Source organism: Panthera leo, chromosome A1 (assembly GCF_018350215.1).
Source record: "Panthera leo isolate Ple1 chromosome A1, P.leo_Ple1_pat1.1, whole genome shotgun sequence".
Lineage (NCBI taxonomy): Eukaryota > Metazoa > Chordata > Mammalia > Carnivora > Felidae > Panthera > Panthera leo.
The window spans coordinates 118,271,975-118,416,153 of NC_056679.1; the positions used below are offsets into that span (position 1 = coordinate 118,271,975).

At 45.5% G+C, this 144,179-nt stretch overlaps 1 protein-coding gene and 1 non-coding gene across 4 annotated transcripts; both read right to left on the bottom strand.

Annotated features, from left to right (window-relative positions):
* Positions 1-12,920: 12,920 nt before the first annotated feature.
* On the bottom strand, positions 12,921-104,745 carry FGF1 (fibroblast growth factor 1). Of its 3 annotated transcripts, XM_042938087.1 has the most exons (5): positions 104,596-104,745; positions 104,211-104,365; positions 32,457-32,661; positions 18,427-18,530; positions 12,921-13,167 (listed from the first exon to the last, which is right to left on the bottom strand). In XM_042938087.1, the coding sequence occupies exons 3-5, from the start codon at positions 32,623-32,625 to the stop codon at positions 12,973-12,975; spliced, it is 468 nt and encodes a 155-aa protein (XP_042794021.1). In that variant the 5' UTR covers positions 32,626-32,661; positions 104,211-104,365; positions 104,596-104,745; the 3' UTR covers positions 12,921-12,972. The 3 variants fall into 3 exon arrangements, with proteins under 3 accessions (XP_042794021.1, XP_042794027.1, XP_042794017.1); XM_042938093.1 differs by lacking the exons at positions 104,211-104,365; positions 104,596-104,745 and adding an exon at positions 45,836-46,278 and having other exon boundaries at positions 12,921-13,164; XM_042938083.1 differs by lacking the exons at positions 104,211-104,365; positions 104,596-104,745 and adding an exon at positions 45,836-46,276.
* Positions 44,182-44,306, bottom strand: LOC122202971. The gene has a single exon (XR_006194998.1). It is a non-coding gene; the product is annotated as a small nucleolar RNA SNORA36 family (small nucleolar RNA).
* Positions 104,746-144,179: the final 39,434 nt, after the last annotated feature.

Consider the following 144,179-nt stretch of genomic DNA (forward strand, 5'->3'; position numbering starts at 1 on the left):
GATTGTCTCCATACAAACCAACACATTCCCCTCGAGAGCCTGCCTCTCTCTCTCTCTCTCTTTTTTTTTTCCCTGCCCAAGGACTTCCTTGGGTATTATACAAGTTTGCTCAGTCTGGAGGCACAGCAGCCCAAAAGTGCTGGGATTTACACCTCCAGGCAGGGGAAGCCGTTGACTGGAGAAGGATCCTACTTCCATCACTGGGGCAATTCTGAGGTGTCTTCTCCACAGTTCCTCAGAGGCTGCCAGGGGAACTGAGCCTCATTTGTCCACAGCAGTGACCTGTTCACTGAGGCATTGTTGGCCCTTCTCCCATCCCTGTCTCACCTGTGCTTCTTGGGATCTCCACCCAGCCTGCACCCAAGTCGTGGTCTCAGGGTCTGTCTGGGAGAACCAACACTAAGAAAATCATCACCGTCACCACTGTCATCAATTCAGGATCTCCTCAGCCCAAGACCACACCTTTACAGTACCTTTCTGACTGGTTTTCCCACCTTTTCCACATGATAGCCAGAGCTATCCCAGTTTAATGGAAATGTGGAGTGATGACCTACCTGCAGAATGTCTCCACTGGTTCCTTCTCGCCCAAACGTAGAGTTTAAGCTTCATCCTGCCTTAAAGCACCTTCCCAAATTCCCCAGAGTCTGCCTTACCAGCTTCACCTCTGGCTAGCTATGCCACTCACCATCCTTTAAACATGCCATTCTCCTTTGCATTTCTCTGTCCTAACGTGTGCTGTCTCCTCTCCTCTGATTGGAGTGATTGTAACAGCAGTCATCGTTAACACTTACCTTGCATTCTGTGCAGTCCGCATCGATTGGTTCATTTAAGGCTCACAGTAACCTGATGAGGGAGGTTTTCATATTCTCCCCATATTAGAGATATGGAAACCACCTCCTGAAGAGTGGAGTTGGGTCACTCCAAGCTTGTGCCCTATACCTGGAAGGAAAGTGACATCACATACACACAGTTAACTGAAAAGAAATCACCTTTACCAACTCAGGAGAGAGAGGTAGTGGTGAGGGAGGGAGGAAGGAGAAAGATTACAGTAAATAGTGTGGGTGAGCTGCTGACATTCTACTCCATGCATATATGCTCCCTGGGGAGTGAGAGGAGGCAGGCGTCTGCTGTATTCCCTGTTTTCCAAGCCTCTTGTACCGGAAGCACTTGGCTGGCTGAGTGTGATCACAGGGCTTCATTATTCACAGTGTTCATATGACACAGGTGCCCCCCAAATGCATGCCAGTTACTCACTGAGAGATGGTACTTCTATCTCTGGGAGCTTTTCAGGGCTGACTTTGACTCTCCTTTATGAGCACTCTCCAGTTCCTATCAATGAGTGAGGTGACAGTCCATCATCCTGCTTCCCTCCCCTCATCTCCCCATGGTCCTGCTTCCTTTTCTCACTTCCCCACCTGGTACACACCTGCTCAGCTCTTCTGACACAAGTTGAACATCACTTCCTTTGGAAAGCTTTCCCTGACTGCCCCGGGAGAGAATTTTTCCTCCCACCTGTGCTCCTGTAGCATCCTGCATGGATTTCTTTCAGTGCTCTCTTTTGTGGCATTCTGACGATTTGTTTATAAACCATGTTCCCCAGCTAAGTGGTGGAGTGCTCACCCCCATGTCTGTTTCAGTAACATCCTCCATAGCGGAGATTCAGGAACAGTCTTCTGTGTTTGCTTGTCAGGAAGTCAGGTCTCTGTGTCTTCCAGAAAAAGGGATGAGATTGATTCAGAATGGTTATTGTAAAGAATCACTCATATTTCTTACGGAATCTGGAGCCCCCCAAATAATCTATTCTGTCTCTATTCACTTTCTGTCTCTTTGCTTTCTTTGTCTTTCCCCCAAGGTCACTGTTTGACTGTAGGACTTTAAGAAACCACTCTCTACAGGGCAATGTGGTCTGTTGAGTTTTCCTCATGAGGTCTGTGTAAATGTATTTACGTTCTTTATTTTCATCCCCAGATTAAGACCTCTCCACCAGCCAGCCAAACCCCCCCTCCAAACCCAGAAATTGGCACCATCTCTGAAAAGTTTCCAAGTTGCCTTTCTGGTTTTTGTTTTTGTTTTTTGTGGGTTTTTTTTTTTGTTTGTTTTTTTTGTTTTGTTTTTTTTTTTTTTATCTTATGAAGGATGTGGTTTTTGGTTATGTGATTCTTTTCAAGCCGCTTCATTTGTGTTTGGACTGATTAATAGCATAGCTCCCCAAACTTGGACAGAAACGTCAAATTCAGAATCTCTGGAAGCACAGCAGTAAGAAGCTAATTAGTTCATGTTTTCCATATGAATGAGACTCAAATACACAATCACTGCTTCCTTGTTCTATCTCTCACCCTTGACTGTGCTGGCAAACCTTGCTCTTCCTTTTTGATATCAGGGGATTTGTTGGGAACGAAAAACATTTTCCTGTACTCCACCTGCTGGATGGAATGAATAAAAGCCTGGGGGAAAGGTCGAAATACTTAGCAAATATAACCTCAGCCCCTCAAGTTTCAAGTCTGGAATACATTTAACAGTCCCAGACCAGAACCATGCCTGGTGATGCTGCTTATTTGTGTCCTTTGGCAGAGGGTCTGGGGAAGTTTTACCATTCAGTTGTGTAGGACAGAGAAAGAGGGGGGAGAATGATTATGTATACATAGCTTCAACTCGGTTCTCTACAGATGATGGAGAATGGAATCCACCTAACTGCCCTGTTCCATCACTGGCCTCTGCTTTGCCAACTAGCCTCAATTTACAACATGCTCCCTATCCCTTGGTCACCACACTTGAGTCTCATTGGCATTGTGTTCCCTCCTGCCACAGGACCTTAGCATATGCTGCTGCCTCTATCTGAAATGTTCTTTACAACACACACTGTATTTCTTTGCCTACTCACCTCTTACTCTTCTTTCAAATATCAGCTCACTTCCTCTGGGAAGCCCTTAAGTAAGTTAAATCCCCTTGTTATATATTCTGAAGATACTGGATACTTCTCCTTTGTAAGCATCTGGCGCACTTACAATTTTACATTTCTCTCTGTGATCCTTTATATAAACTCCTTCCTAATGTATGGTACATATATGGCACAAATGATAGGCAGGTGTTCATTTTTTATTTTATTTTAAAGTTATGTGTTTATTTTAATGTGTATTTTAAAAAAATCTGTATACTAATGGCTTATCCTTCTGTGAACATTTGAGCTTACACTGGGCCTACAGTAGATAAAACTGCAAATCCACCATCCATAAGCCAGAGGAAATAGAGGTATGGTGATTGGGCAATAGGCATATAGGCAACAGTTTTGGAAGCAGTATGCAAATGACTGAAATTTGGAAATATGTTGATATGCTTCTCCTCACTGGAATATAAGCTCCAGAAAAGAGATCTTTTGTGCACCATTGTCCCTACCAGGCTTGGTGCATATTTGGGCCTTGATAAGTATTTGTTGAAAGACTTGACAAGTGATTGAATGGACAATGTAGTAACTGAACACATGCCCCTCCTAAGTGACATCAGGCCGGCCATAGATCAAACAGTACGAAAGAAGGTTGAGACTTCTCTTGAGGATCAGCCATGTGGATTCACAGTGGAGACAGATTGGATCTTTGTAGACTTAAAACATTCAGCTCAGATGCCCAAGGCTTCTGTCAAGTCACAGGGCTGTAGGCGACCTTTGCAGTTATCCTGCTCAGAGTAGTGCCTCTGGCATCCTGGGCAGGTAACTGTCCCAGGCTGGGCTCCCTGAGAAGCAGACTCTGAGGTGAAGATTAGCCCTGCCGGAAGTCATTAGGGTTTCACCTAATGCGGGAAGGGAAGGAAGCAGGATAGGGCAGAAGGAGAAGTAAGGCGGTCTCAGTAGGAGCCTTGGTGCACTTACTGAGAAGTTCTGAAGCCAGAATGATCCTTGAGTGCTGTCCAGAGCTGAAGCATAAGAGCCAGGCAATTATGCCCCTGCGCAGATCCCCTCTGAGGGGCATGCCCTCGGGCAAGGCATCTCTCTTCACCTAGGCCATCCCTGAAGGGTGCTGATGGCTTCATCTCTGGAGGGAGACCTGGGCGATGTGTCTCAGAGCCTACCACCAGTGACTGTCCAATCTCTGAATCCAGGAGTTGCAGAGATCAGCTGCTAATGTGGCTGTGCTTCACCCATGGTTGGAATGGCTGTAGTTGTCAGAAGTTGATGGGGTTTTTTCTTTATACTGAACCCAAACCCCTTCCCTGCCAAGTTCTAAATACCTGCATTCATTTTGACTACGAGAGCGAGAAACCCAAAATAACCCTTGAGCTATCTGAAGCGATCTAGAGCATCTCATTTTAAATCTCTTAACCAATCACACATAGTTTCCTCAGCTCTGTTCTTGTACGTGGTTTTCTGGCCCCTCACTATTCATTTGCGATCTTCTATATAACTTTTTTTTTTAATTTGTAAAGCTTCATTGTTTTAATGTTTATTTATTTTTGAGAGACAGAGACAGTGTACGAGTAGGGGAGGGGAGGAGAGAGGGAGATACAGAATCCGAAGTAGGTTCCAGGCTCGGAGCTGTCAGCACAGAGCCCCATGCGGGGCTCAAACCCACAGACTGCGAGATCATGACCTGAGCCGAAGTCAGACGCTTAAACAACTGGGCCACCCAGGTGCCCATGTAAAACTTCATTTAAGATGTGCCATGTACAAGTTAAACTTGGGGTCAGTCAAGACTTTTACATCTTCTTCCAATGAATTGCTATAAGCCGAGATCTCTCTAAATGTAAGTTCCTGGAAACAATCACTGGGAACCTAAGTGGAGACTCTAAGATCATTGTTAGCCCTATCTTATTATAATATGTAGAATTGTATTTATTCTAAAATAATTGCAAACTTTTATTTAATCCTTTTTGTATGCCAGATACTGCATTAACGATACTTGCATGCCTCCATTTCATTTGACCCTCTCAACAAGCTTGTGAGAGCTGATACTCTTTGGGTCCTCATTTTATGCAGAAGGTCATGGAGGGCAGCTAGATCAAGTCACTTGCCCAAAGTTACCAAGTCAATACACAGAGGAGCCAGGATTGCAACTGTTGCTCTGACTCCCAAGCTCCCGTCTTCTGTATATGTATATGTATCTGTGTCTGTATATGTATATTACACTGATTTGGGTTGATTTAAAATCACAAATTACCTTACTATCTCACTGAAAAAGATAGAATAAAATACCAAATGTAGGAAAATATAGCAAATATGTAAAGAAAGTACCTTGAAAGTACGTGGTGGTCTTTGGAGAGGCTGAGAGGGCTTAGAAAATAGTGATTTTTTTTTTTTTAAAGGGAAGAAAGCCAAAACCACGGATGCCTTCCTTTAGGGTCTGTCTCCATCCACTACTACGATAAGCTTGTTAAGGGCAAGGACCACATGTATTCATCTATGTCTAGTGGAGTAGCTACATCATGGTTATGCCAGTTGTCAGTCTGTTGTCTCTCTGCTCTGAATCCATTCTTTGCCTTGTTTTTGTGACACTGCAGCTGGGCCCTAGAACCCCTTCTCCTTTACCAGCTGATGTAACTTAAGGTTTGTCAGCAGAGGGCACTGGAGGGACACCTCAAGGGGAAGGGGCTTGTCTCTGGGGTTCTTGTGCTTTTCTTCTTGCTCCCATGGCACTGGGGCCACCGGGCAGCCTCCTGCACAACACTGGCTCGGCAAACTGCTTCCAGAGGGTTCCACTAGCGCCCCAATGGGAAGCTCCCTGAACCGCCACAGTGAGATCCCCCACCATCCTTGGGCCACAGCCACCCCCTTTGCCAGTGAAGTCTGAATCTCATCCCTGAGAGAAGGCCCCCTCTTAAGTTTCTTCCTTCTGTGATTAATTTCCTTAGCCTTGGGATAGAAGCCACTCCCTACATCTGCTATTCCAGTATTGCATATAGATCCCTTAATGACTTAGTAGTTAATCTCTTTTTATTAGTTAATAATTCTTGCCATTAGAATTTCCCTGTTCACGGGGTGCCTGGGTGGCTCAGTCGGTTACGTGCCCCACTTCGGCTCAGGTCATGATCTCACGGTCCGTGGGTTCGAACCCCGCATTGGTCTCTGTGCTGACAGCTCAGAGCCTGGAACCTGCTTCGGATTCTGTGTCTCCCTCTCTCTCTGACCCTCCCCCGTTCCTGCTCTGTCTCTCTCTGTCTCAAAAATAAATAAACATTAAAAAAAAAAGAATTTCCCTGTTCACATTGTTGGTGGGTTTCAGTTTCCTGATTGGACCCTCGCTATCTCAGTGCCAGGTACTCAGTAAATGACCAATGAATGAATGCGTTAGTGAAGGGATTGAGGAAAAATGCTTCACTTTCACCTTATTGCTCCTGTTTACTCTTGAGAACTCAACTGTATGGAGTAGCCCTCTGCCCTATCAAACTCTTTCCAAATGTGCAGGTTGCTTGAGAGTTACACATTTTCAAGAAATCTATAAAACCCATATCTCTTCTTCACTTGGGTTAAATATTCTAGGACAGGTTCCATAGGGAGCAAGGATAAGGAAACAAGTTTCTTTCTCATCTGTCCCCTGTGCACAACTGCTCTGCATTTACGATTTTATCCTGTATTATCAGAAGTAATCTGGCTAGTCCTAAAACCTGCACCATTTCCCAGGTCAAACTCTCGGCTCCTAATGCAAGTGTTTTGTTTTGAGAAACCCATAGGTCATACTGTTCGTTTCTACAGGACACTACTGAACTCTCAGCATAGTTGACATCTCAAACTATGAACAGTCTTGTCTTTACAGTCTGGACAAGGCAAGTTAGTATACAATGACATTCCTAAAACTTATTTTGGAGAAAAAAAGTTTTGGTTCAAGGCCTATCAGTAAAATAATCTAACATCTTGCCCTTCTGTATCCCTGGGTGAGACTAAAATAAATTTCTCTTCAGGCAGGAAAATAAGGATGAAAACCCTAATGATACACGTCTCTGTGACAACTTGCACAAACTGCCTGTCTATACCTACATCCCCAAACACTGCAACTAAGCGAACCAAGTCCTGAAATTGAACACACTTCCAAACAAGGAATGCCCAAGCCTTCATTAAGGCTGATAGAAAAGCCCATGAAGGACATGGTGAGGTTTTGCTTAGTTATATAATAAAATAGACACTAATGTTTAGCTGCTAAATGTGTAAATTTAGCCTGTGTGACAGTGGGTAGCTAAGAGGGAAGGAAGCAATTTAGGAAATACCTCCTTCCCACATCACAGACATTCTCAGCCCTGTCAGAAGACCCCCAAACTAGGTCCTAAAATACTTGCTTTTATAAAGCAAACCCACCCTCCAGCTTCAGGCTGTGAGTGACCTGGTTTCTTTTTTAATTTTATAACTAGGGTGGAAAGCTAACAGTGCAGTATGTCATGGTCAATATATCAACTGCAAAGTAGGTACAATGATACAGAAAGATCCCAGTAATGCTTTAGTACATTTCCCTTGTAACTTCAGAGACTGTTAGATGAATCACTGGGGTCCAGAGTATCCTATGTCAGATCCCGAGATCTCAAGCTCTTACGTTCTCTAACTGGGCTTTAGAATAAATTTTATGTACAATAACAAGGGAGTTTCTTTCTGGGCATAGAGGACAGGTTTAAGGAGTGGAGGAGGAAGGAGGGGGTGTGCCACTTTTCACAAGTCATTATTTCAGTTTTAACGGTTGTCAAACAAATGCCTAGCGATTTTGAAATGGAGAAGACACAAGTCCCACCTGCTAGGTTGGGCTTAAGTATTCTTATACTGGACTACTGCTCCTACAAATAATTTTTTTTTTTAATTTGTGAAAGTGCAGTGGTTTGATGTGTCACTATTACCATACTCCTCAATGTGACAGTGACACAAGAGCACTTAGGGTTAGGGTTCCCCTCCCCTCCCCTTCCCACCCCGTGGCAGATAGGCTGTCTGTCAGTCAGATAAATATGGAAGGCAACGACTTTATTATATGTTTGTCTTTTGTTGTCAAGTTCACCCATAAGAGGCCAATGCTCGGCCAGCCTAACCCTCTCAAACATTTGGGGCACAGAGTTATGTTTTCAGTTGGTTCAGCAAAGATGAAAAATTTTGAATCCCTGTAGAAGATGCATTCCAGTAGCAATGGTGTTTATCTTATCACCGAGTTATGGGTGGCAAACTCTTCTGGTAGGTCAGAGAGCAGTTGCCAGAAAGTGATGGAGGCTGGCGGGGATGCTCAGAGATCCTGGGCACCTAGCCTTCTCCTGGCTCAGTCTACTTTTCATGTCTTGTTTGGAAATGGTTATAGAGGTGCCTGGGCGGCTCAGTCAGTTAAGCGCCTGACTTCAGCTCAGATCATGATCTCACTGTCCGTGAGTTTGAGCCCCGCATCGGGCTCGGTGCTGACAGCTCGGAGCCTGGAGCTTGCTTTGGATTCTGGGTCTCTTCCCTCCCCAAATTGTGCTCTGTCTCTCAAAAATGAGTAAATGTTAAAACAAATTTAAGAAATGGTTATAAGATAGGAATTTGGAGGTAGGGGAGCAAGAGGGAGTAATGAAGTGAAGACTGCAGAAGTTGGGGAGGGGATGACCTCCAGCCCCACAATGATGAGAATTCCAAAGGAGGGGAGGGGTCCAAAGTCCTCAGGGCTGTGCAAGCAGAAACCCGATGACAGCACTGGGGACAATAGAGGCAGCAGTGTGTGCCTGTGAGACCTGCATCCTTACACTCATTCTGCAAGATTAGTGGCAAACCAACTAAGAGAATTCACCAGGCCCTCAGAACAGATGGTTCCTGGGTAACAGGATGTCCCCCTTGTCTTTGAACAAACTGCATCTTTGAAAACACTGAAGTCATAATGCAGGATCCTAATTGGGTCTTGTCATCTTAAGGAAGACCAGTTGCTTTAAGCCAGTTTTTTCAGAAAACTGTGGTTGTGACCTATTGAGTTGTGACCCAATTTAATGGATCTTTGACCAGCATGTTTTAGTGGAATGTAAGAGAAAAAAATGCATCATATATATATATATATATATATATATATATATATATATATGGCTTCCTGACCTTCTTTGTTTCAGTTGTGTGTATGTGTGAGGGTAGGCATGTGGTGGGTTGTGATGGAAAATGTAGTTCTTACAGTGGATCAAACTCCAAAAAGCAGGAAAATAAGAGGTTTAGGTGACTTTGAAAGGAAAAGGAGGGATTGATTTTGGCATGTAATTCGTAGAAGGGACAAACACTGCACAACGCTTTTTAATTCGTGCACGTGCTTGTGTGCGTGTACGTGTGTGAGAGCCGGTGTAAATGTGTGTGTATATGTGTCAGTGTTTGTGTGCATGATCTGATTCTGCCACAAGGTCTAGGCAACAGTATACTTTCTCCTAAGAATAAGAAGTCAGAAGGTTGACAAGTTTACTTAAGGAGATGTTGTGTAGTATGATAACAGTTTCAGAAGATCTGATGGGCAAACCCATCACCCTTCATCAAGACGCTTGAGATGCAAGAGATAACCCGTTTGTCCTTGACTTAAAGTTGTAAAGTCCTTCATTTTTCCCCCAGGTCACAGTATCTTTGCTTTAGCACAAGCTGGTCAGCTGTACAATAGTAGCATATTTTCATATTTTCTCATAATTTATACTGTGAAGGAGAAGTGTCAGTTAATTATGGTGCTTGGTTCTTCAATTCCCTGAATATACCTCCCTGATGTATCCCTAGAAAAACACTAATATTGCCTTAGGTTTCCAAACAAAATGAAAAATGTTTCTACCTTAGCTTTTCCTGTCAGCCTGTAAGGTCTCCCTTCCAGTGACAAGCTATGCATCGAACACAAAGCAGCCACACCTGATGGATGCCTGGGACAGACCTTCCACGGGAAGATGAGACATCCTGATGTTCCCAAACTCAGAGAGACATTATCGCCTTTTAGTGGAACGTTTATTAATACTTGTAAGGTGCCAAAATTAAAGAGACAGTGATGTAAAATGACAGGTGTCTTCTTCATCAGAGATCTGCTTCGCAGCCCATGGGCTCGGTTCGTTTAGGCAGTATATTTTAACAAGGCTGGGGAGCTGGGCTCCATTGCCTCTGACACAAAGCGAGGACCTCCATCTTTAGTAACGTATGATGCTGTAGGCAGTTTTTGGTAAGCACACACTGTTGGCCGGGGGAGGCTCTAACTATCCCTTCCAAGGAAACAGATCACTGCCACCTCCACCGCCATCTTGCAAACAATCAAAAGCGTAAATGCTCCTGATGCTTTGTAGAGAATATCAGCCAGTTCTTAACAGTTGGCCTGAAAATGAATCCACATGAGAGACGTGTGACAAGCAGATGGCTACCTCACTTACTCAAGGAAAAGAGAGAGAGGGCAACAGGAGCACTCCGTGTGTAAGGAACTAGAATGGAGCAGGGAACTGCCACCTATTTCCTTCTTACAAGATCTGACAGGCTCTTTTCCCAACTTGAAACCGGTCCTCCTAAAGCTGTCATGGTTCTACAGTTGGAAATATTAGGTTTACCTGGCCAGGTCCTCGGATACTTTGATGAGGGTTATCTTATACTGGGTATTGCGAATTCTTCCAGAACCTGGGTTTCTGGGACTTGCTGTTTATTCAGCAGCAACCTACAAAGTCTCTGTTTTTAACTTGACTGAAATAAATGAATCCACAGCATCTTTCATCATAAATATAATGCCCTGGGAGAGAATACAGCAGAAAACCAGACAGACATTGTTTCCAGGTGCCCTGGTACCCAGTACAGTGCCTGACACACAGTAGGCACTGAAAAAAATATTCAGTGAATGAATATATGAATGATGACCGGGCAGAGGCTGGCAAGGCCATGATAGTGTTTCTTCTAACTGCTTTGGGTCTTTGAAACCATAAGCTTCCGTCTCATCTGTTAGCAACATTTAATTTTTCTTGGCCAGTGTTATATTTGAATTTGATTCATACCCTAAAAATTATGGACCATTATATATCTTAGATTTCCTCTCTACATACCCTTTTCTGGCCAAATCTTCATAGTAAAGAAATGTTAAACCACACTGCACTATCTCCAGCTTGCCTGGAAGGATTTACTAAAATAAAATAGAATGGTCTTATCCAAGTTACAAAAACAAAGTTCTGAAGTCGTTTTTCTGTACAAATGCAGAATGATATTATTAATCGCAGAATTAACTTAGTTTGGTTCCTCAATTGCACTATATTGCTTTGAACCTTCACAAACCATCTTTTGTTTTTCATCATAAATATGACAATGCAATTATAAGGAGTTATTTTTTCCGTTAATAATGTCAATTCCTTAGAACATGAGCTAATATTCTCATCAGTTTGTATCCACAGTTACCCTCTTGTTGCTTAAGCGTCCCTGTTTTCAAAGGAAAACTTGTAATACCACAATTGAAAACAAAGTACAATCTCTTTTTATAGGTAAATGTAGTACAAGTAGTAGATAATTGAGGAGCTTATACATCATGTCCTATGATTATCATTCTCAGTGGCTGAATGCTAATCAGTTAACTGACTTTGAGCTATATATTTATAAATGTGATTAAAACATACAGTCTCACAGTAAATTTAAATGGCCTATTAAAGACCTTTACATGGCAACAGTATCATATGTCAGAGATGAATGTTGTTTCTAATTTGCTAGCCACTTGGGTCAAGTTTACTTTAAGCAGGAAGCATATTTATACAAGTAATCGTAACACAAATGGTCTCTTGAGAAAAGCTGTTTGTGAGGGTTTAACATTTTTGAAGTATGCTTTTGTATATATTCTAAATGGGTATTTTATAGGCACTGGGCCAAAGCGCCTTAAATCCATGTTCCTTAGCACGGGGCTAACTGCTCCTGATGCTGCCTGAGTGTTCAGGAAGACTCGCGGGGTATGAGTTTTTTATGGGCAAGGCAAGAGAGGCTCGGGGGCCTTGGGCCCCCTTCCTTTGGACAGCACGCTTCAGGACTCTGCTACTTTAAGTATGGTGGGGGGGGGGGTGCAAGAGGAAGCAGCAGCATCTGCAGCACCTGGGGGCTTGTTAGAAATGCACAGACTGCACCCCAGAACCACTGAATCAGAACCTACACTCAAACACGATCTGCATGTGATTTGTAAGCATTGCCTGGGACCCCAAAGCCTCTGCTTTCTGGGGACCAGGCACAGTCATGGTGTCCCTCCATCTTTCCTTCTCACTTCTGGAATCAACCTCTTGAGAGGAAATCATCCTCTCAGCCCACGTTGCCTTTCTTTCTCAGCACTCCCACACCCCAGACCCAAATGAATTTACCAATGTCTGATGTTTTTGCTTTGATCAAGAACCCACTTCTCATGCTGTCCATCTGACATCATCCAGAGGCTTCCTGCTGCCGAATTATCTTGGGAAAGTCACGGCATTGTAATGACTGCCAATGCTATGCATTTATTCTGCTTTCCTGTGGGCTGAAGCTCCCATCCTTCATTTATTCTACACTGAGAGCCCACCAGAACCCAGTCTCCCCTTGCCATTTTAATCCCTTCTGTTCTCGAGGGGAGATTTTCTTCATCCTAGTTTCTACTCATGGAACACTGCCTTCCCCTAACCTAGCCATAAGCTTCCCTGCTAATATTTGTGGGGTGTTGAAAGGACGAAAGGGCATCATGCCAAGTGTTTCGGGGAATCACAGACAGGATTTTCTCAGTAGAGGGAATCGTATGCGGTTACTAATGACCCTGGCAGCTCCCTGAACACACTTCATTTGGCCCCGCCTTTGCATTGAGAGGCTCAGCCTGCAGCAGGTGCCCAGAGGCAACTGGGCATCCACACACCCAGACTGGCCAGCCAGTTGGCCCCTAGGAGCTATTTGATCCCTCTGTTCAAACTGTGCTGGGGTAAAAGGCTCTGCAAAAAAGTGAACTGGGCATTTGGAAGCGCACTGCTTACAATTTCAGGCTCTGTGGGCCAGGGGTTAGTGCAGCCAATAGTCAAGGGAACAACCTGGGTCAGCTGGGTGAGGACCTCCTCTGGAGTGGTCGGCACCCAGTAGAGATTTCTTTAATCAGAGGAGACTGGCAGGGGGAGAAACAAAATTGCCTTCTGGCCATAGTGAGTCCGGGGACCGCGTTTGCAGCTTCCATTCTTCTTGAGACCCACAAACCAATTCTTTTCTGCGTGCTTCTTGGATGTGTAGGTGTTGTAATGGTTTTCTTCCAGCCTTTCCAGGAACAAGCATTCCTCATTTGGTGTCTGCTAAAAAGATACAACGGCAAGAGAGTAGAATTACTAGTGATTAGTTTTCAGTGAAGTTTCTCTGTTTACTAGCCGTGTGGCCTTGGGTGAGTTCACTGAGGCTCTTTACGCTTCGGTTTCTTCTTCAGGAAAATTGAGATAATAGTGGAACCTATATCTGAGGGTGGTAATGAGGACATAGAGTAGGACCCAGCACATAATGAGCCCTGGGTCCTGCTTCGGATTCTATATTTCCTTCCCTCTCTCTGCCCCTCTCCAACTTGTGCTCTGTCTCTCTCTCTCTCCAAGATAAATAAACATTAAAAAAAATTTTTTAATAAAATAAAATAAAATACATTTACTATCGGGGCTCCTGGGTGGCTCAGTCAGTTAAGCGTCTGACTTTGGCTCAGATCATGATCTCACAGTTCCTGGGTTCAAACCCCACATCAGGCTCTGCACCAACTGTGTGGAGTCTGCTTGGGATTCTCCCTCCCTCCCTCCCTCCCTCTCTCTCTCTCTCTCTCTCTGCCCCTCCTTGACTTGTGCTTTTTCTCTCTGTCAAAATAAATGAACTTAAAAAAAAATAAAAAGAGCTTAGTGTTAAAAAAAATACATTTGCTGTTTTTGTAAGATCCCCTTCCATTTGCTGTCCTCAGGACCCTAAAGTTTCCCCCTGGGGAGATCCTGAATGACCATGAGCACGTTAAGGGCAGGGCTGGGCCTTTTGTCTCTGTAAAGTCCTGGCACATGGACATGACCATGAAAATCAGCCCAAATAGGTAAAATCAGACTGTGATATGGTGGGGAGTTTTAAGTTTAGACTTGAAGGATAAATGAAAACCTGCTAATATTATTTTATATCCTGGTGATTTTCACTAACAGTATCAGGATTTTTACCTTAGTGCTGTCATGAATATAAATCCTTGCACAAAATGTGTCTTAAGCATAAAACATATCCTGGAAGTTAAAGTTTTTTTAAAAATGAAAATACCTTTATTTTCTCCTATGTATAAACAGATCTACTTATACGAAGAATTGTGCTTTTTAAAAATCACAACTTTACTTTAAAAAAAAGAAAGAAAAAATTTAAAAACTGCCCAAAGCCACCCACCCAGATATAAGGAACTGGTAACAGTCGATTAACATACTTCCTCATGTCTTTATGTACATATACACAAACAGACATGGATAAGGACATATGGATATAAACTGATGATGTTACCAAAATGGCGGTATAGCTGCTTTTTTTAATGTTTATTTATTTTGAGAGAGAGAGAGAGACAGGGAGAGAGAGAGCACAAGCAGAGGAGGGGCAGAGAGGGATGGAGACACAGAATCAGAAGCAGGCTCCAGGCTCCGAGCTGTCAGCACAGAGCCTGACGTGGGACTTGAACTCATGAACCGTGAGATCATGACCTGAGCCCAAGTCAGACACTCAACAAACTGAGCCACCCAGGCACCCCATATCTGCTTTTTTTAAAGTTTATTTATTTATTTTGAGAGAGAGAGAGAGAACACAAGCAGGGGAGGGGCAGAGAGAGAGAGGGAGAGAGAGAGAATCCCCAGCAAGCTCTGCACCATCAATGTGGAGACCAATGCAGGGCTCCATCCCACAAACGGTGAGATCCTGACCTGAGCTGAAACCAAGAGTCAGACATTTAACCAACTGAGCCACCCAGACACCCCTGCTCTAATTTCTTTTTTAAAAAATGGAAAATAAAGCTATGAAAACATTTAATCTCACAAGAAAATACAAGTTAAAAATGATTTAACATGTTGGCTATAATAACTGCAAAGAACAAAAAGATTTACAATGCTTAATATTGGTGAGAGCATAGGAAATAGACACTTTCATGCACTGTTGTGAGATAAATTGGTGGAAATTTTCTGAGGGTAGTTAGGCAATATGTATTACCTTTGACCCAGAAATTTCATTGGTAGGAATTGACCCTTAGGAGATACTTGGGCAAGGGTAAAACAGTATTTTCAACGATGGTCTTTGCAGGATTGCACGTAATGGTAACATTCGAGGCAACCTAAATCTTCATGGAAACGTGATTGGTTCAAGTAGATAGCGGTACATCCCTACAGTGGAATTGAGGGCAGCTTCCAATTTATCAAGCTGGAAAGAATGCTATAACATATTAAATAGTACAGTTGCTTTAAAAATATCTACCAATGATTACTGTTTCACTGGGAGTTCATTGGTTGGAGAGTGGGAAGAGCCCCAGGAATTTGAACTTCCTATTTGTCAAGATTTTAGAATAAATTTATTATATTTGGGTGTAAAATACTTATGCTGTATACTGACTTTGCTCCCGTTCTAAGGCATGTGATCTCTGTATTATCTCTTCCCCCACAGTGGTTGTTGATTCCCTTTCGGGTGGTGTCCAGGCTTCTTCTTCATTATTCTTAATTTGTGGGCATGTTTGTGTACTTGACTGTGAGCCCTACTTAGGGAAGAGGTGGAGTCTTGTCAGGCTTGTGTCTCCCCACCCCCAGACACAGAGCCTTGCAAATTACGGGGGCTCGCCAGCTAGGTGGTGAGCTTAACCTGATTCTTGAGATCGTAGAAAGCAGTCTGTAAAGTTCCCTTTGATTAGTAAGGAATACGTAACAGGAAGCTTCCTGCTTCTTATTCATTTGCAGTCTAGGGCATTGACAACTGGGTGAGACACTTTGGGTCATTTTAGAATAAGACGGGACATAGTTGTAATATTTAACTGGGTGACTCTGCTGCCTCTAGAGGAATGTATCCAGACGTTAGTGTTTGCTGCACAGTGTCAGGTGTGGGAGGAGGTAGGAAGTTTTGGACCTGTGTGGGTTGCCTGCTCCCCTGTAGGGAGGGTACCCCATGACACCCCTCAGTGGGCGTCAGGCCTGTGTTCTGTGACGAAGCTGAGGGTGGCCACGTCCCTCACCTGATGTCTCCATTGAACTAGAGCGGTCGACACATTCAGAATGGCTGAGTCACAGGCTGAGTCAGCAGGCCAGCTCGGAGATGCTCCAGCCCAACCCCACCAGGATTTGTCAGGGGTTGTTAAGCGCTTGGTGCATTGCCAGCAGCCTGGAGATGCACAGTTGATTCATGACTATTTTAAAAATTATTTTCTTTTTTTATATTTTAGCATGCTGTTTTCCCCTCAACTATTTGGGTGACATATATCCACTGTAGGAAATTTGGGAAATACAGGAAGGCATTCACATATTATAAAATTGGCTACTTATTACCCTTAGAGATAAATGCATTAATGTTTTGATATATATGTATCCTTTCATTATGAAATCTAAAATATGTCATTATTTTATATAGCCTTTCATGATTAATAGAAAATATTTCATTAGTTTTAAAAATAATATGTCCTTTCCACAGACATAAACATTTGTATCAAGATGGATTAATACCTAAAACTGCCTGAGAGCATGAGGTAGAGCTCTGAGATATTTTAGAAATTGTAATTTATTAATGGAGAAGTATATCAATTATTAGGCATAATATATTAAGATTACCCTCAATATTTCAGGTGAAGCACAGTGATGGCCAGGACTATGATGGGAGCCTAGAGGAAATTGGGTTTGGGTGTTCTTCCTCAATATTTTTATACAAATAAAAGAAGGTTATAATAAGCATCAAAATGTATTTAAAAGAGGAAAAGCCATAAACTGTAAATATAACCTAGGAAATAATGAGGATAAGGGATTTATAAACTTATTATTTGTCTTCTAGCTCTCACTGATGAAGCACCTCCCCCATTTGCCAGCAACATTGGTGGGTGGGTTCTGTGCATTGTCTCTCTGACCCCTCTTAACCCCTGTGTGTGGTAGTGACCATCCATTACTATCCTTATTTTAGACAAGGTTCAGAGTGGGTAAGTAACTTGCTGAAGTTGCAGAGAATTGAGATTCAGTTGTGAGTCCAAGATTCAGTGATTGGTTGGTTGGTTGACTGATTTTATTACCAACTGGAAGAACCACCTTTAAGAAAAATCTACTTCAAGGGCCACCTGGGTGGCTCAGTCTGTTGAGCATCTGACTCTTGATTTTGGCTTGGGTCATGATCCCACAGTCCTGGGATTGAGTCCCACATTGGGCTCTGCACTGAGTATGGAGCCTGCTTGAGAGATTCTCTCTCTCTCTCTCTCTCTCTCTCTCTTTCTCCCCTCCCCCCATCTGCCCCTCTCCCCCACTTATGCTCTCTCTCTTTCTCAAATGAATGAATGAATAAAAAGAAAAATGTGCTTCCATGTAGCAGTCAAAGTCTAGCTCCAAACTCTTTAAAGTTGTCCCATTTGATACAGATTTCAGCAAACAGGCTACAGGAGGTGGCCCATTGCTCCTGACTTGTAGCAGGCAGCGTGAAAAACCACACTATATTTGCATCCCAAACCCTGGCTGAAGTTACAGCTTCGGGAGACAGTTTTCTGTGCCTGCCGCCAGTTGGCAATTTGATTTAAGTTAAAGGGAGCCTCAGACCAACCCCCTCCTACTACTGCCTTTTTGTAGACATCTACAAAAGGGAAAAAAAGGAGTCTGGCCAAGTCTCAATGATCAGTTGTTAGGATAAAGAGAGAGGATCATTGAAATTGAGAAATAATTTCAAAACTTGGGTCCATTGGCTTTAGTTCTCTTTCCATTGAGATCTTTTACCAAAGGCACCACGAGGGGCAAAATCAGATTGTCTGTTTCTATTCTTTTCTCACAAAGATCAGTATGTACTGAGTCAAACCTGTATAAAACATCAACCAGGAGAGAGAGGGAGCAGAAGATGTTGAGGATTTTTAGCTACTGAATAAACTCTCAGACCGTGCTTCTCAAGAACAGGGACGTGGCTCATTTGTCTTCACAGCCCTTCATACTTAGACACAGGAGGCACTCAATACATGTTTGTTGGATGACGTATCCCATGCTAGAGTCCGGGCTTGATAATTTTTGTGAAAAGCATAGAGAGTGTGGTGGTGCTCCAGAAACATGTTTGGAGTGAATGAATGAAATGGGAATAGGTATTCTGAAATGACTGACTGGTGCGTTACTAAAATTTCAGTCAATGTCTCCTCTGTGTCTCCGTGATAATTCATTCGAGTATTTTGAGAGAATATCACAAGAAGCTCTTTCATGTCTGAGCCTAAAATAAAGCAGGGTAGAGGGTGGGAATCTTGCTGGAAAAAATAACAAACAGAGACTAATTGCTGCTTTACACTTTGCATCACTCAACGTAACAAGATTTCTGGAAACCTCCAACCCTGGCCGTGTCTGGAAGCATGTCAGCCTCATACTTACTGAGCCGTACAAAAGCCCGTCGGTGTCCATGGCCAAGTACTGGCCAGTCTCGGTACTCTTTATATACACCTCCCCCACGCTTTCCGCACTGAGCTGCAGCTGAACTGAAATAAAAATAACACGAGCAAAAGTAAATAAACACTAAAGCTTTGGCGATAGGACCTGGCAGCCAGGACAGTTAGCCATGGAAAATTCTGCTCATTCATTTTGCAGTGCCCTCAAGGATGAGCCTCAAATTAATCAAAACATTGAAATACAGTTCCTTTTTCTTTGCCCTCCAAAGAAAGCTGTCCTTTGGGAATTATGTTCTTGAGAGAAGGAGAGATGACGGCAGGCGTGCCCACCATCCCCCTGTTTGTTACACAATGACCCCTCATGCACTTCCTCTGTCTCTGTCCCCTGGCAGGAAATAACCATAGGAGGAACGACATTCGCTTTCCTAGGTGCTGTAGAGTGGGCAGTTGGCCAGCCTGAGTATGTACTCCTTCAATTATCAGCCTGCTTTGGGGGTGCCTTTTTATAGCCCCAGCCTGTTAGGCATGGGAGCTTCTCATGGACAGATTGTTATGAAAAAAATCTGATCCCGCTAGCTTGCCATACAGAGGGTTTTCCCAGGAAGTTGGATTGGTTGGTGCATCTGAAACTCAGGGAACTCTCCCACAGTGAAGTTCAGTCAACTCCCAGCCTCTGTGGCGGCCCAGCTGGGATAGAGGCAGAGGGGAACGCCAGCTTCTCATTGGGAAGACAAAGCAGTTGCCTGGGAATGCAGGGATGGGAACAGTGGTTCTCACCCTGGGGTGATTTCGTTCGTCAAGCGACAGTTGACCATGTCCAGAGACATTTTTGGTTGTGCTGGCTGCAGTGAGGGTGATGGTAGTGGCGTCTGGTTGTAGAGGCCAAGGATGTTATGACACATTTTGCGATGCACAGGGCAGCCCCCACAACAAGAAATTATTCATCTCAGAAGGTCAGTAGTGCTGAGGTTGAGAAACTGTGAGGTTGAAGGCAAGGACATGAGTTCCTCTGAGTTAGTCTCCCCATTTACACCGATTGATACCCCAGAGGAGCTTTGCCCACTGCTGGACAACTAACTAGAGTGTGATACCCATTCAATAATTATTCATTTGGTCATTCTTCCCATGGTAGTTCTGGAGGGAGAGATCCTTTGATGGCTAGCATTTGAGAATCAGAATTCTGAACTCCCTGGACAATTTCTTTGGCCACTAGACTGTCAACAACCATCGTTAGGAGTGAAACCTGCCTAAGGACCAGTGAGCACCCAGTTCTCCAGGAGGACTGACCTCCCTAAAGGTCAGCTTACTCAGGGGCTGAGAGGCAGGGTGGGCTGGAAGGAACATTGGGGTTTGGTCGGCAGATGGGGACTCCTCATTGCCTTTTCTTTGTTTTCATGTTTTATTTAATTTCTTTGAATAAGAAATACATTCCCATGCGTCAAACCTGGAAACCGTGTAAGAGGAGACTTTGAGGACTCTCCCTTCCGTTGCCTCTACCCCCCAGCCTTCACTTGCAACTGACGGGGATACAGTGGTAAACAGGATGGATGAGACCCTTCTCCTTCCTCCAAGGATACGTTCATTCTCAGGGGGTGGGGGAAGACAGAGACAAACAAGTAAACCTTCCTAGATATATTTTATGTGTATCCTTCTAGAGAGATCTTAGGTATATATGAGCAACTCCGTGTTATCTTTCCTGCCTTTCTTTTTTGTTTGTTTGTTTTTGTTTTTGTTTTTTTACATAAATGGTATGATATACATACAACTATATACCTTGTTTTGTTTTGCTTGTCTGTTTGCTTAGAAATTAACTGGAGAGCTTTCCAGTTCAGTACTGAAAGAGTTAACCATGTTCTTTTTGCCACTTGAATTGTGTTCTACCATGTGGCTATACCATAACCATTTAACCACTTCCTTATTAATATGTCTGTATTTTCTCATTTCCCTCTGTTTTCTCTATCTTATGATTCATCCCAAGAGTGATACATAGTTCCATCACCCTTACCCAAGATGCAGTTCTCTTGTCTTTGGAGGTGTTTGCTACAGAGACTCGGTCTCCTGTAGCTTCCTGTGGTCAGTGGAGTTTATCTAATCCACTGGAAGGAAACTGGAAGCTACTGATCTCCTTTCCCACGGGTCCTTCTGACATGGGTTACTCAGAGAGGGTAGTCATGATAGAACGGGCCAAAAGGCCTCCATCCTGACTGGGGCCTCCCCTCTAGCCTCATACCACACCACACACTCACTCACTCACCTTGCCCCACTCACTTAGCTCTCCCAACACATCAAGCTGTTTCCTGCCTCAGGATTCTTGCGTGTATTCTACCCTTTGTCTGGCACCTTCTTCCTCCCAATATTGACGAAATTGGCCCTTCTCCTCCTCCAGGCCCCAGCCTAAATGCTCCCAACTTGGAGAGGCCTTTTCCGCCCAAATCCCCTATGACTGTCTGTACAGAGACCCTCCACCCACTGCCCCTGCCAATGCCACCTTATGATCTTCACATGATCATCTGGCTTAGTCCTTTGTTTGTTTCCTTCATGGCACTTTATACAGCGTACAGTTATTTTTGCCATTCAACAGTTTACTGGTTTATTTCTGCCTCCCCAGGAGAGTGTATACCTGGCGAAAAGGGCAGGGATCTTCTCTGGCCTGTTCCCCGTAGGTCTCCAGTGCGTCACACAGTGCCCTGCACAACGGTTCAGCCAACATGTGTGTGCCGAATGAATGATGTTAGGCTAATATCTGCAGAGATGATCCTACTGGTTCATCATCAATAAGCCGTGTACTTTGAATTATGTTTCCAGTCATTCTTTGTGGAGTGAAGTAAGAGGGACCAAGTGGAGAGCTTTACAGGCTCTTCTACCAGCCAGCTGGGTGACCTTGGCGAGGCTCCTTCATCTCAAGGCCACAGTCTCTTTATCAGTAACATGGGTAGGGTTTATATTCAGTCTCTAAAGTTTTTCCCCAGCTCTAACAGTCTATGAAGCAAGTAAATGCCTTTAATAGCAATGATGCACACAACAGAATAGTGTGTGGCCGTAAAAGGGAATCAAGTACTGATACGTGCTACAATGTGGATGAACCTTGACAACAGGCTCAGTGAGAGAAGCTGGTCACAAAGGACCACTTATTTTATGATTCTGTTTAAATGAAAGTTCCTGAATGGACAGACCCAGAGAGACAGGACATAGATTAGTGATAGGCAGGAGCTGAGGAGGAAGGTGGAGAGAGCAAAGGGGGCAGTTGGGAGGTATAGGGTTTCATATTTCAATAAAACTGGTTTTTTTTTAGTACCCTGTATTTTCATTGGACTTGATGGCTTTCATAGAAGTTGTACATACATTTTTCTGTCAATTTATCAGCATAATCCTGTATGTTTAAGAGAGACAAAAGGAAGGAACTAACTGTGTATTGATCACCTATAATGTGCCAGGCATTGTGGTAGTTTCTATCCTGGTATAAATAGTATAAAATTACAGCGCGGGTTCCAGAATCAAACTACATGAATTGCAATTCTGGCTTGGCTACGATATGTGATCATTGGTCAAATTATTCAGCTCTCTTACCTTATGCATAATGATAGTACCTGCTTCATGGAGTTGTTTTGAGGATTAAATGATCTAATATATGGAGAGTGCCGAGGACCATTACTGTCATTTCCACCGAGCTACGGTGACCTCATTGCTTCTTACAGCATTCCCTGTTGGAAGATGGGAGTGGCTTTGTCCTACAGGTGAGGAGACCGAAGCTTGCTGAAAGCATATTTTACTCAACATTATACTTATAATCAGGAAAAAAATCGTGACCAGAGCCCAGCTTTGAGTATTTCAAGTATCCTGCTTTTTCTTCTCTTTCATACAACACCTTGGGACCCAGTGATGGGGAAGATGGGTCCAAATCCAGCCAAATTCCCTTTCTTGCACCCACTTATGTTCAAACAAGACGTACAAGATGGCAGATGGTCATCCAGGATCCCATTTGTAGCTACGAAGGGAATGATGTTAGTTGCCTGGGGCTGTTTTCCACCTACCACCCATATGTGTAGGTATTGAGTCAAACACATTCTAGATGCTACAGGAATCCCATAGGGCAGGTCCTTTTGGGTAATCAAGGAAGATTTTTTTTTTTTTTTTTAAGATAGACTTTATATTTTAAAGCAGTTTTCGGTTCACAGCAAAAATGAAGAGAAGGTACAGTGATTTCCCATGTACCCCCTGCCGTCACACACGTGTAGCGCCGGTTATCAACTCCCCCTCACAGTGGTACATGGGTTACACATGATGGACCTAAACACTGACACATCAGTATCATCAAGGAGGATTTTCAAAAAGCTTTTCACTTCCTAGTTCATTTGTGTTCTGCGGCTTACATAGCCTGCATTTGTCTTTCTGTGGGGGTAGGTAGAGTCGACTTTGGACTCCCATCTTGGCCGCGTGAGGGCCTCACGGAGGTAAACACGAGCCAGGGCTGCTTGGCACGGGGACGCAGTCCTCGGCCGTGAGCCCCCACACCAGGGTTGCTGCACTGGTGAGAGTTCGTCTCAAGAGTTTCCTCTGTAAATATTATTTCTCCAGGATGTCCAAGTTTCATAGCTCATTTTCACTGGATTTCTTTCTGGCGAAGTTTCCTAAACATATATCCTCTGCGAGCAGGCCTGGCAGGAAGGAGTAACACCCAGCCGGGGCCGCTCGTGTAACCTACGAGGCGTCCAGCTCCCCAGGGTGACTTCATTCCAGTTTTCTAAACTTACAGTCTCCCGCAGCTGCTGCTGAGGAGGGGAGCGGGAAGGGGGCGTATGAGAGAGGGGGACTCTCAAGGAGGGAGGGGCCAGCCCCACAGCCCGGCTGAAGCGGAGGCTCCTCCCCCTCGGAGCAGGGCCAGGGGCCTGGAAAGGCTCTCAGTCAACACGCGCGCACAGCCCGTCCGTTGCGTGCTGGGGACCGTGCCCCGTGCCACACACCGACCCTACTGCAGGAGCCTCGGGGTTCAGACCCTGAAATGATAAAGCCACACCACAGAACCCCTCCCCCCACTCGCTTTTGAGCTCAAAACGAACACAAGTGCAACTACACAGAGTGCAACTACACAACTACAACAGAGACTCTGTCTCATGCATGGGTATTAGGTATTATCAGATAGAGCAGATATGCCTATGGATGGGGTAGATGCAAAAAGCTGAAAGTAATGTGTGCTGAAAACAGCACATTGCAAAAGCATATTTCTAGTAAATCCTTGAAGAAATTCTGTAAAAAACACAAAACAATGTGCATAGCTCATGAATATATAGGGAGTAAGATAGGAAAGTGTGCATTAGATTCAGACCAAATTCATACCAGTTGCTGCCATGAGGAGGATGAGAAGAAGGGCCAAGTCTGGGGACTGCTGGTGGGAGGAACTTCTCCTTTGTCCTAGCTCTTCATTTCTTTACAAACACAATTCTTTTTTTTTTTTTTTAATTTGAAAAAAATTGTTTAATGTTTATTCATTTTTGAGAGACAGAGCATGAGCAGGGGAGAGGCACAGAGAGAAAGGGAGACACAGAATCCGAAGCAGGTTCCAGGCTCTGAGCTGTCAGCCCAGAGCCTGATGTGGGGCTCAAACTCATGAACTGGGAGATCATGACCTGAGCCCATGTTGGATGTTTAACCAACTGAGTCACCCAGGTGCCCCAACAAACCTAATTCTGAGGCAAGAACAGCCAGTGGGTGACCCTGGCTCAGTTTGGTTGATGGGGCTGCTGCTGATCGTGGCTCACTCCTTTCTGGAGCAGTAGTTGATGGATGAGGCTCAGCACAATGGGCAAATACTCAGAGCTGGCCAAGATTCCATGCCCCTGATGAGCCCTGCTGTGCCTTACGACCCAGCTCAGGCTTGAGCCAAGCACCATGTAGACCTGAACGTAGGTATCCATGAAGGTGACTCCCTTGACGGTTGACAGGGAGCCAGAAAAGCTGATAAGGCAGGACAGGGCTGAGGGGCCTCTAGGGCCACACATTCTCTGCTCAGTTTCCTTTTCTGCCACATTGCACCAGGTTAACTAACACCTGAGCAAAAGGGAAGGAACACTTTTCTTTATCCCATGCGGGGAATTTAGGACTTGTAGTCTGTAACAGGAAGGTCCTTGGCTCTCACACATCCCAAGGATGAAGGGGCAAGGACTTTTCAAAAAATGGGACAAGTCATTTCATCCATAGAGTATGTATTATTCCATACTTCCAAAATGGGAATAGGAACTTCTGCACTAGTATAAGAAATGGAAGCAGTTCTTAATTAAAAAAATTTTGGGGGGCGCCTGGGTGGCTCAGTCCGTTGAGCGTCCGACTTCGGCTCAGGTCGTGATCTCGCGGTTCGTGAGTTCGAGCCCCGCGTCGGCTCTGTGCTGACAGCTCAGAGCCTGAAGCCTCTTAAGATTCTGTGTCTTTCTCTCTCTCTCTGCCACTCCCCCACTCATGCTCTGTCTCTCAAAAATAAATAAACATTTAAAAAATATTTTTTTAATTTGTTATTTTATTTTATTTATTTATTTTTAAATTTCTTTGTTATGGCCACCAGTTCACACAGCTCCCAGGGCCCGCACAAGCACAGAGGCCCTACCCCTGCCTGGGGCTCTTGCCTTCTCTATCCCCAGCCAGCCTCTTCTCTGCCCCCGCTCGCCAGCAATTTTTTGAAACATACTCTAGAAATACGTTTCTTAGAGAAATTCACATTTATAAAGCATTGTAAAAAATGTCCTAAAAGAAGGTCGTAAATGTTAGCTTGGTGGATTTGTGACCATCATGTCTTCTTTACTAGGAATCCATTAGGGAGTGCTGGTTTGGGAATGGCCTGTTTATCAAAAATAGATGTCAGGGGAGCCTGGGTGGCTCAGTTGGTTAGGCATCTGACTTTGGCTCTGGTCATGAGCTCATGGTTCATGAATTCGAGCCCCGTGTCCGAATCTGTGCTGACAGCTCAGAGCCTGGAGCCTGCTTCAGATTCTGTGTCTCCCTCTCTCTCTGCTCCTCCCCCACTCATGCTCTCTCCCTCTCTCTCTCTCTCAGGTAATGAATAAACAGAAAAAAAAATGTTTTTTAATACTTAAATGTCATTTCCATCTTCATGGATCATGCTCCTCCCTGCCCTGTGTTTATAGTTTGGACCCCTTCACGGATCTTTACTGGGAGCCTGTGTAAAGATGAACCCAGAGCTTTTGGGTGGATATGCTAGCCCCCAACTAGGCAGTCTACCTTTTTTTCTGCAGAGCTATATCTCTGGTTTTCTCTTCTCCCCAGTGCCTTCCATTAGCTCTTAGCAGTAGTTTATTTACGTTAGATCCACATGATTCTTACTTTCCAAGAAGAGAAAGATGGAAGAGGTATTAGGAGCCTGCCACTGCCAAGATCAGGGAGCTTTGGGGCACTGCACCATGGTTCCAAGCCCCAAGCCGTCCTGGCATCTTCCTGTCCTGCCCTAGGAAGTTTTATTTTTATTTTAGTTTTCAATTAATTAATTTTAAAATGACATCCAAGTTAGCGTATGGTGCAATAATGATTTTAGGAGTAGAATCCAGTGATTTATCCCCTCCGTATAACACCCAGTGCTAATCCCAGCAAATGTCTTCCTAGGAATTTTTCAAGATAAGATTACAGCTGGTGTGTATGGGAGACAAATGAGTGCAGAGGGAGGTCCTTTCTGCTTTGGTAGCATGTCTGTGGCCTTTAAGCCTGCTTTCCACCTCTGCTCTCCAAAGAGAGGCCAGAAGAGATTACGTGCCTGGTTTATTCTGGGTTGGAGACTTCCCGTCCTCTGCTGTGTTTACCCAAAGTGAGGTCAGCCTCATTCAGAACTCGGTGAGGTTGTTTTATGTCAATGGCATTTATAATTAAAATGTAGCCACAAGCTGGGCCCCCTAAAGCATTAGAGAGAGATGGAGAAGAAAAAGAAATTGAGCTTGTGGAAAAAAAAATTCCAGTGGTCTGGAATATATATATATATATATATATATATATATATATATATATATATGAAAAAGACTTTTCTTAGAATGTGTAAAGGTGTCTGCTTCTGCTTTGGGACTGAAAAAAAGGTGCCTGGAAAATTCTGATCTAGTCCATGGACTGTGTGATATTTAAAAAAAAAAAAAAAAAAAAAAAAAAAGGTTATCTAGAAAAATCTCTTCTGTATAACCAGATAAGGAGTGAGTGGGAGGAGAGGGGCAGGGATCCCTCTGGCATCACATCCCACCAAGATGGGAATACCCCACAGAGGGGAGTTTTTCTGCCCGAAGACCTGCCCTGCTCTCTGGCTTTGGCACCAGGGCCCAGCTCTGCCCACCTTGGTGATTTGAAAGCCATCTTGACTTTCAGCCCCAGCTGGTGGGGAACAAAGTGCCTTTACCATCAGGTGCCGAGTCATAGTAAACTAGAAACCGGAAGTCTGTACTGCCCCAGTACAAGGAGGCAGGAGGGATTGCACCCTAGAGGAGTCTGCCCTTTCTAAAGGGCTGCAAAGTAGGATTCCTTTGACCGGTGAACTCCCTTAGTGCCTTTAGGATGTGGTTTGATTTATAAATATTTGATTGGCACACACTTTGCTCAGGAACATTTGCATTTGTGTGGTGAGCACTGCCAGTAATCTTGCTCCTCACACAGCCCTCCTGTGTGCTTGGGGAGGCCAGGGGGCGTTGGCCACAGAAGGCAGCAGATTGGGGATGCTCGTGAGCTTATTGTTCTTCTCTAGTTACTGGTGTAGATATTCATCCCATCGGGGAACAAGTCATGTCCCCCTTCGCCTGAGAGGAGACTCCAGCAGAAAGAGCAGAATCAAACATGGAGCCCCTCCTTGCTTTGCCCAAGACAGCACACTCTGCCAGAGAAGTTAGACAGGGCAGGCCTTGCTGGGCCAGGCGCTGGGCACATTTTTCCTACATGCCAGCCCTTGAGAGTTCCAAACCTAGATAGTCCCAGTGACACAGAGATGAAGAAAGGTAAGGTCAAGTAAGGAGGAAGGTCAAGTAAGCCTAGGGGTCAAGTAAGCCAGGAGGAGGGTCAAATAAGCCTAGGGATGATGAGGGTGATAAATAACATTTTTTGAGCACCTACTGTGTGCCTGGCAGTGTGTATAACATTTTTGAGCTTCCTACTTTCCTGTGACATGGGAAGTTTTGTCATCCTTGTTTTTAAAATGAAGAAATTGGGGCGCCTGGGTGGCTCAGTCAGTTAAGCGTCCGACTTGAGCTCAGGTCACGATCTCGCGGTCCGTGAGTTCGAGCCCCGCGTTGGGCTCTGGGCTGATGGCTCAGAGCCTGGAGCCTGCTTCCGATTCTGTGTCTCCCTCTCTCTCTGCCCCTCCCCTGTTCATGCTCTGTCTCTCTCTGTCTCAAAAATAAATAAACATTAAAAAAAATTAAAAAAAAAATGAAGAAACTGAGGCATGTGGGGAAGTAACTTCCCCACGGTGACAAGGAACTAGTAGACAGGGACCTACATCTACACCTATCTGACCCACATGACAGGCTTTGCGAATCCAGTATGTTTATTTGATCAGTTTGTGGGGCAAAACCACCATCACGGTATTGATGTCAATGGTGGTAGTGGTATGTGGAAAGAGACTTAGTCTTGGAAGAAGAAGCTATGGATCTGTGACAACCCTTCCCAGTTACTAGCTGGTCACAGGTCCTGTTAACTCAGTGTTTGCAGAGTAATGACAATTCATAACCTGTGGGTTAAGTGGAAATGAACGAATCTAACATAATGCGGGGCCCCTGGGTGGCTCAGTTGGTTAAGGGTCCAATTTGGCTCAGGTCATGATCTCACGGTCTGTGAGTCTGAGCCCCGTATCGGGTTCTTTGCTGACAGCTCAGAGCCTGAGGCCTGCTTGGGATTCTGTGTCTCCCTCTCTGCTCCTCCCCCATTCGTGCTCTGTCTCTCTCTGTCTGTCAAAAATAAATAAATGTAAAAAAAAAAAAATTAAAAAAAAGAATCTAACACAATGCCTGGCATATATCACGAGCTCAATAGGTATTTACTGAATATATTGTCGAATTTGAATTTATCTGCCACCAATACAATGCATTCACTCCTCAAATTAATATTTATTGGGCACTATACCAAATGCCATTCAACATACTGGATGCAAAATTGCAGTGTTGACCTGTAGGAGACAAAGTCCCATCTTCAGGGAGCTCAGTTGGGGAGAAAACCATTCACTAATCACACAAACAAATACAAGGAGATACGCATGGTACAAGGCACTCCTCAAATGTCCTGTGTCTGAAATGGAACCGGTCATCTTTCTCTGTGCCTGTTCCCTCCAGGATCCTCCCTCTCCTGGTGACACCACTCTGCTCATCTTCCAAAGAAAATCGCAGGGAGTCCCCATGGATCTTCCTACAATTTAATGTCCCTTCCCTTGTCTCATGGTCTGCAGCTTTTATTCTGTGCCTGGCTTTCCTAGAATGGCAGTGTAACAGATGTTCACAGCCTATAGTGATGATTGCCTACGACCATGATTTGAGGAGTTGTAATGGGATAAACCAAAAGCATCTTCTCTATGGGCCAGAGATTCCCACCAGTGGGGACAGTTTACTCAGAGCTACATTACACTGGCCTGTGCACAAGCATCCTTTGTAGGTTTATGCCACTCCAAGAAAGGGTTTGTGTCAGGTACTTGGAAATTTACTCTCCTGGAGGTAGGAAGAAGATAAGTTTTGAAAATATCCCAATTTTTCCCAGGGCAGATCCGCTGAATGGGGACAAAGAGAAGCTATGAAAAGGGCTATTTTTTACCTTGTACAGCTGGAAGGCATATGGTTCTATTTTGTATGATTTATGTAGATTTGTTTCAATATTTGATTGGCTTTTAGAAATATTCTTTCCAATGGAAGTCTTAGAGTATAGCTCTATACCTGTGACCACAGTGTCTAGTCATGTTCAAACTAATGGGAGGGAGTATCTTTGCTAATTATTTAGCCAGGGTCATCCCACTCTGTCCAACCCTGCCTGTCCAGATTGATCAAATTGATTCAGAACAACCCTTGGCATGAAGATGGACTGTGTCAGTACCGCCACTGGGCAGTAGAGGGCGACAGAACCACACCCAGTGGGTATATCCACACCAGGGAGTCCTCTTGCCTGAAGGACTTTTCAGCCTTGTCAGGCACACAAGTGATTTTATTCCCATTCCATGGGTGAGGAAGCTGAGTCTCAATATTTTCCCCAAGATTACACAGTTGGGAACCCTGGAGACATCTAAATTTCTAGACAGGAGAGGATGGTTGGAAGGGTCCTTGGGTTGAGGGACTTGACATTTATTTTGCAGAGCATTTTATGCAAACTGCAGAGAATGGTCATTGTTTAGTACTGCTCCTGACAGCGTGGGAATATGAATCCACGCTTTCTGACTCTAAATCTAGGCCCCCCTAAGTCTCTTCAGAGAGTTATGTGGATTATCCCATTCTCCAGGCATTGACAGGTACACGGATGGATTTCTGCTTACTCACCCCACGTACTCTGATTTCTGTCCTCCTTAGTCCTTGTTCTTAGTTCTAGAGTAAATAAATAGGCCAACACAACTCTGCATTTTGCCAGAGAGACCTTGAATCAAAACCGGAATCTAGACCATTGGCCTTCCTGGGAGACAATGTTATAGAAGTGATGAAAGGAAGGTCCTCAAATGTTATACTGTATTTCCACATGCTGTGGGTTGAGTATCTGGAAGTCCCAATGACGGTGATGACAACAGCAGCAATAGTGACCGCCGTGTGCTGAGCTGTTACCCTGAGCCACGCACTGTGCCAGCCACTTTCCTTAGATTATCTCATTTTATCCTCCCAAGGAACCTGGGAGGCAAGTAATATTATTCTTATTTTACAAGTGAGAAAAGGGAGGCCAGAAAGCTTACGTAACTAGCCCAAGTTCACTTGGCAAAGAGTCGACCCAGCATTGCCTGGAAGTCGCCCTCCTCACACATGCCTCCCATTTTCTTGTGCTACATTCCAAGGGTTCCTGACATCGTAGGTCAGGCGGCTGAACTCAGAGCACATTCAGAAGTTGTCCCCATGTTACATGCCCAGAATGCAATCCATAATGCTAATGATGGATGACAACAGTGAAGTCGCATGCCATTTGTACTAAAATTCCAGTACTTGGAATAAGTCCTAATTGTTGCATCTTGTTTTCTCAGATTTCAAGATTTCCCAGAAAAGCCAGCCTAACCCTGAGGAATACATCATCATGGTTGTCTTTCCCTTGGGATTCTGAGCACCAGAGAGCATCCCCATTGGTTCAGAAAATGGGTAAGATTTATCAGAAACATTTAAAACCCCAGAGGAATTATGAGGCGCCTGGATGGCTCAGTAGGTTAAGTGTCCGACTCTTGATTTCTGCTCAGGTCATGATCTCATGGTGCGTGGGTTCGAGCCCCATGTTGGGCTCCACGCAGATGGTGCAGAGCCTGCTTGGGGTTCTCTCTCTCTGCCCCTCCCCAACTTGAGCGTGCTTTCTCTCCCTCTCTCTCAAAATAAATAAATAAACTTAAAAAAAAAAAAAAAACCCAGAGGAATTAAAGCTTCTTTCCCTGTGCTGTGTGGGGCAGATCACGTGAATTCTATAGCTTGCCTCACACAGTGGACTACAGTCTAAGTCCATTTGTTTGCAGTAAATGTTACTTATACATACGTTTGACATACTAAGTAGAGTCTTTTTTGACTCACTCTGGTGCCTCGTTTTCATCAAATATAAGGCATTCGCTAGGCCTATTTGACGACAAACCACCAAAACAAAACCCCTCAAAAATCTAATCCTGCGGGTGCAGGCTTCAACATCAGTTTCCTTACTCTTTATCTCAAGGGTCTGCCTGGTGGTTGGGAAGGAAGAGACAATGCCTTCTGGTCCATAAGTGCTGGCTTCCAACCCCATGACCTTTGCATCTGAGAGTAGCATGAGCACCACTGAGGTGGTCATCTGTGCTTACGGCCTGCAGCCTTTGGCACATATTACATGAATCATGAAGACTCTCTGGTACATAAACCATCACATCAAAGCCAGTATTTTGCATTCTGTTTTAAAGCTAGTTCTGCAGAACCTTACTTTCTACCTGGGCTGTGATTATGCACCTCCTGGTTTCCTCTACGCCTTTCTTCCCTTGATTCACAGTGTGTTTTACCCGTTAGATCGCTGACCCTCTACGCAGGAACTAGGTCTGGCTTTTGGCGTCTCTCCAACAGCTAATGCTTCAGGGATGCTCAGGGAATCCCTGCTAACATCACAGCAGGACGCAGGCACCTAATATCAAACATGCACACCACTCACCGCAAGAAGTACTAAAGCAGAAGGGAAAGATTTTTATCCTTAGATAGTCAGGAAGACTCATTTCTCTAAAGTCATACCTCCATTTATCAGCACCATCCGAGAGCTAAGCTGGCAGAAAAGCCCAGAAGAGATGCTCAGCATTTGGCTTTAGCTTCTCTAAGGTCTGGAGAATGACTTTACCTCTCCCGGTTACCACAACCACATCTGCATGATCTGCAGAGCGAAAGCTGCATAATTTATGATGTGTAAGACTGTGATTATGAACTAGGATCTCACAAATCAAGCTCAGTGGAAACATAACCTGGAGAGTCCGTTCCCATGAAACTGAGCCCGCGTCTGTGTGTGGGGTTGACTGCCCCTGCCCCAGGTGGCCCTTCCTGTCGTAGAGCAGGCAGGGTCCTAACCGGCCTTGGGGGCCAGGCCTTTCTTCACTAAATTACAGAAACCCCGAAGAGCCGAACACTGGCAGCCACATCTGATCTCAAAGCAGTTGTATGAGGTCAACAGGCCATCCTTTTACGGTCTTGAAATAGGACCCCTTTAGGTAGGCTGTAGCTCTCACAGCTCCTTATTTTCCACACCTAGGCCCTGTGCACATTTATGTCACCCTGCCTGAACAGAACCTTGGAGAAAAGGGTACCCGTACCCAGATATCCTCCCTTCTCGCGTCCTTGACTAAGAAAGATACCAGGAAGGTCTGGGGCTACAAGAGAAATGGGTGCTTACTGTGCTGGTCGCTCCTGTCCCTCGTCCCATCCACTGTGCCATCTGGAAGGATCCTCAGGAAGTGGCCCCCGTTGCTACAGTAGAGGAGTTTGGGTTTCTTGTAATTCCCTGGAGGCAGATTGAACTTCTCCGTCAGGGCCGTGAAGGTTGTGATTTCCCCTTCAGCCATGGCTCAGCGGCTGCTGCTTAGGGTGTGCTTTCAAGGCTGTAAGAAATTAGACAACCCTATAGAGTGTCCCACCAGCCAAGGTGCTGCGTCCCCTTCCGAGACGGGAAGGAGAGCCTCAGGGCACGGGGCCCCTGCTCGGTTAGTAAACCACAAACTGCCCAGGCGATGCCCACAGCAAACGGGTCTGTGCGGTGGGCAGTGGTTAAGGAAGAAAGGTCTCTGGCATGGGAGGGATTTTCAGGACATTTCTTACTTCCCAATTGGCCACGGCTTTGGACAAAGCCATGCATTTTTTAGAACTTCAAATTTAATCATTTGGCCAAGGGAAAAAAAAAAAATAATGTTTTGGTCCCTCCTGATCCACACACATCCTCAAATTAAACACTGAAGTTGTACTAAAATAACACCTGGGTTCTGGCTGAAACCCACAAAAGCCGAGAGGCCGGCACTGAGGTTTTGCTCTCCTCCTCCCACTGTGTGGGCTGGGGACTGCCTGCCCCGTGTACGCAGATAGCTCAGATAGCCCGACTGTTCGGGACCTGTAGGAAAAGGTACGGAAGGGCCCTCAGACCGCCCGCAATAGAGACGGCCAAGGGTTCACCTGTAATGGCAAATTCTGGATTTGCTGGTGGGAACAGAACTAGAACCAGGGAACAAACACTTGGGGGTGTTATGCGGGATTTTGAAGGGCAGACACTGTCCCAAAGGAAACTTTATGAGACAGATCTTTTGGAGGTTCTGCCAGTGATTGCCTGCTTCCTCAGGTTTCCATACATTCTCATGTCACATAGAGAAGGTAGGTCTGGCTCTTGTACAAAAGCCAGCTTCATTTTAAGTATTTGTTAATAAGACATACTTAGTGTGACACAGAAACCATCATATTGCACATTATAATCCTCTAAGATTGTATACACCCACTATAGAGAGACTTATAGTATCAGTGTTAAAACACCCAGTGACATGAATCTAAGTTTTAAAAGGCCAAACTAATAGGGGCGTCTGGGTGGCTCAGTCAGTTAAGCCTCTGACTTCTGCTCAAGTTATGATCTCACGGTTCGTGGGTTCAAGCCCCACGTCAGGCTCTGTGCTGACAGTTCAGAGCCTGGAGCCTGGTCTGGATTCTGTGTCTCCCTCTCTCTCTCTGCCCCTTCCCTGCTCACGCTCTGTCTCTCTTGCTCTCAAAAATAAATTAAGAAGGGGCGCCTGGGTGGCTCAGTCGGTTGAGTGTTCGACTTCAGCTCAGGTCATGATCTCACGGTCCGTGAGTTCGAGCCCTGCGTCAGGCTCTGGGCTGATGGCTCGGAGCCTGGAGCCTGCTTCCGATTCTGTGTCTCCCTCTCTCTCTGTCCCTCCCCCATTCATGCTCTGTCTCTCTCTGTCTCAAAAATAAATAAATGTTAAAAAAAAATTAAAAAAATAAATAAATTAAGAAGATTTTTTTAAAGCCAAACTAATAAACAGAATTTTAAAACATCTACTTGTCCCACCATTTAGAAGAACAAAGCGCTGGTGATTCCAAGGACACACAAGGAAGAGGCGAAAAAGAGCCAGGGAACTAGTGCGGGAACTTCCTTACAAGTGTGAGTAGGTCCTGATTGCACACACTGATTATTGAGTGGCCTCATAATGGTAGTGATCATCATCATTAACATTAACTTGTAATCCGGGCTATAAGGTAACTCCTATAACCTTCATTATTACTCTTTGAGACAGACACTCATTATCCCCATTTTTTTGTAAAATGACACCAGAGCTTATAGACATTCGATGGCCTGTCCCAGGTCAACGCCTACTGGGTGGTGGGAGCTGAGCCTCAAAAGGGGTGTGTTGAAAAAAAGCCATCATTTGCCCCTAACACCAGGAAAAGGTGAAGTGACTTCACTGATATTGCAGTGTCATTGCCAGAAGTGGGATTTTTACCCACAGTCTGGCACATACATCTGCCCCCATGAGTTCATTATTCATTACGTTATTCGTTTGTGATCCAGATATTGGCTATCACCACCAACACCCTCCACTTTTGTCCCTGTCAACCTTACAGTGGGACTCCAGGCATCTCCTCATTTCCCAGGAGACCCTACATCACCAGGGAACACCGTGAACTTCGCGGAAGGCCTGCCAGCCTCCCGCATCCCCTGAAGTAACCATCCATCCATCCATCCATCCATCCATCCATCCCCAGAGCAACCTCATAGAGTTGCTCATGTGGAAGGCAATTCCATCATAAATTGAGACAACAATTTGAGTAATTGGTCCTGGTGACTTTGGAATTGGGGTTCGTGCTGGAAGCATCTCGTTGTTTCTTTTGCTCCAGGCATTTTAACATCTGTGGTACGTGTCTTCCAGTCTGTACTCACGTGAGCTCGTTACTGTCCCCACTTCCAGCCATGGTTTGCCGTCCCTCTGAGTAACCCCGAAGGGAATTTTGCATACACTATATAAACTATGTTTAAAGTCAGGCCATCTGAAATATCCTCTTCACATGTGACGAAACTCTGTCCAGCTCATTTCAGATAATACAGTAACAGATTGAAAATGTTACTTACATCCACAGACTTTATCTCCCGTGGCACCTTGCTTTTGCTTCCCAAACCCACATTCTCTCTTCCAAACCCTTCTTATTCATCCACAAGCCTCTACATCTCTGGGCCTACCTCTCTCTCTCTCCCTCTCACGTCTCTCTGTCTTTTTCTGCTCAGCCCTTCTTCACCCAGCTTCTTAATCTCCCTCTCATTCCACTCGCTTCTGGATCCCCTTTTGATAGAAAGCTCTTTAGCTCTTTCCAGGTTTGACATCCTCACCCGTCACCTCTCCATTGACACGCAATGGTGATCAGTTCCCCGTTCCTTCAAGTACAGCCAAGAGATAAAAAAGATTTCTTTGTTCCTTTTCTCCCCGCAAGCACTTGCTAAGTTGTCTACTTAATTTGGTACAGGAGAAAATAATTATATACTGGTGGATATATATTTGCCATTTAACTGTACAAATAGCCATTCATGTCGTCAGTCTTCGGGGGATGGACTTTTGTTTCTTGTTGTCCCTGGGTTTCCTCAAGTGGAGGTCTCCATGGGCCCCTGACTGTGCATCAGGTGCAAGTGAAGGATGGCTTCCCTTCTAGATCCAGCACTGGCGGGGAGTCTCCGTTAAGTTGTTGTCTAAGTGTTGGGTATAGATTTGGCTGTATCCATTTGCATTTGTGCTTCCAGCCCTTTGGGATGAATGGGAACAGATACAGCAGAAGGCTCCTGTGGGTAGAGGCAGCAGCCGTGGCCAAGGATTGTCCCATGCTCATGTGCTCATGTGTGTATAAGCCACGCAACATAGACTTCACCACTGTGGAGCTCTCCCCAGATTAGCAACCTCGGCCAGAGACCAGCAGGCCCTCAGGTGTCCCTTCCTTTCCATCACAGTGCCATCTGCTGTTATAAAGCCACGATTCTGCTCTTTGCCTGCTCCCCCCCGACCCCCACCACCAGTAAGAGGGACAGTAGTGGGGGTGGCTGTACTAACTTCAGATTGCTCCCATGACCCTGCAGTTCACATCCATATCTGGAAACCTGAAGGGAGGACATGTTAACTCCTGAAAATAAGCTTTGAGTCAACCTGAGGCTGATAGTCTGTGGCAGTGGGATCTTTGAATGAGCTGAAACATACAAAAAGTAAAATCTCTTTTTGTTGCTGAAGGAAACCCCAGAGGCATAAAAACGCCTTATTTATTTATTTATTTATTTATTTATTTATGTATTTATTGGCTCTATTTACAATTTACCTACATTTGAGGCAGTCGTTAGTCCTAATTTCCTTGCCTCTTCAGGATTTGTTAGAAGATAGGGATAAAAGAAATCTATGACATGATAAAACCATTAAGCAACAGCCTTCGTGGGCCCTTGGGGGTTTTCACAAATTGCTCTAATAAATGAGTCCATTAACTACATGAAATCAGGCATTAAGCCTAATGGAAATTTATAAATTCTGCTTCTTGTTATTATTCTCTTTTTGTTGGCTGTCAGGGGTATATCTGTGTATATTTGTTGGGACATGGAAAAAATCAAGCCCAGTGGGCTTCTTGTCATCGCTGTGTGCTAAGCCCAGCCCTTTGAGATTCGGGGCACTGGTGAGACTTAGGGGAAAAGCCGGAAGATTCTCTTGACTTATCAGTGACACCAAAGTAAGGGCAACACGAAGCGTATTAGAACATCCGTGGTAAGGCTGGCATATTTTGTCAGCTGTAACCACTCAAAGAGAACCTAAACTGACACATGTCTGAAAGGTTAATAATCTTTCACAGTATTCATAACAGCACTTAGAAAAATGTGATGTGACCTATAGGAGATGTGAGTCACTGGTTATGTTGAACTAGTTGAAGCCTGGTGTGGTCTAGGTCAGCTGCCACTGAATGCTGTGTTTAAAATAATTTTTCAATTGGAATGAAAATAGAAGTTTTCATTCTCTCTCATATTTGGGAGAAATTGGTTAAGCTCTTTCCTCCATCATTTAAGCCACAAACGTAGCAGAGGGGATGAAGGAGGTAAAGGTAAGCTATGGTTATGTAAGAGAGAATCCAGGCCATTTCAGACTCAGTTCTCAGCTCATCAAGAGTTGTTGAAGGGACACTTATCAAGTCCCCGATTTAGGAGACATGTGTGTTCAGTTCGGCCCTGGAAACTAAACTAACAGGAAAAATTTAGGGTTCTAAGGATCCAGGAAAGGCAGTTGTGGGGAAGAGCAGATAGAGAGGGAGACACAGAATCTGAAACAGGCTCCGGGCTCTGAGCTATCAGCACAGAGCGTGACGTGGGGCTTGAACCCACAGACGGTGAGATCATGACATGAAGTCGGCCACTTAACTGACTGAGCCACCCAGGCGCCCAGGGTTTTTTTAAATTTTTAACCCCTGTCACTGCTTAAGTAATGCAGAATACCCATGAAAGGGAATATTTTACAAATATTCTACCAAATGTGTAATGCTACCAAAGGTAGATGTATAGGCATCTGTCAAGATGATGATTGGATAAGTGTCCTCTGACCAAGCGTATGTAAAATAGGTCTCACCTTTGGTTCCAAATAGGCTCTAAGTTCTTGCTCCCTGTCTCCATCAGTGGCATCACCCAGAAGCATTAACTCTTAGAGATGTTAATTAATCTTACATTTTATTTTATTGAGTCACATATGCATGTTAAATGTTAAGAGTAACCACTAAAAAGGGGCACCTGGGTGGCTCTCTCAGTTTAGCATCTGACTCTTGATCTTAGCTTAGGTCATGATCTCACGGTTCATGAGTTTGAGCCCCACCCATGTTGGGCTCCGTGCTGACAGCATGGAGTCTGCTTGGTATTCTCTCTCTCTCCCTCTCTCTCCAGCCCTCCCCCACTCATGCTCTCTCCCTCTTTCTCTTTCACTCTCTTTCTCTCCCTATCAAAATAAATAAATAAACTTTTAAAAAATTACAGGCACCTGGGTAGCTCAGTTGGTTAGGCATCTGACTCCGGCTCAGGTCATGATCTCGTGGTCTGTGAGTTCAAACACTGTGTCGGGCTCTGTGCTGACAGCTCAGAGCCTGGAGACTGCTTTGGATTCTATGTTGCTCACTATCTCTCTGCTCCTCCCCTGTTTCTCTCTTTGTTCTCTCTCTCTCTCAAAAATAAATAATAGCCATTAAATTTTTTTAATAAAAAAAAAAGATTGACCACTAAAAGAAAAGAAATAGAATGCAGTGATTCCAACCAGCAATTGGTGAGAATAGGGGAAATGAGGTGAAAAAAATCTGTACTTATCCAAAATAATCTAGAAAAAGAATAGAAAATCAAAAATAGTACTCAAAATTAGGTGGCAGAAATAAATCCAAATATATTTATATTCACAATAAATGTAAGTGGACTAAATTTACTAGCTACTGGATTTTTTTTTATGTTTATTTACTTATTTTGAGAGAGAGAAAGAGAGAGAGAGAGAGAGAGAGCAAGCATCAGCTGGGGAGGAACAGAGAGAGAGAGAGGGAGAGAGAGAATCCTAAGCAGGCTCCATGCTGTCAGTGCAGAGCCTGATGTGGGGCTCGGTCTCACAAACCATGAGATCATGACCTGAGCCAAAATCAAGAGTCAGACGCTTTAACCAACTGAGCTACCCAGGCACCTTGCTACTGGATTTAAAAAAATTTCACCTATGCTCTGATTATAAAAGACATGTTTAAAATGTAAGGGCAGAAAAGTTAAAATCAAAAGGATGAAAAATAGATACCAGACCAATCTTAACAAAAATTAAAAGTTGGTATGGCTATATTAATATCATAGAAACTAGGTCTAAGGCAAAAAGAGTGATCAAGGATAAAAGGGATCACTGCATAATGATAAGTAGAATAATTAAACAGAAAGATATAAAAACAAAAAGATATAAAAAAGATATAAAAAAAAGATATAGTTAATGACATAGCCTCATAGCCTCAAACTATATGAAACAAAAATTCACAAAAATATAAAGAACTTGGCAAATCCACCACGATGGTGGGAGATTTTAATACCTTTCTGTCATAAATGATAAAGCAAACTGACAAAAAATATTAATAAAGTTGCAGATCAAAACGCACAATTAACAAGTTTAATTGAGTGAACATATCAGGGAACCCTGCATCCAACAGTTAGTGAACACTATTCTTCTCAAGGATGCATAGAACATTTTTGTAAACCGACGGTGTACCAGGTCATAAAGCAAGACTCAACACAAGTAGAAGAATCCATTTTGTTCAGACTATTCTGTGGGGAGAGTAGAAATCACTCCTATGCGTCCCATTAGTGACAAAACCCTTTCAACTGTACCTTTTTAATGTCTCTTAAAGTCATCCTCTATTCTCCATCCTCACTATGGCTGCTCACCACAGATGGAACACCTTGTCTCACCTGGGCTGCTAAGGCAGGCAAACGGCATCTGTCTTCTTCACCTCTGCAACCTTCCAACCCACTTTTGATTCCACTACTAATATCCTTTCGAAGGCATGAGTCTAATCATCATTCTCCTGCTGAAGATCTTTGCGTCACTGGGTTCTCTGCTGCCATCAGGATAAAACCCAGACTCTACCGTGACCTGTGAGGCATTCATCATCAGGTCCCTGCCTAACTCTGTTGCCTTATCTCTTATTGGCCTGTTCTTCTTGTAACTCCCCCGCCCCCCCCCCCAACACACACACACTCTCACATTCACCGACCAGCGTTCTCTCTCCCTTACTCCCTCCACCTTCTACCATGGCCTGACTAGGTCATACTCACCCTTCAAAAATTCATCTCAGATATTTCTCTTTCAGAAAGTTGATTTGGATACATCCCCCAGCCCTAACCTCCCTTTTCTTCTGCCACACCACACACACCAGTTTATGTTTGAGTTGATTTCCTAATGCTCCCACAGCAGCATTTCTTTTACCCTATGGAAGCACTGGGTATAATTCCCGCGTATGTTTCCCACCTATATCATTCGCTGGTTTCCCATTGCTCTCAGAATAAAGACTAAGGCCTTATCCGTATCTCTTTGTAATGTATATAATGTTGAGTCACTATGTTGTACACTTGAAACTAACATAATATTGTGTGTCAATTACATTTCAATTACAAACAAAATAAAATAAATAAAAGTTAACATTTACTTAAAAAAAAAATTCTACCTGCAGGGCTCTGAGGACTAGCCCTGGCTTCCTCCCCTGCCTCCTTTTCCACCATGTTCTCTACCCAAACTGGCCTTCCATTTGCTTGAAACCATTGTGTCCCTTTTCGCCCTATGATCTTTGCCTACACTGCTCCCTCTCTCTAGAGCGCTCTTTCTTTCTTTCCCTCTACCCTCCTTGCCTGGTTAACTCCTACGTTTTGTTCAAGCCTTAGTTCAGTTGCCAATTCCGCAAGGAAGACTTTCCTGACTTTCCTTAACTGGGTCAGGTTCCTCCAGTTCTCAAAGGACCGTTTAACATTTCCTCAGAGCTCTTACTTCATTTTTTAATTACACATTCATTCTTGTGATTATTTAATTAATGTCTCCCTTTATGACTGGACTGTCAGCTCCACAATAGTACAAACCAATCTGTCTTGCTTACCATGGTCTCTCAGTGCCTGGCAGAATGCCTGGCATCTAATGGGCCCTTGATAAATATTTGTTGAATGAGTGAATGAATATAATGTAACTAAGGTTACCTGACTGTCTCCTTCATTAGTCTCTGCAGCTCCGGAACAAAAGCTGTGCCTGTTTTTTCTAGGCCTTGCACTTAGCAAATGCCTCCACATAATCATTGTTCTCTGCATGTTTGTTGATTGAATCCCAGGCCAGTTCCTTCTTGGGAGCCTCTAGTGGAAACATGCTATCATGGGACCTAATTAGTAGGTGAGGTCTTTCAGGTATTAACAGAGAGGCTAAACCAAGAACCTAAATGGATTTTAAGTGGGTTCAAACTAGGCTGCTTGGTTAAAGCAGACCCAGGGGAGCCAGGGTGGGTCAGTCGGTTAAGCGTCCGAATCCTGACTTTGGCTCAGGTCATGATCTCACAGTTGTGAAATCTGTGCTCGCAGTGCCGCTGGGGCTGCTTTGGATTCCCCCTCTCCTCTCTGTCTGCCCCTCCCCCACGCCCTCTCTCTCTCAAAATAAATGAACTTTTTTTTTTTAATTAAAGGAAAAAAACCAGACCCAGCCTTTTTTCCATCTTGTAGAAAATACTTCCTTACTTCTTTGAAGGCAATATCATGGACTTGAAGGATCTCAAGAAAAGATCAGACCGTTTAGTCTCAAGTCTGAACTTTCTATCTAACCACAAAAAAAACTTGTAGGGCCTTAAAAGAATTCTAGGTTTTATTGTTTCTGCCTGGGAGTGCCAGGTTGGCAGGAACTCACTTCACACTCTCTGGTGAAGGAAAAATTGCCTGAAGAAAGAGACAGAGTGTTCTTCTGTCTTTCCCTGTCCTCCACCCGCAGTGATCTATACCAGGTCTGGGGAGGGAATCCAGCCATGGCTGACTGGCGGGACTAGCATCTCGGTGTGCTTTTCCCAGGCCAGTTCTGTTCCATGAGCTGAAATCTCATCTTCCAGAACTGGCAGCAAACTTTGGACATGGCCATGGGGTGGGCTTGATAGTGTCGTTCAGGAGATGGTTCCTACAGATTTGTGAAAGCCAATTTTTGAATATTCAAAATCTTCCTTCCTTCCTTCCTTCCTTCCTTCCTTCCTTCCTTCCTTCCTTTTCTCTGATAGCGGGTTTACCAGCATGCTGCTAGACTCAGGTTTCAGTCCTGGGTGGACACTCACTAGCAAACTCATTCAGTTTCACAGGACCTCAGTTTTCTCATCTGCAGAATAGGACCCCATAACAATAGCTACCACACAGTTGCTGTAAGCGTTAAGTGATCAGGCACATAAAGCACTAAGCCCAGCACTTGAAAACTTGTAAGCATTCATAGATGTTGCTTGATTATCATTCTCCATGTATCTTGTTGTCTTTTGCTAATCACCTGTGCTATTGATTGAGGATTAGACAAACTTGGTTCTTAACAACTAGTAATATTTTAGCAATATTTAAAACATATTATTTTCTAAGTACCATTACCCCTGATGTGCAAGTGATGCCCTCTTATTTACTCAGCAGCTGAATATGATGTACTGGTGACCATCCTCAGTGTGTTTCACAGGTTTGTGTGTTACCGTCCAGGATGACAGAGAACCTGTGGGTTCAGTAGTCTCTCTCTCCTCTTCTTTAATTTAGACTCTTTCTAATCCTAAAGAATCCCCAAGTTACTGAGAATAAACTGTCCCCTGGCTTCCAGAATCAAATATTCTTTGAGGGAGATCAAGATGTTATACTCTAGATGCCAACCACTTGTACTCAGCACCTGCCACGGGCAGACTGTTGGGGAAATTTAAGAAAGAAAATAAGGAGAAAGAAAAGGAAATGAAAAGAAGGACCTCAAATCCCTAATCTACATTCTGAAATGCAACATGCTCTGAAAACTAGACATTCTTTCGTAACTCAGATTGTGGCAAAACCTGACCCAGACTGTCCTGAGACTGCTTAAAGTCTTTATTTATCACCTATGTGTTCATATGTGTGTGATCTGGTGCAGAATCGCCAATGTGTTTGATTATAGGGGACTGCTCCAGACCCCACAGAAGTTCTTCCTTAATATACAATAAATGCAACCAATTGTCTTTCTAAAATCCCCCAAATCCTGGGTTCAGAAATTTGTCTAGCTTTTCAGATAAGGGATTCCGGCCTGCAGTAGAAATCACATTGTCTGTCATATGGAGGTTAGAGTCTGGCCATACCAGATCAATCAAGCCGAGCTTCCAATAAGAGGGGCATAGATGCTTGGACCACGGATAGCTGGCCGGAAGTGCAGCCTGTAAAGCCAGTCCAGCTGTATCACCCAACAGCTCAATCCCAGTCTTAGCCCCCACACTCCTTTATGAGGAGCAAAAGATATAAGCAGATACACACACTTTCCCAATGATCTCCAATATCCATTATTTGTTCCCTGGGTTCTGGATCTTTAATTCTCTGCAGTGTGGCTTCTCTGCCCCTAAAACGCTGACTCCCATAGAGCATCATTCCGTTGGAGGTCAGGAATTATTTTAATGCTTAGACAAAACACCCTGTAAGAGGAACCACAGAGCACTCCCTGGCATCGCGACATGCTCTGATGCCCCAGTTGTGCCCGAACTTTAATGGTACACCCTGGCCCAGAGCATCCTGCAGGCTCGCGGCCATCCTGAAGACCAGCACGTGTCTTAAATGGAAGTATCCTTCCTACAGACTGATGCTTTAAAGGCCTGGGCTTCCAGCCAAATGCAGAGCAATTCTGCAGGGGCTCCGCCAGCCCTGGTCCCTTCCTCTAGCCTTCCCTTACTGATGTGCCTCCAAAAATCTTTTGAAAATGTTGTGCAAGTTACAATCTCCAGAACCAGCCCACGAGGACATTCCTTTCTCAAAGACAGCAGACCTTCCAACTCACAGGATGATGGTTTGTTTGCTAGGTCTTTTTTCTTCCCTCCTGAGCTACAAAATTTGGCTTCTCCAAGCTTAGTCTTTTGAAGTAAGTGTTTGTTATCTCTTTGGAAATGCTGGGGGCTTTCCCTACCATATGTTTCCCAACAGTCTGTTCTGAACATACCCATAAATAATCAAATAAGCCCATAAATAATAAAATAGTGACTTTTTCTTGAACATTTACTATGTACCAGATCCTGTCCTAAGTGCTTTACATACATTATTAAAAAAAATTTTTTTTAATGTTTATTTATTTTTGAGAGAGAGAGAGAGAGACAGCATGAGTGGGAGAGGGGCAGGGAGAGGGAGACACAGAATCTGAAATAGGCTCCAGACTCTGAGCTGTCAGCACAGAGCCCAATGTGGGGCTTGAACTCATGAACTGTGAGATCATGACCTGAGCCGAAGTCAGATGCTTAACCAGCTGAGCCACCCAGGTGCCCCACATACATTATTTTAATTAATCCTCAGAGTTCTGTGAGATAGGCATTTTCTTTCTTTCTTTCTTTCTTTCTTTCTCTCTCTCTCTCTCTCTCTCTCTCTTTCTTTCTTTTGTAGGCTGGGAGATCAATGAATAGAGTGATATCTTCCATGTAATCGTCTTCCGTAGCCTGATCATGTCCCAAGATTTAATTAAATGAACAGGGAGGCTTGCCCTGAACTGAACTCAAGGCATTGCTTTTTTTATCCCCAGTTTGCAACTAAGGACACCAAGGCTTGGAGAGTTTAAACAGTTCGTTTAAGGTCATACAGATAAATCAATGTTAGAGCTGCAATCGGAAGGTAGGGTTTTCTGACTGCAGCGTCCATGATTGTAACTGCCACAGAAATATGGGAAACAGAAAAAATGTCTTTGGTTGAGTGATCCTTAGCTTCTCTATTCTGTTTATTCTCCAGTCCCCTAGCCCGCATAAGTCAGGTAGCCCCATTGACAGATACTTGTGTCTTGAGTGGAGTCTTTGCAAGTTCCTCCCGTGACACAGAACTGTCCCCTTTGAAAGCACTATAATGGCCTCACCAGCACTTTCTGATTGGCCCAGTGGCAGTCAAGTCACTCTTAGCTTTTATCACAGTAGAATCACTTGCCATTGCTTTTAAAGGACTGGGGTGAGCCCAGAGCCCACTCTGGGAACCCATTGGATAGTCCTACTTCAGACTGGGCTGGAAAGGCCATGGAAAAGGGAAGTTCTCATAGACCTGGGCTTTGGTTTCTGCTGTGTTATTAACTATTTGCATGACTGAGCAAGTCATTTAATCTTTCTGATACTCAGCTGCCTCTTCTGTAAACTGAAGCTATTAAGAATACTGATCTCAGGGCGCCTGGGTGGTTCAGTCGGCGTCTGACTTCAGCTCAGGTCATGATCTCACAGTCCGTGAGTTCGAGCCCCACATTGGGCTCTGTGCTGACAGCTCAGAGCCTGGAGCCTGCTTCTGATTCTGTGTCCCCCTCTCTCTCTGCCCTCCCCCAGTCACACTCTGTCTCTCTCAAAAATGAATAAATGTTAAAAAAAATTAAAAAAAATACTGATCTCCTCATGGTGCCATGACAAAGGAATAGAGAAAGGCAGGCCTGGGAAGGGTCTCACATACAGTGAATGCCTAGGAAATAGAAGGTGTTGTTATGGTTGTTAATTAGAGCCTGTGTTAAAAATTTTTTTTTAATGTTTATTTATTTTTGAGGGGGGGGGGGGAAGAGAATCCGAAGCAGGTTCCAGACTCTGAGCTGTCAGCACAGAGCCTGATGCAGGGCTTGAACTCACGAACTGTGAGATCATGACCTGAGCCGAAGTTGGACACTCAACCAACTGAGCCACCCAGGCACCCCAGTAGGAGCCTATGTTTTAATGCATGGATTATTTGCATTTTTATGGTACTTGGAGTTTCACAAAGCATTTTATGTGGGTAAGCAGGCATCTCTAGGTGCCTATGGTGTAGATAATATAAGAGGTATTTTATAATCATTTTGTATTTTTTATTCCTCCTGTTACATGAGATAGGTGAACACTTTGTCTTTTTCTCTAGCCAAGAGAAGTGTGACACAGAGAGGCTGAACAGCATATCAAAGCAAATCTGTGGCTTAGCCAAGAGCAAAACCCTGAGTCCCAAGACATCACTTTATTATGTCACGCCTCTGTTGGGCAGCCTCATTTCAAGGGCCCCATGTTCATTGAAAACACTGAAAAGTAAAAAAAGACAAAACTCACATTTCTGCCAGACAGATGATATCCAGGCGTTTCTGGAAGAATGATTAGCAATCCCGGCGTGAGGTTTTGTGTTGAAGGTGCTTGGATACGAAGGAGGAATGTAAAACCCCACGGAGCTCGTTTCACATGTCACAGTCTATTCTGGATCTTGAAAGTGGGCCTCGGAGGCCCCAGCTGTGCCCCAAGAGAGCTGCATTCCTGTGGAGCCTTCCAGCACCATGCAGGAGGCAGGGGGTGGGGAGCAGGGCCCAGGATTTGCAAAGGGACCCAGTGGGTGTCTCAGCCAAAGAGCAGGAAGCAAATAATAAGCTACCCCAGCGCCAGCCTTCCAGGGCTTAGTTTTTGCAGAGCCTACATTAGGACAGTATAAACCTTGTTTTCTTTTGCATTATTTCTTTTTAAGGACTTTGGCTATTTTTAGAGGTTCCTTCCACTTGCCAACTCTCTTTGAACCCACACAAAAAGTCCAAAAGGGACCATTCTCCCGTCTCCCCAGTTTGCCCTGTTTCAGCATGCCCAATGCTCTCATGGTCCTGTGACCGTGTCATTGGCATTCTCCACACAGGCCTGCACACACCCCAGCTGTTGGCAGGAGCCAGGTGGGTTTTATGGGAAGGAGTTGGAGCAAGAGAATATGAGCAAAGGCTCTGGGCAAGGACTGGTGTCTGATAAGGGATGAAAGAGCTTGGAAGTGTGCTGGAATCTCGTATCCAAGAAGGTAAACTCAGAGATAAATCTGCGCCCGGTATCTAGCATCTCCAGGAAGGTGCACACTGTGCGTCCCACTCATAGGTAGGTACCGGGAAGCTCGACAGTGTGCTCGTCTGTCAAACATGGCCTCTCACGGGAGTCTGCTTTCATTCTGGCAGGTAGTTCAAAGCATGGTTTGCTTTCATCCCTGCAACTCCTCATGGCTTCTCTTCTTGTTTATTTCTTTTTTCTACGTAACCTTTCCAAGCCATTTATACCCCGCACTATCCACTGCTCCTCTCTCATGCTTTAGAGATCAAAGTGCTACTCTTTTGGGTGGGGTTGTTTGAAAAATGAAGAATTTCTACACTATTGGCCTTTGAGAGTAGATTAGGCAACAGGAGGTAAGAAGAAATGTCAGACGGACTTCTCCTTACTTCTCTAGGCTGCCATCTTTTTGTACGTAATTTCTGCTGGCTTTCAAAGGTCCTGCATTCCTTGGTTCCTCCTTGGTGTTGTCAGGTTCAAGGGGCTCCTCTGGAATTCCATAAATCTAGACATTTAGATGGGTGTGGGGCAGACAGGAGGCAGAACATTTTCCAACGTTCCCCAATATTGTGTTCTTTTTTTTTTTAATGTTTATTTTTGACAGGGGGGGCAGGGGCAGAAAGAGGGGGACAGAGGATCTGAAGCAGGTTCTGTGCTGACAGCAGCAAGCCCGATCATGGGTTTGAACTCACAAACCACAAGGTCATAACCTGAGCTGATGTCAGATGCTTAACCGACTGAGCCGCCCATGTGGCCCGCCAATATTGTATTCTTGACCCCTCAGTGGTGAGAGTACCTTTCTCAGCGATATGTTTGTATAGAAAATAAGTCAGTGGTATTGTTTTTCCAAAACTGTCCTCCGTAGGAGTAAGTCATTAGGTTGTAAAGTTTCACACTCTATAGTGGGAGTTTGGTTGATTTGATTTGCAAAACTTCTTAACACTGCATTTTCAGCAACATAAGTATTATGTGAAGCAGGGTTTCTGCCTGCCTCCGTGTGCCTAAATGTGTCTGGCCCACCCTGTGTAGGGTAGCTCCCTGCACTCCTCTGTGTATGAGTCCTGTATAACACTTATGATAATTTATGACTTTATGTATGTGTTTGCTTACTAGTTATTGACTGTCTCATGCCAACCCCCTTCCCAAACACACACACACACACACACACACACACACACACACACACACACACGGTGGACTATGAATCTAATGAGGACCCGTAATCAGGTTTGTTTTGCTCACATATGTTAGTTCCTAGATCTGTGCCTGGTATGTTATAATTTTGCTCAGTGAATATTTGGGAATGGATGAAGTCAAGAAATATTTTCTTAGTTGGGGCGCCTGGGTGGCTCAGTCGGTTGAGCTTCTGACTTCGGCTCAGGTCACCATCTCAGGGTCTGTGAGTTCGGGCTCTGCGTCAGGCTCTGTGCTGACAGCTCAGAGCCTGGAGCCTGCTTCAGATTCTGTGTGTGTCTCTCTCTCTGCCCCTCCCCCGCTCATGCTCTGTCTCTCTGTCAAAAATAAATAAACGTTAAAAAAAAAAAAAGAGGGGCGCCTGGGTGGCTTGGTCGGTTAAGCGTCCGACTTCCGCTCAGGTCATGATCTCACGGTCCGTGAGTTCAAGCCCCGCGTCGGGCTCTGCGCTGACAGCTCAGAGCCTGGAGCCTGTTTCAGATTCTGTGTCTCCCTCTCTCTCTGCTCCCCCTCTGTTCATGCTCTGTCTCTCTGTCTCAAAAATAAATAAACGTTAAAAAAAAAAAAAGAGGGGCGCCTGGGTGGCTTGGTCGGTTAAGCGTCCGACTTCCGCTCAGGTCATGATCTCACGGTCCGTGAGTTCAAGCCCCGCGTCGGGCTCTGCGCTGACAGCTCAGAGCCTGGAGCCTGTTTCAGATTCTGTGTCTCCCTCTCTCTCTGCTCCCCCTCTGTTCATGCTCTGTCTCTCTGTCTCAAAAATAAATAAACGTTAAAAAAAATTTTTTTTTAATAAAAAAAAAAAAGAAAGAAATATTTTCTTAGAAAAGCTGTTCGGTTTAAAAAACCTAACTTATCCAAAATAATCCCTATGGAGAAAGGTGATATTTAAGTGTAGTTCCCTTTTTGTGCAGGTCTGTTTAAGTGTGGTGTTTTGTGTTTGTCAGAAAATAGTGTTTGCCCAGGGAGCTGGGATCACTGTGATCCATATAGGACTCATAAGGAATAGAATAAGGCCTGTCCCTTCCTTTTCTCTCATTTTCCCTTCCATCTATACATCTTTGTTTCTTCCTGTATTTACTAAATGCTAATCAAATATATACCAGTCATGGTAGGGGAGGGATGATACTATACCTGCCTCATAGGATTGGTGTGAGGATAAAATGAGATCATTGTATTTCCCGGCTTCTGGCAAAGTACCTGACATATTAAGAGCCTGATAAATGTTAGCCATTAACAGTATCAGAAGTATTGATGGAGCAACTATTATGTACTTTCTGTCTCGGAGTCTCCAGAATCAGGACAAAGAATAGCATCTGTACCACCAGGGGGCTTGTGATGATCTATGTCCTCCATTTTCTTTGCATAGTATTTATTTTAAGAGCTGAGGATTACATGGTCGCCCCCTGGTTTACAGGTGGGGAAGGTCAGCTAGCCAGAATAACAGCGAGGATATGAACAAAATATCAAAATTTTAAATACCACCAGGATCAGTATTACAAGGTTTTTCCTTTTGCCCCAGGCTCCTTCTGTGGCTTGGCACAGCACCGTTGTGGATCCTGTCTTTTTAAAAGAAATTTGATTTCTTGTTCATCAAGGACTGTTTTGCCCTAAATTTGATTTTCTAAAAAAAATGCTGCACTAAATGGGTGACTGGCTTAGAGGAGCATGCGACTCTTGATCTCGGGGTCATGAGTTTGAGACCTGTATTGGATGTAGGGATGACTTAAACAAACAAACAAACAAACAAACTTAAAAAAAATATTGCACTAAAATATTATTTATCTTGGTTTCTGAGTAAACTTGCTTTGTGCCCAAAGCAAGTACCTCCCTTGCCTCGCCTTAGTCCCAGGCTTGTGTGTTGGTCAACTTTCTCAACTCTTATGTTGAAGTTAAAGGCTGTCAAAGTTATGTACTTAGTACCTGCTGTCAACGCCCAATCCAGTCCACAGTCGCAACTTCTGAAATAGTCTCCTCTTTTGTCCTCAGCATGCCCTCCCCCATCATCTTTATACATAGAGTCAGAAGGATCCTTGAAAACCTACCTCACCCCCTGCTTGCAACCTTCCATAGCTTTTCATTTCCAAGTAAAATCTGAATCCTTCCCGTGGCCTGCGAGACCCTGTATGGTCTGGCCTGACCTCCCACCACTCCTTCCCTTTGCCCACTATGCTCTAGCCAGTCCTCCAGTCCTGTCTGCCCTTGGATCCTTGAGTCCAGGGTGGTCTCTTCTACCTGCCTGCCTTCATGCAGATTGTTTGCTTTCTGGCCCTTTCTCCTGGCTGGCTCCTGCTAACTCTTCAGATGGCAGCCAAAGCCACCTCCTCAAGGGTCTTTCCTGACCTCCCCATCTAAGTTCTGTTCCCCCCAGCCTCCATTATTCTCTTTTGTACGTCCTCTTCTTTTCTTCCCAATGCTTCCCACCATTTGTAATTAAGTATATATCTACCCAGACATTGCTGGCCTGTCTGATGCCTTCTCCCACCGGTAGACGGAAAGCTCCTGGAAGGCAGAAGCCATGTTTATTCACCATCTTTTCCACAGCCCCTCAACAGTGCCTGGCACAGAGCAGTTGCTCGATTATTTGTTGAATAAAAGGGAATGAGTGAATAAACCAATCTTCAGTTTCCAAAATCTTGACCTGAGGACTCTGCCGCACGCGAAGGGACTTTCATGTCCCATTCTGCTCTTTGTTGTCATGAACTTTGCTCTTCTAGAGCAAGTGTTTTTCCCCTAGATTATTTTTATTGGAAAAAGTGAAGCAAATATAGAGATAATTATTGATTGCCACTCATCAGGTCCCTGCTACCTATCACCAACATCCTCCTGGGAACCTGCTGCAGGATTCCTGGGAACCACAGGAAATAAGTCCGTTAACCACTTGAAATGCTTTTATAAAAATAGACCGGAATTGACCTTCTTCCTGTGGAAGGGCCTCTTTCCTCTGGGAAAACATTGCAAAGAAATGTTATCTGCTCTTAGAAACCTCCCACGTCAGTCATCCTCCCAACAGGATTTATCTGGACTTGGAATCCTGTTCTGAAATCGTCTCCCTACTGCCTGGGTCATTACCTGAGCAAATTGCTCATTTGTTATGTCCGTGCTGTTGTTTTTATATTAAAATGACAAGATTGAAGTCGAGGCCTGGGGGACCTATGGGGATATCCCAGTGCACACTGATATCCTGGAGGCCTTTCACCCTCACAGAGGTTAGCACCACTTTCCTTGGACTTCAGTACAGGTGTGCTAGCCTCAGCATTTTGATCGTTATCCCCTTACCACATCCCTTATTTTTGAATTTGATTTAAATTACTGACATGTGGTTTTCCTTAAATTTTAATTTCCTTATTTAAAGGAAGCTTTATCCCTCCAGTGTAACTGCAGAAGCATCCCATACACAGAAGGCAGTCCTCAAGATACTGTGCAAGGGCGGCTGTGGTTGACTTCTGCTCAGATGCTGTCTCCTGCCCACCCACCTCTTTTGCTTACAAAGAGAGAAAAGCAATTGAAAACCTAATTGCAAGAAACCAAAGCTGTCTCCTTGACTACAATCAAAATGACTGAAGGAAACTTCAAAGAGGGCTCCCTTTCTCTCTGCAGTGTTATGGAAAGATATCTTCATATCACTCAGAACTTCTGTATCAACAGGGGCACATGCCCCTACTTTGGGAAACAAAGGGTTAATAGGGTGTGTTGCTTTACTGTTCTAGCAATTCAGCAAATAAGCAGAGGATGTCAGTCCCCTCAGAAGCTCTCAAATATAAAAGAGGGAGACAAAAAAAGATAATACAGATAAACATCAATAAAAATTTTTTAAGATTGTTCCTGATCCTATCAGGTGAAGAGAACTTCTGTGAACATGTCAATTCACAGAGTTATAAACCTTTTACAAAGCAGCTTATATATAGGAATATTTGAGATTTTCTGAAACAAAAAGACAGCTTTCTGCTTTGTTAGGTTTCTACGTTGTTTGCCTGATTTGTATTTTGCTGCTAACTTTATTTCTAATTTTTCTTATTTCTGCTTACTTTGAGTTTACCTTGCCCTTTTATTTATTTCTTTTCATGCAGAATCTTGGGTCATTAATATTACTTAGACCTTCAAAAATTTTTTTTAATATGAGCAGTTAAAGGTGAAAGTTTCCCTCTAATAATTGTTTTAGTTGCCTTCCCAAATTTCCATATACCAGTGCTCTATATATAGTTAAGTTTAAACTGCTCTATAATTTCTCCTTTGATTTTTTTTTTTTTTTTTTTTTTGGTGGATTAGTTCAAAGTGTGTTGTTTAATTGAAAATATTTGCAGTTTTCCAGGGCACCTGGGTGGCTCAGTGGGTTAAGCATCTGTTGATTTCAGCTCAGGGCATGATCTCACAGTTCATGAGTTCGAGTCCTGTATCAGGCTCCGTGCACGGACACTGCAGAGCCTGCTTGGGATTCTCTCTCTCTCCTTCTGTCTGCCCCTGCCCCGCTTGTGCTCCTGCTCTCTCTCTCTCTCTCTCTGTCTCTCCAAATAAATAAATTAAAAAAAAATATTTGCAGTTTTCCTACATATGTTATGGTTATTGATATCTAAGTGAATTACATTGTGATCAGATAACTTATTCCATATGATTTCAATTCTATTAAATTGATTCAGGAGTGGTTTGAAGAATCACATGATTCCTCTTTGTAAAATTTGTATACATAGATTGTTTTATAATCTGCTTATTTATAACCAGGCTGTACTAAATACATTAGGATTTTTTTCCTCATCAATAAACGTAAATCTACATCTCCATTTTTTTCTAAATTTTTAAATATTTATTTTTGAGACAGAGGCAGAGTGCAAGTGGGGGAGGGGCAGAGAGGGAGACACAGAATCTGAAACAGGCTCCGGGCTCTGAGCTGTCAGCACAGAGCCCGATGCGGGGCTCGAACCCACGAACTGTGAGATCGTGACCTGAGCCGAAGTCGGACGCTTAACTGAGCCACCCCAGCGCCCCTACATCTCCATTTGTAATGGCTACATAGGATTATAGGATTCCATTATGTAGACATGAAAACTCTAATCCTCTCTCGTTTGTCACCATTATAAACAAAGTCGCTGTTACTTCCCTGGGGAGGATTTGTGGAAGTGGAATTACTGGGGAAAGCACATGCATTTTGATAAGGTTTTTACTCAAAATATTCAGAAAGTTTCTACCTGCTACAGGTTTAAGTTCCGTTTTCACCCCTTGACTTACATGTACATCCTTTCTGATTTAGATGTCTGATCTTTGAAGCAGAGGAGAAATTGATTTGAAAGTTTCAGACCTGCTGACTTTGGTTTCAAAGTCACCTCATAAAATGGGAGCCTTGCTGCCTTTGCCTAAAGTTGCTCTGAGGATGCACATTACCCTTCATAGGATTTCACTGCAGGCGTTTCTGGACACGTGACTCAGCCCCAGGATTGCTTTTCCAGCGTGGGCTTGGGCACTTGCCAGAGTCCAGTGGGCCTAGACTAAGGGGTAACAGAATGCCCCGAGGCAGCACTGGAGCTGTCTTCTGACTGACACTTGGGCCACTTTACTCCCTTGCTGCACCACCCTTATTCTCAGCTCCAACAAACCAGTCCTGACCTCTGTCCCAAGCTCACCTCCTCTACAAATCCCCAGGCATCGATGACTCCATTCAATCCAGCAACTCCCAGACCTCTGGTAAAATCACCTGTACATGCTTTATGTCTGTCCCTTTAATCCACTGTAGATTTGTAAATTCACAGTAAGTTCTTGCAAGGGCGACCTCGTCTCCCACTTATTAAATGTGGGGCCTGGCACGGAGCACAGTGTATTGAAGGCAGTCAGTAAACATTTACTGAAATAAGAACCTGGTTTGTTTCCCAGGCGGAGGTGAGGCTTGGCACAGCCAAATACAAATGGCAGACAACTGAGAACTCTTGCTCACGTAAGCACGCCAAATGGTGTCTGTCCTCGTGTTTAAAAGAAGAGACAGCCAAGATACTAGTTAAGAGCTCGCTGTGATTCAGACCAATGGATATGCTCTCTGACTCATCCCTGTATAGATGTGTGACTACAGGCGAGTTGCTAATGCTCTCTGAATCTGTTTCCTCGCATGAACAGTACCTGCTCATAGTGTTGTAAAGATCAAATTCGATAGGAGCACGTGAAGTGAAATGTGCACAGTATCTAGCGTGTGACAAGCTCTCCATGAACGGTATTATTAATGTCTTTGATATTTTGGGTCTTCACAGAAGACCCAGCCTCCCTCCCGGGTTTGGGCTGTGGAGCTTCCTGCTTGCCTCTTCTTTTGTGAGCCGTGGGGGACGCACCATGAAGGCTGCTTGGCTTTCTCAAAAGCACGCTCACTCCACCCTTCCGCAGAGGGAGATGGTTGCCCTGGTAAGAGGACTTTGCTTTCCTTTCAGGACTCCTGAAATCCAGATAACAAAGCTTCTGACCAGTTAATAATCAAAACAGGAGAAGACTCACCAGGGGTCCACAGGTTGATTGCTCATTGTTTCTTAAGGCTGTATATTTTGCACTAACACTTCTGATTTTCTTAGGCCGGTTCCATTCATTGGAAGCATCGGGAAGACAAGGGCTGGGCATCTTAAAGGAAACTTACACTGTAACACTTAAGACCAGAGACTGCAGTCAGGGAGACCTGGGCCCTGATGTGGGTCTGCACTTATTTGCTGGGTGGCTTTAGGCAAGTAAGTCATCCACTCCCCTGGGCTTTGAGTTTTCTCATCCCTTGAATGGAGATAATAATAATACCTCATAGGGTGGTCTGGAGGATTAATGAGATAATGCGTGTAAAACACCTAGCAGGTACTAAGGTGTCCATGAATGTGAGTTACTGTCATCATCATGTTTGAACGCCGGCATCACCTTTCTGTTGGACCTAGTTCAAGTCCTTGCCTGTGGGGTCAGCTCAGCAGCTTAAATGAATACCATGAATAGAATATGTGCCCCACCCGCCTTCTGCCAGAAGGTGAAATCAGAAATCTTTGTCATTCTGCAGATCCTAACTATAGTTTGTGGTGTTTTACTTTGAACAAGCTTTTTAGTCCCTGACTCTGGGGACCTCAGGAGCACATGTGAGTTTTTTACTTAAGCTATACCTTATGTCACCAGGCATAGGGCATAACTCTGCCTTTGCCTCCTGAGCTTTGTTCCTGAGTGGGTCCCCCCTGCGTGGGGATCATGGGAGTACCCCTCCTCCAGGGGTCTGTACTCACTGGGCCTGAGTTGGGGCTGGCACCTGTAAGCTCAACACGTCTCCCCAGGAGAATCTGATGCAGACCAGAGTGAGAACCCCTGGTCTGGGAAATCCTTTCTTGCTACATCAAGAGAGACATAAGGGGGTGCCTGGGTGGCTCAGTTGGTTAAACGTCTGACTTCGACTCAGGTCATGATCTCACGGTTGATGGGTACGAGCCCCACATCGTGCTCTCTGCATTAGGAAGGAGCAAACTTCAGTTCCTGTGTCTTCCTCTCTCTCTGCCCCTCCCCCTCTCAGGCACATGTTTTCCCTCTCTCTCTCTCTCTCTCTCTCCCTCTCTCCCCCTCTCTCAAAAATAAATAAACATGAAAAAAGTTTTTTTCTAGGAGAGAGATAAGGAATTCAGCCTAGAAGGGAGAGGCCAGCTTGATTATTTTTCTCCTTTTTAGCAAAGTCACTGAAATATCTCCAAATCTACTCTCCTTGTTTTCTTTAAAAGCAGTGGCCTGAGGGACATTGCCCATTTTGATATGTTTATTTTTTCCTCTTTCTTTCCATTACTCATATTTCCTTTACTGAATTATTGTTTGTCCTTGCTGGGGGGGGGGGGGGGGGTAGGGAGAAAATAAAACAGAGGGTAAGGCAAAATGAATGAAGGCTCCAGGTCCCTGTAGCCTTGTTCTGCTGTGTGACACTGGGGCAGGTGGGCTGCCTGTCTCTGCAGCAAGAGGCACAGGCCTCCGGCAGGCACACCAGCGCACCCCGACTTGACTCGGGTTGTCACAAAACCCTGGGTGTCTGATCACGGGCTGATCACGGGCACGTGGTGGCAAGGCCCTTAGTTCTCCAAACCAAACCAGAAAGCAGTTTTGAAGAATAAACTTGGGCTTAATCACAGTACACAAGCCCATAATAAGATGAAATCGGGCCTCCAGGGTGAGCAAGTTTATCTGGTTTAGGACTGTAATGAGGTTCTGTTATGTTTCCGTTTCTCTCTGCCTCTTATTTTAATGGGTAAAGTTGCTCCAACAGTTCACAGATCGGGGCACTCATTTATTCACTTGATGAGTTCCACTGTGTGCCAGACATGAGGAATATAGTGGGAAACAAGGCAGATGCAATGAGGACCTCCTCGAGCTCACATTCTAGCGAGGAAACCCACCATAAAAGTGACTCCCAGTGAAGTGAGTGTTGCAGTGAAGTCCAGGGTATCATGGGAGTTAGATAATAGGGACCTATGGGGCCTAAGAGACAGGTAGACTTCCTGGAAGTGGAATTTATATTCCTAGTGAGTAGGGAAAAGAAGGTAGCAGGAAGAGCATGTGCAAAGGTCCTGAGTCCAGAAAGAGCATGTTTCACTTGGGGAGAAAAGAGTCGGTTGTGGATGAGGAGAGACAGCTGTGGCTGGAGCAGTTGGCAGGGTCAGCCCATGCGGAGCCCTGGAGATTTTTATCTCAAGGACTGTGGAAAACTGCACGATGCAGGCTGGGCTATGACATAATCAGATTAGCTTTTTTTTTTTTTTTTTTTTTTAATGCCACTTGGCTACTTAGTGGAGAAGTATGGGAGTAGAGGCAGAAGCAGGGAATAGGTGAGGTAGCCCAAGTAAGAGGCAGCGGGACCTCAGATAGGGTGATAGACGTGGGCATAAGCCAACATGTGGTGTCCATTCTTCATGGCTTCCCAGCCAGGTTATCTTAGATCACAAGCACAGTAGCTTTCTCTGAGAGAGACAGCAGCATTCAGTCAGTGCATGGCACTGAGAGGTGAGATAAACTTGGATTTTAAATTCCTCACTGCCAGATATACCAGGAAATGTATCTCTCCCCATGAGATGGTGCTGCTTTGAGAATGTGGGGCTCATTGATCTTCAGTAGCCGATTTGGAAGTGAGGCACCATGGCATCTTAACAAGATGACAAATAATTCGGGGGAGCCAGAGTGCCCTCACTGCCTGACCTGCCGGTCTGGGCATTAAGGACTATTCTCCCTGCTCCTGTCCATCCTGCTGTGACTCACCAAATGACTGGACAGATCATCTGTCTCTCACTTGCCTGTGTATGACCTCAAGAACTGCATTTCCGAGTCATGCTACTATACTTTATGAAATATACAAGATCCTGTCATCTCTGAGAGCTTTAAGGGCAGATCAGACAGCCTGGAGGGGAGGGAGTGGACCAGCCAGCTCTCAAGATGCTTCCTGGTCTTATGACACCTTGGGGCTTGGTGACACCATAGAAGATGGCTGAGGTCATTCGAGGGCACTCATTCATTTACTCAGCAAATGGTTATTAAGAAACTGCTGTGTTCCTGGCCTCATTCTCAAGTGATGAACAAAGCTGGCAGTGTCTTTACCCCATAGAGCTTAAATTCCAGTAATTTCCTGAGGCACAATCAGTGACCCACACTACTTCCATGCTCTCTTGGTCTTGGTGTTGAATAAGAAGGCCCACATTCCCTGGCATCGGACCTTCCGGTGGCCTCAAACAAGAGTGAACTTCCATTTTGCATATGTGCCCAGCTCTCTCTCACCCTCGGGCCTTTCAACCACTTTTCCCTTGGCCTGGAGCTCTCTTTGCCAACATTGCCTACCACCCCCAATATGTTCCTACTTCTCCTTCAGACTTCACTTTGAATATTACTCAGATAAGCCTTCCTTTACCACCAGCCCCAGGTCCAGACCCAGCCCTGTGGGGTGGGGGGTGTCCCTTATCCTCCTCTTGTTTTTCCCCCGTTGCTGTTTACTGAACTGTTTCTCCCTCTCGACTTTGCCCCCTTAGGGCAGAGCCCTTGTCTCTGGTGCTCAGCTCTTTATCTGTAGTGCCTTGCATAGTGCTGGTACATAATATGTGCTTAATAAATATTTGCCGAAAAAAATGAGGAAGAGAGGGGAATGATGATCTGTGCTGTGCAGCGTATTGCTTTTGCTGAAAAGACACGCACTGTGCTTAGAGACCCCTCATGAACCAAAGCCTGAGAAACTATGCTAATTAGCCACTTGCCATACTGAACCCAAGTATGGGTATTTTTTTTTAAGATCTTATTTTTAAGTAATCTGAACACCCAATGTGAGGCTTGAACTCATAACCCTGAGATCAAAATTTGTACACTCTAGCGACCGAGCCAGCCAGGCACCCCCAAGTAAGAGTATTTTTGATAGGTTACATCCATACGACATTAATCCTACATATTTTCTAAAACCGCTGATCTCTCCCTACTCTAACTAACAGATCAAGAGAGATGAAAAAACCAGGGAAGAGAAGAGTTAAATTGATCTGTTATTATTCATTAATTCAGTCAACAAATATTTATAAATCAGGCACTAAGGACAAGGAGGCAACAGAAAGTCCTCGCTTTCGTTGTCTTTTTTTATTCCTGTAGGGGGAGATACTGCAGTTTTAAAAAGTGTCCAGCTGACTAAGAAAATCTGAAGCAGTGCCAATTCCTGTTTTCCTCTGTTGAAATCAAATATCCACAGAAGGGGGAAGTGCACTGGTAGGGGGAGAGTGGTCCGGGTGTCTCTGAGGAGGTGACCTTGAGCTGTGACCTTTGAAGATGAGCAGGAGTTCAGCGGGTGGGGTCAGGGATGTGTGCAGGGCCACATGCATCCGCGTCCATTTGACCAGAGGGAGGAGACTGAGTGATCCCAGTGAGCAAGGAGCTGGCACATTTCAGGGAAGAAAAGTCAAGATGCTAAACTTTCTTCCAGGTGTTAGCCCAGAAGAGGCAAAGGACTCAAAAACAATTCACCGATGGGGGGAGAGGAGGGTGCGCAGGACTTAATATAATCTTTTCAAAGGACAGATGCTTCTCTGAGGGCCAGTGCTGCCTCCATCCTGAACCTACCCTGATCATCCCAAGCTGGTTGTGGTGGTCGCTATGTTCTACCCAGCACTTACAGCTATTTGCATCTGTTGTTGGCCTCCCTAAGGCCTTTTCAGCTTCACGAGGACAGGCATCAGATCTTATGCATTCCCTTCCCCCATGGACACATGCTTGCCTCGCACTTATGGATGCTCAGTGAATATCTGCTGACATTTATTAAATCAAATACCTAAGATTTCTGGCTAATACTTTGAAAACATACCTATTTTTAAAAAGTCTTGATTTGGGTCACAGGAATGGTAATTTGGAGCATAAAACTTTTTTTCCCCCTAATGTTTATTTTTGAGACAGAGTGCGCGCAAGTGGGGCAGAGAGAGGGGGACAGAGGATCTGAAGCAAGCTCTGTGCTGACAGCAGAGAGCCTGACATGGGACTCGAACCCATGAACTGTGAGATTATGACCTGAGCCAAAATCGGACACTAGGGGCGCCTGGGTGGCGCAGTCGGTTAAGCGTCCGACTTCAGCCAGGTCACGATCTCGCGGTCTGTGAGCGGTCTGTGAGTTCGAGCCCCGCGTCAGGCTCTGGGCTGATGGCTCGGAGCCTAGAGCCTGTTTCCGATTCTGTGTCTCCCTCTCTCTCTGCCCCTCCCCCGTTCATGCTCTGTCTCTTTCTGTCCCAAAAATAAATAAAAAAACGTTGAAAAAAAAAAAAAAAAATTCAAAATCGGACACTCAACCAAATGAGCCATCCAGGTGCCCCTGGAGTATAGAACTTTTGAGGGAGACCCACACTTGGATGGTTCTAGTGGAGAACATTGAATGCCTTGAGGCTTTCCAGTGGAGGGGGCAGGATAAGAAAAGAAAGTTGTGGGGGGCACAGAAAGAAGCAGGGCAGAGAGGACTCAATGGCTATTTTGGCTATTTTGTTCTTGTTGGTGATTAAAAACCATTGAAAATCATTTTCTACGCTCCCTCCAGCCCTGTGCCACAGATGTCCGTGTGTGCCCGAAGATTGCTGCTGCCTGGGTTTGTTGGTTGATTTAAGTGTTGGTTGGGGTTTGTTGTTTCCTTGGTCATTTCTTCCTTTGAGTTTATTTTGCATATATACAGAATGTTTTGTCCTGATCAGAATGTTTTGTCCTAGATATATGCAGCTAGAATGTATCTTTAATTATCACTTAATTCGTATTTTTAAAGTTGAATTAGTGTTCAAACTGGAATTTATATCAAATGGAAGTTTGGTATTGGAAATATAAAATCAGTACCAAATGCCACAGAAGGGAATTGTAAAAGCAAGTATGATCAAAATATAGCATGTTAGGAAATTTAAAAAAATAGGAAATATATAACTATAAAGCCTAATTTGTATGTGCTGTCTTATCAAGTGCTTCCTAGATTTTATCCATGATTTCATATAGCAGCACTTCGACACAAATACTGTTATTCTCATTTTAGTAGATGAAAGCACTGAGCTCTTGAGAAATTAAGAAATTAAGTAGCTCCCAGAGTTAGGAGGTCTTCCCATCTGAATTATTATTTTGGTTTTCGTTTTTGTTTGCAAATGGAATACGGAAAGAGGACTGCATGAATTTCATGGAGCTAAAACGTAGAATAGATGGTGGGGCCAGAGTTTATTAGCCTTTAAGACATAAATTTATGTGTTAACTGTTTGCTTTTGGAAGTAGTCTAATGAAGCATGGAATCCCAAAGCAGACATGCAAGGATAGAAAGTTGCTGTGTGCCGGGAGGAGTGAAGGAAAGTGCCCACTGTTAGCAGAGGAGTCGCTAACCCTTGGCTCCTTGGGTTGCTTGGCAATGATAGCGCCTGAGTTGAGGGTGAAGAATGGCCTAGAAAGGAAAGGGTTACATGGAGACAGGGAAGGAAACAGAGGACACGAGTGCTTTGCTTCTCGCTTGGCTGTAGCTTATTAACTAAACCCAAATTCATTTTCCTTGTCCCCTCGGACTAAGGTTAAAATCCTGATGGAGGCCGGAGGGGATGGTCCTGTGGGACGTTTTCAGGGTCAGGAAACTCACATGCAAGCTACTTTGTTTACATCAGCAAATCCAGCTGCATCGCGCAAGCGCTTGACCGGCCACTGACTCTCAACTCAAAACAGATGTCTGGGCTGCATAGAGGAAACACACAGGGCTCCTGACCTGGTAGGACTTTGTCTTGATGAGTTGGGAAAAGGACAAGAGGTGGATGGCACCAGGTGCCAAGAGTTGACAAGAGCAGCGACCTGGTAGACCTGGCTGTGTGCTGGCTCGAGCGTATGGGCTCCCAGAGGAGATGCTCAGAGAGGACTGGAAAGGCCAAGCTGCTTTCCTGCCTGAGAAAGCGAACTTTCTGTGTATGTTGGACTGTGGGGTTCTGAACTGCCTTTGGTGGATGTGGAAGGAGTTGAGGCCCCCCAGGCTAGAGAAAGTGGAATCAGAACCAGGATTCTACATGGAGCTCAGTCCTAGAAATGGACCTTCTAATTTCTAGCTACGTAACATTCATTTTTGAATGTTACCCATATGGTAGATGGTGAAATAAATCTCTGCTAATAAATTAAGTGGTTATATAATAAATGATCAGGTTAATCATTATGTTAGACTTCTTTCAGGTAATGTTTACCAGTTAGAAATATTAGTAAATGATAAAAAACCAAGTCGTCCTTAAAGAACCAGGCACTTTGGGGTACCTGGGTGGCCCAGTTGGTTAAGCGTCCAACTCTTGATTTCAGCTCAGGTCAAGCTCAAACGGGTCCGTGGGTTTGAGCCCTGCATCGGGCTCAAAGCTGACAGTGCAGAGCTTGCTTGGGATTCTCTCTCTCACCCTCTCTCTGTCCCTTCCCTGCTCATGTTCTCTCTCTCTCAAAATAAATAAACTTAAAAAAAAAAATAAACAGGCACTTTCACATACACTGTATCCAGTGCCTTCCAGCAAACCCCATGTTATCTTATTTGAACAAATTAGTTGCATTCCATACCATGCTCTACTCTGTGAACTGATTTTCACTTAGTAGATTTGCAAAATTGAATACTGTGATACAATTCTTCCTTGAGAAAAAGGATGAAATCAAGACAATAACAGTTATTTCAGCGATGAAGAATGATTTTAAAAGATAGTACTACATATATATGCATTGGAAAGTGAGAGTACAAATTACACAAACACACACACACACACCACAACACAACACAACACAACACAAATATGTGCACACACCCCCAAATGCGACAACAGCCATCATTGACTGGTAAGGTTACAGATGATTTTTTTTCTTCCTTATATTTTCCACATTTCCCTAACTTTCTATAAGTAGCATGTATTATTTGTATAATTGGAGAAATTTCTATTTTGGAAATCCACTAAAAATGCTACGTATACCTCTTGCTGTAGTCTAGGGGTCCATACCTTGAGTTATTGCTGCAAGTTCCTCACTCGATGCACCTTTTGGAAAATAGACCTTTTTCCCTTGAGATAAAATTTGAAAATTTCTCAGTAGGGAGCAATTGCTAAACCTAAGATTCAAAATGGCACCCAGGGGACAGGTGTAGCTAAGGGACTAGGCTTACAATACCTTATGACATATTGAGCATAGAAAAAAAAGAATTTCTCCTTCTAGAAACAGGACCATTTTTCTACATCTGACCTTTCTGTCTTTGTGGCCCCTGTTAGGAGACTCTAGTTACAGGAAAGCAGATCTACTTTTGCACCCCAGCTCCACAGTCTGCTAACCATGGGACCTTGGCCAAGTCACGTATCATCTTTGTGCCTCTGTCTGTCTGTAAACGAATAGGCTTATTTTGAGGATTAAATGAATTAATGCAAGTGAGCTCATGTTAGCACAAACAGTAAATGTTGGCTATTACCATTATCTCCTTGGCTTGTCCCAGGCATCTTGTCCAACTATTATATGGAGAACATTTTTCTGATTTAGCTGGTTTTTATAATTTCAAGGCATCCTTTGAGAACCAGGGCCTTCCAGAATGGCCCCAGGAACCCTCAGAAAAGGGGAAGGCTTAAAATGTAGTTCTTCCTTACCTGCTGGCACAGGGCTTGTTTCCCCACAGAAGCTTCACCGTCTGGTTGAGCAGCAAACTTCACTCACTAAGGAAGCCCCTGGGAGCCTGGCTGCCTGGCCCCATCGCCTGCTTCCCTCAATAAGCCAGCACTCTCTTTAAACTGTTCCTTTTGGTGTCTCTGACTCAGACTATCTTAGATCATTCTGAGACAGGCTTCTCCTCCTTCCCTGCTTCTACCTGCTGTCCTGGACATTTGTCATGCCTTTGACTGCCCAGTATCTACAGCCACATGCTCAATTTGAGGGATTACCACACACACACACACACACACACACACACACACACAGCGTCTTGGTCTGGCCTGTCCCTTCCTGTGATATTGGACCACCATGCCTTCCCAGTGATTCTTTGGGCAACTCCACGTTCTCTGAGTTCTCTTCCTGTTTATTCACAGTCAAAATCGATTTTGGTTGCTTACAATTAAGAAGCCTAGCCAGCTCCTACTTTGGCATAAATCCTTCAGCTGTTAGTGCCCCAAACTCTCTGAGCTTCTCATGCTATGGCATTTCTTACACCCTACTGGTTATGACATATTATTATAAGTGTCTGCCCATCTTCCCCAGATTGTTAGCTCCCTGAGGACGAGGACTAAAGCTATCTAGATCCCTGCAGTATCTCTATCATGGAACAGAGTACCTAGTCCGTAGTAGGACCTCAGCAAATGCCACATGAATGAGCAAGCACCAAAACCATACCACCTAGGTGGGGACCAGAATAACTACAGTAGTTCCACTTGAAGAATCAGTTAACTTGCCAGCTTTCTGATAACCTGGCACCATTCCCAGTCTCATTCTAGGGGAAGCCAGATTTCCTTTAGGCTTTGGCAAGGAAGAGCATATTCCAGCAGCATCTTGAGTGGGAGGGTGCGAAGTTGGCCGCGTCTTAAAGTGGGTGAGTAATCCCCCAGGCAGTGCTTAGCTTTAAACTCTGGCTTATAACGTGGTCATCTCCTGAAGCTCCCAGCTTAAAACGGAAAGTGGCATTACTCATGGTGAAGAGCAGACAATAAGAAAACATTTAGGTGGGGCCCGACACAATGGAGTGAGTATTCCCTGATGATGGATGAGAGCATCTCTGCCCTCAGCACCCTCAGCCCTGGCAGACCGCTCAGTCATAGCAGGGCTTTTGAACTACACCTCCAACTTAGCTCACCACTCAGTACTTTGCTCTTTGGGGTGTTGGGAGACACTGTGTTTCTCAGCCTACAGCAGGCTTGGTGGGAGGAAATGCCCCCGAATCCGTATCAGCAGGTGATATAAAGCGGTGGTTACCAACATAGGCTTCAGCATTCACCAGACCTGGGTCCGAATCCCAGCTCATCTACTCTAGCTCCGTGACCCTGAGTAGGTTATTTAACCTCTCTGATCCTCAGGTTCCTCACCTGTAAAATGGGTTAGATCATAGTACCTACTATGGGTCATGGGAAAAGTAAATCAGACCATCTGTATAAAGTTTTTTATCACAATGCCTGGCATATAATCCGCACTCAGTAGATGATCACTGCCAGTACCAATAATGTTCTTTTACCCTTTCCCTCCACCAGCCTCCATTACTTCTCCATCCTTTCTGGTTTTTTCTCTGTTAATCTCACTCAGCCTCCATGCGCTTCTTCCAGGAGTGGTCCCTTACCTCGGGCACCCTCTGAGCTCAGGCCACACCGCAGCCTCCCTTTCATGGTCACTACACTCCATTACTGTCTTGTTTTTCCCTCACTTTCTTGGTGTCTGTCAGGTTGTATACTGAGAGCCCACTACCCAATATCTGAGCCGTCATTGTCTCTTCCCCAGTTCAGAATCCATGACCTGGCATGCCGTGAGGCAGAATGCACTATAATAAATCAATCTGAATATAATGGAGCCTCATGGACAGATTGGGCAAGAGGTTGTAAACTAATCCGGGCTCAACACCAGTTTCCAGTGCCCTAGGATAATAGACACGTACCCACGAAAAGCAAAGTGGACTACAGGCCGGTTTTACCAACTTAGGCTTTGGTCAGCATTGGTGATAATTATGAAGGTAGTTTTTTTTTGTTTTTTTTTTGTTTTTTTCTTGGAAAAGAACATACCACCAGCTTTTCCAATAATAGGCCTCTTCAGTGAGTTCATAAATTAGATTCAGATTTTTTTTTAAAGGATCTACTCTTGGCCTAAAGCATGCATTACTATTTAGAGATAAATGATGGCATAATGTGTCAAGACTTTTAACACTGTACTAGGTGGTTCTATAACCAATGATGCAGAGACTCCACAATCATCAGTTCCTCCAGGGTTAAGAAAACTGTCACCTTTGATCACTGATGACTAGATTAACCTCGGGTGATCCTCTCAGGACATGTCTTTATCATTCTTTTATTCGACACATTTAATGGGTAGCCTTCTGTGTGCTGAGCACATTTCTGGATACATGGAGGATATGGTAAAGAATAGGAGGCAAGCCTTGCCTCCCAGGAATTTACCGCCCAGCAGGGGAGGTAAACACACACAAGTAACTCATGGGGGGAGAAATGTGACAGATGTCACAAATAAGGCATCAGGTTTTATGGGAGTTCCCAGGAGGCACAGATTACTGATGACAGCGATATCAGGGAGCAGTAGTTACTTGGGACAGTATGTATGTGGGACTAGGGTCTCAAAAGGCCAAGATTGAAGGCACACAGGACAGAGGATACAGCATACAGCATGGGCAAGGAACAGAGTTAGGAAAATGAGGTGAGAAGCGGAATGAGAACCCTTGGAGTTAGGGGTGGCTCATCTATAATGGGTTCTTGGGGGCAGGGAGTAAGGCAAGAAAGACAGTGTAGCCAGATCTTATATCTCACTTCCTGTGCAGTATCTCCACTCGCATGTCCAATAATTATCTTAAACTTAGGATGACCCAGAAAGAGCAGTTAATTTCCCCTACGTCGTCCCTCAGCCTTTCTTTTTCAAGGATTTCAGATCTAAGTAAACGTCCCCAGTGTCTCAGCCAAAAAGCAGAGAAGCCTTTTCTGTATCTCCTTCCCCAAGCTCTATGATTTCTCGCTCCAAGCTCTATCCTCCGTCTGACTTCTTCTATCTTCTCCGTTACTACCACTGTGTTCCAAGCCATCGTTTCTCACCTGCCTCCTGTTTTAACCCTTGGCTTCCTACAGCAGCTTGCTTACGTGAGATTTTACCACCTTGCTTGGGTAAAACCCTCCAGCGTCTTCCAAAACACGGTGCCCCACAGGCTCATGATCAGGACTTACCCCCTGTCACTGCTCCCTCCTTGTTCTTTGAGCCCCACCTACACCACCAGCTATCCTCTCTTCCTTGAGCTCACCAAGTGGATCTTCCACAGCAGATTTGCATTTTCTGTTTCCTCCCCCAGAACGCTGTTCCCTCAGCCTGAAATGCTTCTCTTTCCTTACGCCTTTACGCGTCAGCTTGCTCATGGTTCACAGCTCAGCTCAGATGTCACCTTGGCACAAGGGCCTCCTCTGCTGACCCTCCTAAAGCAAACAGCCCCTTCTCAGTTTTTCTCTACTCAGAACTCCAGCTTTTTCCTTTATAGCGCTTATCTGAAATGCTCTCTAATACCAATGTTTGTTTTTCTGTTTTATCACCACCACTCCTACGACCATGTAAGCTCCATGGGGGCTTTGTCTTAGCACTGTCCCTTCAGTCCTTAGCACAATCCTAGCCCGCAAAGCTACTTAATAGTTATTCATGGAATGCAGGGGGTCTGGGCCACACACCCAGAAATTCTGATTCATTTGTCTGGGCTGGGGCCAGGCAAAAGAAGAGTTAATTAATTTGAATCTTTTAACCGCAGGCATATTTTTTAACCACGTTATACCTAGCATGATTCCCAGGTAGTTCTAAGTTTAAGACAGTTGAGACCCTGGTCTTGAGAATGGAAATCTCGCTAGCATCTTACTATTCATGGTGGGGTCCTTGGACCAGCAGCACAGGCTTCACACCGTTACTTGTTAAAGATGCAGCATCTCAGGCCCCACCCCAGACTTAGAGAACCAGAATCTGCAGTTTAATGAGATACCCCAGGTGACTTGTATGCATATTAAATATAAGAAGCACTGACCTAGCAGAAATACAGAATTCCCGAGGATTAAGTGCTTTGAATTTGGCAGGGTGAGGTTGTTATATCTGTAGGACGTTGAGGTGGGCTTGTCGCTAAGACCATTGGGAAGGTGCTTCTGAAGCCCCAGAATGAGAATTTAAGAGGAAGTGGGTATCTTCACCAAAATGCTCTTTGAGGGTTGGCGTGTAGGGGCTTGGTGAGGTCATCCGGGGAGAGAAGAACAAGAGACAAGAGAAGACAGAGTTGATGGGCCACAGGAGAGCCCCAGGATGGCACGAGAGGAGGGGAGCTGAGGCGTGGAAGTGAGAAAAGAAAGAGACTGATGAGGAATGCTTCTAAATTAAGTCAGGACAAGGGACAAGGTCAAGAAAGGGGCAACCCAATGTATCAGCTGTGCAGAAACATCAGGGGACATAGTCCAAGAAATAACCATGAGTTCTGTCTGCAGAGATGGGTGGATGGGGGAGCCACGAGAGGGGAGGAGAGGCTTGCACCAGTGCGAGGAGCTGGAAGCAGTGAGCCCACACCACCCTCCCGGCAACAACCGTGGTCCCACCAAAAGAAAATTCACGTCTCGAGGGAGTAGGAAGGGAGAGAAGCTTTTCTTGAATGAGAATGAGAGACCTGAGAATGTTTGTCAAGAAGAAGAAACCTGCAGGCAAAGGGACCGAAACGACTGCAGATCCAAAGAGAATTTAATTGATAAGGCCAGGCGTGCAGCGCGTAGGAGACAATCAGATGAAGAAATGTAGACTACACTCCTGTGCGTGTTAACACGGAGACCGACCTAGGCGGGTGCCAGGGAAAATAATAGGCTGCCTTCGGCGAAAGAAGCTGGGTGAGCATGGAAAGGCAGGGGCAGCTTTCTTTTCAGTTTAAGAAATAAGAACTGAGAAGTAAAACTAGGGAGAAAACACCTGTGTGCACTCTAGCCAGACTTCACCAATGTTAACATTTTCTCAAATTTATGTCAGATCTTTTCTATGCATGAGATAAGACATTGGAGAGAAAGTTGAAGTTCCCTCTCTTTCCTTTTTGCATAATATTTGTCTCTTCCTGTGAGGCAGCTACTATTATGAGCTTAGGGTGTGTGTAATGCCCACAAACAGTGTGCTGCCTGGTTCTGCAGTTGGCTTTTCTCCACTCAACAGGATATCTGAGATCTATCCACTTGGACACACCCATGCAGATACATCAACAGATGTTATAGGAGTAAATTCTATAAGTAAGCTCTGATCTTACAAATGGCCGCCACTGTAAGTGCATATATTCTGTAGGGACAGACATTTATGCTAGTTTTTCACTGCTGCTGCAAACACCCTTGCATATGAAGAGGTGTATTTTTTACTGTCGTTTCTTTTGAACTTTCTGAAGTTTTTACCATGTGTATTTTGAACAGGTGTTTGAAATAAGAAAAATTCGTTTTCCTTAAAAACCTGCAGATTAGTGTTTCTCAAAGTATGATCCAGGGGATGCCAAAATTAGAAATACATGGGACATTTGTCATAAATGCGGATCCCTGGGCCCGGCCTCAGATCTACTGGTTCTACACTATAATAATTCTCCCTAGGAGATTCTCAGGCATTCTCCAGTTTGGGAAGTTTCAGAGAGACAGACGGTTCCTCTGAGAGGGGATGGGGATGAAGAGAGGTATGCAAGGAAAAGAATGGAGAATAACACTGATTGACAGCTCCTTTGTGCCAGGCACTGTGCTAGGAAATGATATTTGGAGTGGCAGGGAAGGGGAAATCCATGGGGATTTATCAAGATAATACATGTAGGAAGTTCAGAAGTTCGGCAAAGGTGACCACGGCAGTTAAAAATAGGCTCTGGAGGGGTGTCTGGGGGGCTCAGTCGGTTAAGCATCTGACTTCAGCTCAGGTCATGATCTCACAGTTGTTGGGTTCGAGCCTCACGTTGAGCTCTGTGCTGACAGCTCAGAGCCTGGAGCCTGCTTCTGATTCTGTGTCTCCCTCTCTCTCTGCCCCTCCCCTGCTCATACTCTGTCTCTCTCTCTCTCTCTCTCTCAAAAATAAATAAACATTAGGGGCGCCTGGGTGGCTCAGTTGGTTAAGCATCCGACTTCGGCTCAGGTCATGATCTCATGGTTCGTGGGTTCAAGCCCCGCATTGGGCTCTGTGCTGACAGCTCAGAGCCTGGAGCCTGCTTCCGATTCTGTGTCTCCCTCTCTCTCTGCCCCTTCCCTGCTCACCCTCTGTCTCTCTCTGTCTCTCAAAAATAAATAAACATTAAAAAAATTTTTTTAAAAGGCTGTGGAGTCCACCACTTAGTGTCTGTGTGCCCTTGGGAAGTCACACAACCTCTCTGAGCTTTAGTTTCCTCATCTGCAATATATAATAGTACCTGACTGAAGAATTTTATGAAGATCAAATGATTTAAGGCACGTAACCTGCTTAACCTAGAATTTGAAACTTTTTAGGTGGCCACCGAATGAGGACAGTAGTGGTGAGTGCAGAAGTTTAATCCCCCTTCGTAATCCATACGTACACATCTCATAGTTTGGGTCATAGCCCATTTTTGAAACTACAGCTGAGGTTTATAGTATCCAGATGCTGCTTTCCTGTCACATGGATGGAGATCTTCAATATGTGGTCCTCAGCCACTCTCTTCTTCTCATGGGGAAATATGATTAACACGTACAATCAGCTGTAAGACGCCGGTTCTAGAAATGTATCAAAGTGGAAACTGGGGAGTCCCTGTGTTGTTTGAGGTGGGGGGCTGGGTCCGAAGGGTAAAGATTTTAAACTCTAAGTGTAAATATATACCTTAACATGCACATGCCCCCTCATAGCGTGCACATGGCCCAAAATGATCCCCGTGAAGGAGGAGAGTATATGTCGACACAGGGGCAGTGGTAACACAGCAGTAGCTACCCCTCTGCTACCCCTCTTCCCAAGAAGCACCTTTCCAATAGGGCCAGTGGCTGGAGGGCGAAGGAACCAGAGCAGAGGAAAAGTCTGCAAGGGTTTGGTCGGAGGGGGTGGGAGGGAGGCTCTGGTCTGCAGACAAGGAACAGAGAACGATGACCCAGGGTGGCCACTACCTTTCCTTCCTGTGTCTCGGTTCACCTTTCTCCTGTGACGTGCCTCAGCCCCCGCAAGCCCAAATCTACCATCACAACAGCCAGGGGGCAGTGCTCAGGATCCTTGGCTTAGAGTTCACATACAGAGGTCTGAGTCCCAGCTCTGCCTCTTAGGATCTGTGTCACTTAACTCTTTTTTTTTTTTTTAATAGGCTTTAGGTTTGTGGTTTTTTTTTTAATTTTTTTTTAACATTTATTTATTTTTGAGACAGAGAGAGACAGAACATGAGCAGGGGAGGGTCAGAGAGGGAGGGAGACACAGAATCAGAAACAGGCTCCAGGCTCTGAGCTGTCAGCACAGAGCCCAACGCGGGGCTCGAACTCACAGACCACGACATCATGACTTGAGCCGAAGTCAGACGCTTAACCGACTGAGCCACCCAGGCGCCCCTAGGCTTTAGGTTTTAAAAGCAGTTGTTAGGTTCACAGCAAAATTAGGAGGAAAGTGCAGAGGGTTTCTACTTGCCCCTCCCCACACATGGCACAGTCTCCCTTGTTAGCAACATTCCCACCTGAGTGGTACATTTGTTACAGTGATAAATCTACCCTGACGCATCATACTCTGCCGAAGTCCATAGTCTGTAACAGGCTCACTCTTGGTGCTGGGCATTCTGTGGGTTTGGGCAAATATATGATGACAGGTGGGTATCTGCCGCCACTGGAGTATCAGACGGAATCGTTTCACTCCCCTAAAAATCTTCTGTGCTCTGTCTATTCATTCCCTTCCCCCCAGCCTCCTGGAAACCACCGATCATTGTGCTGTGTCTTTACTTTTGCCTTTTCCAGAGTGTTGTAGAGTTGGAATCATATAATGTGTAGCCTTTATAGATTGGCTTCTTTCATTCCATAACATGCATGGAAGGCTTCTCCGCATCTTTTCCTGGCTTGATAGCTCATTTTTTTTAAATTTTAATGTATATTTTTGAAAGGGGGGAGGGGCAAAGAGAGAGGGGGACAGAGGATCCAAGCAGGCTCTGTGCTGACAGCAGCAAGCCCAATGTGGGGCTCAAACTCATGAACCAAGACATCATGACCTGAGCCAAAGTCGGATGCTCAACTGACTGAGCCATCCAGGTGCCCTGATGGCTCATTTCTCTTGAGTGCTGAATCATATTCTAAGATGTGGACATACTACCTTCTCTTAGCCTCAGTCTACAGGGCTCTGGGTAGCAGAGGCTGAGAGAATTCATAATAATGATAAGCATGAATGTTCTAAGTGCTCGATACCACCCACTCTGCTGAATGCCTCTTTCTGCCCTACCTTACCTCATCCTTCCTAAAACTTGTCACATAGGTCTTAGGAACAACCGCCCGCCCCTTCCCTTACAGATGAAGACACTAAAGCTTAGGGGAGATAAATCATTGGTCAAGGCCACAGATCCAGGAAGGGAACCGTCTGGAATTCGAACCCAAATGTTCTGACTCCAGGTTTTAGTATTGAGGCTATAACCTTCCAGGAAGATTCTTGCCAGTGTTTGGCACATAGAGAAAAACGTGTCACCAAACTTATTATTGTTACAATTTTTGCAGCAGAGCCACTTAAATTGGAAGGTCACGGTTCTTTTCTAAAGAGAAATATGAGGCACTGGGTGGGGGTGGGGGGGCGGTCAGAAACTTCCTCATGCCTCACAAGCCTGGAACCAGAACTAAAAGCCATGGTTAATGGAGGCTCTGAGTTGCTCCGAAGAGAGTACTGGTGGGTTTTTTTTTAAGGTATCATCTCCTGAGCATTTACCAGATAGGTTATCCCATCCAATGCTACAACAACCCATTTTAGGAAACAGAAGAGCCCAGGAGACTCAGCTCTGCTCATCATCCACCCCTGAAGCTTCTCCCGTGTTTTCTGCCCCACCCCGCCCCCACCTCCCCGCTCCCCACCGCAGCCTGGCCAACATTTGCAGCTCCGGGCGTGCGTCACGGCACAGAGGCAGCCCGGGAACGTCTGGGTCTGACCGGTGTCTGGCCTGAGGTGTGGGTGCCTTGGCAGCCGGCTCCAGCTCTTCCTCATCTTCCTGGTCACAGTACCCACTGGCCCCCGGCACCCTCTGCCGGGGCACACCTGCTCACTCCCTGTCCCCTCCACTTCCTTCTGCCCTGGATTTCCAGACAGAGTCAAAAATGGGTCCACATCAAATAAGATTTGTTTGCTCTCAGTGTAATTTTCCATTTATAGACAGCTTTCTCTCAGGAGGCACTGTCCTCCTTCCTCTGTCTCGGTTTTTTCTGGGTATTTGAGGATAAACTGCGTTGTTTTTAAGCCCTGCGGTCAGCAGCCCAGCCGGTCGTTCATTCAGAATGTCTCCAGAGAGCCTGCAGTTGTTACCCTTATAGGATTTATGCTAATTTCTGTGGCCTCTGAGATCTCTGTGGAGCTGGGGCCACATAGCCGGTGTGTAGCATTAAAAAGAAATACCCGGTTGGGGCCAGCAGGGTCCTCATCCGCAGGCTCATCCTGGTGCGACGATGAGGATGAGAAGACAACAGAAAGAACAGCTGCTGCTTAGAGCATACTCCTCCAGGTGCTAAATGGGATTCGCTTCTTCCTCTGACGTATAAGTGCTGCTCTGACCCCACGATACAGATGAGGATGTGGGCAGACAGAAGCCAGGGCCGTGGCTGACCTCTCTGGCCCAGCCACCCCACACGCCCCTCCCAGCCCTGGTCTCTAGCCATACCAGCTTCGGTCTGGTCCCTTGGATCACCATGTTCTCCCACCACAGTTCCTTTGCACACGCTCTTCCCCTTGCCTGGGCCACTTTCTCCTCCACTGTGCGCCGAATCCTCCCTGACCCATCTTTCAGATCTCAACTGCAAATTCTTCAAGGATGCCCTACTGCCTCCCCCCGCCCCCCGCCAACAAGATGCTCCATTAAAGTTCAGATAGCCCTGCCTGCCTCTGCTCAAGGGTACTGGTCTGGACTGAAATCCTACTTTTACTTGTGCAATTTTCTGGTTAACATCTGGCTCCCTCTCCGGACCCTTAGTCCACGAGAGCAGGGGCTTGAAAGTGCTACCTTGTACATAATTCCACCACTACGCTTCGCAGGCCGGACTGAAACAATTTATTGATTCATTTTTCTCATCCCTTGGTCTGTGAATTTCCTGAGGGCAGCGTCCAGGTCTTTTTCTAACACGGTGCTCAGCTCAGTAAATATTTGGTGAGTTGAATTGAATGGACGGGATTTAATGGAACAGTGTAAGTGGAGAAAGGGCGCCTGAAAACTCAGAACTCAGAGCCCACAAAATACCGTCATTCTGAATCCACCCCCCACTCTTGGAAATCTGGAGCGATGTTAGAGAGAAGGTTAGCTTTTTAAAAAAAACCAAGTTGCCTTGTAATTTGGATTGTGGCATAGAGGGAGCCATGACTCTCCCAAAGAAGCATCGTATTACAGTCCTAAAGCCAAGAGAGGTGAGGAAGAAAGCACATCTGCCTCTCAGAGGTTCATCCGAAGTTTAGAAAAAGTCGGAGCGGAAATAACTAGTGGACTCTCACTGGAAGCTGTGCTGGGATTTGGCTCCTTACGGCCCTCGGCCTTGCGTCATTTCCTTATCTCTCTTGGGGGACCTCGCCTGGCTTCTTCCCCACTGACTGACTTTGACTCTGTAAATGTTGTGGTCTGGTTGCATTGGAAGCACCCCCATCTTTGGGGCTGGCCCTTACCAGGCGCTGATGTCCTTTGGTCTGGCAAATGGGTCCTAGGGTTTCCATACCTGAGAGACTGGGTTGGGGAGCGGGGGAAAGAGAACAAACAGGGCTTCTCTTCTGTCCCGGGGATGAGGAGGGCGAGGGGCGGTCTGTGGGTTACAGGCCTGGTGCTCACCCAGCAGAGTTTTATGAAGATAAGTGCCAGGTAACCGCAGGCTCCCACATCCAAGCGGGGCCCAGCCTCAGCCCTACCCACCCCAGCTCCAAGGAAAACAGCAGCTATTTGGAAAAGCTGCTTTCATCCTGCCTCCTCCTTCCTATCGTAACAGATCATGAGCCTGTTCTTCCGAGGGCTGAATAGCCCCTTTTAAGATGTTAGAAACCTTTTCTGAGTAAGAGGATTAACTTAGTTGAATTTAATAGTAGTAGCACATGATAGATTAACAGTAACGTGAAAGAACAGTGAGGCTCCAGTGACCCATTATGACGTTGGCTCGTGGACTGCCAAGCATTTTGCAATAAAAATGCCGACTAGTTATCACAAAGGATGAATTAAAGGGACACTACCCTCCGTTGTCCCCCACTGTGAACGTGCTCCTAGCAGGCTCCCTGGCAGGTACGTAAACTTTTCTTTGCAAATATCTGTTAAACTAATTCCGGGATTTACTGAGTGAGGCTAACTTAAGGTTCTGACAGTTTTCCAGAGTGGGACAGAAAGCCTTCATTTTAAACATAGTTTGCTCCAACATTTTTGGTAATGGCACATAGAACTATTTGCCATTCTCCTTTAGCTTCTAGACTTAGTTCCCACTCATCCAAAATTTTGAATGTATTCCTGAGAGTTAACAAGTTAAGTGGATTCCCTCTGGCGCAAATCAGATCAAAGGAGGGTGTTTTTGTTTTTTTAAATAGCAATCAAAGAGTCATTTTTAAAGAGGAGACAGAATCCTATGTAACCTGAAAATATAGCACAAATATTGAAAGCGAACATCTTGGGGTTCCAGTGGCTGAGGTAGGAGAAAGATACGGTGAAGTTGGAAATGGAGATTAGAGCCAGGTTTCCAAACTGAAAATCAGATTGAAAATCTGACTGCCTTTGGTGGGCTGGGCCCCAGATGGTGCCATGGAACCCTAGGTCCAGAAGAGGGCGCTCTGAACTAAGTGTGCCAACGCCGTGGTAAAATCGCGAATCTCTAGAAGAGACTGGTTATACTTGTCTTTCCTTTTTTCTACGTTTTTGTGTTGTCTGTAGGCATAAGAGAGAGAGTTTTCATCCCCTGTGCCAACGAATCATCTCCTGAAAGTATTACTAAACTGAGGATTTCACAGATTGAATACCAAACCCCAAGAGGATCATCATGTTTAAAAAAATCTTTTTAATGGCCTTCAACCTTTGGTCTCCCGAAAATCTGTGAACAAATTTCCCACACCATGGACTCTTTCACTATGTCTAAATGGTCCCTCAGGAATTGGTGTATTCTTTGAATATCGACCCTACACGTAGAAAATGGATGGTCAAATCAAGCAGGGTGGACTTACTTGATGTTTCTGAGGGTTACGTGTCTGTGTTCCATATTTATCAAGTGAATGAATGAAAGGTACCGATCTGTGTGAGTGTGGTACTTACCCACAGCATCCTGATTACCAAGGAAGCTGTATCTTTGTCAGCTTTAAAGCCTAAAAGATACTTTAAAGCCTTGTTTCCATTTATCAACTCCTTTGGAAATACAGTTTCTTCCCTACAGTTTTTATTCCCAGGCCCTGAGGGAAGAGCAGACAGTTTCAACAAGTACTTGGAGGAGACGGCATACCCTGTGCAGGCTCTGTGGCTGGCAAATCCGATATTAAGAATTTGTCCTATGGCAGGACTCACACCAGTACCCAGAGGCCAATGCGTGAGGTTCACAGCAGCGTTGTTAATAATAGCAGGAATTTGGAAAGCATGTGCCCCAGTAATGGAATGATAAATTATACAGCCAAGCAAATACCAGGCGGCCATAAAAAAGAGAGCTAGACATAAATGTACATAGATGAGTGGGGGGAAAAGGAAGCCCTAGAACAATATATGTGGAATTATTCTATAACTGATTTTTAAATGTTTTTTTATTCTGAGAGAGAGAAAGAGGGACAGAGCGTGAGCAGAGAAGGGACAGAGAGAGGGGGAGAGAGAATCCCAAGCAGGCTTTGCACCGTCAGCACAGAGCTCGACTCAGGGCTCAATCTCACGAACCGTGAGATCATGACCTGAGCCAAAACCAAGAGTGGGACGTTTAACTGACCAAACCCCAAGGGCCACCCAGGTGCCCCTGAATTTTAAAATTATGTGTGTATCTGTAGATACAGGGCTAGAAACCTGAAAACCTGATGAGCTCTAGAAAATGGGGTGGGGTGGGTAAGGAGGAACTCACGTTTTATTTTGCTTTTGCAGGTATTTTTCTAACTTAAAGGAAAAACCAATAACATCTTTAAAGCCCTCTGAAAAGAGGGCAAAAATGCTATCCACTCAGTCCTTTCCTACAGCTCCCAAACTCGCTAAATCCATCCTCCTGGAGAATGCTTCCCATGCCCCCCCGCCCCCCGCCCACTTCTGCCCTGAGTCCTGTTGCTTCCTGCAGGCCCAGGCATCCCAAAGGATGCCAGAGCCCCAACACCTCACAGTCCCCCCTGGGCCTCTGGAGTCCTCCTTCCACCTCACTCTTCTATCCAAAGTGCCTGTGATCTCCTCCAACACCAGGGTAGCACACTTGTGACCCATGAGCCAGATGTGGCCTAAGGCTATATAGTTTGCTAGAGCCGCATATTTGGTTGTGTTTATTCTTAATCGATTTGATGCTTACTACTTGGGAAGTTTCACTTAGAATTCCTGTTCTCTGTCTTCTCTTCAACCACCAGAAGATCTGGCCCACTACACCCACCTTCCCACGTGGCTAGAATTAAGTGTCAGCCTGACCCAGGGTCTCCACTGCTCTGTCTTGTGGAATCTCCTGGCCCTGCGGGCAGGAGAGCTTTTCATTCCATTTTAGACCCTTCTCCTCTATCTAGTTTCAACAACAGCACCAGCTTCTAGATCTTCTTCTTTCTCTTTAGCTGTCCTTGTTCAGCATCCTGTCCTGGCTTCCTCTCCGTTAGCCATCTTTTGAAGTCCAGCATTCCTCAGGGGTCCGTCATTGGTATATATGCTCTCCTTGTCTCCCTGAGTATCCTGTCTTCCTCAGGTTCCACTCATGTCTCCAAAATCCCAAATTGCCTCTGCCTTAATTAATGACAGTACAGTGGTTATAAAGTAACCCAAACCACAGACCTTAGTCATACTCCCTTTCCCTCACTACCCACAGGCCTCTCCTAATGATTTGACCTAACTATTCCTTACGTTGTCCTTCCTTTCCTTCCCTGCCATCATTGTCTTGAGTCAGGCCAGCAAAATCTTGACCCCTTATCCAAGGCAATTGCTTCTAATTTTTCCCTCTGTAGCTTATTCCTCTTAACTCATGCACGACACCTCCAGCCTTGTCCTTTCAAACCACAAATCTGATTGGGCCTCACACTTCCTCAAATGTGCTTCATGATTCTTCACTGCCTACAGGCCAAAGTTCAAACTTCTTAGCTTGGCATTCAAGGCTCTTTATGATCTGGTTTCAGCCTTTATTCATTCAGGCAACAAACTGAGCACCCATGATTTGTCAGGCCTTGAAGATACTTTTGTGAAAATAAGTCGTGGTCCCTGCCCTTATGGGACCACAATGTAACTCAGTCCTTATAGACTCCCCACCCTCAACATGCACCACACACATTAAAGGACAAGGAAAAATTCAATACCAAGGAACTAAGAGAATAAAGAGTAAATCCAACTTTAGAATAAATGGTCAGGCAAGACTCCTTGAGGAGATGACATTTAACCTGAAGGGAGAAAAGATTCTAAACAAAATCCCTCCTTCTCATTCTGGCCTCTCTTCACTCCCTTTTCCTGTCTACTCTGCACTCCACGCAGGCTCAACCATCATCTAGTACTTGTATACATTGTCCTTGGGGGTGCTTCTGTCCTAACTGTGATCTTCTCAATGAGAACAGTTCAAACTGGGTCCCCAGTTGTTTATTTGGGTCCCCAGTGCCTGGCATGTAGTAGGCTCAATAACTGTGAGATGAAAAACTGGATGGATGGATGGATGGATGGATGGATGGGTAACTGGAGGGATAGGTGAGTGGGTGGGTGAATGGATGGGTAAATGGATGGACAGATACATGGGTGGGGGGTGGGTGGATGGGTGGGTAGATGATGGATAGATAGGTGGATGGATGGAAGGATAGATGGGTGAGTAAAAACACATGCTTTAAGCTGAACTGAGTCTATTGTCTTTGGGGGATAATTTTATAACCAACAAAGCTGAGGCTTTGACTTTGCAGGAGTTGGTTTGTGCTAGAGAAGAGTGACTAAAAAGAATTCTCACTCAGGTTCTCTACCACTTTAGTTACATGTCAGTTTTTCTATCTACTCATCCTTATTATTGTGAAATGGGCAAGTCTTTTTTGAATTGAAGTATAGTTGACATGCAATAATATATTAGTTTTAGGCATACAACGTAGTGATTCAACAATTACATGTGTTACAAAAGGCCCACCATAATAAGTGTAATTACCATCTGTCACCATATAAAGTTAATGTAATATTATTCACTATATTCTGGGAAAACATTTTTTCCTTAGAAATTAAGAAAACAATAACATTTTACATTTTTCCTTCAATAAACAGCTCTTAACCAGATCTTGTTTCAATTCTAAGGGAATTTTTTAAGGCAGGAAAATGAGAGGCAATATACACTGTGCTTAAACGTCCAGCCTATGCAGCTAGATCCCTGTGTTCAAATACTGGTCCAGCCACTCCCCACAGTAGATCCTGGGAAACCTCACCAAGCCCTCAATGTCTTTACCTGTAAAATATGACTAATAACAGTACCTACTCTCAGAGGGTGGCTGGGAGGATTCAATGACACGTATAAGAGCAGAGCACCTGAAACAAAGTTAGGACTCAAAACCTGGGAGGTGCCGCTGTCACAGGACTGATGTTTCTTTAGCTCAGCCCATCCAAATGCCTCCAAAAGCTTCTAAGAGAATCCTAGCCAAAGACGACAAAGGACATGCACTTCAAGCTATTTTTCTGGTTGAAGAAAAGAAATTCTCTTGCTCATACGCTCCCTGGCTCCATAGCAGGCCCACAGAAGTGGCCACAGACACAACGCACAACAGGCTTCATTCGTATTCTGAACATCTCCCTGCTCCCACTGCCCTACATTAGCCTGGTTCAAGGCTGTGCTAACTGGCCATAAACAGGTCCAGGTGGCAGGTCACACAGTATGGCTGTAGTTTCTCTCCATTTGCCTGTAATCTGGGCTTCCTCACAAGACCTCAGCTCTTAGGTGGCTGAAAAACAGTTCAGTCTTGTCCAGTATAAGAATTTAAACAGTCCTGGGGCACCTAGGTGGCTTGGTCAGTTGAGCATCCAATTGTTGATGCCAACTCAGGTCATGATGTCATGGTTCTTGGGGTCAAGCCCCACGTCGGACTCTGTGCTGACAGCCTGGAGCCTGCTTGGGATTCTCTCTCTCCCTCTCTCTCTGCCCCTCCCCTGCTCATGCGCTCGCTCTCTCTCTCTCTCTCTCTCAAAATAAATAAATAATCTTAAAAAAAAAAAAAGATTTTAAGCAGTCCTGTTAGGCACTACTCTGCCCCTGAGATTCCCTCCCCTTTGGCCGCCCTCCCACTGCTTTTGGAAGTATCATCTAGCAGTAAGAGGAGTGGAGGTCCCTGAGTCTCTCACTGGAAGAGCTGAGACACTCATTCATAGGCCTCTGGGACCCAAGGTCTCAGCGTGGAACCCTTTGCCTGCCCTATCACTGCCTACTCACCGCCTTTACGGCTCAAGTTGAGGTCCTGGTCTCTCTTGTTGCAGTCAGAACTCAGGGAGGCTCCTTGGCTGACCAGCTCCTGTTGGCCATGGGCTCCTTGTTTCCCTAGCCAGGAGGTCTCCCCCTGGCCCCACAGCTGGGTCACCCCACAGTGGCCTCTGGCTGTCATCTCAGCATCTGCATCATGCAGGAATCACAGGAGATACAGAGTATGAACTACGCCCACTTGCCCCTGGATCATACTCACCCATACTCTCAACCCTCCAGCCCTCCCCATGTTACAGGGCCAGCCATCCTACGCTCGGCTCATCAGGATGTTTCCACGGGCAAGCCACCTCCACCCCGCATTCCCCCACACGCACACACACACACCTTCTTTTCCACCTCCATCTTCGGATGCTCCCGTGGCAGATGGCATCCCCTACACAGTGGTAGAAACACCACGATCTGTCCACCAGACTGCTGTGTTAAATGGGAGCTCAAGCAATTTTGCAAGTCTTCTCTTCACAAATCTTGGCAGCTGAGCTGACTGTCCTCTTTATTCTCTGTTCCCTTTTCCTTCTCTGGCGCTGTGTGACAGGTCCCCTGACCCAGGCTCTGGGCAAGGAGACTCCAAGTGGAGCATGGTTTAAAGGCAGCAGGATGGGGTGGGAGGGATCAAGATACATAGCTTCATATTTGCCTTATTTTCTCCCTCAGGCAGCCATGCCTCTCCCAGGCCTACCATAGCTAAAGGAATCATTGTCCTTCAAGGCATTTTCCTTTGTTTCATTCATGCATGTGTTCATTCAACAACCATGATTGAGCTCCTGACATGCAGGCACTGTGCCGAGAACCAGGTCAGTAGCTGCCTCACGGACGTAATGTAAATACACTTGAACTCTTTGAACGACATGGGGTTAAACTGTGCAGGTCCACTTATATGTGGATTTTTCCACATATGTTTTCTCTTCCTTATGATGTTCTTATTAGCATGTTCTTTTCTCTAGCTTAGTTAATTGTAAGAATACAGTAGATAACATATAAAATGTGCATTGACTCTTTACATTATCATTCAGGCTCCCAGTCTACAGTATGCTATTAGTAGTTAAGTTTTGCGGGAATCAAAAGTTATACATGGATTTTCAACTGCATGGGAGGTCAGCCCATGTTCAAGTGTCAACTGTATTCTCCTCATGTGAAAAGATGCTCAACATCATTAGCCATGAGGGAAATGTGGATTAAAACTACAATGTGATACTATTTCACATCTGCTAGAACGGCTGCAATCAAAAGATGGTTAATAACAAATGTTGGCAAAGATGTGGGGGAATCGGAGCCCTCTTCCATTGCTGATGGAAATGTAAAATTGGTATAGCCACTTTGGAAACCAGTTTGACAGTTCCTCGAGTGGTCACCCATAGGGTTACCATATGAAAGTACAATCCCACTCCTAGGGATATACCCAAGAGAAATGAAACATACGTTCATACAGAAACATGTACACTAATGTTCATAGCAGCATTATTCATAAAGCCAAAAGGTAGAAACAACACAAATGGCCTTCAAATGATGAATAGAGAAACAAAATGTGGTATGTCCATACGATGGAATATTACGGGGCTGTAAAAAGGAAGGAAGTACTGATAACATGCTATAACATGAGTGAACCTTGAAGACGTTATGCTGTGTGAAAGAAGCTGCCACGCAGTACTATATTTTGTGTGATTCATTTGTATGAAGTGTCCAGAGTAGGCAAATCCATACAGGCAGAAAGTAGATTGGTGGTTGCCAGGGGCTGGGAGGGGGTAGAATGGCGAGTGATTGCTTCATAGGGGTGGGTTATTTTTAGTGTGGTGAGTGTCCTGAAATTATTTAATGGCAATAGTTGCACAACTCTGTGAATATAGTGAAAGCCATTGCATCGAACACTTGAAGTGAGTAAATTGTGTGGTATGTAAATTGTATCTCAAGAAAGCTGTTAAAAGATGTTCTCATCTCTCTAACTGAATGTCTTTTCCAGTTCCTTAGCTCTCCTAGGACAAATATGAATTCAACTTCCAGTTATTTTAGGACTTTTTCCAACACACTTTTTAGATCCAGTGTTAGGTAGCTAGACATCTATTTAATGATTTTTATTTATTTTTTTAGGTTGATTTGTTTTTAGAGGGAAAGAGAGAGAGAGCACAAGCAGGAGAGAGGGGCAGAGGGACAGTAGAAGAGGGAGAGGAAGAGGCAAAGAGAGAGAGAGAGGGAGAGAGAGAAAGAATCTTAAGCAGGCTCCACGCTCAGCATGGAGCCCAACTCAGGGCTCAAGTCTACAACCATGAGATAATGACCTGAGCTATAGTCAAGGGTCAGACCCTCAAGTGACTGAGCCACCCAGGTGCCCCTATTTAATGATTTTTAAACTGTTATTTCCCATTAGAAAGTAAGTTCCAAGAGAGCAGGAACTTTTGTTTTGTTGGTTGTTACATCCACCATGTTTAACCTGTTCCATGTCATGGAACTCACATACCAAATGGACACAAAATCCCAGCTAGGCATGAGATGACTGCTATAGGCATCATTCACTCAGGACATGTCTACTGCAGCCTCATGGTGTATGGAGTGAATGAATGAAACACACATGTCTCTGCCCTGGGGGAGCTTGAAGCAAAGGAAACCTGTCCTCAGCAGGTCTAGCACTTTGATCAAATCTGAAAACAAGTAATATCTAATATTCACTGGAGGTTTACATACACAGAAAGTGGGGATTTTGTTAAAGTTGCCCTTACTGGGGCTTTGTGGGCATTTAGGCTGAGCTGAGACAGTCATGCAAAGAAAAAGAAGACAGATTCTAAAGGATTGGGGGTGAGTGAGAAGAAGGTCAGGCGAGACAAAAAGAAAACGGCATTTTCCAGTGCATTTGCTGGTTCCAAGGAGCAATTCCAAGCTGTGATTTTAAGTTCTTGTTGAGGTGGAGGGTAGTATTGAGAAAGGGGAAAGTGCCAAGTACCATCCTTCATGTCCAGTGTCGGGAAGTCTTCGAGAAGAGATATGAAGGGAAAGAGTGACTCAGTGGCTGGGAGGGGAGGGAACAAGGGTGTTTCAAAGGGATGGGGAAGATTTCATTACCGTACAACAGCCTTCTTCGCAATGGAAAATTATGGGAAGGATAACCAAGGGGTCAAGATACAGGGCGAGAAGATATACAATGATGACACAGTTGGGAACCCGAGAGGCGGGCTTGTAGATATGCAGCCCATGGTGGGTGATGGAGGTCTTGGGGTCAAAAATTAAAGCAAGAAAACTCATCCAGTTGACTTTTCCTACACATACGACCTCCTCATTCCACCTCTGTCTTGCCCCATGTTTTCTTTTTTCTTTTTTAAATTTTTTTAATGTTCATTATTTTTGAGAGAGAAAGACAGAGAGCAAGCAGGGAAGGGGCAGAGAGAGAGGGAGACAGAATCGGAAGCAGGCTCCAGGCTCTGAGCGGTCAGCACAGAGCCAGATGCGGGGCTCGAGCTCACAGACCGTGATATCATGACCTGAGCTGTAGTCGGCCACCCAACCGACTGAGCCACCCAGGCGCTCCGACCCCCATGTTTTCATTTTAATACACAGGGTTTCTAGAAAACCTGTAATGAGAAGGAGATGTGAAACAGGGCTAGGAACTGACTGAGACATGAACATGGCTCTTGCACAAGGCAAGGCAGGGTCAGAGAGTTTAGACACTTCAAGAGATGGGAGGAGACAAGGAAGATGTGGGCAGAATAAAGTTCAGGGTCAAGGATGACGCCACAGAATCCAGAGCAAATTGCTAACTAGAGCTTGGGGAGAAGGAAAGATGGGTCAGAGATAGAACCAAGACCCAGGAGGCTTATGAGCTAGAAAATAAAGATCTTGGAGGATCTTCCTAAAGGGGTTGGCTTTACAACTAGAAGTTGTAAGTTTACAACTGACTTTACAACTAGAAGACACACTCCCGGAGTTCAGGGAAGCTTGAGAATTAGAGTGAACCCAGGCACAGATGAACGAGGTGAGGTTTTCTTTATTCTTGAGGTCAGTTGCCTCTATTGTGTTTTTGATTTGCCCAGCTGTCCACCCACCAGGAGGACCAGATGACAAAGATAACCCATCTCCTTCAGAGGCCATCTCGCCTGCTGATCAAGGGCAGGGACTTTGGCCCAGGACGCTGCCCAGGCTCTGTGGCTCCCTGGCTCTGTGTCACTGAACATGCACACTGGCTGCACCACACTGAACCCTGTGCCTCGTCTGTAAAAGCAGGGGTGAGAAGAAAGGACTGTTATTTAGATGAAACGAGATAGTAGAGGCAAAGCTCCTAGCAGTATGGCACCTAGAATGCTTCCCAAGCCTCAGAGGCACTTTTCTGTGGGTGTTTTACCACCTCTAAAATCAGGAAGTACAGCATTTTTTTTTCACAGTTGTATGTAAAATGATGGTGTATGATTCAGTTTACGGTGTCTTAAATTTGATGAAATAGGGAAGTAGACATCCAGTAAAAGGCAGTTGTGGTGTTTTATGGTTATTCTACCTGTGCTAGATTCATGGTTCCATCAATGTCTAGAGGTTTCATTCTTGACTCTAGCTGGCTGAGCCTTTTCCCTGGGGGACAGGAGCCTGGGTCCTGGAGTCAGCCCCACTGAGGGTTAGTCTTGACTTGGCTACTAATCACAATGAGACCAGGGTCATGTGACATCACCTCTCTGAACCTTGGTGTCCTCTCCTCTATAAGGGGGATAACAGTATGACGCACCCTCCTAGATTTATGTGAGGATTCAATGGCACAGAGTTCTGTAAAGTGCTTAGCACAGTACTGCAGTTGTATATACATTGAATAATGATGGTGACAAGAGTAATAATTAAATGGAAGCATTGACTTAGATAACAAGATCACATTTTCTAAAAAGTGTTATTATTATTATTCCTGAGATACCTGGGGAGCCCCACCACAAAACAGCCAGCTCGGACTCTGGGTGGGCAGGGATCTCAGAACCCAAATCAGCCCTCCTGTTGTGCGATGGTGGGTATCTAGGACTGCAGCCTAAGGCCTTGAACCATCTCCCCCACTGCCATCCTTCTTCCTGAGCCAGCTTTCCGTCTCTCCAGCACTCCCCTCCTTAGGACTTTGGCATCTCTGGACACATTTGTTTAGGAACTGTTTCCCTTGGAAAAGAGGGCACCGTCATCTCCCTTGGAAAAGACCACCACAGATCCTGGCTGGGGTTTCTCAAGCAATTAATGACCCAAGAGCTCCCCAACGAGGCTCTTCTCTGTCCTGTCATCCTCCTGTCTTGTCTTGCACACTTGCCCACTTCGCCCAGCTATCTGCTTCTGTCCCTCAACCTGCAGTAGCCTACGAGTGCCTTTTACCTCTCCCTAATGAGACTGGCTTATCAAAATCAGTCAAGGTCTACATTTATCACATCAATAACTCACACACCAGAACCTCCCCATATCTCCAATCTCCCTGGTGTTGCCCATCCGAATTCTCTATTCCTATCCAATTCTCTATGGGCCTAGGCCTGGGTGGCCCAGTTGGTTAAGTATGTGACTTCAGCTCAGGTCATGCTCTTCTGGTTCGTGGGTTTGAGCCCTGCGTCAGGCTCTGCACTGGCAGCTCAGAGCCTGGAGCCTGCTTCGGATTCTGTGTCTCCCTCTCTCTCTCTGCCCCTCCCCAGTTTCTGCTCTCTCTCTCTCTCAAAAATAAATAAATAAACTTTACAAAATATAAAAGAAACAAACAAAGTTCTCCATGGTTCTGAAAACATTGCCCAGACTTCCTCTGCAAGCGCTATAAACAGGTTTTTCTCCGGGGAGGCTGCCCAGAGAGTCTCTGCCAGTTCCTTTCTTCACCCCTGATATTTCTCCTCCCATCATGAGGACAGAAGCCGGAACTAATGACTCTTCCCCAGATTGGCTCTGTGGCAAGCCTTTCTCTTCTGAGGGGAGACCCACTCCTGCAGTCTGCCTTGCTGTACCTTTAATAACTGGCCTGCCTCATCGCATCCATCCCAGGGGCAGGAATACCCAGACTTCTATGTATGGCTCTGCCAGTGGAAATTCCAGTGTAACCTGAGTGATTCTAGGATGGGATTTGATGAAAGTTCTTTTTTTTTTTTCTTCTTAATAATAGGGGTTTTTTTTTTTAATGTTTATTTTTGAGAGAGAGAAAGACAGTATGAGCAGGGGAGGTGTGGAGAGGGGGACAGAGGATCTGAAAAGCAGGCTCTGTGCATACAGACAGCAGCAAGCCTAATGTGGGGCTCGAACTCATGAACCATGAGATCATGACCTGAGCCATGATCAAGAGTTGGACGCTTAACCGACTGAGCCACCCAGGCACCCCAGTGAAAGTTCTTTATCTCTAACAGCCACTGGTTTCCCCTCCAGGTCCAGTTATCATGGAATCAGACCTGGAACAGCAGCAGGGGCCCTGTGGATGCTCCTGGGGGAAGCTGTGGAATTAGGACTTTTTTGCTGGATTTGCAACACAACAGAATGGCTCTCATGGTCTTAGGAGCAGGTCAAAAAAGTCCCAGCCTCTCAAAACGTGTTTCTGCTCACTTAGAAATCTTAAGGGTGTAGTGCAGTGTGCTGGCTGCGTTGGGGTGTAAGGTTTCACACAAGCAGCCGTAGTGTGGCATCGCTGAATCTAGTCCCATCGAGACTAGAAAGCACGGCCTCCTGCACGAGGTTCCCCACAATGATTTATTTATCTGTCTATCTGCCCATCTGTATATTGTCAGACATATCCCCATCCCCAAAATGCGGCATTTAAGCCAGCATATGGAAGACAGTGTGGCATCAGAAAGATGTCCAGACTGTAACAAGATGAGCAAAACTCAAGCCAGGCGAAGGAAGAAAGCAAAGAAAGGCTGGGCACCTGGCAGTCCCTCCGAGCAGTAGATAGAAAGGAGTGGGCTTTCTCCTTTGCCACATGTCCACACTGCAGAGGTTTTCTTCCGGGGGGATATGAAAGATCAAAGTGCCTTGTACGGCCAGGCTTTGGAACCTGGGGCCACATTCCTCCCGGCCCTCCAGGGCTGGCTCTTGCCTGTTCATACACTCCCCTGTTTGTGCCCACAAAGGATGGAGGAGGCACCCTGGCTGGTCTCATGGTGGCTGCCTGTGCATAGCCCTCTGGGCAAGCAGCTCGTCCCCTTTCCCAACCTTCCCATCCTGGCTCTCCCCTCTGGCCCCGCTCCCATGCAGTAGGATGCCACAGAGGTCCTGCCCTTACTCACAAAGGCAGGTCTGTCTGGAGCTGAGCGGGGCAGGCCCTCAGGGGAGGGCCTGGGCTCCACTCTTCTCTCCTTAAGGAAACAGACAGGTCCAGTCCAGTGAGTCGGGGAGAGGGCGTTGCCCTTGTTAAGTATCTCCTCACAGGCTCAGGCAGAGAGGCGAGGTGACTGTGTGACAGGAGAGTGCTCTGCTCAGGGCACCTGTGTTACGGGGCTGCATAAGAGGGCCAAGTCACCTCCTGAATCAAATCAGATTAAACCAATCGGGATGCCACGAGCTGTCACCCAGTCCTTTGCCCCCGCATCAGTCAAAACGGCTTCTCTTTGAAACCCGCTTCTGTAACCTAGTTAATACATGTGAGGTGTGGTCACTCACTGCTCTGCCTTTGACATCTCTCAGACATTGTGATTTGTAGCGTGACCTTGAGGTTCACTGCCCTGGTTGTCACTGTCCCCGTTCACTTAATATGGAGTGACCTTCATTACCTATAAGGGACCTAACAAAACCCAGTGAGGGAATAAAGGTGGAGTCACGGTCAAAGGCATGGGCTCCCAGGTCAGGATTCCTGGATTTAAATCCAGAAAGTTAGCTTGTACAGTGAGACCAGGGATAGTGTCCACCCCCCACCCCCATGCTTGTTATAAAGATGCAACAAGGTGGGGCACCTGGGTGGCTCAGCTGGTTAAGCGTCTGACTCTTGGTTTCGGCTCAGATCATGATCTCACAGTTCATTAGATCGAGCCCCGTATGGGGCTCTGCGCTGGCAGCACAAAGTCTGTTTGGGATTCTTTCTCTGCCTCTCTCTCTCTCTCTCTCAAAGTAAATTTAAAAAATAAATTAAAAAACTTTTTTTTAAAGGGTGAAGCACATGACTCCTGTTGCCTGTAAAGCATCTGGTAGGTTTAGCTATTATTTTTGTTATGATTTTTCAGACAAATAAGACCAACTCCCTGTCCTTGATGGAGGGTGGGAAGTGAAATTGTAAATGAGACCGATTGCGGTAAATGCCGTGGCGGGGGGTGAAAGCCTGAGGGAGAAGGGGCCGAGGAAGATTTGGTGGAAGCAGTGGGAGCTCAACCAGAAGAACACATAGGCTTCATGCATATGGACACGGGATCCCAGGATAGCTTGAACAGAGGCCCAGGCATGGGGAGTGAAGGTGGCCTTTTCCCCGCAGGAGGACAGGTTCTGCTGGGCAGGGGGATGTGTAGGACTCACAGGGTCCCCGCACACTCATGTGGAGTCAGATCACAGAGGACCTCCGTGCCGTTCTGAAGAGTTTGCACTCTTCTCTGCAAGCCCTGGGGAGCCAGTGGAGATTTCCAAGAAGGGAATTTGGAAGATGCTTTCGGTAACAGCTTATAGGAAAATGGCAGTGCTGGGAGAGGGCAGGGCAGAGGCAGAGCGGAGGCCAAGGGGCACGGTGCTCTGTGTTTCCCTCCCTGAAACGTTCATCAGTCTTCAAGTCGTTGCTTAATGCTCATCTTCTTTACTAAACTGTAAGCTAGTCAAGGGCAGGGGCCATGTGCTTCCTGTGCAGTGTCATATCCTCACCACAGTCCCTGGTGCTCTGTAAAGAGTTGCTGAATTGAAATAGAAGGTCCTAAACTAGAGCTGTGAGAGTAGAAGGCAGATGATGGGTCCAAAACCACTTGGGGAGGACAATGAGGAGGATTTGGCAGATGATGGGAACTTAGCAAAGGGATCATCAGATGATGACTCAGAGTGTGCAGGAAGGAGACAGGGATGGAGCACTGTTTACCGAAAGAGTGGATGTAACCAGGAGAATCCCATTGTGCAGAGCAGACATGAGCTAGCTACCTATGGTGTGTGCTACGTCTGAAATAAGAGTCGCCCATCAGTACGGAGCTAAGGGTGGGGCCCGCAGTGACAGTAGGGCTCTGCAGAGGGGCCAGAGTTGGGGGCAGATGCAGGAGAGGAGTGAGGTGGGATCTTCAAGGGAGAATAACCCGGAGCCTGAGGAGGGAAGTGAACAGAGGCAGGGGATGCCCCGCGGTCTCCAAGATCTGCAATGTAAGACCCTTCTCTCAGAGAAGCCACAGGAGGCAGGCCCAAAGGTACAGGATCACGGCATCCAAGGGGGAGGCTGGCACTGGTCCACACTGTGCACAACTACGGAGGTTAAGCAGATGGAAAATGGAAGACAGAGCTTCAGGACTGGTCTCCTGCCTCCAAGCTTTGTTGTTCCAATCTCTTTTTCTGCTGCCTCTGAAGCCTTTCTTCTAACAGAGGACCTGCGTGTGTCAGTGCTTCCGTTATCAGAAACCTTCCATTGCTTCCCATTGCCCAAAGTCCTTTGCAAAGCATTTCACTGACCCCAGATCTGGTCTGAAAAGCCCCACCTCCTACTTTATCCTTCCCCATCTCATCAGTCTGGGGCTCTCCCTCTCCTTGTTGCATACCAAGTATTCTCTGGCCTTCATGGTTAGTGTATGCTGTTCCCCAGCCTGGAATGCCCTTCCCTTCCAGTTGCTGCTAATTACAACTCTTCTTATCCTTCAATACCTCTATCAAATGTTACCTCTCCATTGCAGAGCATTCTGTGATACCTCCAGTGAATAAGGTCTTTCCTCCCTTCAAGGACCCATGCAGTGTTTTGCCTAGCAATCATTTCATTCTTTCTAAGTTTCCATGGAGTTGTTGGCTTGTCTCTCTCCTCCCCTAGCTTATGTATGAAAGCAAAGAACACATTGTATCTTTGAATCACCCACAGCATGAGCTCTTGTGTGCGAAGGCAGTCAACCAGTACCAGCCAAGCATCTGAAGAGAGAAATGCCTAAGAGCAGTAGATGCTGGCAGTTCCAGCCCTTCCAGTTATTTCTTCGGAAATTGTGGGGTGCCTCATAGTTATTTGTCTTTAGGGGTTTGCCCTGTAATTAATGCCTTGGCCCAGTGGTGGGTTGCCTTATAATCATACGTGTTCCCCATGATCTCTCGAGCCATTTTGATATTGAGGATACACTATTGCACATACACTAATATTTTCCAGAGCGTTTCCCATAGTTAGACAAAATGGAAAAACTTGGTCTGGCCATCAGAAATGCTTTATCATATGTGCTCTCCTTGACGGCAGGTTAGAGAAATCCCTACACAATCCCGTTGGGATCATAAATGTATCTCACGGGCCTTGAATTAGGAGGGTAAAGTTTCCCAACACTCAATTTACAGACTCAAAAAGCATCTGTTCACTCAATCTTCTACCCTCTTCTTTTGCCCCTCCAAATAGGCACTGACAGTATTTAGATGAAGTGAATATACTGATTTATTTCTCACCCACTTGCTGTCTGCAAGGAAAACGTGTATTCAGGTTCAGTGAGCACCTACTATGTGCCAACAGTGTGTCTGTGTTAACAGTGTACAATATACAACTCAGGTCAGTTCTTTCTGTGGTCTGTGTTTTAGGAGTTAGATAATTTCTGTTTTGTTATAGAACACTGCGAGCAGTTTAAGGTCGATGTAGACAGTTCTGCTTTTTTTTTTTTTTTTTTTTTTGCCTGCTTTGTTTTTATTTTAGGATAGACATTTATAAAACACAGCTGGCTAAATGCTAAATGCAGCTGTGAACAACGTAATTTAAATATATCTCTAATCCAACAAACCTGGCTTTTGGCAAGGAAGGGGGAAAAAAGTTAATTGCTTTTTAACACTTTAGTCTTACAAAGAGGAAAAGGGTAATATAGCCAGAGGGTATGTTCAGTGATTTTTTTTTTTTTTTTTTTAAGTTAAGTTCATGTTACTGGGATCCTGCAGTGTAGGTTGGGAGGGAGTCTTCCAAAGCACTGAACTTTGGAGAAAACTCTTCCTCTATCTGTATAATAATAGTAATCACCATTTTATGAGCATTCCTTCTAGGCTGGGCACATACTTAAGAGAGCTTTACCTGGTTTACTTCATTGTATCCTCCAGGGGATATGCCATTTACACACCAAGTAACTAAGGCTCAGAAAAATGGACTTACCCGGAGTCACATATCTGGTTAGGCGTAGGATTGGAACTTATGCCTGGCTGCGTAACGTCAGGGCCCACACTGTAGCCACAACTGGGATTTTTCTAAATCTACCTGCATTGAGACACAACTGCACCGGAAACATGCTTGAGAGGTGAGTAATGACAAGACTGGGAAAACGGAGGGTATGGTAACTGACATCGCCTTTGCTTGAATTCTGAAGGACAGTTGCAAGAAATATGCTAGTTGGCCTACCCCAAAAAACCCCAAGATAGGTATCTTTCTCTGTTTGTATTTCAATATATAATGCTCTTCTTTCTTTGATAAGTAATATAGGTATGTGTAAAGGTTTTTTGGAAGGAAGTTCAAGACAGCATTATTAATATGGGTACCACAAACTGAATATGCAATAATGTAGGGCTCATTAAATAAATTATAGGGGAATGCACTGCCACTGTTAAGAATTCTATTTTAAAAGAATATAAAATGCAACAGAGAATGCCCATGATATATTGCCAAGTGAAAAAGTAAGTTAAAAGCCTATAAGTTCTGTATGATCCCATTTTTGTTTTACACACATACTATCTATATGCATAGATAGGGACAGACAGAAACAGACATACATAAATACAGGAAAAGGACTAGAAGGACATCCATATTACCAATATTTTAACAATGATTTTCTCTGAATAATGGGTAAATTTTTTTTCCAGTATTTCTTACATTTCCTATAATGAAATATATTAATGATGTAAAAGTAATTTTTAAGTAACTTATTAACCCAATAATTTCAGTAAATAAATTATTTTTGAGTATTCACTGTGTACCAGGCACTATGTATTCCAAACATTAAAAAAGAATTATACGGATGTCTGGGTGGCTCAGTCAGTTAAGCGTTCCACTTCAGCTCAGGTCACGATCTCGCGATTTGTGGGTTTGAGCCCTGCCTTGGGCTCTGTGCTGACAGCTCAGAGCCTGGAGCCTGCTTCAGATTCTGTATCTCCCTCTCTCTCTGCCTCTCCCCTGCTCACGTTCTCTCTCTCTCTGTCTCCCTCTCTCTCAAAAATAAATAAACGTTAAAACAAATTTAAAAAGAAATAATAACAAAAAAGAAAATCTACTCATATCCCTGCTTCACTAACATTTTGGATGATCTCCTTCAGGTCTTTTTCAATGGAGTTTTTTATTGTGTTTTTTGTAAGTTTATTTATTTATTGACGGGGTGAGGTGGGGCGGGGGGGAAGAGATAATCACAAGCAGGATTTGCACTGTCAGGGCAGAGCCCTCACCAGAGGGCTCAGACTCACAAACTGTGAGATCATGACCTGAGCCAAAATCAAGAGTCAGGTGCTTAACCCACTGAGCCACCCGGGCACCCCTCAATGCAATTTAAAAAAAATTTTTTTTTAATATTTATTTATTATTAAGAGACAGAGAGATACAGAGCGTGAGCAGGGGAAGGGTAGAGAGAGTGGGAGACACAGAATCTGAAGCAGTCTCCAGGCTCTGAGCTGTCAGCACAGAGCCCAATGCAGGGTTTGAACTCACGAACTGCAAGATCATGACCTGAGCTGAAGTCGGTCGCTTAACCAACGGAGCCACCCAGGCGCCCCTCAATGCAATTTTTAAAACAGAGTAGTCACAAAGCAGACAGCTCCTGAACCCTGGTCATTAGGAGTTCATTCAGCCAATAGGAGTCAACCAGCCTGAGAGCCCTGACTTTGCCACTTGTACTCCGACATCACTTCCCCCTAAGCCTTATCTCCATTCTCAGCAAAAAGGATCAAGAGTGGTACCTACCTCATCAGTCTTTTGGAGGATTAAATGAGTTGCTACAAGTAAAGTGCCTTGAAGTACACACCAGATAATAACTACTGTTGTCACTCTCTGTTGAATGGCTCCATTGCCATTCTGTTTTGTTTCTCATCTACTTTCTTCCAAAGAGTAAAAATAGTTATGTTTCTCCTGGACAGAAGAGACCCCTATTGAAGTTATTCAGGCATATAAAGTCACCTTTGAATTTTGCATGTAGGTGAGATCACTCCGTCAAAGCCATTTGGCCTCCTATCCAAGGCAAAGCTGTAAAGGACAGAGAGAGCTGCCATGGTGTACAGGAGCATTTATACCTTTCAGAAAGTCGTGGGAGCCATGATTGAACAAAGATCTACTTAATTGGGTTTGGAAACCTAATACATATGACTAGTGACAGACAATAGGATATTTAAACTCTACTGCTTATGTTGACTGCCTCTTGCCTTTGGGGCCTAGTGTTCTGTTGTGTCTTATGAGTGTGGGATACTGTCTTATGACTCTTCGTAAGGAAACTGTCCAGTGGCAGGCTCTTCCAAGAAGTTTCTAGCTGTGGTACTGCCTTGCTCCAGACTAGCCACCATCATCTGCTTCCTGCATGATTCTGAGGCCTCCTACCTCACGCCCTGCTGTTTATCCTGCCCCTCTTAAGATCTGCTCTCCACCCAGGACCCAATAAGAGTCTTAAAAGTCAATCATTGCATGTCACCCCCTAATTCTAATCCCCAGTGACTTTCCACTGCCCTCAGAAAAAAAGCCCCAACTTTCTGCATGATTCCACATGTCTGCATAATCTGTTCTTTGCGTACTTCTCCACTTTGACCATTTCCCCCTGTCCATGATGCTTGAAGTATCCTGGCCTTCTGCTGGATTCTAGAACACACCAAGCACTTGTTCACCTCAGGGCCTTAACCCATTGTCTTCCTTCCACAAAGAATATTCTTCACTTTACTCTTTGCACGCATGGCGCCCCTCATTCTTTTGGTCTTCTCTTCTGCATCACCACCTTAGAGAGGCTTTCCCTGTCTACCTAATTTGTAACAGCTTCTCTTGTTCCGGTGCCTTGTATGTCCCTTTTATAGAGTAGATCTTAACAAATTTCTACTTATTTCGTTTGTTTATTTGTTGGCTTATTTGGTGTGTGTTTACATAGTCCATCTGTCTATCCCCGGTCTTCCCTACCCTGTTAGAATGTAAGCGCCCCAAGGGCAGAACCGGATCTTTCGCTTTGTTGTTGTGTTCTCTGGCAGAGCCCCTCATGGAGAAGGTGCCCAATGAAGATGAAAGGAACAGAGGGAGAGAGGGAGGAAGGAAGTCTCCGAAAAGGGGGCCGCTTTTCCAGGCAGCCCAGTTTCCCGTGAATGTGGGCAGTGTGTCCTGTTCAGCCCTAGCATTACTGTGCAAGTTTAAAAATAAAACCCCTGGGTGGAGTGAGAAGCCTTTAAAGAGGATGGGGGAGAGATAATGAGAAACATGAGTAGCCAACGCAGGCCCAGCAGGATGTGGGACTGGCCAGGAAGAGAAAGGGACCTTGACTCCGGGGAAACACTGACTTTGGGGCTGTAATAGTCTGGCGAATGTAGGACTCCTAATTAGTCACCAGAGGTCTTTCTCTTGATCTCCAGTATAAAAAAACTTTAAAGTGGCCAACTCAGGATATGCTTCCATCCTACAACAAGACATGTTGAGAGATTTTCGACAAGACGTTCTTTACAATTGCTAAAACGGGGGCCTCCACACCCCGCATCTGACTGCCTCTCCAGTAGAAGAAGGAAAGGCCAGGAGGTAACAGAGGCGATGAAGCCAGCTTTGGCTCACCCTCCCCCTGACCTTCCCCAGGGCCCATCCCAGCGTGGGATCTGAACCTCCCACCATAATAGGCTCCCGCCAGACATCCTAAGGTGTATCCGCCCTCCAAAGTCTTAGCTCAGTTTTGGGGCAGCGTAAGGCGGGGAGGGTCAGGTCAATGGGTCACTAGAGACAACTCGGACATCGCCTTGGAAACGCTCTCCCCCCATGTGCACTGCCTACAGTTGGATCCACCCTGAACCAGCTGTGTGTTAAATCCTCGGGCCTTAGTGGGAGGTGGGGAGGCATCTGGGGAAGGTCAGAGTGGGTCAGGAAGGGGTCCACCTCTTTTAAGGAAGACCATCAATCTTCAGGCCTTCGTGAGAAGTCTGACGACCCAGGGGAACAGCAGGCTAAAAATCCATAATCTCGGCCTGGTCCCTGTGGTGCAAGGATGGGCCGAGCTGAGTGTGGGGGCTGCCAACATCCCCTCCTTCAGACTGTGGCCTGGACCCCTTCCCATAATCCATCTCTCTATGCTGCTCCAGCAGCCAAGTGATGCGCTCATGGTCACCTGGTGCAAGCAAATATTTGCAAGCCTTTACAACATTGATCACCACTGGGTTTTTTCCATATCCACAGCTATGTGATGGTCAAGAGGGCCACAGAGGAATGGGTATGGAGAGAGACAGCTGGAGCTTTGCACACCATGCATAACCTCCAAGCCACTCTCCAGAGGCAGCTCTTGTAGAGAAGGAACCCAAAGTCTAAAAAGGACCAGTTCTGTACCCAAGGTCACTCCGGAGGGAGGGGCGGAGTACTGGACAGCCCGAATGCAAGATCCAGTGCAGGCCACCCTCCTGCAGACTGTCCCTTTCATCCCTGTAGTTGATTTTCAAATGATTTAAGCTCAAAGCCCCAGGCCAGGGCCCTTGAGCAGAATTTCTGAGTAGTCTGTGCCCTGAGAAACCCCGTGCCTGTCTGTGCGTGGGAATCCCAAAGCCCTTTTGTGGATTGAGCAGAAGGAGCCTGCTGGGGTTGACTCCTTCTTTAATTGTTTGTTGGAAACGCCCTCAGCCTAAAACTGCTGAACAAATGGCCTGTGTCTGTTCCATGCTTCAGCTCTGTAAGGGGTCTGTTGCTTTCTCGGCTAGTTCTAGTTTCCTGACCTGAGGCTTTTAAGTGCTGAGAAAGCACAGGGTGATAATTGCCCCTTGCAACAAAAAAAGCTGATGGAGGAACAGCAGGACAGCAGGTGACCACCTTCATGCCCCAGGACCATTTTTTAACATCAAATACATTCTTATGAAGGCTTCCAAAAAAGCATTAGCCAGACTGCAAACCTGTTGGTAGCAATAATTAATATTTTATTGGGCAAATACTGTGCTGTGTGTTGCATACTGAAACATTTTTGGGGCTTTACATGTACTGTCTCACTGAAGTCTTAGGGCAGCCCTATGAGAGAGCAGCCCCTAGTGCTGATAATGGAACCCAGTATGGACTTCTCCTGGCCACAACCTGAGGAAATAGGTGCCCCTATTCTCTCTATTTTACAATAAACTGGCCAGGGCCACGTAGCTATTGAGGGTCAGAGCCAAAATTCATACCCGGTCTTGCGCCAGAGTCCATGCTGTTGGCCATTTTGCTACCCTACCAATATGCACCACAGACTGTCACCCTGAAATAATGAAATAATGAGAAGAGTCTTGGGCTTCCATGTTAGCTCTCTTTCCAAGGAGGTTAGGACTCTGCTTCCAGAGCCCTCAGCGAAGACATCCAGGACCAGCCAGGGAAAATGGCAGCAAGGTTTTTTGGCCAACTGAGTGGAGATTTTGCCTTTGCTCCTGCAACTTAAACACCTTATCACCAAAGGCCAAGAAGCCTGGGCCGACTCAGCCCGTGACTCTGAACCAGGGGAATGTTCTCTGGGCTGCAGACTTGCTCTGTGTGGGCTCCAGGGAATGACTGGAGCCTTCATCTCCGCTCTCCCACAGTTGCCATTTCTAAACTCTGACAGAGATTCTGAGGAAGTAAAGAAGAGTCTTGTTTTCTAGAGGCTCTTTATGTCCCCAGAGGTATTGGTGCAGCACTTTGCACACATTGATTAATCAACGCAGGCTGCTTGTGTTCCCATCAGACCAATGGCAAAGGCAGAGATGCTCTGGTCCATCTGCCCCCATGGGTGCGAGGGCCGGAACACGCCAGATCGATGTCTCCCTTCTAGGTGCCTGACATCACTTGTTTCCCTTTGATGCCCATCAGCCAAAAGAAGTTATTCATCTCTAAGCATGAATAATAACCACTAAGCTGGATTTTTCCAGGCAACCAAAGTGAGTTCTCTGAAGAGCTGAGAGTAGGCTGGCTAAGCCAGAGTAGGTGGCATATGGCCTGGGGTCCATGAGGGGTGTGGTCCCCTAAGTCAGGGTCACAGGCCCTAGACACAAACTTGTCAGCTTTGCTTTCACATGTGGTGCACCCTTTTCTAGAACTGTGAGGAGCAGCAGAGAGCGGGAGATCCCACTTCTGTCCTGGGCCTTGGATTTCTCAATCCAAGATTCTGTGAGTCACTCATTCATTCATTGGGCCAATATTTACTGAGCACCTCTGTGGCTAGGCTCTGTCCCAGGGATACAGCACGAAACAAGATGGATGAGATCCTGCCCTTGTGAGGCTCACGTTCCAGACAATAGCAAGTGTTAAAAAAGTTGACAAGATAAATACAGACTGGGGCAAGTCCCATGATAGAGACGGGAAAGGAAGCCTCTTTGGGGGAGTTGCTGAGACAGGTGAGGCCCAAGGATGAAAAGATCTGCTATGTGAAGAACAGGGTTGGGGCACCTGGTGGCTCAGTCGGGTAAGCATCCGACTTCGGCTCAAGTCATGATATTGCGGTTCACGGGTTTGAGCCCTGGGTTGGGCTCTGGGATGACAGTGCCGAGCCTGCTTGGGATTCTCTCCCTCCCTCTGTCTCTGCCTCTCCCCTGCTCATGCTCACTCACTCTCTCTCTCTCTCTCTCTCTCAAAATAAATAAATAAGTAAACATTGAAAAAAAAAAAAAAAGAACAAGGTAGAGCATTCCAGGCGGATGGAACAGAAGTCACAATGTCCAAGAGGCTGGTAAGGACATGGAACCTCAGAGGAACAGAAAAGAGGCCAGTGGGGCTCGAGTGGGTGGGAGAGGTAAGAGGAGCAGAGTCAGGGGATCCTGCTCCCCAAGAGGCCTTGGGCTGCTTACTCACCTTCCTGAAAATCCCCTCTCTTTTCCAAAGTGTGCCCCGCTTGCCCCCACAACTCATCCTTGCTTAGCCAGATCCAGCCCCTCTCCAGGAAGAAAAAGGAAGAGAGTTCTTTTTGTGGCAGGCGGGGCTTCTGGCAAAGGCGTTGCGTTCACTTTTACATGGGGGCTCCTGAGTGCATTACGCCAACGATACCTGGTACTGACGAGAAGTTTCCCAGCGATGGAGATGGCGTGCGTGTGGTAGTGGGGCTCTCAGGCACCACCCAAGTGGGAACTTGCCGGCTGCGGGCCCATCTTGCCACTGCTCCCGTGAGCTCACCAGTGAGGCAGCGTTTGGCATCAGGTCCTTTGCACTGCTCCTTTCAGGTGCTTCTCTGCTCACTTTCACCCCTAGTGCCCTCAGCGGTCTCTTTGGGCTCCCTTCCCTTACCTCTTTCCCCTTCATAACCGGAATCTCTGCCATTCTCCAGAGCCCCCACTGAATAATTTGCCTCTGGAATGCATGCCTGCTCCTGCACCTTCAGACAAAGTACAGCAAGCAGATGGGTTATATTCCGAGGCCCCCCTGTGTCCTCCAAGTGTTGCCAAATGGGGGGCTGCCCGGCCAACCTGTCCGAGCTGCCAAGCTGGCTCATTAACCGTTGACAGGACAGAACTGTCCCCGTTTGACCCTTCCCAATGGAGCCTTGACAAACACCTAGAATGTGCTCTGTTGAGGGTCGACAATGGCTAGAACTTCATTCCCTAGAGGCGAAGCAGCCAACCCCAAGTTTGTGAACTCAAAAAGTCTGATGTCTTGCTTTTGGAAAGACCCACTGCTAAAGCATGCCTTTGACGTCTCTATCCCAGGATTCCCTTTGTTGAAAGGAGTTTGCCGTATCCAGGATTCCTTCCTTCTCTGGCCTTCTGTGGTTCTCACTTGAAGGACCCAAACTGTCAACCCAGCTGCCATGGTCTGGCCCCCTCCTGGGCCTTGCTCTCTGACCCGTCCCCCTTCTTCCCTACATTCATTCTTCCCTTCCTTCTTCCAGCCATACCGGCCTTTCCTCCACCCCTTGGCAATGCCGCACTTCCTCACACTGTGTGACCTTTGCAGTATTTTCCCTCCGTCTGAAACACTCATCCCTCACCCAGTGGACGCTTGCCCACCCCCTACATCTCAACCCAAGCATCACGAACTCACCAAAACCTTTCCAGACCCCGTGACTGGGTCCGGTACTGCATATGCTTTCCTGAGACACGCAGGAGAATTACTGTGTGATTGAGTCCGTGTCCCTCTCTAGCCTCTAGCTTTCAGGAAGGCGGGAACTGTCCGTTCCAGGCTGTATCACAGCCCCAGTGTCTAGCATGCTCCCTGGCACACTGGCAGTAGCTCACAAATGAGGTGAATGAACCTGAGGTGAAGGCACTAGTGACCCTCAAGTAACCCCCCTCCCAGTCCCCATTCTTTGTCCTCTTTATCTGGCTGCCTCTTTATTTCTTTACTTTCCCTTCCCTCCTCTCTCCTCCCCTCGTCATCCTTGCTGCTCATTCCTTCTTCCTTCCTGGGACTTAGACTATCTGTGAGTCCCATGAACACTGTTTAAAGTCAACAGAAGTTGACTCCTGAGTTAAAGAGACGAGAAAGTTGTCATAACTTGGTAGGATGTGTTGGCCTCAAACTAGATCACTCCAAACTCAGGACCTGGGGGTGAACCTAGGCTCCCACCATAGTAGTTTTCCAGGGCTCCCCCAACAGGTACCACAGACTGGCGGCTTAAACAACAGAAGTGTATTGGCTCACAGTTCTGGAGGCCAGAAGTCCAAGGTCAGGGTATCAGCAGGGCTGGTTCCTTCCGAGGGCTGGGAGGAGAAGCATTGTTCCAGGCCTCTCTCCACGACTTGTGGATGGCCTTCTTTTCCCTGTGTCTTCATGCCATCTTCCCTCTAGGTATGTCTTTCTGTCCCAATTTCCCCATTTTATAAGGATGCCAGTCATGCTGGCATTAGGGCCCACCCTAATGACATCATTTAAACTTGATATCCTCTGTAAAGGCGTCTCCAAATAAGGTCACATTCTGATACTCTGCAGGTTAGGACTTCAACATGTGAATTTAAGGAGAGGACGTAGTTCAGCTCCTAACACCTGCCTTCCACCTGCCCATTGCCTCAGCCCTTTCTGATTGATTGAATGAGAAAAAAGTAGGGGAGCACAGGTCCACATCATCTTCTGAGAAAGTTAGGGCCTGGGAATGGAAGCGGACCAGAGAGGAACGTGAACCAGAGAAAGGCACCCAAGAGCGAGAAGGGAAGGCTGAAGTGACCAACAGGTAAAACTCCACTGATAGGAGGTTCCATGATGGTGCTCTGGTAATCTGCTTGTCCAGAGTTCATACCCCAGATCGGCCACTTCCTAGCAGCGAGGGCTTTCCCCTCACTTGTAAAAGGTGGATAATAATTGCACCTAACTTATGGGGTGGTTGTGAGGGTTGAGTGAGGGAATAGCATGAAGGGGTTGGCCCTGTGCCTGGCACATAACAACTCGGCGTGCAGTGTGGACACTGTCGTGGATGTTGCAACACGTGGAGGGCTAGTCCGAGGAAGATGGTAATTCAGGAAGGAGGAGATGACAAGGAAGAGGCCAATTGTCCCTGACTCAGACCAAATGACTCTGTGTTCTCGTTCACAGCAATGAAGGGAAAAGAACCAGAGCAATGGTCAGACTTGGGTTTCCTCAACTGTCCCCTGTGGACCAAAGATGGAATCACCTGGGTCCTACCCAGGAAATGCAAAATCGTGGGTCCCTCCGGAACCTGGCTAAGTCGGGACTTCGATGGGCCGGACCTGGGTACCTGATTTTTTTAAACAAGCTCCCCTGTGATTATTATGCACATTTGTTTGCAAGCTACAGGTCCTGGAGAGACAGAGGGGAGTCTTGTCTGAGGTCCCCCCCCCCACACCTGTACAGCTCTGGTGCAAAAGGGCTTGCTCCTCACGCCTATCCCCACCACTAGCATTCCTTGGACAAAGTCAGAGGTCATGAGCAGTTATGCAGAAAACAAATCTCTGTCGCATTTTAAACGTTCTCCTTAGAGGGGTTGCACCAGCAGATCGAGTCTTTTACAGACACCAAGTTCTGGATGGCCCATCCCTTCTCTCTCTACGACTGGAGTCACCCAGTCTTGACGTCGAGCTGAGCTCAAGCTGACCTCTGACCTCAGGCCTGCAGAGTTGAAGCGGGGTGCTGGCCCAGCAGGCTTGTGCCTCTGCCTCTGTGTCTGTTGTCAGGCACCATTTCCTCTCTTCTTGGGCATCATCCGCTGACTGGTTCAGGAAAACCTGAGGCCCCTCTTGTTCCCCCGTGACTGCATTCATGTCTTGTTCCTGAAGACCTGGTCTCAAAAGCCGTAGGTCCTCAAAGTGGAGAGTCTGACTGTGGGCCAAGCTGGGGTCTGCCTTTCTTTTTTTCTTTTTTTCAATTTTTTAAAAAACGTTTATTTATTTTTGAGAGAGAGAGATAGAGTGTGAATGGGGGCGGAGCAGACACACACACACACACACACACACACACACACACACAATCCGAAGCAGGCTCCAGGCTCTGAGCTGTTGGCACAGTCTGATGTTGGGCTCGAACCCACAAACCATGAGATCACGGATCATGGCATGAGCTGAAATCAGATGCTTAACCGACTGAGCCACCCAGGCACCCCCTGGGGTCTGCCTTTCTTAGGAGAGTTTCCAAATCCTGGCCTACTTTCCTAGGTCTTCAAATATCACCTGTCGTGAATTCCTGTCACCAAATTCCACGTCTCTTAGGACCCCTCCAGTGATCCGATAAAACATACATGGCAAATCAGGTGGGAGCACAGCCTGGGTATGACATGTGGCTCTGTCACTTGGTGACTGCGTGAACTTCGGCAAATGGCCCAGCCCAGCAAGCCTCAATTCCTACTTCCCAGGATTGTTATGAGAATTCAGCAAGATCAGATACATAAAGCCAAGTCGGGTACCCGGCACATAGTAAGGGCACAGGAAACATAAAGTGTCATTTTGGACTTTGGAACAAAAGGACTTGTGTACAGCATGTTCAGAACTCACCTTTCACTAATAGCAAATACATAGTAGTTACTATAAGCCAGGCACTAAGAGCATGACTCATTTGAGCCTTTCAGCAACAAGGTTGGTACTTTCTTACCCCATTTTACAGATGCGGAAACTGAGGCACAAAGCCACAGGATTAATAAATGGCACAGTCTGAATCTGAACCCCAGGGAGCCCCGCTGCAGAATCTATTAGGCTGCCTCTCTTAATTCGGAATATTTAGGAATCAAACACTTCATATTCCCTTCCTTCCTCTTCTCTCTCTGTAGACCACTGGCCTGGATGCTTGCCCTTGTTCCCATACCTTGGACCCTGCCTCCCAGCTGAGTTGGACACCCTGTCAGTCCACACTCACTGTTACCTGCCCCCGCCCCCCCAGGTAGGTGCCCTCCCTTTTCTGTGGCTGAGTGGGCTCAATCCAGTTGTACCTTGAGATGGGACCCCTTGTCAGTACTCCATGAGCATGTGTTGATTAGTGAAAAACAGGGGGGAAAAAATCTTCATTCACCTATAATTCGTTTCACGTGTAGGCATTAGATTCACCTAAAACCGGGTATGCCTGCGGCACCCGTGACAGATTGCTTTTCCAGCAGCTTAACTCAAGGAGCATTGCATTGGCCAAGCAACACCCTTTGATAAGGTGGATGGGGAATGCCTTACACTCTGTACCGTCCCTCACTCCTAGAGGGTGGCCCAGCAGGCCTGGCAGCTCTGTGATCCTCCACGGTTTACTAGCATCCACAGAACGCATGTGAGCCAGGCGAGCGAGCACACTCTCCATCCTGGGTCAGGCATCCCTTCACTTAGTGTAGGTGGAGCCTAAGATGCCGTCCACCCTCACCACTGAAAGCATCATCATCGTGGTTGATGCTACTGGCCTATGACGTCAAACCACTTAACCAACCCCATAGCGCTTCCTTAAATCCTTTTCGGAACCAGGCAAGCCGTATCTATATGTATGCACAGCAGATCTGGGAGAGAGTTTACAAGAAAGTCTGTTTTTCTCCCTTCATTATTTGTGTATCAGTTTGGCCTTTGTTTAAGTATTTCATCTGCAAAGCCATTTACTCATACTAGCAAAGGCAGGGTCAACAGAAGAAAGCCTCCAGTGCTCACCAGCTGCCCTCAGCAGCACCTTTGATGATCTTGCCTTCAGATATACAATCTGAAAAGGGGAATTTCCTCAGAAGCCCTCAATGACCAACACAAAGAAAACAAAGGAAAAGGGAATTTGTGACTGTGAATCACAGTCTCCACCAAAATCCACACTCATTCACCCAGACAGTCCCAGTAAACAGCTGGCCAGCCCTTCACTGGACACCACTTTGCAAAGCCGGGCTTATTTCTTTTCAACCCTTTGCCACCATCAGGGCTGGCTGAGCCTCACACAAAGCCCCGGTCGTCCTGTGGCGGATGCTTGCCTCTCCCACCGCTGTTTGCAGAACTACATCATAAACAATCACATCTCTGTAGGGAATGAAAGGGAAAGTGCCAAAGCAGAAAAAGAATGCAGAAGAGTGTGTGGGGAGGTTGGGGGGGGGGGGGGCGGCACAGTGGTTAAAGCAGCTAGAGAAAGCACTGAATGTTTACATTCTGCTGAGTCACGCAGGGAGCTCTTAGACCCCAGTGCCCAGATAAGGTGAGTTCCTCTTGGGTCTCTGAAAAATGGGCACTTGATGCCTAAATTCTCCCCCAGACCTGGAGGTCTGAATTTTTCAACTGTTCTTTAGAAGTCTTGCACACTTTGGGCATGTAATAGTGACGTGGATGTGGCTAGCCATTCCCGCACCTTCTCCTCCAGTGCCAGTCTGCAGGGGCACTGAGATGAGCGTGTGATATTCAAAGATCAGAAGGAAGGTAAGGAATAGTCCAGGTGAGCCACGGGGCCATCCGAATAGCCGCCTATCCTATCACATTCAGCTAATCCTGTATTTCAGCCTGACTTTTGTATCAAAATTAGGATAAAGTTTGAGGTGCTCAGTGAACAGCCTTCCCGAGGCAGCTGAATGTCCAGGTTCCCCAAGAGGGTGAGTGTGACACAGCAGGCTCACGCCCTCCAGACTTAACTAAAGCTACCGATTTTGGCTTCTGTGGAAACGAAGGGGCTGTATCCAGCGCTTCAGTAAATGAGGACATTCTGCCCCCTCCAGTTCTCGTCGGCCCGGCAGTGGAGGAATAAAGGTGCTGGGGCAGCATGGTGCAGGATCGTTTTTACAGTCTCTGAAGTCTAGGTGCTATTTTTACATGCCTGTGCCACGGGCGATGCCTCTCCCCAGAGCGGCCGGCACCACGGATTAAACCCAGCCAGAGGCGAGCTTCTGGGGATCCACTTGCCGGGGAACTGGTTCCAGTGGTATCTGCTTAAAACATCCCACTGCCTTCAGTCTTCCCGTTTTTTTCCCCCCCTCTCCATGTAATATTATCCTTGCACTTGGACACACACACATACGCACGCCCTCAGCTCTGCACACAACCTGCTCTTTCCTCCCCGAAACGGAGACTCAGATTCTTACCTCAAAACCTTTGTAGGCTGAGGACTGTGCCTCTTCGTCCAAGGGCAACACGGAAATCCACTGGGTGTCGTCTGCTCCGTGTCACTGTCACTGTGCTGCGGCTGCTTTCCCAGCAGCCCCACGCCGGCTCTCTGAACTTCTCGGTTACTGCAGCTCTGTGTGGGGAGAGGGGACGGGCCGTGGCATGCACATCAGGTTGCTGGTCTGCCTCCAGACACCATGCCACAGAGCCGGCTACCAGTCCCGCAGGGTCGTGTGGGAAGCAGGGAGGCAGGCTGGGGAGCTGAGAATGCCAGCCTCTGGGTCTCTCTCTGACCTTGTTTATCAGCAGAGGGGACCTGCCTGTAGACTACAGCCCGCACTGACCCCACCCACAGGGACATACACAGAGCTCTAAGTGCCCCCAACTCTGGACAGCCAGCAGCAGGCAGAGCTATTGGCCAGCAGGGAAGGGAGGCAGAGACGACAGACGGCAGCTATCCTGGGTGTTATTTTAACGTGGTTTGTCTTGGGGCAAATGGCTGAGCCGAATGGACTACTGGCCTGTCTGAGCAGAATCCTGTTTATTTGGAAGCCTCAGTCACCAGGGAAACAGCAGGTCGTGGCTCAGAGACGCTCCTCTGGAATCAGAAGGCTGCCGGATGAAAGAGTCCTTTTCTGTTCTGTCATCTGGCATCCCTGCGCAGGGTGTAGGTGTCTGCGTGTGGCAGAGTGTGTGTGTGTCTGTTTGTGCCATTCCTAGGGCCAAGCCTTGCAACGGGCATGTTGCAAAGCCATCCAAGGCAATGGCCGTCCAGGCTAGGGCTGGATGGGGCTGTGGAGCAAGTATTTCTGTCGTTCCTGACCAGTGGTCAAGCCTGTCACTGCTGAACCGGGCTAATGAATCCTCAGGTGAGCCCAGCTCCAGGGGTGGGGATTTCATTAAAGGACCACAGGCATCATCTTCATGCCGCTGGCCGGGACAGGGTGAGGAAGGGAGGAAGCTGCCTGTACAAATAACTCTTTGGCTGGCAGGTAGGGAATGAAGCTGGAAATTGGATTAAAAGGATGTGGATCAGGAGGTATCTTTGAAGAGACTAAATGGAAACATGATGAATAGTTTCCTATAACTGAAGAAGGTCTCTACTCCTTATGTAGGCATTGGAAGCCTGGGAGGTATGTGTTTGTATGCATGAATGTTTGTCCAAGCCCGCCCGCCTGCTGATTCAGATAGACAGGTACGGATTGACCTGTGAGAACTAGAAATATGCTCTCTGGGGGCACCTGGGTGGCTCAGTCGGTTGAGCATCCGACTTTGGCTCAGGTCATGATCTCATGGTTTGTGAGTTCAAGCCCTATGTCGGGCTCTGTGCTGACAGGTCAGAGCCTGGAGCCTGCTTCGGATTCCGTGTCTCCCTCTCTCTCTGTCCCTCCCCTGCTCACTCTTTCTCTCTCTCTCTCTCAAAACAAAAACAAAAACATTAAAAACAAAATACTGCTCTCTGGTCTCCACCTCCCCTTGGAAGGTGGAGGTGGGAGCCTCTCTCCAAAGGCATCATGTGGCATCCAGGGAGCCGTTTTTGTGCCTTTTGAGGAGATGAGCCTCCCTGGAACAGGATGGATAAGCCACGGCTCTCCTGAAAGGGACTTGAAAAGTACAGAAAAAAAATGATTTCACCAAATTTTATTAATTGGAACCTCCGTGAGCTGCCATGCCTACATATTCAAAGGTACTCATAATTTGCTTTCAAAAATAATAATCTTCCTGAGTGTCTGCACAATTCCAAAGGACCTTCTGAAGCACAGAAAGATAAAAATATTTCGGATAATCGTCTTCTCAATACTGGAGAATTATTATGCTACCTCCAGTGTGCATGTTAACTTTCAACCACATGGAAAGATAGATCTTAAGGTTAGGAAACACTAAATTAGGAAATTAAACCCATTAAATAGCTAACTAAAAATTCTCAGGACAGAGATGCGGCTCAGGGTCTCACCCAGCATGCATCCCCTAATAAAAGCCTTTGCTGTGACTAAACGCAGGTGTCCCTAGTCAGGGTCATGCCCTTGAACCTGCCCACACTGTGTGGTTGACCCTTCCCGTGCAGCTCGGCCGGGTTCCCGTTCCATCCTTCCTAAAGGAGATGGATGAGACTGCTAACCGCATCTTCCCTGCAAGCCAACAGGAGTAATGGGACCATCCAGTGTGCCAAAACGTGTGAAAGCACCTTGAAAACGGGTAACACAAGTGTAAGTCATTATTTTAGTGTTTTTTCTCCATTCTATCCAGTTGTGAACTGCTGTTAAAAAAAAAAAAAAAAAAAAACCTACAAGGATTTTCCACAAAGATAATCCCTGGCTACTGATATAAACTCATTTTCTTTCTTTCTTTCTTTCTTTCTTTCTTTCTTTCTTTCTTTCTTTCTTTCTTTCTTTCTTTCTTTTTCTTTCTTCTTTCATGTTTATTTATCTTCAAGAGAGAGACAGAGTGCAAGCGAGGGAGGGGCAGAGAGAGGGAGACACAGAATCTGAAGAAGGCTCCAGGCTCTTGAGTTGTCAGCACAGAGTCCGATGTGGGGCTTGAACTCATGAACCGTGAGATCATGACCTGAGCCAAAGTCGGATGCCTAATAGACTGAGCCACCTGGGCGCCCCTAAACTAATTTCTTTACTGCATATCTGATATTCAGCAATGTTACTGTCCAAATACTGGGAAATAATGAATCCTCAGTTCCTTAGAGTATTTACTGTAATATAATTCCCCTCAATATTGAATTTTTAAACATTTCACTTTCATATCCCCCAAACTCCACATTTATTTCAACTTTCATATCAAGCGTCTAAATTTGTCTTTTAAATAATATACATTTGGATGTTTTGAGTCATGAGACATGATAATGTTAATGCTTTCTGGCCTATTATTTAGCCTGGGAAGAGACTTGGAGATTGCCTTGTCTGAAGGTCTGGCCTCAGAATAGCCCTCCAGCTCTGGGTCAGGAAATAATAGCTGTTGAGGCTGTTCATTAAGCATCCATAATACTCTAGATCCTATGCAGGTCATGTAACAGAAACATACCTTCCCTCAAAGCTCTTAGACCACATTTAAAGCCGTTTCTGCAATGCTTAAAACCTATCTGCAGGGGGAAGCCTGAGGGGCTCCGTCGGTTAAGTGTCCAACTCTCAATTTCGGCTCAGGTCACGATCTCAGGGTCGGCAGATCAAACCCCATATCAGGCTCCGTGTTGAACATGGAGCCTGCTTGGGATTCTCTCTCCCTCTGCCCCTCTCCCCTGCTTGTGGTCTCTCTCTCTCAAAATAAATAAATAAATAAACATTAAAAAAAAACAAACACCCTATATGCAGGCCTACTAACACGGCAGGGGGTGGGTCTGTGAAAGGAAGAACATGACAGATTTGCAAGACCAACAGAAATCCTGGTAGAAGCCTTGTAGTTTTATCCACAGAGGTGTGGCCATGGCCAGAGTCATCCACACCTGAAATATTGTGGCTGCTTCTGGAAGTGAGATTTTTCTTTCCACATCCTAAGAGATTGATTCACAATGGAGCACTTCAGCAGTTGCTATCATAGAACGTGGCTCTAAACCTCTTATAAGAGCCTTAGAAGAGTGCTAAAAGTAGAATGTGGCATTTCCATGCCTTGACTTATTCCGTGCTTGGGGCCTCTGAAAAGCAGACATCACTTTTTAATTGCCCCAACGTGAGAGTGGAAGCAAAGCATGATAGATAGAATCAGCAGAATTCAAAATGCCCCCAGCAACTATTCTCTCTCTCTCTGGGCATAACATAGAAGCAATGGCTTCTTGTGCCTTGAATCTTGAAGCTGACAGTCAGTATTTGCTTTAAAATTTCCCCATTCGTTTGTCCTGTTTCCATAAATGATGCAGTTATTTGAAACACACACCGGACACACTGCATTTTCTTTCTAATTCCATTTGACCTTGTTGGGACACAACAAATCCTAATCAGCTGACAGGAGAAATCAGATGCTGCACTATACTCTCTCCCCTAGCAAAGTATTTCCTTCTGTTTATGCCAAATCATGCAATTAAATGAAGGGCATGCTGGCCTCATGGCGAACCAACTGCCAGGATGACGGAGGGGAGGGATTTGACACACAGGGCATAGGGAAATGCCGCAGACGTTTACAGGAAATTGTATTAGTTGCCTGAGGAGACCTGAAAGCCACAAACGTCACAGAGCTGCAGGACAAAAACAGGGCCCAGTGGTTCTCAAGGGGGCAGTCACCTGATCCTATGGTAATCCAAGAACAGGAGCTCACCCCAGGGTCAGCCTGGCTCTCTGGCTTCTTCCGGGGATTGTACTTGGAAGGGACTAACCCATGAGGGGTGGGCTTCTTCTTCTCTGTGATATTGATCATCCACTGCCTCTTCTATTTTATGTTTTCTTTTATCTCAATTTTTAAATTTTTATTTTAAAATATTTTATCTTTAAATAAAAGTAATGCTTTGCACACATGGCCACATGCACAATGTACAGAAGGGTATAAAATGACCCTCACTAAGCCCCTCTCCCCAAAGATAACCACTATTAACTTTTTTTTTCCTGGACCCTTTAGTGGGGAAACGGCTTCATACACCTGAATGTGTATATGCTCAAAAACAATTTACGAGCAATGTCCTGCATTGTTGTTTGCTTTTCACTTAGTAATAAATCTTTGCACATTGGTGTAGTCCATCCAAGCACCAGTGTTCCTGGGCTATTGCAAAATCCTCCTAGCTGATTTCCCTGCTTCTACCCAAGTTACTCTCTATAGTTCATTCCAGAGGGATCCTGCTAAAAGATAAATCAGATCATATACCTGTTTGTTCACAACTGTCCAGTGCCTTTGACTTGCTCTAAGAATGAAAGCTAAGCTTGCTATCACCAACCGCTTTCCTAAGTCCACCTCCTATGAACTGCTTGGTCATTTGTTGCAGTCATACTACTCATCTAGGCCAAACGTAGTCCTACCTCAGGACCTTTGCCCCTGCTACTCCTGCTTCCTGAGGTGTACTCATTTGTTTTCTGCCCCTCTTTGTATGGCAAGCTCTTGCTTATCATTCTTGTCTCATTTCAGATCACCTTCTCCCTGACCACCTGCTCTAAATCAGCCCCTATCACTGTTCTTCACATCCTCCTGCTTTCTTTTCCTTCACAGACCTTACTGCCATGGAACATTATGATATTCAGTTAGCTGTTTACTGGTTTGTTTCCTGGCCCCTCTGCCACACACACTGGAATATAAACTCCATGAGGAAAGCAGGGATTTCATCTGACTCTTCACCATTACATCCTCAGTGTCTAGACCAGTGGTTCTCAAGCTTGGATGTGCATCGGAATCACGTGGAGGGTTGATTAAAACGCAGATTGCTGGGCCCCAACTCCAAAGCTTCTAATTCAGGAGGTCTGGAGTGGGCCTCGAAATGTGCACGGCTAGCAAGTTCCCAGATGACGGTGAAACTGCGTCCAGGAACCAAACTCTGAGAACCCTCAGTCTCGACAGTGCCTGGCCCCCGGTGGGTGTGCATATGTATTTGTCACATGAATGTATGAGTGTGCACCTGAGGGACTGCCACCTTCTTTGTCATGGCTTTTCCACTTCATTATTTACTTATATTTATGTCTGTAAGTCTCCTCAAATTCTTTGTGACAAGAGGGTCCAAGTTTTGTCAGCTACTTTTAGAACACGATTTATCAGCTCCACCAGTTTGTCAGCAGATGAATAAAAACATAACGTTTTATAGGCCCTGGGAGATCCATGGGAGTCCCATCTTGTTCTCTGCCTCAGTAAACCATGAGAACAAAAGGTGGGATGACTCTCACTTGAAATGTGATGGACAATTTTGCCCAGAAGTAATCGCTCAGGCCTCCCCTGTAGTTGTTTAATAATTGTCACCTTGGCTTGGATTCTGCCTCGTGCTTTGGAACATACATACATAGTCTACCTGGACCCCAGGGTATGAAATGTAGGGAGTCCAATGGTTTTCCTGTGAGTCACAAAACCCCTGAGAATCTGACAAGATCTGTAACCCTTTTCCTGAACACACACACACACACACACACCTTTTTTATGTTTAATTCCTGGAAGTTACAAGATACCCCAAGTCAAAATTCAAAACTCCTGATTTGTGAATTGTCTGTCTATGTGGCAAAAAACCAAAAACAACGTGGATCCTTAGTTTAGTATTTAAATTCGCGAGGAATCAGAAAGTTAAATGTAAGAAGACAAACCTTAGAGGAAAACATGAATTAATAAGATTAATAATCTTATTATTTATTTTAAATAAGGTACAAGCTAATAAAGACCCCCCCTGTAGAGGCACTCAGAGCCCCAATAAGATTTATAATCTTAGAAGGGAGAATGCTTTTTGGAGCAGGACTTGAAACCCAGAAATGAAAAGAGAATAGTGAGATCACTTCCATAACATTTTGAATAATCCACACAGGAAAGAGGGGAACAGAAATCCTCCCAGCTTAGACTCTGTGGAGAAATCTAAAGATCCCGTTTTTCCCATCTGTGTTCTTTCCACTTGGATTTTCTGGGTGGTCTGTGGCCGAGCAATGTGGGAGAAGACCTAAGCTTATCAGAGCAGATGGGGTGAGGCCACATCCTTCAGGGAAGCCGTCACTGGGTTCATTATTTGATTAGCCATGGTTGGGTTTTTAAACAACTTTGAGATATAATTCATATACTGTATAGTTCACTCATTTAAAGTAAACAATTAAACGGTTTCAGTGTATTCACGTGGTTGTGCAGCCATCGCCGCTAATTTTAGAACAGTTTTGTCATCCCCAAAAAGAAACCCCATACTCATTAGCAAGTACTCCCCACACCGTGTTCCTGCCAGGCCTAGGCAACCAACAATGTACTTTATGTCTCTGTAGAATTGCCTGTTATGGCCGTTTCGTAGAAATGAAATCATACAGTATGGGTTTCTTTCCCTTCAAAAGCATAATGTCTCTGAGGTTGATCGGTGTTACAGCATGTTTCAGCACTTCATTCCTTTTTATCGCTGAGTAATATTTCATTGTGTGGATATGCCACATTTTATTTATCCATTCATTGGTGAATGGACTTTTGGCTTGTTTCCCTGTTTGGACTGTGATGAATGATGCTGCCATGGACATGTATAGTTTTTGTGAGAACATATATTTTCATTTCTGTTGGGTCTGACAGTGGTTTTCCTCTGAAAGACTTACCCAAAGAGTTTTACTTAGCCTGTATAATTCTTTTGGTTTTATTTATTTATTTTTTTACAGTAAACTCATGGAGAAGCGAGCAGGCTTGGATCCTAAGACCTCAGAGCTCTGTTACTCCCAGGCTAGGCCCTTCTCTGCTTCTAGGTAATCTGGGACCCGATCAGTCTTGCCGTGCCTCACTTATGAGGGCGCCAGGTCTCTGACCCTCCTGCAGGACATTGTGAGGATTAATGGCCTAAATCAAATAGGATCTGCTCTTGAGAAGATGCTGACCCATACGAATAGGTCAGTGTGTGTCACGGAAACCGCATACCCTCAAACCAAGGGCCTCGCTGGCATCAGAGGTGACAGCATCAGACAAGAGGCCCGTGGCTGGTTGTTAGAGGCATAGGTAGTCCAAAAAAATACTCACCATAGTCTCAACATTTTGGTTTCCTTTGAGATCAGATTTTGTTGCTTTCCAAATCCTGCGAGCTACCCTGTGAGGGTAGAAACGTCAGGGCCATCTGCCCAATGATGGACAGCCAAAAGGGCAAGTTGAAATTCTAAAACCCACTTTCAGCTAACATTTCCTCAAAAGTACCTCCCTCTTCAGGGCCCCAGAGGCATCTCCTTTTGTGAAATCCATGCTCCCCTGAGCTTTGTGGCTTTGGGGTAGGCAAGTGTCTCTTTGCCCCTGGGTACAAACTAATAAGGACCCCCCTGTAGAGGCACTCAGAGCCCCAAGTGGCAGAAGGTGGGTCCAAAACACCCAAGCTCACTCATGCTCTTTGACCAGCCAACGGTGTTCCTTGGTCTTGAAAATCAGGCAGCCAGAAGCTCCCCTGATAAGTATGTAAATGCCAAATTTAATAGGAAATGAGATGGCAGGCATGCCTGGGTTCTAACTCCCACGTCACCGCTTAAGGGACAAGTAAGTTAATTCTCTGAGCCTCAGTTTCCCCATATGTTAAATGAGGGATAATGCCAATATTCGCCTTGTAGGGTCATTGTGAAGGTTACCTGAGATGATGCCTCTGAGGCTGCAGCATACAGCTAGAACTCAATTAATGTTTGCTATAATTATTACATTACTTTTGAAATCAGAATTTAGGACTTCACATAACCTAGCCATCCTCTCTCAGGTATTTAGGGAAGCTGGGTTTCTGTTGGTCACTTGGCACTTGCTATGTGTCAGACACCACAGAGCGGGCTAGGGATAAAATCCAGTTTCCCCCAGGAATGTAAAATTCAAGTTTTTTACAGGGTGCGAGATTGCAGAAAGGCTCCACGAGCCAGGGAAGGCCTCAGGGGAGGCAGCACTGAGGCTGGCCCTTGAAAGGCAGGGTGGGTTCACATCCACAGAGCAGAGGGAGACACAGGTGGACAAGGACAGGGGACCGAGGAAGGGAGATCTGTCTGCACACAGGCAAGGTTGGGGGCCTAGGTGGGTCTCGTCATGATGGGTCGTCTGGGCACTGAGCCCGAGAAAAGCCTTCTGGTTTCTTTTGCACTATGTGGGGGTCTCTCTAGGAATGAGATGCCATGGGGTCTTTCAGTCACTTCTACTAATAACTATCCTTATTATGAGACTTTCTGTCACTGATTTTTGTGGACTATAAGAGGGAGGAGAAGTGATGTTGGAGGAGTTTTAAGTCTTCATCCAGACCATCACAAATATAGCAATGCACAGTGGCAGGCATTGTATCCAGGCCCCTCCTCTAGGACTAGCACCTTGGTTATCTTTGGGGACCCAGCCCTTCATTCCTTCCAGTCTGTGTGGTTTGGGTGGGGATGACTACACCCCATGGCAAGGATGGCCACAGTGCCCACACTGGTTCAGTGAGATGCGACTCTGAGACTCTAGACTCTTGGGAAAAGGACATGCCTGTTCTTCTAGAGGGTGGCTTTGCCATTAGGGTGTCAGCCTGGAGTTGCTGGTGGCCATCTTGCCACTGCCTTAGGTGAGTCTTCCTGGGATACAATGACACGAGGATGCAGAGCCAAGAAACGGAGAGAGACAGAGTTGGGATGCTACCATCTGGGCACCTGGATCCCACCATACCACAGCCTTTTCAGTTACACAAGCAAACAAATTTCCTTCTTTTGGCACAAGTCTCTTCAAACCGGGTTTCAGTCTATTGTCGCTAAAAGAATCCTGCTTTGTTGGAGTGTCTTGCTCCCACCTACGTTTTGTGGGCTTCTTCTTAGCATAGGTATTTGTAGTCCATAGTCAGGGGGTGGCATGGTGTGTAACAAGGGTCAGTGGTACGCATTTGCTAGTGATGGCGACATCTGTACACATCCCCAGACAGGCAAAAGTACATGTCACGTGCTTGGGAGGGGAAGCCGAGACTCCAAAATTGCCTTGTCTTCTTTGTCCCTCGACTCGGCTTACAGAGCAATTCTCCCCAAACCCTGCATTTTATCCCTCTTGTTCTCAACCAAAGAAATGAGTTCTGGGATCTGTTAAGTATATTTTACAGGGTTCTAAGAAGTCAGGAAAAGGTGTGGAAGGAATGAGGAGAGAGGAAGATCTGCACATCTCACTTGTGGGTTTTTTTTTCCCTTTTGTCCAATAATAAGGAATGAGCCGGCCTCCTTTTGTTTCCTATTTCATGCAGGGCTTTTTAAAACTAAGATGAACTCGACTGCAGTGGGATTTGTCTAATGGTTTCTTGGAAAACATCTTCTTGGATCTCAGCAAACATAATTCACTTGGTGGGAATCATTTCTCACTTCCCCGCTAAGAACTGGACCTACCCTGTTCTTTCTGGGAGCATATTAGCCTCAAAATGAGAGAAGAGAGTACAGGTATTTTAAGCTAGCATCCATCACACAGACTCAAGTCTGCCAGAGACCCAGATCAGGGAGGAGAAGAGGAAGAAGAGGGGCAGGGGAGAGCATTCATGCTGGACCCGAGCACGAAGTCTGTAGTCATGAGCCCCTCAGAGAAACGAAACGGATGCACTCACCTCTTTGCTTTGGCTCTGGGGCACTTTCTTTCTGGGGCGAGGCAGCCACAGCAGCCTACAGCGTCCCGGGTGACCTAACGGGAGTGCTGCAGGCAGGCCGCTGCAGGAGGAAGGGAGTTCCCATTCTCCATCAGAAGGGAGTGTCCTTCACCAAAAGGAGGCGATGCCCTTATTCCCCTGGAGTTGAGGCTGTTGGTTCCGCCTGTCCTCTCTCTCCTGCTCCCTCTCTGGTGTGAATGGAGCTCAAGGGAGTCCTGAGAGAAGAGCTGAGTGCAAAGCACACACCACACCCGCCCTGATACAGGTTGTTTTCCCAGCCCGGGAGAGCCAGGGGAGGGAGGCAGCCAGTGCACTGGGAGGCCACCCTCTCTGGGGCCCCCCACCAGTGCGGCTGATGCTGGTGTACCCATGGAAAGCCCAACGACAGGCACTTATGTATTTATTTCTCCCCTCTCATGTGATCTTATTTTTGGGCTGGATACAAAAGCTATTTGGGGGCTGGATAGCTGCCAGGTGAAAGGACCATTATCTTATCCAAGTTGTCTCCGTGCCTCTGTCTGAGCTAGTCTCTGTTGCCTCTCCCCGTATACGGCAGAACTGTGGGGATCTTGCCGTGAACCTTACTTTTCATATATCCCAGCAGTTAGTTCCCATTACTAACTTTATGTCAACTAGCTTACCCCCATCCTGTGAGGTTTCACAGAGGACAAGTATAATGAACAATGCCATTACTATTATGTCTGAGGCTGGTGGACCTGTCACATAACCAACATACAACACTATCTTAGACATAGAGACCCTCTTATCAGCACTGGGGTGGGACCTTCAGACCTGGAAGGCGCTCAGGAGCAAAGTCAAGGAACAGAGTGAGGTTGTAACACTGAAGGGCCATGACTCCCCCCTCCCCCAACCGGATGGCTGCTTCCGCTTCTATCTCCAAGGGGTATAAAACTTAAAATGTTTAAATGGCTTGGTTTCTCACCTCTGAGTTTTCCTCTTCAGACATGAATGGAAAGTTTTGAAACACTCATGCCTGACAAACGTTGTATCATCATCTTCACGATCATCACTGTTATTTATTAAGCTCTTGCTAAATGCCATTCATGTGCTGAGCCCTTTTCCTGCGCTGGCTCATTTCTCCTCCCAGCAGCCCTCTGAGGAAGGTAGTCATGTTCCGATAGGACAGCAAGAGAAGCAGAGGCTGGGAAAGGTGAGCTGGCCAGGGAAAGACCCGAGCCACCCATCTGTCTGATTCCAGAGCAGGAGTTTTGGGCCGCTGTGCTTACTGTGTGCTGCAGCTATAAATTACCGAGATTTCACTATTGTTTTCATTTCCTAAGAGGAAAATAAAAAAACCTCACGGTGGATTCAGATGCATGACTTCACTCCTCAATTTCTTTCCTAATTCCAGTTCTTGAAACAGAGAGAGAAAAAGGTTTTCATCTGTTTACAGTCCTGGGCCCTGATTCTAGATACAGGATAGAGGAGTCTGGCCTCCATTCTCCTTGGAGCCTGTTTTCTATGAATAATTCACTGTGCGAACACAAACACGCCAGAGGGGACCCGGCTGGGCGGCCCACTACCCCTGAGAGAGAGCCCCCGAGATCGAGTCGAACAGCTTGTCCAATACTGCCCCCTGCAGGCCTCTAGGCTGCATTACCCCCAGAGTGGCCGTCCAGACTTCACAAGGATTGTTTTTAGGGAACTGGTTCTTCTAGGCACACCGTCCTAAAACTGATTTGCCTAAGAAAGTGCCTGTGTTGGTAATAACCCTTCTGGAAAGTGTACCCCTCATTCCACAAATCTTACTAAGGTGCCATTACTCCAAATGTGAAAATCTCCAGCTCCAGGTCCCCAAACTGGAAACATCCTTTAATAATTTAATTCAGCTTCCTTTAATGATTAAGGTATTTTTCTTTTTTTAGTTTACTTATTTTTGTGTGTGAGAGAGAGAGTGCAAGCTGGGAAGGGGCAGAGAGAGACATGGAGACACAGAATCCAAAGCAGTCTCCAGACTCCAGGCTGTCAGCAAGAAGCCCAACGCGGGGCTCGAACACACAATAAGATCATGACCTGAGCCGAAGTTGGGCGCTCAACTGACTGAGCCACGCAGGTGCCCCAAGGTTGTTTTTTTTATTATTTAACAAAATTTGTTCCTTCTATTCCTTGAATTTGAGGGAAACTACTGTGAAAGTGAATCATAGGGAATCTCGGAAATAATAACAGATGAATAGGTATATTTAATTTTTTTTAACATTTGTTTATTATTGAGAGACAGAGAGAGACAGAGCATGAGCATGGGAGGGGCAGAGAGAGGGAGACACAGAATCTGAAACAGGCTCCAGGCTCTGAGCTGTCAGCACAGAACCCGACGCGGGGCTCGAATTCACGAGCCCCGAGATCATGACCTGAGCCAAAGTTGGACGCTTAACCTACTGAGCCACCCAGGCGCCCCGTGAATAGGTATATTTAAAGAATGATGTCGCAACTTAAGTTTTTAATTCCAATATTTACAATATGCTGGAAGGTATTATCTTGAAGCCCTATGAACCTAATGATGAGCATGTCACACATCAACTTTAAAATGTAGGTAGAGATGGCCTCGTTTTTCAAAATTGTTTCAGAAGTCACAGGAACAAAAACTGGCCGAAGCCTGTTGTACCTGGGGCTGGCCATTGCTGACTGATAACAGATTGCTGTCCATCCATCCAAGAGAAGTGAGCACCTACTATATGTCAGGCATTGTTTTGGGCACTAGATAGAAACATGGTGAGCAAAAAGTTCCATGTTACATGCCAAATTTTTATTTGTGGCTGCCTCTAGAGAGTTGAGTGAGGCAAATAGCTTAATTTAATAATACTCATATCTAAAATTCATTTTGGATAAGTACTACTAAGGAGGAGCATTTGGTGAGTAGAGAAGGTATAAGGGAGATTGACAAATAATGAGGATTGACTTAAGTCATGAAGGAGATGTCGGGGAAATAACATCTGAACCAAGAATAATGCAGAATCTCCATGAAAACCCTTGTAATATGGGAGGATTGGCAGAAGTGTTTTTAGAAAGGGCCTTTGCCCCTACACAAGTAAATCTGTGTTGTAAATCAATGTTTCTCAACTGGGACTCATTTCTTTCCCAGGGGACATTTGGCAATTTCTGCAGACATAGTCGGTTGCTGCGACTGGGGTTGTATCTAGTGGGTAGAGACCAGGGATCCTGCTGAACATTCTGCAATGTACAGGACAGCCCCCACATCAAAGCAGGCAGCCCTCAAAGTCAATAGTGCTGAGGTTGAGAAACCCTGTTGAAGAAGAGGGCAGGGCAGACCACACAAGTGTCTGTAGTAGATGTGGATTTATTTGTTCATTCATTCAACAAATACTTATTGAGTGCTCACTATGTTCAAGACACCATTCTGGGCATAATTGAGGCATACCAGGTACCCCTTAACCAAAATTGTCACCTCAAATGGCCTGCCCGGTTGTGTTTCTGTGATCCAGCCTAAAACCGTCACCGTTCAAATAGTGGCAAAACTGGTCTTACTGTCTGGAGAAAGAAGAGATAAAAATGTATGCGTATTATTAGCAAGTTGGTCCCTGAAGCATTGTTTGTAAATAGTGGAAACAACCTAAGTATCTGTCTATAAGGGAATGGTTACGTAATTCTAGTATATCCATATAATAGCGCCCAATAAAAAGGAAAGAAGCAAGTCTCCTTGAGGTGACACAGAAAATAACCATGAAGGTATTGATAACTGGAAAAAAATGGGAAATAGCACGTAGAGTATAATTGATGTGATTTGTGTTTTTAACTTTTTTAATGTTTATTTATTTTTTGAGAGAGAGACAGAGACAGAGTGTGAGTGGGAGAGGGGCAGAGAGAGAGGGAGACACAGAATCCAAAGAAGGCTCCAGGCTCCAAGCTGTCAGCACAGAGACTGACACAGGGCTTGAACTCACAAACTACAAGGTTATGACCTGAGCTGAAGTCAGACGCTTAACCGACTGAGCCATCCAGGCACCCTGATGTGATTTGTGTTTTTAAATTGGTTTATGTGTGTGTTTGCATATGCATGCAATTACTAAAGAAATTGTCACCAAATCCTACTAATGGCTCCCTCTAAGGAATGGAAAATAACTCTGGAACATGTTCATTGATAGTAACCCTCTACATAATTTCCTCCTTTCACATCATTTAGATTGTCTCCAGTTTATCCTCTTCATTACTACCAATATTCAACCACTCACCAACTTCTGGAGATCCTTCAACTTCTAGGACAATTCCCATTCCTTATTATTAAATACAAGGCCCTTCCAAACTTGCCTCTAGTCAGTCCTCATAGGCTGTTCTTGGGAGCTGCTCGCCCTTCCCAGCCTTGTTCCCACCCCCACCTCCCTGGAGCTTTGGGAGTCCCACGGTGGACTCGTGGGACTTCATCATGCCATATCCTTTCAAGACAAGCTCACCTCTGTGCCTGAAAAACAGTCCTCTTCTTTTTATACCTTTATTAGGATAGACTAGGTTATACTGTGGTTATAAATAATCCCCAAATTTCAGTGACTTAAAATAACAAAACTGTATTTCTTATTAATGGACATCAACCTGTCCATTTTCAGGTTGGCTAGGCAACTCTGCTCTGTATAATCCTTAATCAAGGACCCCGAGCTCAAGGAGGTCAAGGAACTCGTCCTCTGCATTCAGGAAAGAAAAAAGAGGTAACGTTTACTACTACTCTAGAACCTAGAAGCTATTTCTTTCCCCATTTCATTGACCAAAACAAATCCTATGACCACATCTTACATAAAATGAGATGGAGAATTTATTTTTTTAAATGTTTATTTATTTATTTTGAGAGAGAGAGAGCAGGGGAGGGACAGACAGAAAGGAAGAGAGAGAACCCCAAGCAGGCTCCCTGATACCAGTGCAGAACTGGAGGCGGGGCTCCATCCCACCAACTGCGAGATCACGACCCCAGCTGACGTCAAGAGTCAGACACTTAACCAACTGAGCCATCCAGGAGCCCCGATATAGAGAATTTCAATCCTATTATTTTCTTGGAAGGTAAGGAGTCCTAAATATTTGGGGAACCTGAATTCTATAAGTGTTAGGTATGATATTTTATGTAAGTCCATTAAGTCATTTGGTAATCGTGTTCAAATAATCTGTATCCTTATTCATTTACCTGCTCACTTCTTCCTGTGGTTTTGCCAATGTTAGCTTCATATTTTTGACTGTACGTTATAAGATGTGTGCAAGTTTTATAATCACTGTATCTTCCTTGTGAATTTGTTATGATGATATATCTTTCTTTAGCTGTAGTAATGTTTTTGCCTTAAAATATAGTTTGATATCAATGTATACTATTAATATAATTTTAATTAATATTTACATATTTTCCACCATTTACTTTCAACATTTTTAATTTTTTTTAATGTTTATTTACTTTCAAGAGAAACAGAGCGTGAGCGGGGTAAGGGAAGAGAGAGAGGAAGACACAGAATCCAAAGCAGGCTTCAGACTCTGAGCTGTCAGCACAGAGCCCGGCGTGGGGCTCAAACTCATGAACTATGAGATCATGACCTGAGCTTTAGTCAGACGCTCAACTGACTGAGCCACCCAGGCACCACTCAACATTTTTAAAATTAATGTTTATCTGTTTCTTATAGATAGCATGCATATCTTTTTATCCAGTTCGATACTCCTTGACTTTTTAAAAAAATTTTTAAAGTTTATTTATACATTTTGAGATAGAGAGAGAGAGAGAGAGAGAGAGCACAAATGGGGTAGGGGCAGAGAGAGAGGGAGAGAGAATTCCAAGTAGGCTCCACACTGTCAGTGCAGAGCCTGACATGGGGCTCGAACACATGAACTGTGAGATCATGACCTGAGCTGAGATCGAGAGTTAGACACTCAACTGACTGAGCCACCTAGGAGCCCTGATACTTTTTGACTTTTAATTGAAGTACTTTGTTCATTCACATTTGATGTAATTACTAATATATTTGGATTTAAACCTACCATCTTATTAAATGCTTTCATTTGTCCCACATGTTCTATATTCTTTTTTTCCTCCTTTCTTGCTTGTTTTGGTGTGGTTGAATATTCTATCTTTCTGTCTATTACCTTGGAAATTATATACTTCTTTGACTATTCTTTAGAGGTTATCCTAGACCACAGTGTGTGTCATTAACTGAATCAAAGTCTAATGTTAATTGATATTTTTATCTTCTTCCACAGTAATACAAGGATCTTAGACCATTTTAATTTCATTCACCCCTTCATTCTGACTTATATATATATTTGTTATATATTTAAAAATTTTAAATCCCCAATGGACATTGTTAAGTTATTTGGTACAGTCTAATTCATTTGGATTCTTCAAATTAGCCTTTGCATTCTTCTTCATTTTTTCCTATATCTATAACCTGTCATTTAAAATTGTTTTCCTTCTGCTTAAAGAACACTCCTTTAGTATCTGCTGCTGGTAAAGAATCCCAAAGATTATCCTCATTTCATTTTTATGATTGCAGGCTGTTTTCTCTGGGTATGGAATTCTAGGTTTTCTATCAGTACTTTAAAGACATTTAAATTCTCCTAATTTCTAGCTGCTATTATTTCTGTTAAGAAGCAAGATAACAGTCTATTCTTTTTTTTTTCCAAGTAATGTTAGTTGATTTTAACATTTTTATCCTCCTTGTCTTTGATTTTCATCTATTTTACCCTGATGTACCTAGGAGTGGCTTTCTTTTATTTATCCTGCTTGGGGTGTCCAGGTCTTCTGGAATCTTGGCAATTTCCCAGCTATTTTTACTTTCACATATTGCTGCTGTTTTAATTTCTCTCTCATCACCTCCTAGAACTTCGGCCTTCACTTTATCTTCCATATCTCTTCTTCTCTCACCATATTTTCCATCCTTTTGTCTTTCTGTGTCTTGTCCTGATGTTTTCTTCTAACCTACTGCCCAGTTTATCCATTCTCCCTTCAACGGTGTCTAGTCAGTGGTTAAACTCATCCTCTGAGCTCTTTTGTTATTTATTATGCTGTCCAATTGTACATTCCTATTTGGTTATTTTACAAATCATCATTGTCTTTTTTTTTAAGTTTCTAATTCTCTGCCAGAATTTTTAATATTTTATCTCCTTTGCATAGTCTGTCTGATAACTCTAGTAACTGCAGTTTTCTGGCTTGTTATGGTAGTTGTTTCTGCTGGATCTCATTCATATTATTTCCTTATATATCTGGTTAGTTTCATGTGTGCAGAAATTGTGTGTGAAAAATTATTGGTAGAAGTTACACGAGACAGTATGGTGTTATATTCCTCCAGAGAGTATTTACATTTGCTTCTGCTAGGTACTTGGGGACACTAGCAATCTAGGATCACCTTAATCCAATTTGAAGAATTAAGCTCATTGGCAGCTGAGCTGAACCCCTGCACAATGTGGTCTATCTCCTATTCATCCAGTCTTAAGGTGCAATCCATATGGCCCCTAGCCTAAAATGGGGAATTACAGGCACTCCTCTCCTTTGATGGGCACTGGATTCCAAGTTTCATCCCCTTACTGTGCAAAACTGCTCACTATGCAAAACTGCCTACATGCAAAACTGCCTACAAAGAAGCATCTGAGCTTCTCAGTTGTCTCTTCCAGAAGCAGCAAATATCCCAAGGGGGAGAAGATGGTTTTTGGGTTTGCCTCCCTAAATGCCTGTCTTTTCCCAGATCTTGGTTTGGCACCTCTTTATTGTCTTTTTAATTGTTTAATGCTTTCAGGTTGATTTTATTTTTATTTTGTCCAGCCTTTGTAATTGTCCTCAGCAGGAGAGTAGGCCCCAACTATCTAGTCTGCTGTTTCCAGATGGTAGGAAATATAAATGCAGGAAGCAGGCCAGGTATATGTGCACGTGCACACCTTATGTGAGTGGTGGACACTGGGGTTAACCAGAGAGCATGAGTCTTTTTTGCCTTATAGAAGTGAGAGTCTCATGTTGCCAGATTTTTCAAATTTTTTTTTTCAAAAGAAGTAGGAACTGCAAGCTTTTTAAATGTGAAATCACAATTTTCAATGGTGGCTACAAAAAAAAAATTAACTCTCAAGAAACCAAAGAAGACACATTTGCAGTTCAAATCCAGCCCATAGGACACCAGTTTGAAATATCTGAACTACAGGATGTGTTGATGGGATAAGGAGGGTTAAAGGTGGTCATCTTTCACTATTAACCTTAGCCTCCAGTAGTCCAGGCTGCCTTGAATAAACCCCAGTCCCTCATACCAAAAAAAAAAAAAAAAAAAAGTTTGAAATAAATTTGTGTCTTTACTGAGATGTCTTAAAAATGCCAACCAGGAGGATAGGGTCTATTCATAACACCAACAAGGCTTCTGGAAAATCTCCTCTCATCTCTCTTCCAAATCCTTCTCATGATAGCCCACCAGGTACGCCAATCCCCTTTAACTTATCTCTTGAATTCCCCTCAGTTCATCTCATCTCTGGCTCTCAGCTCCTTTATCCTCCCTCTTACCTTCTGATCTATTCTGCTTTCCCTTGCAGGTAATTCCCTGCCTTTTCTCTGGTGGGCTCACCAAGCCACCCACGCTCACAGCACTGCGTGACTCAGAATCCCTTCCAGCATTTTCCTATATTCCACACAAGAAAGGCTCCAAAACCTAGCTGCCAAGACTAAATCCTCCGTCACAGGAAGTGGGGGTGGGGAGCCAGGATGCTGTAAATACTCTAAAATCTGTATTTTTTCCCTGTCCCATCAGCTCTGCCATCTGGGATGGGGTGAAGCCAGGACGCGATGTCATTTGCAGAGGAAGCAGAGCCCGTTTCCGGGATGCTTTGGCACCAGGTTGAGTTTTCAGATGCCTGCCTTGTCACTTACCTCCTACTGAAAGGACAGGGCCCCCACCCATGCCACCACCCCTCTCGCAAATGGGGAGAGAGAAGCCAGAAGGAAGAGAAATCGAATGTGGACTTTTCCTGATTTGCCTCATAGTAGAAAGTTAGCAAAGCATGTCAGAGAATAGAAAGTATTTGATAAAAATAGCGTCTGTTAAGCCTGGGACTCAAGCTGGAGATGCATGGAAATGAAATTTATTCCTTCCTTGAGTGTTCCCCTACTAGGATAACAATTCTGTCTCCCTCATTAATGACAGAGGCTTAAGATGCTGCTTTCTGTGACCAAAACGCCTCTCTTTCCCAGGGCTGAAGGTGGAGGAGGTGCTGGCCGAATTGAGGAAGGATACCAGGCTGTGAAGCCCCCTCTGGCCAGTCGGGTGTGGCTCTACCATCGTCACACCCACCCTTGACTTTGAGACATGGTGTCAAGGGCCCCACCAGCCTGTGAGATGGGGGAGCTGGGAGAAGGTTTTCCAGACTAGGCAGTGTCGCTGGCTCATAGAAACCTAACTGATAACCATACCTTTGTAGTATTATTACTCTCCCCGAGGGAGGCCTCTGGCCAGGCAGCCCTCGGTAAAAGGGCAGAGAAAACAGAGGCTGATGTCCTCTCCTTCATAAAGCAGCTCCTCACGGTGCCTGGGGCTTTCACATTTTCCTCGTGCTACCGAGGACATGCAGAGGTGTCCCCCTCAGCTCGGGATGGGAACGCCAGATTGGGCCTTCCTCAAAGCACGTGCTAGAGCCCCCTGAACTCTCCTGGTGACCGTCATGCATGTCACCCGTTCTTCGGGGTCCTGCTTGAGACCTATGGTCCTTTACTGAAAAACAAAGCTGAGCCAAGCTAACAGCAGACGAGAACAAGTGATCAAGTGGCCCCTGTTAAATGACCTGGGTTTTTAATGGGCTTTTTTTGTGTGTGTTTGTTTCAATTGTGTTGGGGTGCCTATCTGGCTCAGTCAGCAGAACATGTGACTCGATCTTGGGGTTGTGAGTTCAAGCCCCACGTTGGGTGGAGGGATTATTTAAAAACAAAATCTTTGGGGCGCCTGGGTGGCTCAGTCAGTTAAGCGTCCAACTTCAGCTTAGGTCACGATCTCATGGTCTGTGGGTTCGAGCCCCGCATACAGCCCTGTGCTGACAGCTTGGAGCCTGGAGCCTGCTTTGGATTCTGTGTCTCCCTCTCTCTCTGCCCCTCCCCTGCTGGCTCTCTCTCTCTCTCTCTCAAAAATAAATAAAAACATTAAAAAAATTTAAAAACAAAATCTTTAAAAAACATTTTAAAAATTATGCTAAAGTGTATGTAACATAAAATTTGACTTTTTAGCCATTTTCAAGTGTGCGGTTCAGTGGCATTAAGTACATTCATGTTATTGTGCAACTATCACTACCCTCCATCTCCAGAACTCTTTCCATCTTTTTTTTTAGTTTAAATGTATTTATTTTCAGACAACCTACATGGTATGTTTTTTCTTTTAAAAAATTTTTTTAATGTGTATTTACTTTTGAGAGAAAGAGGGAGAGAGACGGAGGTGTGAGCAGAGGAGGGGCAGAGAGAGGCAGTCACAGAATCCGAAGCAGCCTCCAGGCTCCGAGCTGTCAGCACAGAGCCCGACTTGGGGCTCGAACCCACGAACCGCAAGATCATGACCTGAGCTAAAGTCAGACGCGTAACCGACTGAGCCACCCAGGCGCCCCATGATTTTTTTTTTCTTAAAAACAATTCCTCTACTCCAAATAAATCAAGGTGAAAATGAATGAAGAGCTCAAGATGACATCACCCACTTTTCGAAGTCCTGGTAGCATGGATCAAAAGCAGCAGCAGTGATGACACCAGGTGACAGATCTAAAGTAATAGCCAAACTTGTTAACATTTTTCCATTTCTAAACTGTCCTAAGAGAAAGTCGTACAAGGAGCCACACCATCCTCACCACCGTAGTCCAGCCGGGCAACGCTGCCATCTGGCTTCGTGTTTCCGCCAATAAACAGCCGGTGGTTTTTGCAGTTAGCCAAGATACGCTTGATTTGGATTCATCAAAGGTTTATTTACTCTTCCTGGTCTCTGGTCTTCAAGTTTGCCTTTGGTTGGGTCCATGTGGTCTTTGATGAACTTCCTGTAGGCTTCTTTTGTGAAGCTGGTTTACTGCAAGTGATAGTTCGTTGGTAATATCAACACCGACGATTGCTTTTGGTACCTTCGTTCTCTGGGTCTTTAGGAGAGGCAACGCCATAAATGAGTGAGTCACCAGCGGTACATCTGTCCTCCTGACCATCTTCTCCTCCACCTCCAGGGGCTGCCCACCCTTGATCTCCCAGGTCTTGACGTCTGAGGACTTACCATCATGGTTGATGAGGTCGCAATACATGATCACAGTGGCAGGTGGAGACAGCCAAGTGGGGCTTTGGGTGAGCAGGAGCCGGGAGCCTGGAGGGAGTGGTGCAGCCTGAGCAGTGCTCCACTGGGGAGGAAAGCAGGGAGCAGGCAGAAAAGCAGAGGCTCTTTTTGTCTTGCAAAACAGAAACTCCATGCCCTTAGACAACAATTTCCCATCGCTCCCTCCCCTTGGCCCCTGGCAAACATCAGTCTGCTTTCTGTCTCTATAATCTTGACTATTGTATGCACCTCATATGAGTGGAAACATACGGTATTTGGGCTTTTGTGACTGCCTTCTCTCACTTAGCATAATGTCCTCAAGTTTCATCCATGTTGTAACATGTATCAACATTTTCTTCCCTTTTTTATTTAAAAATATTTTTTAAGGTTTTATTTATTTTAGAGAGAGAGAGAGAGGCAGAGGGTGAGTGGGGGAGGGGCAGAGGGAGAGGGAGACACAGAATCCCAAGCAGGGTCCAGACTCTGAGCTATCAGCACAGAGCCCTGTGCAGAGCTGAAACCCATGAACCGTGAGATCATGACCTGAGCCTAAGCCTGTCATCTAACTGACTGAGCCACCCAGGCATCCCAACATTTCCTTCCTTTTTAAGGCTGACTACTATTCCATTGTATGTATAAACCAAGTTTTGTGCATCCGTTGATCCATCAATAGATATCTGGATTGCTTTCACTTTCTGGCTATTGTGAATAACGCTACAATGAACATAGATGAACAAGATTGTTTTGACCTGTTTGTATTTTCACAGGACTCTTCAGGAAGATAATTCAAATGGCGGGATATTTTGAGAACCCAAGAAAGCCGGTGAGAGTTGTTTTAGATGGAGACTTAGTGTCCCTTGCATCAAACCATGTCACCTGCATACGGGACTGCCCCCGGATACATGTATTTTGCATTTCCTCACTGAAAAGGATTCAAAGTAATGCCGAGTGGGAAGAAAATGTATAAACAATTAACTTCCCAAGCCACTTGGCCATGGGAATTTTGACAGTGGGTATTTTTATCAGGCAGTGACACTGGGAGGTGACAGAACGATGCAGGCACAAAAAGGCTTTGGCATTAAACCTGGCAGACATGTCTCCCCCACATGGGTTCCAAACACCTTCTTATCCTGACTCTCCAGCGTCCCTGTTGATTCCCACTTACCCCTCCCTGAGCTCTCCAGTGTCTTCTTCACTTAACCCCCTTCTGCACTGCCACATGCTCAAGTCTTTTACAAAACAAAAGCGCAAGACAAAAGCACAACCCCTCCTTTGAGCCCTGTCTTTCACCTTCCACCCTCTCTCTCTCTCTCCTTCTGTCTCTGCCCTCCCCACCCCCCCCACCCCCCAAGCCTGTCTTCACCATCCCCTTTCATATCCCACTTCACTTCACTCCTTAATCCACTCTGCTCTGGCTTCTGCCTCTGTGCTCTTCTTCCTCTGGGTTCTGATGGGACTTGCTGGGTCTCCTGGTCTGAGCTTGTGATGGACCGGAGTCTCAGCCTCCTGTTCAAGGCACCAAGGGCCCAGCATCCTTAGAAGCCTTGGCATATAGCTTCAGAGGCTGTCCCTAAAATACCAAGAATACTTATTTTTCCCCATGAAGGTGTATGGTAACCCAGGTAAAGGGTATGATCTATGGAACTATATCCTTACAAACTCAGGAACAAGAACAATCTTTGCGAAACATCTTTCAGACAGTGGAGCCTAGAGGCGAGGAGAGCTGCTCTATCATCAAACATACCTGGAGAGACCCCCAACTCTGTCAGTTGCTACCTGGGAGACTATGTGCAAATTACTTCAACTCTCTGTGCCTCCTCACCTCAGCTTGAAAATGGCCATCGCAATAGCACATATGTCATGGGACTATTGGAAAAAATGAGTAAGACAATGCGTGTCTTGTGCTGAGCGTAGTGCGTGGCTCATAGGAATCATTTCGTAAGGATTCACTCTCATCACTACTTTTTATGGGTGTAAGTTGACCTCAGTATCTAAGTCCATCTTGATTTTCATCTTGTAAAAGGTGAATGAACACATGTGATAAGGCTAAGAGGTGTATTGCAAAACTCTAGAGAATCACTCGTTTCCTGAGTGATCAGAAACTTTTAAAAGGGACAGCGTGAGAAACTACAGGGAGAAACCTTGCATGGGGGCGCCAAAAAAGGCGGCATTCTCACATGAGGATGAACATTCCTAGATGTCAGGAGATAAACCAGAAGGCACAAGAGCATGACGAACATGTGCCTGTGTGGTTAGCATCAGATAAGATGAAACATCTCTGTTATGCAAGTACAAACACAGACTGTGTGGGGAAACAGCCACTGGAAAAGCTATCAGAACTAAAATTAGACAGTAGTCAACAGTCTGGCCACCAGAGGAGGCATCTACTGTGATAAGACTGTAGACCTCGTTTTAAAATAAGTAGAGATATTTCAGGAACAGATTGTAGAGTACATGAATAGGTATGTGAGTCTGACAAAATGGCTGAAGCGCAGGCAGAAACTGAAGGACATTGAAGTGAAATTGGCACATGTTATTCTACAAATAAAGGCTCGAAGACAGCTGAGCAGAGAGTCTGGGCTTGTGCCTTCCAGAGGGGCAGCCAGTAGCACGGGTGGCTCTCGGGTACTTGAAACATAGCTAGTGGAAATTGAGGAAGTGCTTTATTGAAGTGTGAAATACACACAGATTTCAGAGACCAAGTACCAGACATAGAAAGAACGTAAACTCTATTAACAATTTTAAAAATATTGATCACATGTTAAAATGATCACAGTTGGGATATAAATGCTGAGCTAAATAAGATATACTAAAATTAATTTTACCATTTCTTTTTCTTTGTAAACGTGGCTTCTTTAAAATGTAAAAATATGCACACGGCTCCTACTTGTGACTTGCTTTATATTTTTCTTGGGCTGTGGTGGTCTGGATACCCCTTTATTCCCCTTGTGCCACGCATAGCCACACTGGTAGTAACCATGACCTTGGGCAAGAACTGAAGGGGGTAATTTCTTTTAAAAATTTTTTAAAGATTTTATTTAAAAATTGGTGTAGTTTACGGTGTGATATTAGTTTCAGGTGTACAATGTAGTGATTCAGCACTGCTACGACAGGTGCACTCCTTAATTCCCATTGCCTATTTGCCCCATCCCCCACCCACCTCCACCTCCCCTCTGGTAACTGTCAGTTTGTTCTTGATGGTTTAGAGTCTGTTTCTTGGTTTGCCCCTCTCTCTTTTTCCTCTAAAGGGGCTAGTTTAAGAAGCATTAACAGGGTGACTTGCACATAGTAGGTATTCAACATATGTAAGCTATGGGGAGTTTTTTGTTGTGATTTAATTCCAAAGAGCTGACAGTTTAGTTTATGTCAGTATCATTATGTATTTAAGGCAACATTTGAGGATGCCTTTACACTCGACCAAATGGGAAAGGAAAATCTGCCCACCTTTTAGGGCAGCAATACTCGGCTGGGGCCAGTTTTGCCTCCCAGAGCCATCTGGTGATGTCTGAGACACGTTTGCTTGTCAAAATCTGGCGGGGGGGGGGGGGGCGCAAGGCTACTACAGATATCTAGAGGAGAGAGGCCAAGAATGAGACTAAACATCCTACAATGTACAGCCCAGCCTCCGCTCCACTCCCCAACAGGACAATGAAGGATCAGGTCAAAATATCATTAGTACCCTAGGTGAGCAGCCCTGAGTTAGAGACTCTTGGTTATTTACAGACTTTGATGAATAATCAAGCGTCAAGAAATGTGTGGCACAGGGAGAACTACAGATGCCATCCAGGTGCTTTGGGTAGCAACCCGCCCCCAGCAGCAGCATCACCAAGCAGGAAGTTATGAGAAACACACGTTCTTAGGCCCCGCCCCTTCCCCACTGAATCAGAATCTTTAGGGTGGAGCCCAGAAATCTATGGTTTAACAAGCAAGCCCTGCAGGTGATTGTAATACACTCTCAAGGCTGAAAAGCCTGCTTAACTGACCGTGTCCCCAGGTTACCTCCTCCCGCATGCTCCATGCCTGAGCAGCAGGTGGCAGCCGACCAGAATAACGGGACCAGATAACTGTAAGCCCTGCATAAAGCCGAGATGAGACACTGCATGCTTGCGCCGGATTAACTGGGGACAGCTGGCACCAGTGCACTGCCTCACACTCAATAATGCCACCTTTCTAATTTTGGGAAAGGTAGGGGGGAAAGCATGGTTCCAACTCACTCAGAGTCCCTTCTTAGCCACATAGCACTTACAGGGCTTTGAAATTGTTCAGTTCTAACTTAAGTTACTGAGGCATATTCACCAGCAAAGAATGCGGGGAATAATCTGGTTTGGACTTCTAAAGCACCCTACAAAATCCCAAGCCATGAGAATAAATCATTTCTGCTGCCTGGGGCACCTTTGGGCCAAGCACTTGGCACAACGCACACCTGACTGGCTCTTGGATCCCTCCTGGTGAATGATGAACATCTCAGATTTCTGTGGATCTTTTGTCAGGCAGATAAAACTAAATTTGTTCGGCAAACTTGAAGGATTACAGCGAGTGTGTTACCGTTCACATAGTTTTCCATTTGAGCCACAAGGGGGCACCCGCCACCCTGCCATGGGAGTCCATGGTCCAAATAAAGACCCTGAAGGGGAAGGTTGCATGACCTATTAAAGAGTGAAGGAAGGAGGAGGGAACTGTTACTTTGTTGGTAGAGTGGCTCAGTGGTGTGACTTTTGGGTTGGACCTCCGCCCTGAACTCTAGACCCGGGTTTCTCAAGGTGTGGTCCCCAGTCTGGCAGCATCAGCATCACCTGGGAGCTGTTGCAGGGAAGCAAGTTATTGGACCGTGTCCCAGACCAGCTGAATCAGAAGCTCTGGGGGCGGGGCCCAATGATTTCTGTTTTAACAAGTGTTTTCTTCTCCCCCATCCCCTCCAGGTGACTGTGGCGCTGGCTCAAGTTTGAGAACCACTGCTCTGTAGCCAGAACATCTTCCTGGGAATTAGCTGGGATGCAAAACCATGTTGCCATCTGATCTCATCACACTTCTGCCAAGAGGTGAAATCTAAGAGTCCACGTTCTTGATGCCTGACATCTTCTTCAGGTCACTTACCTGCGAACACCTGAGGACACTAAGGTCAGTCATTCTGCATGAATATGTGCAGTCAGTCCCTGGCCCATGTAGGTGGGATTGCCACAGAGAACCAAAGACCAGGGGTCCCCGAACGGTGTGGTTCTGACTACATGTGGAAGCAGTCACATTGCAAAATCCCCCTCCCTGCGCTTCCTGGCTTTTCTATTCTCTCATACCCAACTGCTGCTACAGCCCCTTCCCCCTTTCCTTCCCGCTCACTGCCAACCCTCGGTTTGCCCTAGTTTTCTCCTTTTTTGCCCCTAATCTCCCGCACCTCTTGTCCTCTTCCCTCTACCTGGTTCTGGTTTTGTTTTAAATCATACAAGTCTCAGGGATAGATTTAGCAAGGACAGATACCCCACACGGCAGTGGGGGGAGGCAAGGAGAGAACAGAGTGGATAAGGACAGATTTTGGTTCAGGATAAAGACTGAGAAACACCCAAGTGCACTGGACAGTCATTGCTTCTGTCCCTGTGCAGTGCAAGCCTGGGGCAGGGAGACCACGCTGTGGGCTGCAGAGCGTGGAAGAAACCGTTGAGGGCAATTGGACGTGAACTAAGCCTTGACAGGTGAGGGGGCTCCGGGGGAGCGGAAGGGAGGGAGGGGCCCTTTCAGCCCATAGCAGGAAGGAGCTCGAGTGTGAGGAGGCATATTAGCCTGTAGGGGATGATGGATATGATGCAAAGTCGCGGGAAGTGAGGCTGGATGGTTCCCCAGATGGAGGAGGTGACAGATAAGGTTGGAGTCAGTTCTTAAGCAGAGAACTGTGTGTAAGAAAGAATTATATTGGTATTAAGAAAGCATCATCGTTTGCAGGAGTCGCAGTTACAACGCCTGCGGAGTGAGGCAGGTCAGATCAGAAGCAGTAGGGCCTGGAGGAGCTGTGGTCAGCTAGAGCACATGCCCTCAGTCTAAAATGGGCGCTTACTACACGAATCCAGACAGTTAATGCCACGGGAAAATGGGAGTCCAGAGGTGCCAAATCTTACAATGTCCCGAGAGAAGTCAGAACTCTGGACTTCTTTTCCTTAACATGAAGTTTCTTCATTTTTAAAAACAGACTAGATTTTATTTTAAATCGAGGCATGTGGACACACACTTTACATCAGTTTCAGGTGTACCACATAGCGATTCGATGAGTCTGTACATGACGCTATGCTCGCCACAAGTGTAGCCGCCATCTGTCGCCATAGGAGGACGACTGTATTCCCGGTGCTGTACCTTTCATCCTCACGACTTAATCATTCCATAACTGGACCGTGTACCTCCCACTCCCCACCCCCTATTTTGCTCACCACCCTCAGCCTCTTAACCTCCGGCAACCATCAGTTTGTTCTCTGTATGTGTGGGTCTGTTTCTGCGTCTTTTTGGTGTTGTTCTTTTGTGTTGTTTTTTAGATTTCATATATATGTAAAATCGTAAGGTATTTGTCTTTCTCCGACTTATTTCACTTAGCATAATAATGCCTTCCAGGTCCATCCGTGTTGTTGCAAATGGCAAAATCTCATTCTTTTTATGCCTGAGAAATATGTCACTATTCATATATATCACATCTTCTTTATCCAATGCATCCATTGATGAACACTTGGGCTGCTTCCATATCTTGACTATTGTGAATAATGCTCCAGTAAAAAAAAGTGCATGTGTCTTTTCAAGTTAGAAAAGTTTCCTTTTCTTTGGGTGAGTACCCAGTAGTGGATAGTATAGTATTTCTGTTTTTTATTTTTCGAAGACTTTCAATACTGTTTTCCAGTGGCTGTACCAATTTGCATTCCCACCAGGAGTGCTCAAGTCTTCATTTTTCTCTACATCGTCACCAACGCTTATTTCTTGTCTTTTTGACATAGTCGTTTTGACTGGTAAGAGGTGATCACTCATTGTAGTTTTCGTTTACATTTTTCTGATGATGAGTGATGTTGAGCACCTTTTCATGTACCCGTTGGCCATCCGTGTATCTTCTTTGACAAAAATTGTTTTTTAGTTGATATTTATTTATTTATTTATTGAGAGAGTCTGTGCATGCACGTGAGTCGGGGAGAGGCAGGGAGAGAGGGAGACAGAGAATCCCAAGCAGGCCCCATGCCTCCAAGATCAAGTTTGGAGCCCGACTGGATCGCTCAAACTATGACATCATGACCTGAGCCAAAATCAAGAGTCAGACGCTGAAATGACTGTACCACCCACGTGACCTGGCAACATTTTTATTCCTATCCTCTGCCCAGCTATTTTGTTGTTTGTTTAAGTAGACTCCATGCCCATGTGGAGCGCAGTGTGGGGCCTGAACTCACAACCCTGAGATCAAAACCTGAGCTGAGATTAAGGGTTAGATGCTTAACTGACTGAGCCATCCAGATGCTCCTCTGCCCATTTTTAATCAGATTATTTGTTTCTTCATTTTGTGGGGCACCTGGGTGGCTCAGTCGGTTCAGTGTCCAACTTCAGCTTAGGTTATGATCTCATAGCTCCTGAGTTCAAGCCCCTGTCAGGTTCTGTGCTGTTTTAGATTCTGTGTCTCCTTCTCTCTCTCTCTCTCTCTCTCTCTCTCTCTCTGCCCCTCCCCCACTAGCTGTCTCTCTCTTTCTCACAAAAATAAGTAAAAACATTTTTAAAAATTTAAATACGGCAGCTAATTAAAAATTTTAAAATCAGGGCTTTTGGTTGGTCGATTCTCACTTGGATTTTTTTTAATATTTAACTTAAAGATTTTAATCCTTTTTTTTTTATTTACTTACTCATTTAAGTAATCTCTACACCCAATGTGGGGCTCAAACTCATGACCCTGAGATCAAGAGCTTCACACTGTTCCAGCTGAGTTAGTCAGGTGCCCATCTGACTGGATTTTTTTATCTGGCCTGGGGATCTGTACCATACTCTCAACATACTAAAACTATTGTCTTCTTAGTTTTCTCCTTCACTCTTTTCTACTAAATCAACTTATTATGAATAGCCAAAAAACGAGTATAACATTTACTGCACAAACACATCGTAGTCTCCGTGATCCTCACACAGCCCTATAAGATTAGCTACTCTCATAGAAGAGAGAACACTTAGTTCTCTCAGAGAGGTAAAATAACTTGCTCCAGATCGCACAGTAAACGGGGAAGCCGGGACTCCAGCCCAGGTGGTCAGATTCCTGAGTCATACATCTAGCCTGTGTGTAATATCCTTTCCTGTGTAGTTCAGTTACCGTATGTCAGTCACGGTTTTCCCTCTTTCACACATAAGTGATATTCATGAGGTTGCGTTTACCTTCTTGTGTTAAATTTTCCGTGTGCTTTTTTCCCTTGCCCATGCCCTTGTGTGGAATGTGAGTCTGCTCTGGTTGGCTTGTCAAATATTTATAAGTCCTTGCAATGTGCCGTGCAGCGTGCTGGGCAACAGTCATCTATCTTCGTGAAACTGTCTCATTTCATTTTCTTGTTTTACTTACTTTTGAAGTAAACGCTACCCTGAATGTGGGACTCAAACTCACAACCCACCCCAAGGTCAAGAGTCATGTGTTCTACTGACTGAGCCAGTCGGACGCCCCCGTGAAACTATTTTAATAGGAGATGGTGACAAACAGAAGCACAAAATCTCAACATAATATGGGATATCATCTTGGAATAAAGGCGTCTCCAGGATGTGGTGAGATCACACAGTGGAGTCCTGTAGGTGGGGGAAGGGGTAGGCCAGAGGTGACTTCCTGCAAGAAATGTCATGGGGGCTGAACGCTGAGAACTCTGAGGAACAGGAAGGTTCTAGAAGCCAGCTCTGGAAGAGGCAGAGGGTATAGGGTGTGGGCTTCAAGAGGAGTCTGGGACAGCAGGGTTAGATCTATGAGAGGGCTGATAGGCCACTGCCAGAGAAGGCAGGGTTGTTGGGCTAAGGGGCAGACCCCACAGAGAGAATGAAGATTGGTTTGTGAGGGAATGGGCAGGATGAATGAACTGGAAGGCAGGAAGAGGACATTGTGAGAGCCGAGCCTGGCACTTGGGAAGGACACACTACTTCTTATCAGTGTGGTGCTTCTGAGCAGGCCGCTTCAACTCTGCGAGCCTCAGTTTCCACACGCAAAATGGAATCAGTCTCTCGCTCACAGTTTGGTGAGTGTTGCGTAAGATGCCCATGCCAGGTCTAGGCTAGTGCCTGGCCAGGGCAATCACTTAGACGATGTGAGTTGTCATCATTGGAGGCACGTGGTAAATGTTTTTTCGATGAATGAAGGAGATCAATGGCTTAAGCCACCTCAGTGATACCCACTGGAGATGGGAGATCAGGGCAGGAGCTTGAGACTGGCCTGTGATTCTACATGTCTTTTGAGGCCTGGGAAATAAGGGTCACATTCATTTGAGATGTACATACATTGTAGCTTTATGATAAACTCCGAGGGAAGCTATCTAGTCCCCCTGAGCAGCAACCTGCCTCAACATGCAAGTCTGACCACAGACCCTGCAGTTGAATCAGCCATCATTTGGTGTTGAGGCTGCTGATTTTCGCCAGAGGGCTTGTCTGCACTCAGGTGAATCTAGCATTCCGGCGGGCTTCGTCATTGCCTCCAGGTGCAGACAGCCCCACCAACAGAACCCTATCTCTGGGGCAGCTGCAGCAATCTGTAGCTCCTGGCACCGAAGAGCCCATCTGGTGGAAATAAGCATCCGTTCAGGAGGCATGACAGCCATGACGGCTCCCGAGTGATTGATGGATACAGCTGCAGCCCCAGTCTCTCTTGCTCCCAAATAACACAGAGCAGGACAGTCTCCCGGCCACTTGGGTAGCTCCAGGTGGCCACTTTCACCTTGGGGATTCCCAGGAAAAGAGAGGAAAAACTCTGTAAAATGATTACAATCGTGCTTTCCATATATGTAGTTATGTTTGCTTGAGGATCTCAACTGCTGGGGCATGTGTCAGTTTTTCTCCAGGGTTTCTGTGCTAGCAGCTGTGTGCCTTGATTCTCAGGTAGTGATTAGGGCCCCTGGGGGAAGGGACCTGAAAAGTGGAAGTCTGGCTTACTTTTTTTCTGAATGAAATCATTTCTGTGACGGTGGGTCCCACACTTACCTGTGTGCTAGATTCCTCTATGGAGTAGGAACACCCACAGGCCTGCAAGTTCTGGAAGGATAGACCCAGACACCTGTATCATCAGGACTTCTCACACTGTGGTCTATAGATCGCCTGAATCCAATCACGTGGAGTGCTTGTTTAAAAATGCAGGTTCCGGGGCACCTGGGTGGTTCAGTCAGTTAAACGTTCAACTTCGGCTCGGGTCACGATCTCATGGTCCGTGACTTTGAGCCCCGCGTCGGGCTCTATACTGACACCTCAGAGCCTAAAGCCTGCTTTGGATTCCGTGTCTTCCTCTCTCTCTCTCTCTCTCTGCCCCGCTTGCACTCGCTCTCTCAAAAAAATAAATAAACATTAGAAAAAATTTTTAAATGCAGGTTCCTTGGCTCCCCCCCAGACTCATGAAATAGACAGCTCTAGAATATTGAGGACTCAGGTTGTTTTGACTGAAGTGTCCTTGACATTCCACGTTGTGTTACTTTCATGATTCCATATTTGTATACATTGACCACCACAATATGTCTCGTTACCATCTATCCCCAAAGTTACCAAAAAATTTTTTTCTTGTGATGAGAAGTTTTAAGATTTACTTTCTTAGCACCTTTCAAATTTGGGGTCCAATATTACTGACTATTGTCACCATGGCGTACATGATATCCCATGACTTATTTTATAACTAGAAGTCTATACCCCTAACCTCCCCTTAACCATTTGGCCACCATCATTCACCCTCCCGTTGGCAACCACCAATCTGTTCTCTGTATCTATGCGTTTGTTTTTGTTTTTGTTTTGTTTTGTTTGTTCACTGGTTTGGTTTTGTTTAGATTCCACATATAAGTGGAATCATACAGTATTTGTCTATCTGATTTATTTCCCTATGGATGGCTTTATTTTTTTATTTTTATTTTTTATGAATATAATTTATTGTCAAATTGGCTTACATACAACAGCCAGTGCTCATCCCAACAAATGCCGTCCTCAATGCCCATCACCCACTTTCCCCTCTCCCCCACCCCCACATCCACCCTCAGTTTGTTCTCTGTATTTAAGAGTCTCTTGTGGTTTGCTTCCTTCCCCCTCTGTTTGTATCTATTTTTTTTTCCGCTTCCCTTCCCCCATGGTCTTCTGTTCAGTTTCTCAAGATCCACAGATGAGTGAAAACATATGATATCTGTCCTTCTCTGACTGACTTATTTTGCTCAGCATAATACCTTCCAATTCCATCCACGTTGCTGCAAATGGCAGGATTTCATTCTTTCTCATTGGATGGCTTCATTTTTTTTTAATGTTTATTCATTTTTGAGAGAGAGAGTCAGAGTGCAAGCAGAGGACGAGCAAAGAAAGAGGGAGACACAGAATCCAAAGCAGGCTCCAGGCTCTGAGCTGTCAGCACACAACCAGACATGGGGCTCGAACTCATGAACCGCGAGATCATGACCTGAGCCAAAGTCGGATGCTTAACCGACCGAGCCACCCAGGCGCCCCAGGATGGCTTCATTTTTAACAAGTGCCTTTAACCTCCAGTCTTGAATACATTTATGTTAGAGAGCTACTGCATAAATGATTCTGACACATCCTGACTCTTGGAATGCCACTGCTCTGCAACGATAAGAGTTGTACTTCTATCTTGCAGACCCCAGATATTTTTTCCCTGACTCAACTATGCTTCCCTCAGCAACTCAGAGAAGTGTTGGCCAACAGAACACAAAGAAGCAAAGAAAGTAGAAAAGCGATGTAATCTGAAGCCACATTGAGTCTGAGTCCAAGAAATTGTGATGGAAAAACACTAAGGCTCCTCACCTTGACTGTGACAAAGCTTGGGAGGGTGAAATGGGATGTGTGAACTTTCTGAAAACTGTCGACACTATACAGTTCTTTGGCAAAGGGGCTGCTTGTAGTTAGCAACCTACTCCCGGAGAAGAAGCTGCTTCTAGACTTATGTGGCTTTTGACTCCTCATGGCAGTCTTGGGACAGGACGGTGTGAGCAGAGAGATTGGGAACTTGTATCCCAAATGTCAGATGCCTCAGCCCTGGCCTTAGCCTGCAACATCTGACCTCAAGGGAGCAGAGGAGTGCAGTCCACGTGTCTGTGCAGTGTTTTAGGGCAGGCTTTGCTGCTAGCCCCATGGAGCCCTCACCCCTGTGTCCCCTCTCCCGGCGGTCAGTGTGAGCAGTGTGAGTCCCTTAAGGGCCAGTGCAGAGCCATTCTCTAAGGAACCTAGCCGGCCAGACAATGGCCAGTCTGTTCCTGTGTTCACTAGCACCCAGGCAGTTAACCCAGAAACTGCCCTTGTGCCCTTCGGGGCAGGCAAATTTAAAAGCTCTCCTTTCAACTTTGGCGCAACATCTCAAAGGCTGAGAAGATGCCCTTTCCTCCCCCAAAGCCTAGTTTTTCCATACTCTTTGCCCCTGAGGCCTTCAAGAGGGTCCCTTTTCTTCCTCTGCAGCTGCTGATCCCTGGAAAATTTATAGATCTTCAGAAGAATTCCCCTAGGAACTCTGGAGACAAGAGAAACCTATGTCCACCCAGCAGTACAGACTGGGAATGCTCAGAATGTCTTTCTACCACCCCCATGAGAGCCAGAGATCAAACAGCCATCCCAGAAGGCCAGAAACTGGAGATGTTTTTAAAATTTGTTTTAAATTTCATTTTATTAAACTTGGTGTTGTTTCAAAACTTGAGACAGATTACTAAAATGTACACAGTGTATCTCAGCAAGAGGAATGAAAACAAAGGGAAAGTAACGGAAGGGAAACAGACAAAACCAGGTAGTTTTTGCATGAATTCTCTGGTATACTAAGTAAAAGGCAGCACACAGGTTTAGTTCTGAGCCTTTTAGCAAGAAAAAAGTGATCAGGGCGCCTGGGTGGCTCAGTTGGTTAAGCGTCTGACTTCAGCTCCGGTCATGATCTTGCATTTCGTGACTTCAAGCCCCACGTGGAGCTTGCTGTTGTCAGTGCATGGCCCACTTCAGATCTTCTGTCCACCCCTCTCTCTGCCCCTCCCCTGCTGTCTCTCTTTCTCTTTCTCAAAAATAAAAATAAACAGTAAAAAAAAAAGCGATCAGTCCTAAAGGTAACTCAAATATCCTCCAGTCCTTCACCTTCTCCTTTATTAAAAAAGAAATCTATCATTTTTGGAGCTTCTTTGTGCCAGGCACTGTCCTAGGCACTGAAGATAGAGCCATATGAACAAAACTAGGTCCCTGACTTCAAGGAGCTTATTATACTCCAGTTGAGGGAAAGAAACCATATCCAAGTAAACAGTGGACTGTGACCGTGTGTCAGGTGATAATAAATGCTAAAAGATAGGGGTGCCTGGGTGGCTCAGTCGGTTAAGCGGCCGACTTCGGCTCAGGTCATGATCTCGCTGTCAGTGAGTTCAAGCCCCGCGTCGGGCTCTGTGCTGACAGCTCAGAGCCTGGAGCCCGTTTCAGATTCTGTGTCTCCCTCTCTCTGACCCTCGCCCATTCATGCTCTGTCTCTCCCTGTCTCAGAAATAAATAAACCTTAAAAAAAAAAATTAAAAAAAAAAAATAAAAATAAATGCTAAAAGATAAATGAAACCATGTGCAGGGAGGTACGAAGCCCAGGGGAGGGTGCAGCCATTTCAGACTAAACGGTTGGGGCTATCCTCTAGGGAGTGAGGAAGTGAGATGTGTGGACGTGGCAGAAGAGCATTTGGGGCACAGAAGGCAGCATTCAAAGACGACAAAGCAGGAGGGCAGCTGGTGTGTTGGAGAAACTTTTAAGACATCAGTGGGGCTCGAGCACAGTGAAGGGCCAGGGGGGAGGCAGGAAGTTGTGTGCGATGCCCTTTGGGGTTGTGCAGCCTGGCAGCCCCTGGGAAGAGATGAGGTCAGAAGGAGAGTGGCATCTTCCAGGCCACGTGACGACTTTGACTCTCAACTGGAGTCAAATGGGCAGCATAGGGGAGTGTCGAGCAGAGAGGTGATATGATTTCAAGAGATCACTCTGGCCACTGTGTGAAAAATGGGCTGCAGAGGGTGTTGGCTCGTCTCCTAGGGTAGGCCGTGACAAAATACCACAGACTGGGTGGCTGGAACAACAGAAGGGGATTTTCTCACAGTTCTGGAAGCTCAAGATCAAGATGTCGGTAGGTTTGGGATTTTTTCCAAGGCCTTCCTCATGTGTCTTCACATGGTCTCTGTGCACACAAATGTCTGGTTTCTGTGTGTCCAAATGTACTCTTCTAATATTCTAATATCAATTAGATTGAATCAGGGCCCATCCTGATGGCTTCATGTTAACTTTATTACCTCTTTCAGGGCCCTATCTCTAGATATACTCACATCCTGAGAGTGCCTGGGTGGCTCAGTCAGTTAAGCATCCGACTCTTGATTTTGGCTCAGGTTATGATCTCACGGTTTGTGAGTTCCAGCCCTGCATCAGGCTCTGTGCTGACAGTGCAGAACCTGCTTGGGATTCTCTCTCCCTCTCTCTCTCCCTTCTCCACTGTTTCTGTCTCTCTCTCTCTTGCCTGGTCTCTCTTTCTCTCTCTCTCAAAAAAAAATGTCTATATGTGTGTACTCACATTCTGAGGTACTGGGGTTAGAGCTTCTACACATGAACTTGGAGAGAACACAATTCAGCCCACAATGGGGCAAGGGTAGAAGCAGGAAGACCACTTTGGAAGCTAGCAAGAGCTGGCAGCGTGTGGAGCAGACCGATAGGTGTGTAAGGAGAAGTGCTCTGATTCTGCAAATACCTTAAAGGGAGAATAGGGCTTGCTGATGGGTGGGATGGAGGGTGTGAAGAAAGAAAAGATTCAAGGATGGCTCCCATTTGGGGGGCCCCAGCAACTGGAGGCACGGGGTTGGCGTTTATTGAGACAAGGAAAGCTATGGAGAACAAATGCAGGAAGATGCTGAGATCAGTAAGTTCAGTTTGGGGCTTGTCAAGTTTGAGGCATCCAAGAGGAAATGTCAAATAGCCAGTCTGGGCTACACCAGTCTGGAGTTTAGGAGAGAGGTCAGCGTTTACTGACCTGTAATTATTCTTTCTCATTTCTATGATTCCTTCGCATTCTTTGGTAACAGCATTAATGAGATATAGTTCACATACCGTGAAATTCACCTGGCTCAAGTATAGAATTTGGTGGATTTTCATATATTCACATGGTTGTGCACCCATCACCACTATCTAATTTTAGAACATTTTCATCAGCCCCCAAAAAGAAACCCTGTGCCCTTTAGCAATCAGTTCCCATTTCTCTCTCCTCTCAAGCCCTTGGCAGTCATTAATCTACTTTCTCTCGCTATATATTTGCCTAGCCTGGACATTTTATAAACATGGAATTCTACAATAGATAGCCTTTGGTGTCTGGCTTCTTAGACTTAGTGTAATGTGTTCCAAGTCCATCCACGAGTATCAGCACTTTATTCCTTTTTTATGGAAGAATAAGATTTCATTGCATTGATACACCGTATTTTGTTGATCCATTCATCAGCTGATGGACTTTTGGATTGTTTCTGCTTTTTGGCTGTAGCAATATCCTGCTATTGCTACATAATGCTGGGCACTCATGAGAAAGTTGTTGTGTGAATGCGTATTTTCAGCTCTCTTGAGTACGTGCTTAGGAGTGGAATGCTAGGTTATAGGCTAACTCTCTGTTTAATATTTTGAGGAACTTCAAAACCATCATCCAAAGCAGCTGTACCAATTTACACTCCCACCAGCAATGTATGAGGATTCTGGCTTCTCCAGATATTGTATAACCCTTGTTACTATCTTTTTGCGTATAGTCCTTCTAGTGGGCATGAGGTTTTTGGTTTGCATTTCCTGGAAGACTAATGATGATGAACATTTTTCATGTGCTTCTTGGCCACTTGATATCATCTTTAGAAAAATGTCTTTCATTTTCAGAAAAATGTCTTTCCAAGCTCTTTGCCCATTTTTAATTGGGCTATTTGTCTATTTACTGTTGAGTGCTAAGGGTTCTTTATATATTTTGGATACAAATCCCTGTCTGGTATATGATTCACAAATATTTTCTCTGTTCTTTGGGTTGTCTTTTACTTTCTTAAGGATGTCCTCTGAAACACAAAAGTTTTTAATTTTTTAAAAGGTTTTATTTTCTGTAATCTGAACACCCAACGTGGGGTTCAAACCCACAACCCCAAGATCATGAGTTCCATGTTCCGCCAACTGAGCCAGCCAGGCACCCCCAAAAGTTTTTAATTTTGACAAACTGATATGTAAATTTGAAAGCCATCAGCATATAGATATTATTTTAAGCCACAAGACTCCATGAGAGTCTCTAGGAAGTTAATTTAATAAGGAATGGATGTATCCGAGGGCACCATGGTTGCTTATTCAGAGGTCCAAGATGTGAGAAGATACCAGCAAAGAAAGCCAAGAAGGCCTCTACTCCCATTTTCCCTCTTCTCTCATTTTGGAGTGTTAATCCTTTTCTAGGGTGACAACAGAAAATTCAGAATTCTTGTTCTTTTTTTAGGCAATGCCGTTCTGGTCTTTGTCTCAATTCACTTTTTCGAGGCCATGCAGACCCTAGAGTCCTTGCCCCATTCCACTGAGATGTCCTTTTTCTTCCAGCCTCCTCATCCAATGAACTGATGGCCTCTGCCCATAAATGTCTATAAATTCTCACCTCAGACCATGCATCATTTGCAGCTCCGTCCACTGGTAAGATTTTTCACGTCCATCCCATTCATTCCAGACCATTCTTGAATGTGGCTGTAATATAGCTGCCATTCATTTTTGCCTTATATTGGGCAACCAGACCAACCTATCTGTAAACCAAGCTACGGCTTTTTCATCCTCCTTCAGCTGATCTTAAGGGCGCCCACCATGGCATAGGTGCAGGGACGTTTGTGCCACTGTGAGAGGCTACCGGGAAGTCTGGACTATCTGTCCTTGCAGCTTGATCTCAAATACGCCATTTTCAACAGCCGTACAGCTGCTGGTCCCACCCAACTTCGTGACTTGGTGGATGTGGCAGAACCCAGCTAGTGATAGGCAGTTACAGACACATGATCACTTTGTTCCCGATGGTCAAGCGTTCTGTCTCTACCAGGGCTCACCACGTTCTTTGCCCAAAGGTGTATGCTTGTCTGCTACAAATTGCATGGCCTTGTTCCAGAGTCCCTGGACTGTGTTATAATTCTCCCCTGGGTCTTTTAGCAATTTGTCTTATACCTTAGAGGGAGAACTCTGGCATACCTCTGGCCATTCGACCCCTAAGCACTTTGCAGTGGGGTGGTTGGTCTCTGAACCTTCACAGCATTTTTATCCCACCCTGTTGGCTGCCCTGTCTTATCAAGCCTTCCAGTGTGTGGCCACCTCTTCCTCATCCTGTCTGATCAGCCTGATGCCATCAGTCTAGCGGATTGGCGTGATGCCCAGGTGATCCAGCTGGCTGAACTGTATATGACAGAAGGTGAGAGAGTTAAAAGAGCATGGAAGCAGAACTATAAATGTTGTCAGTTTCATGATAATGTGGACTGTTTCTGATCCTTTTTTTTTTTTTTTCTCCCCAGAGCGGTACGTGTTGCCTTTAATCACTTTTTTTTTTTTTTTGGATCCTCTTTTCTAATGAACATAGAAGACACATTCACCAAAGCAAGAGCCACATGCTGTGTACCTTGGCCTTATTAATCTTCTGTAGCAAAAACAGCACCTTCAGGGCAGCACACACAGCCAGGGCTACCACCCGCTTGAGTTACGGTAGTCTGCAGCCATTCTCCAGATCCGTCTGGTCTCCCTCGACCCCGTTTCAGAGAAAAGCACTGTGTTCACTGTGGACCGTCATTTCGCCCAGGCTTCTGAGGTCTGTAGATTAGTTGTCTGTCGCTGTGGACAAATTTCCCAAAACCTGGTGGCTTCAAACAACAAATATAAATGATGTCATGCTCTCTGTGGGCTGGGGTGGAAGTGGCTTAGCTGGATGGTTCTGGTTCAAGGATCCTCATGGGGTTGTAGTCAAGGCGTCAGCCAGGGTTGTATGGTCTGAAGCCTTGACTGGGGTCAGGAGGGCTTCCAAGAAGGCTCATTCATGTGGCTGGCACATGGTGCTGGCTGGGATGCCTCAGTTCTCTTCCACGTGGCCTCTCATCCTCCAGGACCTTTCTTCTCCACGTGGCTTCTCCTGCAGGACAGTCTGAACTTCTTTACATGGTGGCTGGACTCTGTGAGAGAAAGAGAAGAGTAAGAAAGCCCAAAACTTCCAAGTCAATCTAATCACAGAAGTGACATCCTATCACTTCTGCCATATGCTAAATTTTTCTTTAATGTTTATTTATTTGAGAGAGAGAGCATGAGCAGAGTTGGGGCAGAGAGAGAGAGGGAGACACAGAATCCCAAGCAGGCTCCAGGCTCTGAGCTGTCAGCACAGAGCCCGACACGG

Coding starts and splice junctions, on each gene's coding strand:
- FGF1 (XM_042938087.1), bottom strand. CDS start 32,625: ATGGCTGAAGGGGAAATCACAACCTTCACGGCCCTGACGGAGAAGTTC. Junction 18,531..32,456: donor GGACAGGAGCGACCAGCACA/GTAAGCACCCAT, acceptor TTTTTATTTCAG/TTCAGCTGCAGCTCAGTGCG. Junction 13,168..18,426: donor ACGGGCTTTTGTACGGCTCA/GTAAGTATGAGG, acceptor GTATCTTTTTAG/CAGACACCAAATGAGGAATG.